Genomic DNA, 130,719 nt, shown 5'->3' with positions numbered 1-130,719 from the left:
GACCAGGGGGAAGGGAAGAGGGAAAGAGAGTTGGGGAGAGAGAGGGATGCAAAACTTGAGAGAGTATTGAATGCTGAAAATGAACTGAAGGTTGAAGGGGAAGGGGGAGGGGGGAAATGTGGTGGTGGTGATGGTGGAGGGCACTTGTGGGGAAGAGCACTTGGTGTTGTGTGGAAACCAATTTGACAATAAACTATTAAAAAATAAAAATAAAAATAATAAAAAATTAAATAAAAGGATGAAAAGGATATGGTATGAAAATACTAACCAACAAATCAGGCATGGTTAATTAACATAATGCAAAGTTTACTTAAAGACAGAAAGAATTCCTGTATGTAATGAGATTCACTTTCTACCAATAAAAGGCTTAATTTGCCAGAAAGGTATTACAATTTAAAATTTACAATGCATCTAATTATGTAGCTTCAAAATATACAAAGCAAAAATTGACAGAATTACACAAAATAGAAAAATGCTTAACTATAGTGGGCAATTTAACTAGTTTCTTTCAGTAGCTGACAGAATAACAATACAACAAAGATCAATAAGGATTTAAATTATTTAACTAACACTGATTAACAGATTTGACATATTAAATACATAGGACATCCATAGGACACTGTATCCAGCAACTATAAAATAGCCCATAAGGAGCATATTAAAACATTTGACCATATACTGAACCATAAAGTACAACAAAACCAAAGGCTCAAAATCAGCAGATCGTGTTCTCTGACTAGGATGTAATTAATCTAAAAATTGGTAAAAACAAAAAAAATCTATGAAAATCTCTAATTGTTTAGATTATGAGAAATACATTTATAAGTAACCCACAAGTCAGATAAGAAATCACAATAGAATTTAGAAATTATTTTGAAATAAACAACAATGCAAATGCTGCATTTTGGTATACAGTTAAAGCAGTTTTTAGAGGGAATTGATAACCTTAAGTAATTAGATCATAAAAAAAAAACCACCTGAAGATCAATGAATGATCATCTATTTCAAGAAGTTAGAAAAAGCATGACAAAATAAACCAAAAGATAGTGGAAAGAATAATAAGAGCAGAAATTAATGAAGTAAGACACAGTATATAATAGGATCAACCAAGCCAAAAGGTAGTTTGCTGGAAAGACTAATAAAATTGACAAATCTCTAGTGAGATTGAGTGCATGTATGGGAGAGGGGTTGGTATGGGGGGAGAGCATGGGAAAATCAAGGTACAAATAACTAATGTTAGGAATGACAAAGGAGCTGTCACTACAGATCTTACATACATAATATACCAGGAAGATTTTATACATGACTATATTTCAATAAATTTGAAAAGTTAGATTGGATAATTTCTCAGAAAAATATAGCAAAACTGATTCAGAGAGAAAAAGTAAACTTGAAAAGTGCTACACTACTAAAGAAATTGAATTAGTAGTCAAAATCTCCTTATACGAAAACTCCTGACAGATGGATTTACCAGTAAGGTCTGCAAACATTTGATATAGAAATAATTCCAGAACGAGACAAACTCTTTTCAAAAATAGAAAAGGAGTAGCATTTCTCCAACTCATCAGAAAGTAATATACTTTTGATACCAAAACCGGACTAAGACAAGAAAACTGGACAAGAAAGGGAAATCACCAGATATCTCACTCATGAGAATGGGTACAAAAATCTGAAGCCAAATTTGGCAAGCCAAATCTAGTCATATATAAAAAGGCTCAAGACCAAATTGCATTTATCCCAGAAATAAAGAGTTGAATTACTTAGAAATACAATTAAAATAATTTATCACATTCATGGGATAATGTAGAAAAATTGTATTATTGTCCAAAAGATACAGAAAACTATTTGATAACATTAAAAATCCACTTATAATAATATTATAAAAATCTCTTAAAGTAGGAATAAAATGATATTTAATCTGATAAGGAATATGTACAAAAACTATTGCAAGCATTCTTAATTGTGAAGTATTGGAAAGGATTTCCTTTGAGATCAAGAATAAAACAATACTTGCTATCACTTCTTTTTTTATTTTTTAAATATATTTTTATATATTTTTATAAATATTTTTTATGTTTTTTAATTTATTTTTGAGAGACAGAGAGAGACAGTGTGAGCAGGGGAGGGGCAGAGAGAGAGAGGGAGACACAGAATCTGTAGCAGACTCCAGGCTCTGAGCTGTCAGCACAGAGCCCAACACGGGGCTAGAACCCACGAACCGTGAGAGCATGACCTGAGCCGAAGCCGGACACTTAACCAATTGAGCCACCCAAGCGCCCCTTAATACATTTTTCAACATTTATTTATTTTTGAGAGACAGAGAGAGCCAGAGCATGAGAGGGGAGGGGTAGAGAGAGAGAAGAAACAGAATCAGAAGCAGGCTCCAGGCTCTGAGCTGTCAGCACAGAGCTAGCTGGACATGGGGCTTGAATCCACAAACCATGAAATCATGATCTGAGCCTAAGTTGGACACTTAACTGACTGAGCCACCCAGGTGCCCCTACTTGCTATCACTTCTTGTCAATGTTGTATTGAAAATCCTAGGAAATACAGTAAGGCAAGGAAGATATAGATGGTTTAAATATCAGAAAGGAAGAAATAAAACTATCACTATTGTCAGATGACATGCCTGTGTAAGTAGAAAACCTGAAAAGAAAAAGTAGATAAATTAGTAAATTAACAACAGCATTTAGGAAGTTTACTGCACACGAAATTAATGTACAAAAATCAATTGTAGTTCTAGATAACAGCAAGTTTATTAGATGAAATAAGACTGCAAATATAATATCAAGTGTCAAGAATCATGCCTATCAAAAGATGATCAAGTAAGCATAGCCACCATTGAGACACTCTTAACATTCTATTGAAAGACATCAAAGAAGACATAAATGATTGGAGAGCGCTACCATATTCATAGGATGGAGAACATGATTTGGTGAAGATACCCATTCTTTACAAATTGATTCATAGGTTTTTAAAAAATCATTTGTTTATTTTTGAGAGAGAAAGGGAGACAGAACATTAAGTGGTGGAAGGCAAAGAGAAAGAAAAACAGAATCCAAAGCAGGCTCCAGGCTCCAAGCTGTCACCACAGAGCCACATGCAGGGCTTGAACTCACAAACCATGAGATCATGACCTGAGCCGAAGTTGGCTGCTTAGCCAACGGAGCCACCCAACGCCCCTGGTGTTTTGTTTTTAATGATGGTTAAACCAAGGGTCACTGTCAGGGTTCTGACAACGTTTTAGAAATTAGAATTTAATGTAGAGTTAATCGAGAATCAACCTTTGTTCAGGAAAGAAAAACACCCAAAAACTGTAATCAGGAAAACTGTTGGCATTATGTTTCCCTTAAAGGCAAAAAGCACTGTTTTCAAATAATGGTTAAAAGATAGTAGTGAGGGGCACCTGGGTGGCTCAGTCCGTTAAGCGGCCGACTTTGGCGCAGGTCAGGATCTTGCGGTTTCTGAGTTTGAGCCTTGTGAGTTGCTTAACCAACTAAGCCACACAAGTACCCCTGATTTATAGATTTAACATAGTAATAGTCAAAATTCAAAAAGATCCATTGTGAAATGTGGTAAGCAAATTCTAAAATATATATAAAATGCAAGGGTTAAGGATAGTCAAGACAGAAAGTGGAAGGACTTGCTCACCAGACTTTAAGACTTCTTGGTAAGCCCTAACCAGACAGTAAAGTGGTATTTGTGTAAGAATGAAAAATAAGTAAATGGGTAAAACACAGAGCCCCCAAACAGATCCATGCATGCCTAGACAAGTGACTTAGGACAGAGGTAGTATATCAGAGCAGTGAAGAAAGGGTGGATTTTTTTAGTAAATGGTGCTGGAAATATTTGGTATCCAAACTGAAAAAAAAAGAAACAATGCTATTTGGGACATCTACCTCCTACCACACACAAAAAGAAATTGTAGATAGTACTTCAATGTGCAAGTAAAAAAACAAAAATGTTTTAGAGGATAACACAGGAAGAGAATATCTTCATGACTTCGCCTGTAGGGACTGACTTCTTAAGATATAAAAAACACTGATCATAAGGAAAAGATTGATGCTTTTGACTACATTAAAATGAAGAAGTTCTGTTAATCAGAAGATACAATTAAAAAAGAATGAAAAAACAAGCTTATGGAGTAGGAGAGGATATTTATTACATATAAAACTGACAGAAAAACCTCGCTAATAATCAAAATAAAGTGCTCCTATGAATCAAAAAGATAAAGGTCAACAATCCAATATAAAAACTGAATAAGTGGGGACTTCATGATAGAGGAAATTTAATTAGCCAATAAGCATATAAAAAGATGTAATTAGGGAAATGCAAATTAAAACCAATCAACCACACATGAAATGTCATCACACACCCATTAGATTGGCAAAAATTAAAAAGACTGACAATACCAAGATTTGGTATTTTATACCAGGATATAAAGTAGGGAAAGTTGTCATACATGTTGATGGGAATTTAAATTGTAACAACAACTTTGGAAAAGAGTTTGGCTTTATCTAATAAAACGGAAGCTAAGCGTGTCTTATGACCTTATGAATGAACCCTGGGGTCAGTTGTTCACATGTGTACCAGGACATGTGTGTGAGTATATCAGCAGCAGTAGTTTCCATAACAGCTGTACTTAGAAAAATTCAACTTTCCATCAAGATTAAGTGGATTCTCAAAATCATGGTTAGTGAAAGAAGCCAGTAATAAAAGAATAATACATACTAGTTGTCAAGTCACTTCGTTGTACACCTGAAACTAATGTAACATTGTGTGTCAACAATACTTCAATAATTTTTTTAAGTTTCTTTATTTATTTTGAGTGAGTGAGAGAGAGAGAGAGAGAGAGAGAGAGAGAGAGAAAATCCCAAGCAGGCTCCACACTGTCAGTGCAGAGCCAGTGTGGAGCTCAAACCTATGAACTGTGAGATCATGACCTGAGTCAAAAATAAGAGTCAGCTGCTCAATTGACTGAGCCATCCCGGCGTCCCTAATTTTTTTAAAATTAAATGAAAGAATAAATACTGTATGGTGTCACTTATATAAATTTTTGAAAAATCAATCTATCATCTATAAAAACAATCTATAATGACAAAAAGGAGATCAGTGGTTGTCTGGGAGCCAGGATGGAGGGAGGAATGGACATGAGAATCTTTTCGTAAATGTTCTGAATCTTGTTTTTGGCAGCAGCGTCATGGGTGTATAAATTTGTCAAAACTCATCTAATTATACATTTATGTGGGTACAATTTTGGGGTTTTACAAATTGATTTAAATAGTAATGGACAAACGAACTATAGCATTAGGGCTGGCCATATAATTTGCAGGCCCAGTGCAAAATGAAAATGTGGATACCTTCAAAAGAGCAAAAAGAAAGATTTTTTCCTTTCTTCTGTGGTTTTATATTGACCTGTTATGGTGTTTGTGATTTGCTATTTGATGCCATGCTCTCTCAGGTTCAGGGACACCCAGAGGGCAAGTGCAGATCCTCCCAGACATATAGGGAGGCACCTCATTACTCCATACTAGTTCAGGCATAACCCACCAACTGCTGGGTTCCCACTAGCTTCCAGACTTTGTCTCCAAAGTTGAGGCAGTCATCTACCCTTTCCAACCTACAGAGTATTGCAACTTCATGCCTAGAATTGCTTGGTTCCTGGCCATGGGTGGATGAGAGGTTTGTCCCTGCCAAGTCACCTCTGAATTCACCATGGCATTCCTGGCCTAGAATAGGGACAGTTGCCACCATACTCTATCCTAGATACTACTATAGGGACCAGTCTTGACCTTCTCTGTGCTGTCACCTAGACCTCCAGTAGGGGGATAGCCATGCCTGCATTGGGTTGGGACCAGTAGGCCTGGAGTGACTGGGGTTGGGAGTAGTTGGCCAAAAACCTAATCCAGGAAAATGGCAGGAGGTAGGATCATTCTTGAGCGAAGGTTCCAAGTCTGCAGCACATGCTGCATTGTTCAATCAGACTTCCCTCTGAAAACTAAAATTCAAAGATAAAATTATTAAACCAATAACAGGTCCTTTTGACTGTGGGACCCTGTATGATTGTCCTGGTTGCATGTCCCATGAAGCAGAATTTGTATAGGATATTCATACAATGGAATAACATGGAACATATACATAATATATATAAATCTCACAAACATAATATGCAGTGAAAGAAATTAGTCATGCACAAAAAACCATATGGGTACAATTTATTTATATAAAAGTTGGAAACCGGGGTAAACTAAATTATATTGTTTAGGGCTCATACATAGGCTGCAAAATAATAATCAACAAGAAAATGTTTATCACAAAGACAAGATAAAGATTACTTTCAGGTGTGGGGAGATGGTGGGCTTGTAAACTCAGTTTTCTGCTCATCTGTTCTTGATCCTTTTTGGTTATATATATAAACACATCACCTATGAGGAAGGCCTGTCTTCTTTCCCCTAGAGGTACCATTTCTGTGAGCCATCTCTAGGGATCGCTGAGGCTCCCTGGCTACTGTTCCAAACTTGCTGCTCATCACATTCATTGTGATGTTTAAGTGCTGCCCCTGCTCTCTAGCATTCCAGGGTCATGTCATCCTTGATACTGTAAAGCCCAATTTGGAATAGCATCTTCTACTGTCAGTCCTTATCTACAGAGAATCTTACTAGATTTTGAACAATACTTATGTCCCATAAGCATATTTGTTACTGCCTTGGTTAATGAAGCGTCTTCCAGGCCCTCCTGAGAAACACAGTGTCATTCTAAACTGTCTGAGCCTTTCCTCCAGAGTTCGCCATCACAGTTCTGGCATCTCTATCATGTTTTTTTTCCAATATTTAAGTGTCATTTCTGTAATATATTAAGACTGTCACCCACGGTGCTTTTACTGCCAGATGTTAAATCCTTTATCTAGATTTTTCATTCTTCCTTCCTTGGCCCAGCACCCCCCGGGCTCACTCCCAGGCATGCTTTCCCAGTTCCTGCCAGTACCTACCAGCAGGTCCTTCAGCTCCTTTGGTATTTTTTCTCTCTGTTCCTTTAGTAGGCCTCAGACTTCCCATTCAGGTTTTGCTTAGACTTGATATTAATGATGTGATGGGGGCATATTATGAAGAGGACAAGGGTTGCCTTAAAAATAGCATTGCTATCTTTAGCAAATAAAAATACAAAATATGGGATTTCGGAGTACTGAAAGATTATGCATTGTTTATCTGAAATTCAAATTTAATTGGGCATCTTGCATCTTATCTGGCAACCCTACTTATAAAGCACTGCCTCAATGAGATGTCTCTGTGCCTTTAAGCAGCAGGTAGGCTGTATATTTCAACAAGGGAGAGTTGGTCACTTCCGTAGGCCTAGAGGGTCCAGGCAATTCAAAGTTCTTGATAAATCCTCAGCCTAGTCTTCAGTCATGCCTCCCCTCCAGCTGCACGAAATAAGTGTTTATTTTAAAAAAGTTTTTTTAATGTTTATTTTTGAGAGAGAGAAAGAGAGGGAGCACGTTCGCATGCGTGGGGAAGGGGCAGAGAGAGTGGGAGAGACACCGACTGAAGTAGGCTCCAGGCTCTGAACTATCAGCACAGAGCGCCAGGTGGCTCCAACTCATGACCCGGGAGATCATGACCTGAGTGGAAGTCGGATACTCAACCAACTAAGCCACACAGGTGCCCCACCATTTTTTTTTTTTAGTGTTTCTTTAAATGTTGTCAAGGAGATACTCTTTCACTGTTCAAAATTGTTCATTGATAAACCTGAGCCTTTGATTTTTCTCTCTGGAGAGAATCAATAGTGATTACCAAAAGCTTTCTTGTAACATTCTTGTATCTTTTCTTGTAACTTTCTTAGAGTCATTGTTGCTCTCCTATTCCTCAACTGCCTGAGATAGTGGTTCCTAGACTTGTCAGCACATTGAAATCACCTGGGAGCTTCTAAAAATACTGGTGCCTTTATTCTTCCCTCCAGAAATTGTGATATAATTATTTTATATGTAGCCTGGGCTTAGGAAGTTAAAAAAAATTCTAGGTAACTTTAATGCTAGGACATGGTACCAGCTAGTGCATCTTCTTGTGTCTGGAGCCCAATTATAGCTCACTACAGGTAAGTTTTAATAATCCACGACCACAGCATCCAAACAGTACTGAAACCTAGATCTCCTTGTTATCCAGCTGGTGAGTAACCGAACTACAGTAACTTGCTTTTAGTGTCTACTTTCTAGAACCCTTCCTGGTATCAAATGTTTTAGGTTGGGTTCTCTGAAGCCAGGGAATCTTATCCAAATAGCTTACTAGGAATGCTCTCAGAAAAAGAGACTAAGGAAGGCAGGAAAGGGGCAGAAATAAAAGCCAACAAGAATGTGATCCTACCTGGAGACTAGCTGTGGGGTCTGACCTCATGAGAAGTTCCTACTGCAGAGTTAGCCCTCTCTTGAGGCAATGGGGCTGACCTTTTGTGTCCCTACATCTGTTAATCATTGACTGAGGTCTGTCCCCAGAGAGGATGACAGAGGGTTGGTGTATGGCTTCTTAGCCAGGGCAGGAACTAGGGTGAGGGGGGTGGAGGGTAAAACTGAAGAGTGGCAAACAAAACAAAACAAAAGAACCCCCTCAGTAATCAAGATGAACACTATTTTAATGCAATATTTTAATTAAATCAAAATTAATAAAAATCATAATGAACAAAATCAAATTTTAAAGATAGAAAACAACCAAGGACTGGAGGGGGAGGGGGAGGGGGAAAGAGGGTAATGGTCATGGAGGGGGGCACTTGTGGGGAGAAGCACTGGGTGTTATATGGAAACCAATTTGACAATAAACTATTATAAATTTTAAAAAAAGAATTAGGGGAAGAGGTTCCTGTTTGGCCAAGGGCAAGTCTTAGAGAGAGAAGGCAGGCATTGGCCTTGGGTAGGGCACTAACATCCATTACACCACCTTTCCCTATACAACATTTGTTGTATTGAGTTTGAGTTGACTCTATTCCCCTGGGATTTGGGGGAGGGAGACGTGGAGAGCAATACTTGGACCTGTTTAATACGATCAGAAATCTCTGGCCATGGTGATTACTTCAGGGATGAACCTGTGACTCAAACAAACCTAATCAGCATCCTCTCAAGGATATTTCTGCTGGACCTAACACAAACGGTTTTCCAGACAACATAAGCCAAAACTTCTTGTGACCATCTTTCGCAGCTGCACTGGAAGAGTCTGCCTGTTATAAGAGAGGAGGTCAACAAGCAAAGAAAATCCAAGCCAGAATGAAGAGAGTGGGGAAAATATTGATTGTACCTTTGGACTGAGCTGGATCAAGACGTTCCATTCTGTGATGCATCAATTAGGAATATTTTTGTTGTATGGAATAGAAAGTATAATGTAAGGAATAAAACCAACTTGAGAAATAAAAATGGGTGAGAGGAGAAACAGAGAGGGACAGAGAGAGAAACACTATTGGCTCACATTACTTGAATGTGTGGCTAAAAACAGGGCCTGCATGACATCACTATGATCTATCTATCTCTTGGATCTACTTTCTTAGGATTGGCTCCATTTTCAGGTTAAACATGAATCAAACAATAAGCTGGGGGAGAGATACTCTGGTTTACTCAAAATCTACTTACCCTTTGGCAATATTTCCATGATTCTTGAATATTCATTACTGAATTCTTTCTATAGATGAATTATTTCCTAGTATTATCAGTGTTCTTTGCCAGTTTTGACCTCATGATCATTTATACCTGACTCTTAGTGTAGGACTGTACCCCGCCCCCCATCCTGCCCCAATACAATAAAATACCTGTTCACTGCTGCTGTCATACTTTCCCCCCTTCGCTAAATTCTGATACTATCTCATTTCATTATGCTTTTCTTTTGGTTCTCCCTTCTCAAACTAGTTCTTAAACTTCTGCAATATGATGCAGCCTTTCTTCCTTCTTCCCAAGATAATGTACATAAGCTGTTTAACATACTGCCTGACATATAGTGTGCTCAATAAATAGTAATGATAATGATGATGATGGTGATGATGGTGATGACAAAGATGATAATAATGCAGCATAACTTCCTCACAGAGGCCTGGGAATATTTGACAAAATCAATACTTAAGACCCTGATGCAAGATTTTCTTTATAGCTTACTTGTATTTCCTGCTGCAAATAAACTATTTCTAGTAAGTTCTGACTATAAGCAATTAGAGAGAATGAAAACTCTTAAAATTTTCGTTGACCTATCACCTTGTTTCTTTAAGTCATGCTACAATATTTTTTTTTCTAGTCAAGATTGTTTAAACCCTGAGGACATTCACATATATTAATATGCATACCTGGTTTGGATACAGGAATACATTTTTAACGTTAAGAAAAAGGATTCCTCTTTTTCTTTTTAAATTGTTAATGAGAGTCTCAAACTCTGAGACTGACTCTAAGAGAATTCAGCAAATAAACTGAAAACTAAAGAGGAAAAAATTAGTAAAAAAAAAAAAAAAACCCCAAAACCCTGCTATGTTCTGATTGTTTGGGTTGGCTTTTTTTTTTTTTTAAATGGAATAGACTTGATGTTTTCCCATCTAGTGGATACAGCTCAACTGTTCTACAAAGGTTGTGAGGCCTGAAGCCTGAGGGCAAATACTTGATGTGTGCAGTTAAAAAGTGGCTGGTGGACTGGTGGGAACAGCCTATAACTAGTTTTTGTTACCAGTCAACATGGCAACCATATCCTGGTGTGTTCGAATAAGAAGCTTCAGGTATATCCTCTGGTTGCAAGTATGAACTTAAAGAGTTTTATTTATTTGGTAGCCAGCAATCTGGGAAGCAAAAAAATGCATCTGCTTCCTGCTCTGTGTCCTTTGTCTCTCATTTGTCAAATTACCTTTGTCCTACTCCCATACTGAATCTATGGTACTGAAAAAGATCTTCTCATTTTGGTGACTATATCAAAGCCTGTGATTTATTTATTTATTTTTAATTATTTTTTTAAAGAAAAAAGTTTTATTACTGAATATTTAATGCTTCCATTTTATTAAAGAATTCAGGTGCCTTTTCTTTAAAAAATTTTAATTCTACTATAGTTAACAGTGTTATATTAATTTCAGGTGTGTAGTATAGTAATTCAACACTTCCATATATTACTCAGTGCTCATCACAATAAGTTTTCTTTTTAAAAACATTTTTTAATGCTTATTTATTTTTGAGGGAGAGACACACACAGAATCTGAAGCAGGCATCAAGCTCTTAAGACCCCAACACAAGGCTTGAACTCATGGACTCTGAGATCATAACCAGAGCCAAAGTTGGATACTTAACCAACTGAGCCGCCCAGGTGCCCCATGATAAGTATACTCTTAATCTCCTTCACCTATTTGCCCCTCCCCAACCTCCCCTCTGGTAACCATTTGTTCTCTATAGTTAAGAGACTGTTTTCATTTTTTTTCTCTTTCTTTTTTCCTTTATCCATTTGTTTCTTAAGTTCGACATATGAGTGAAATCATGTGATGTTTGTGTTCCTCTGACTTGCCTCTTTCACTTAGCATTATTTTCTCTAGTTCCATCCATATCGTTGCAAATGACAAGATTTCATTGTTTCTTATGGCTGTATAATATTCCATTATATACATATCTACTGCATCATCTTTATCCATTCATCAGTTGATGGATACCTGGGTTGCTTCCATAATTTGGCTATTGTAAATAATGCTGCCATAAATACAGGTGTGCATACATCTTTTCAAGTTAGAGTTTTCATTTTCCTTGGGTAAATGCCCAGTATTGGAATTACTGGATCATATGGTAGTTCTATTCTTAATTTTTTGTGGAATTTTCATAGTGTTTTCCACAGTGGCTGTACCAGTTTGCATTCCCACTAACATGAGTTTAGCATTCCACTTTCTCCGATTCCTCAATTAGCCTCACTTCATCCTCACCAACACTTGTTTTTTGTGTTTTTTATTTTAACCATTGACAGATGTGAGGTGATATCTCATTGTGATTTTGATTTGCATTTCCCTGATGATGAGTGATGTTGATCATCTTTTCATGTGTCTGTTGGCATTTGTATGTCTTTGGAGAAATGTCTGTTCATGTCTTCTGCCCATTTTTTAATTGGATTATTTAATTTTTGGATGTTGGGTTATATCTGTAAATAAACTATATAAGGAGGTCTTGTGTACCCTTCACCCACTTTCCCCCAGTATAGCTGCAGTACAACAGTTAAAACCAGGAAGTTGACATTGGTATAACCCACAGAGCATATTTAGACTTCACCAGTTTTATGTTTTATGTGCTTTCATCTGTGTGTATGTTCTATGCAACTGTATCATGTGTGTAAATTTATGTAAAAACTGTCATTCATGTAACAAGGAAGTATTCCATTACCACAAGGCTCCTTTGTGCTATCCCTTAGCAGCTGTGTATCTCCTCCTTTGTCCACCATGCGTAACCATGGCAACCACCAATTGCTTTCTTGTCATTATAATTTTGTTATTTCAACAATGACATATAAATGTCATTTTGGGATTGGCATTTTGTAGTTTTGATTGATGGTTTCCTTATGTTAAGTGATGATGAGCATCTTTTCATGTGTCTGTTGCCATTTGTATGTCTTCTTTGGAGAAATGTCTGTTCATATATTCTGCTCATTTTTAAATTGGATTGTTGGGTTTTTTTGGTGTTGAGTTTAATAAGTTTTATATTTTGGATATGAACCCTTATTTGGATATGTCATTTGTAAATATCTTCTCCATTCTTTAGGGTTTTTTTAGTTTTGTTGATTGTTTCCTTCACTGTGAATAGCTTTTTATTTTGATGTTGTTCCAATAGATTATTTTCCTTTTTTTTTTTCCCTTCCATCAGGAGCCATATCTAGAAAAATGTTGCTATAGCTGATGTCAGAAAAATTACTGCCTATGCTTGCTTCTAGAATTTTTATGGTTTTGGGTCTCACATTTAGGTCTTTAATCCGTCTTGAGTTTATTTTAATTTTTTAAAAAACATTTTTTAATATTTATTTATTATTGAGACAGAGAGAAACAGAGCATGAGTTGGGGAGAGGCAGAGAAAGAGAGAGGGAGACACGGAATCCAAAGCAGGCTCCAGGCTCTGAGCTGTCAGCACAGAGCCTGACACAGGGCTCAAAACCACAAACCATGAGATCATGATCTGAGCTGAAGTTGGACACCTGACTGACTGAGCCACTCAGGTGCTCCTTGAATTTATTTTTGTGTGATGTAAGAAAGTGGTTCAGTTTCAGTCCTTTGCATGTACCTGTTCAGTTTTTCCACCAACATTTGTTAAAGAGACTGTCTTTGTCTCATTATATTTTCTTGCCTCCTTTGTCAAAGATTAATTGACCATGTAACTGTGGGTTTATTCAAAGACTATGATTAATACTATTGTTTGTAGTCTACTAGCTATGCCTAAATTATGTTGTCTTTCCATTTAGGATTTCTTTTATCCCATTCTAATTGAGTGCAGAGAACTCCTTTAAGTTGGTCTATCTCCCTTAAGTTTCCCTTTTTCCATCATTTGGATTTGCTTCTACTTAGACCTGCTCCTGATCTGGTGAGCCCAGGCACCAGGATCCAGCCTGGAAATGTAAAGAGGCTCTTCTAGTTCAGCAACTCAGAAATGCTAAAGTTGCAGGGGCTAATTGTGCCAGTTTTCTAACTGGTTTTCCTGCCTCTAATTTGTACACCCTTTTCCTCCAAAACCATTCTCTGCATGATTGCCCTCTAAGACAATGGTCTTCCAAAATCTGGACTGGGAGCCCCTGGCCCTTGAGAGACCCCTGTTTTCTCTCAGCCTGACTGCATAGAATTTTATGTTATATTTAGTAAGGGCGAAACTCTCTGCCATCTTGATAGAAAAGTAAGTAGACGTTATTGAGTCTGGAAATAATCTTGACAAAGATAAAGATCTTAAAAAGATAACTTTGGCTTCAGCAGTTAAGGATGGAAAAGACCCATACATATAAAGTGATTGCATGGATCATCTCAGTCCCTGGGTTGAGATGCTGAGAGAAGGACTTCTTCAAGTGAAGCTGATGTAGGAGGAGTTGCAGGAACATTTCTTGCTTTCGGTAGGGTATGGAGGGACTTCTGGGCTAAGTGTTACATGAAAGAATCCACACCCACCACTGTTACTCCATGATAGCTTCCTGTTCCCATTCTCTCACCACTAATGCCCACTCATCACCCCTCAAACTCACCCTACTGAAACAAGCTATATAATTGCTGGTTTGCTTGATTCTCCCCTTCTCCCTCTCTTCTCAACTGTATAATTTTCATATCTTTCGGATTGTGCTTGATTTCATGAAGGAGGTAGGTATTATTAAATCTAGTTTACACACAACGAAACCTAGAATCAGAGATTAAGTAATTTGCCCAAGGTCATATGCCAACTAGAGCAGTGCCAGGTCTCTTTGACCCTAAGTCAATGCTCTTGCTACATTATAATCTGTTGATGCCCATTTCCCAGCTCTTCCAGCTAACAGGATGCACAGAGGGCACCATAAGGGGGAAAGCACTAACCTGATGATCAGGAACCTGAGTTCTGGTGTTGACTGTCTTTGATGTTTGGTGAATCCCCCTCCTCTGTCCTTGTTTGCCACATCAAATGGAAGGGCTCTACTGGATAGTTTCTACATTTCTTCCATTTATAATCAACTGTTAGGAAAATTTAGTGAATTTTTATTCTGTATTCTACATATTTTAGGAACCCATGAGTTCACAGTGTATAATCTCAGAAACAATTCTATACAATCAGATTATTGGAAAAGAAGCCACTTCGCCACGTGCAATGAGTAGGAGTAAGCTGTCACTACTGCCAGGGTGGAGAACTACTTTCTGAAATAAGTTCACATATTTTAAGGGGCTTCTTTTCACAATAAGAAATTTAAAAAGTAGTGAGCACTCTAATCTTTATACATAATAAGTTACGTTACACTTGTATGTAAAAAAAATTACAACCTTGTTCTTTTGTATATGTAAATAGGGAACAATGTAAATGGTGCCAGGATGGGAAAGGCTGGGTGCTTAGTTTCCTCTGAAAATATCATTAGTAGACAGCCTCGGTCCAAGACACAGCATCTATGGTTCCCCCAGCTTTGTGATTCTGATTTAGACTTTACAGGTATAAGGCCCTATGAAGTCGGAGCTGTAGCTCCCTTTCCTCACTCACGAAAGAAAATTTATTAATCACTGTAATCAAATGTGTAGATTAATAGGAAACAATTCAAGAAGTGGGAGATCTTATGTGTTTTTTCATAAGACATACATGAAAAACTACTTATTCTTATCTCTTTTCTGTTTCATTCACTATCCATGCCTTTTATCCTTAATGCTTGTTAAAGTACTGTTTGCCGACAAATGTTTTCTTAGAGAATGTATAAGGCACAGACAAAAATAACTACTCACATAATTAGAAATGCTTTATTACATACTGGAAAACTTAAACTGTAGCAAGGTTCAGAAATGTTGCTGTAAACAGACAGTTTTCCTTTTCTATTCTACTTTAACCTTCCCACTACCCTACCCATCTCTGAGTGAGTTCATTTTCTGTTTCCACATCTCTCCAGATCCTGCTTCCTAATTCCTGTGGTATCCAGCTTCTACATCCCATGAGGGCCAAGGAATGTCTGAGTTCTCTTAAGCTCTAAAAGTATATGATTCCATGAAATGAGAGGTTTTATTTAAGTTAATGAGGATGTTTACTAAAATTGAGGGGTAGGTACGGGGCACACCTTTACCTCCTGTGTAGGGCCATGTGACTCTGTAATCCTGCTTCCTCTTGGCTTGAAAGATCTGGTCTGGTGTGACTGCTTTGAAATAATGGGTTCAGAAGGCTGAGATGTCCCAAGGGATGATTATCCTGGGTGGCCAGAAGCAGCATTTTTAGGGAGTGAATTCAAGTCATACTTAGAGTGCAAGATTCAGATTTTAATCTGGGAAGAGGAGTTGATTGTCAGGTCGCAGTGGTATGGCCAAGTCAAGAGGCAATTGGGTGATCAAAAATCAAAGCTAGGATGGTTGGTAGAAGTTGGCATGCAGAACATGAAACTACCCAGACTAAGATGTTTAGGATTACAGCTGTGTATAACAAAATGACATTTGCTATTTGGTGGCTTGAAGTTCCCTGGGAAACCCGGAGGTCCTCTATATATTAGCCAAGGGCCAGAATCATGGTGCTTGGTAGGGAAGGAAATTTTTAGGATAGGAATGAATTCTTCCTGGAAGGGGCATTCTGTGATCCAAGGATATGATGTTACTATGGAGCCTGGGTAGTTGTTGGCTATGTGGCCCAACAGAATTAGTGGTATTTGAGCCAGGTTTTAATGATGAACAAGACATCATTAGGGATGCCAGAGTGCCTCAGTCAGTTAAGTGTCTGACTCTTGGTTTTGGCTAAGGTCATGATCTTACAGTTCGTGGGTCTGAGCCCTGCACCAAGCTCTGCACTGACAATGCAGAGCCTTTTGGGATTCTCTTTATCTCTTTCTCTCTGCCTCTCCCCCTCTTGTGCTCTATCTCTCTCAAAATAAATTTTTTAATTTTCAAAAATTAAAAAAAGAGTCCAATTAACAAAGAGAGAGATGAGGGGGGAAATATTCCAGAGATACAGAATAGTGTAAATAGAAGCAACCCAGATAATATGGGCTATATTTCAGAAATTATTAGTAGCTAAGTCTGGCAGATCTTGGTTTCCAATATGACAAGAGGGAAAAATAACATTGGTAGAGTTTAGTTAGTTTCGAGTCACACTGTTGATGCCTTTGGATGTTAGACTAGAGGTACTCAGTGGTAGAGTCCTAGAATATTGGAGTTCCAGGCACAATGGTAAATTAAATACACACTTCTAAACTTCCACTAAAACTAAAGAAAAAAAATTTTAATTTACATGGACAAATTTAAAAGTATAAGAATAGGAAAGGAGACAACAGTTTGGAATGTGAAAAGTACATGGATGAGTGGTAACTAACTTAATAAGACAGGACAGCCAAATCTAATCAGTCAGTGCAGAAACCCAAGAAACAATCCAGTTTATACTCCAGAATCATCAAAAGCCTCAGGAACTGGTAGGACTGAGAACCAACTGAGGTTGAAATTTGAGGGAAATGATAAGGGCCAAAATAAGGAAGACTGCAAAGAAGTTGTTTGATGGTTAGAGCTGAGCTCTCCTTTTCCACTCTACACCACTGGGCAACTTCTCTCTCCCATCCTGGCAGAAGTCAGGAGTCTTGTTCTCTGGAGAGGGTAAAGCAGAAAGTGTTTAAATTGGGAAATCTCTCACACATTTGAGGATGGAGTTACCATATTGAAAACAGATTAAGTAAGTTTATTCAGGCTGAATAAAGCCTGCAGAGGCCCCAGCACTATCACATATGCACACATGGCTTTTCTCTTTTCTCTCATGTGACTCCCAAAGTGCTGACAGCCAGACCTCCCCCTTCCAGGCAAGATACTGGAAAACTACGAATTGAAGAGGAAAGATTTAAGTATTGTTTCCCAACAAAGGGCACCCAAGATGCCTTTACAGTAATGGTGAAGTTAACAAGCCCATCCATAGACTTAGATCCTCCAATTTTTAATTCCTTACTCTTAATCATGAGCAGACAATCAAGCATCATCAGACATCTGAGGAATCCTCCCACATGGATGATATAGACCAAAGCTGACAAATAAAAAGGAATAACTTGGAGGACACAGAGATGAGGGAGGAAAAATAAAACTTAAACAAACAACCTATTATTAACATCTTCAGAAAGTCAAGAGATGATATTGCAACTATTAAGAACAGACTTGCAAAAAGAAACATTCAGAGAATTAAAAAGAACTCTTGGAAATTAAGACATGATAGCAGAATACAAGAAAGAGGTTGGAAGTTATACATGAGGAAATCTTTAAGAAATAGAACAAAAGACAAAAAGATGAAAAAGGAGAGAGAAAGATAAGAAAATGGGAAGATCAGTCTAGGAGATCCAACAATGGAATCCATATGCTAGAATGAGAAATTAGTGAAATAGAGGGGAAAACTAATCAATGAAATAATTCAGGAAAATTTCCCTACAGAGAAGGACATGCATTTCCAGATAGAAAAGGCCACCTCAGGTAAATCACAGTGGATGAATAGGCATTTTATTACAAAATTTAAGAACACTGGATATAAAGAGAAGATCTCAAAAGCTTCCACATAAAAGGATAAGGAGGCAGAATTTCTATAGGTTTCTCAAGACCAACACTGGAAACGAGAGACAATGAAAATAATTTCTAATTGAAAATTCTATATCAAGCCAAGTGATTAAGTGGGAGAGTAGGATAGGATAAAGACATTTTAGATACACAAAAATTTCATTAATTTCCCATATATACTTTCTCAGAAAGCTATTGGTGGATATGTACCACCAAAGAGAGGGAGTAAGTCAAGAAAGATAAGAAATGGGAGCACTTGGATGGCTCAGTCAGTTAAGCATCTGATTCTTGATTTCAGCTCAGGTCATTATTTCACACCCGCATTGGGCTCTGAGCTGACAACACAGAGCCTGCTTGGGATTCTCTCTCTCCCTCTCTCCTGGCCCTTCCCCCATTCTTTCTCTCTTGCTCTCTCTCTCAAAATAAATATAAAAAAAAAAGAAAGACAAAAATGAAATGCAGTAAATGGGAGATCCAGTTCAGGGTGACTGTTGTTCATCAGACCTAGGGTATAACTTGTTCAAATTGGAGCAGGCTCAAAACTTGTGTTTAAGGATAGTGCAGGACTCCATATCTGTAAGTATATTTTTCTTCTGGAGTTAACAGGCAGATGTGGTAAAAGCCAATGAGATCTCACTTTTATTTAGGATCCACAATAATGCTGGCATATGGGTAAGACTGAAAGTCAATACAGTAATATGTTTTTAATATGAAGGATTATACTGGAGACAGGTGTCTCTCTTAATTATCTTAGCAAGAGTCTTATGTTTAGGCTGTTTATTTGCTTTGGTGTAAAATAAAACCAAATTTGCCTAAGGGGAAAAATATGTACACACATGTGTATATATATATATGTATGTATAAATGTATGTGTATGCATTATATATGTATGTATATATATACACACACCCACACACTTTTATATAGGCATAGTGTATCTACGGAAAGATACATAAGAACCTAGAGCTCATAGTTACTCTGTGTGGCTAGGGAAAAGAAATGTGGGGAGACCTTTTCTTCACTATTTATCTCCTTGTTCCTTAATATTTTGAACAGAATGCAGGGTAAGAGAGACAATAGACTGGGATCAGTAGAGATTGTCATGTTCTTTTTTTTTTTTTAATTTTTTTAAAGTGTTTTTATTTATTTTTTGATACAGAGAGAGACAGAGCATGAGAGGGGGAGGGGCAGAGAGAGAAGGAGACAGAACCGGAAGCAGGCTCCAGGCTCTGAGCTAGCTGTCAGCACAGAGCCTGACGCGGGGCTCAAACCCACGAACGTGAGATCTGACCTGAGCCGAAGTTGGAGGCTTAACCAACTGAGCCACCCAGGCGCCCCGAGATTGTCATGTTCTTGAATTGAGGAAATAAGGGTCTGAATGAGAAAAGAAGAGATAGATGCTGAAGTCAGAAGAATACGTGCCTGATCTTGTGATAAGCAATGTGGCAGGAAGGTGGGTTGGCAGTGGGTACTGAGGGAAAGTCTGGAGGGCAGATGTCAGAGATGACTCTTTGCTTTCTAGCCCAGGTTAAGAAATGTGAGAACACTGAATAGATGAAATTGGCTTCAGAATGGCAGAAAGAGGAGGGTGGATTGCAAAAGAATAAGTGGTAGGGGTGGAGGTAGAGGAGTTGGAGACAGCAGTTGTAGTTTGCTTTCCTTTTTGAACAAAAACTCATTTTTGCTGGACATATCATGTGCCTTATCATCCACAGCTTCTGGCCTTGTGAGATGATAGAATGGCTTCTAGAAATCTCAGTGATGCATCCTCCTAAGGCACCAACTCAGAGGGCTGAGGGCGTGTAGTGCAAAACATGCTTGTAGGCACTCAACCAACCTAAATACTCCGCTCGGCTGAGAGACAAAGGGGTAGAGGGGCTGATGCTTTGCAAAACTTTCCCCAGCTCTGTCACTTACTAAGTTATTGACCTTGGGTTAATGACTTTGACCTCTCTATGTCTAGGTTTCCTCATCAACAAAATGGTCATTATATCCCAATACCTATATCACAGGGTCATTGTGAGGAATAAATGAGATAATGAGTTTAAACGTTTAGAAGAGTGCCAGGTGCAAGGTAAATCCCGGTAATGTTAATGAGTACTGTTATTATACTTAATGCATCCTTTAACTTTTCTTAGCTTTTCTTCCCTCAGACTTGGAACACAGAAAGTCTAGAGAATTTAATATACAAAGGAGGGATATTTTCACAAGAGGCACATTCATGTTTCATTCCATCTTTGAACAAATAGTTTTGAGGTACTCTTAGGTCCCTAGGATTCATTGGTGAAGAAATTAGACACATTGTTGCCCTCACAGAGCCTAAGGTTGTTTTTTTTGTTTGTTTGTTTTTGTTTTCAGAATTTCCTTGGGTCTTGTCACAGGTAGCAATATATACTAAGTGCATGCTATATGCTAAGTGCATATATATGTGTATATATATGCATTTATTTTTTTAGTTGGATATAACAGACATATAACATCATGCCAATTTTAGATGTACAACATAATGATTTGATATATGTATAGATTGTGAAATGATTGCCTCCATAAGGTTTGTCAACATCTATCAATACACATAGTTACAAACCTTTTTTTTATGATGAGAAGTTTTAAGATTTACTCTCAGCAACTTTACAAATATGCAATAGTTATATGCATTTATTTCATAATCAAGGTATTTTAAGGAGTGTTTTATGTTAAGCTTTTGTTTAATGTACAAATGAGCATATAATTTAAAATGATAGACTATAAAAAGTTACAAATTGAAAACCAAGTGTCCCTTCCCTAACTCCAAATTTCCCAGTTGTCCTCAGAAAGAACAATTTGATTTTTTATGTCTCATGCCTGACATAAACATATAGAATCATATAAGCCCCCCTTTATTATACAATAGTTAGGGAAAGGGTAATAGGAGAGGGTTTGGGATGAGTCAAAAGCCATTAGCAGCATGAAGTATGTTAGGAGGACAGAGGAAGTACTATCAGAATACAAGGGTTAAGTAGTACCATTAAAGTAGAAGCAGAAAATGTAGACTTTAAATCAATTTAAGAAAAAATTTTTTAAGAACTCACTGTACAAAACGTGTTAGGAACTAATAAGATATTTACGGTCTAATGAAGGCAAATGCAGGGCAGAACACACAAATGATAATGTTACAAGGACAAGCATGGCTAGTACAGCTGTCTACAATCTTTTAGGTTCCTTTATGTAGAATAAGGAGAAATATTTCTGTGGGTTGGGCCTCCCAAAGTTCTCTCTTGGTTTGGACTGAGGCTGCCTCATCCCTTAGTGATGCTGCCGTGGAGCCAGGGTCATCTGACTCATTTCTACTGGGCTGGTATAGTTCTCTTGTGTTCCCAGTTTCTCCATCATTTATAATGACATATAGACAGTCCTCAGACACAAATTTGCCATCCTTGCTCTGGGCCAGCTTATTTCTCCCTAGGGCACCTGCCAGCTAAGTCAGGGTCCAGATGATTTACATTTTGGTCCTCCTAATTCCACTCTAGCTCTTTGTGTCTCAGACATAAGTTGAAAGAGTCCTAAGCTTCCTTCCCTTTATCCCATTATCAAGATGATAGCTCTCCCTCCTCAGCTCTGCTTGCAGCCATCACAATAACTTGATTATTATCTGAACTTCTCACCCACCACCAGAGAAGCTATTGTCTGTCTTAAGTCCTTTTGTACAGACTGTCCATCTGTTGCTTGTCCCGAGGTTTGTTGGAGGAATGGACAGATGGAAGGAACATTCATGTGCATCTCTGTTGTCAAGATCTTTTTTTTTTTTCCCTCTTTTGAGTATTGTGATCTCTCAGTTGGCTCTTGCATAGTTGCCCTGGACCATCATCTCAGTCATTTCTTTCAAGAAGAATAGGGGGTTCACAATGCACAGTGCTTGACCCAGTGTTCTCTGCTAAGGCTTATTTATAGCTTGTTCAGCAGGTGGATCCTCCTCAGATAGAAGTGGCTCCAGGATCCAGAGCTGATTCCATCTTCATTGTTCTTAATTTTCCAAATTTTGAGTTGGTCTGCTCATCATTGTCAGTACACTAAGCCACCATTTTCCTACTGACCCTCACAGAGGTACAAGGGCTCCTCAGCAGCGATTTTCTCAGGGCGTAGCAGTTACATTATTATAGGACACACCTCTTTATGTTTCAAGATATTAACAGCAACACTATAAAGCCATAAAACATATAACTCCCACCCAGACTGAAGAGGTAGTTGCTCAGTCACAAATATACAAGATAGAATGAGGCACTACCTTGAAATTAATCATAGATAAAAGCCATTATTCCAGTAATTGGGAGTTCTACGTAAAACACAATTTATAAAATTAAGAAAAGAAGGCTGAATGTGAAACAGGAGGTGTTAGTCTTAAACATTATTCCTGAGCCCACGAGCCAGTCAGGTGAAGTTGGCCCATAAGTGTGTTCTGAAATGAAAAGAAATAGTTAAGTTCTGCTCCTGGGATAGGGAGCAAGTGGCATTACAGGGTGGCTTTCTCAGAGGGAGTCCAGGACCCCCCACTATTATTAATGGTAATAATAATATTAATAGACAAGAAAAAGCTAAACCCAAACCTTGAAAGGGAAGGTATATAAACAATGGACTTTACTCTTTAATTAAAAATGTGTAGGACATTTGTCGCCTGAGGCTGTCTTCAAAGTGTTAACACACTGGGCTTCATCAAATCTCTCAGGTGCATGGTATTGTACTCTGGAGAAATAGAAAAAAAACCTTGGGTTAGACTTCACAATAAAGCCACTTTATTCTCCTCGATTCCAATAATAGGGTGGAATATAGGGGCCCACTGCAGTAGCAATAAGGAGAAACAAACTATTAAAGAGAGAGACAGAGGTGTGCTATTCATGCTACCTTTGATTAATTACCCTTTATTTTTGTCTGGGCCTGGCCCTGCTGTATGTTGATTCCTTGCTGCCTTCTCTCTGTAGGCTCTTCTGGACCATTTCAGAACTGGCTCTGTGAGGACAGGCAACATCTCAGCACCTGGGCTTATCATCCAGGATTCCTAGACTCACAGCAGCTTGTGCACTCGGTAAATGCTGGGCACTCTGGGGGCTGTGCACCTTGGGGTTATGACTGTACCTTTGTGACCAGGCCTTTGACTTAGTATTGCTTTGACCCTATGACTATGTGGCCAGAGCCTTGATATTCTTGAGAGCCCTGTTCCTCAAGGAGGATGAAGTACAAATAATCTGATTTCATCATATTGTCAAAGGACTGATCACCAGGAATCCTTATGTATTCTTCATGCATACCTTCATTCTTTCAACAAATATTCATTACAATAGCTAAGATATGGAAACAACCTAAGCGTCCATTGATAGATGAATGGATAGAGAAATTGTGATATGTACTTACAATGGAATATGACTCAGCCATTAAAATTAATGAGATTGTGCCATTTGTGACAACATGGATGGACCTCGAGAGCATTATGATAAGTGAAATAAATCAGAGAAAGACATACACCATATGATCTCTCTTATATGTGGAATCTAAAAATATATAATAAAAAACCCCACCTCATAGACACAGAGAGGAGATATGTGTTTGCCAGAAGTGGGGGGCAAGGGGTAGGAGAAACGGGCAAACTGTTTCTGGTTTTAGATTGAATAAATTGAATTTAAAAACAATGGAAAACTTGAACTCTTAAAAAAACCCACCTCACTGTATTTTGTCTACGATAGCCCCTAGTATGTGGACGAAAGATAATATAAAGAAAAGGATATACACATTTCCCTTGAGCCATTCTTAGGATTGCTTATTTGGATTTGATTAGGTAAAGAATCTAGAAAGAAAGCAAATAAATGAAAAATAAAAATAAAACAACTTATAATATTGCTTAGCTGAAGGCAAATGTAAGAGAAATTAAGCCCTGATGAATAGGATTTACTTTTCCATGAAACTCTTTTTCAACACATTAAGTATATTTATCAAACCATTACCATGTAAATTTTGTGAATATGTCCCATTATCTGTAAACCAGTAGATGCCATGAAAATTATAACTACAGAAAATTATTAGTATTATAAAAAAGCTACTTTCTATGGATTAAAAAATATCTGCTGCTACAATTTCATAATAGAAAAAAATTATTGAACACCTACTATATGCCAGGCACTGTGCTGGGTGCTGGCAGCTCAATGATAAGCTTAACTGTTATCTGTACCTTCCATAAAGTTTAGTGTAGTTCACAGAGGTTAATAATGTAATTGCACAAAAATGTAAGTATTACTTGGTGTTATGAAGATAAAGCATAGGGATCCATATGATTCTATAACAGGCTAGCATAATCTAGTTTAAGAAAGGGCTTTTTAGAAGTGCAGCCTGAACCAAGATCTGAAGAATGAGTAAAGAAGTGGCAGAGGGCACAGCAGATGCAAAGACACTGAAGCTAAGGGAGCATGTTATCTCTCCTCATTTATTTATTCCTTCCACACATGTAGGATTCCCACTAGTCCAGGCATTGAAGTAGGTACCAGGGTTACCATGTGAATAGTATACAGCCCACACACACCACACAGACCCCCTTTGGTATTAACTTTTTACTTTACCATGACTGAGTTTGCCATGCCCCTTGAGCATTGTGCATTGGATATCCTGACATCCATTTACAGCTAGAACATTTCCTACCAGATCCTGATTAGTCTCATTTTCCTTTCCCTCTCCATTAGTTCATGTTTACTAAGGTCTCAGCATACTCCAGACTCAACTGATGGTCAAGTTATTGTTTCTCTGGAGATGGTACCTTTTTCAGCAGTATTATAAGGTTAAGACTCACCTTTAATTGGTCTGTTCACTCTCTTTTCTCTTCATTTTGAGGGTTTCTAAAAGAGACCAAAACAACTTTAGAAAATGTATTGCCTTATAGACACTAAACAAGGGAAAGTCTGAAGAGAATCCAAAGTCCTAGGACTCAAAGAGAAATCATGTGACCTTACAAGTGGAAAAGATGGTTACTTGATGCAATTTCAGGAGGACTGAGAAGGAGTTTTTCTGCATCTAACAAGCAAATGCCTTCCTTTATTCACTGTGCCTTAAGTTCTAATATTGGAAATAGGTTTTTCACTTATAGCTCTATTCTTTACTAAAATAAAAATACTGCTGGGAGGAGTAACATATTTAGTTTTAGCAATCATTTAGTGATTGGGAAAGTTTTAAATCCTTTTCTGAAAGTAAAGGTTTAGAAGGAGGAAGAAAAGGAAATCCTGAAGATGTTGATGCCTAAATGGTTGCAATAGCTGGGTATGACACCCAGTATTATACAATTGTTGTGGATGGGCCCAAGTGAGAAATCTCTAACTGCCTAGGTCTCCCAAAGCCTGAGTTGCTATTGATATGGGCTTACCACTGATGCAACTTGAAGTATGAATTCCTTTAGGCTGACTGTTGGTATAGTGCTTTGGTCTCACTCAGACCCTTCCATCAGGGATTAACCTGGGTGTCCATGGAGGACTTTAGGGAGTAAAACAATACCCTTGAGGGTTTTGAACATTTGCTACCATTGGCAGTTCTCAGGTGTGTGTGTGTGTGTGTTTAAAAATAATCATTATTGAGGTATAATTAATACATGATAAAATCCAGAAATTTTCTGTATAGATTTTGATGAGTTTAGCAAATGTATGCAGTCATATAACTACCACCATAACTAAGATATGGGACATTTATATAAGCCCCAATAGTTCCCTCCTGCCCCTTTCCAGTCAATATTTTCCTCCTATCTCATCCTCTGATAACTACTGATCTGGTTAATGTCACAATAGTTTTGCATTTTTTAAAATTTCATAATTCTATATGATCATAAATGTGTAGTCATGTGGTCTTTCTGTGCCTGGTATCTTTCTCTTAGCATGCTTCTTTTGGATTCATACATGTTATTGCATGTTACTAGTAGTCCATTTCTTTCTATAGCTCAGCAGTATTTCACGGTATGAATATACCACCATTAACCATGTTTATCCATTAACCAACTGATAGAAATTTAGGATACTAGGCTTTCAGTATTTCAGCTACTATGGACATTTATGTGTGTATCTTTCTGTAGACATATGTTTTTGTTTCTCATGGGCAAATATCTAAGATTGCTGGTTTGTGTAGCAATACATGAGAGTTTCAATTGCTTTACATCCTCTCCAGCACTTGATATTTACCACTACTTTTAATGTTAGCCATGTTGGTAGGTATGTAGTGGTATTTCATTATAGCTCTAGTTTCTATTTCCCTGATGACTAATGATGTTGTGACTGTGACTGTGCTCATTAGGCATTTGTATATTTTCTTCTGTGAAGTATGTGTTCAAGTCTTTTGCTCCCAGCCTTTTGTTAAATGGATTGTCTTCTTTACTGGGTAGTAATATATAATGATATGTTATGGGTATATAGTATATCAGTCCTTTTCAGATATGTGTTTTGTAAACATTTTCTCCTAGTCCATGGCTTGACTTTTAATATTCTTAACAAAGCCAAAGGACAAAAGTTTTTTAATTTTGATGAATCCCAGTTTATCAAGTTTTACTTTTTATGATATACTTTGTGCTTGCTATGTCATATCTAAAATTTGCCTATACGATCACGATTTTCTCTGATTTTTTAAAATCTCTCATTTTTAGCTCTTATTTTTGGTCAATGATCCATTTCAAGTTATTTTATGTGTCAAGGTTCATATTTTTCCATGTGGATATCTAATTGTCCTAAAACCATTATTAAAAAAGACTATCCTTTTCTGCATGGAACTACCTTGGCTCCTTTGTCCAAATCAATTGACCATATGAGTTTACTTTTTGATTATCCATCTTGTTTCATTGGTTGGTATGTCTTTGCTTTCACTAATACCACGCTGTCTTGATTACTATAGCTATATAGTAAATATTGAAATTAGGTAGTATAAGTCATCTGTTTTTATCCTGTTTTCAGAACTGTTTGGTAATTGTATATCTTTTGCACTTCCACATAACTTTTAGAATTAGTTTTTTAATTTCCACTAAAGAGCCTGCCAGTATTTTGATTGGTATCTTAGTGAATCCACAGATCAATTTGGGCCAAACTGATATCTTAATATCTACTCTTCTGATCCATGAACATGGCATATTTCTCCATTTATTTAGGCCTACTTTAATTTAGTCAGTAGTAATGTTTTTAAGTTTTTAGTGTACAGGCCTTGTACTTGATTTTAAAAATCTACTCCCGAACTTTTAATATTATTTGATGCTACTATAAATGGTATTTAAACTTTTTTCAGTGTCCAACTTGTTTGTTGTAGTATATAGATATACAACTGATTTTGATTTTGTGTATTGACCTTATATCTTGAGACTTAGCTACACACAACTAGTTCTAATAGCTTTTTATGGATGCCTCAGGCTTTTCTATAAACATGATCATGTTATTTGTGATTTAAAAAAAAGACAGTTTTTCTTCTTCTTTTCCAATATGTGTACCCTTTCTTTCTTCTTCTAGATTTTTGTGCTGAATTGGACCTTCAGTACAATGTCGAATAAATATAGTATATATAAATGTGGTATCCTTGCATCATTCCTGATCTTATGGGGAAAAAGTCAGTCTTTTATCATTAAATATGATGTTAACTGTAGGTTTTGTTATATGTCCTTTGTTAGGTTGAGGAAGTTCCTCTATATTCCTTCCTACTTTTATGAGAGTTTTTCTTTCTTTTTGAAAATTATGAGTGACTATTAATCTTGCCAAATGCTTTATCTGTATCCACTGACATGATTACATGGCTTTTCTTTTTGGTTTGCCAATATGGTGAATTTTATTCCTTGATTTTTGTATGTTGAGCCTATCATATATTCCTGGAATAAATCTCAATCGATCATGATGTATCATATTTTAATATATTGCTAGATTTTAGTTGGTAATTTTGTATAGTGTTTTGCCATTTATGTTCCCAAGGTATATGTGTAGTTTTCTTTCCTTATCAGAGCAGCCAGGAAACTGACTTTAAGTAGTAAGTTGGAGGCATGGGGCTCATCTCATCTTTTCCCTTCTTTCAGGGACTACAGTTTTCTACAGCTTACTGTCCAGTGCCTGAAAACAGTTGTTTTGTATTTTGTCTGATTTCCAGGTGTTTACAGTACCAGGGACATTCCCATAGCAGTTAATCCTACATGGGAAGAAGGAGAAGTTTATATCTTCTATATAGTTTTAAAAGAGCCTTAGTTTTACAACTCAGTCATATCTCCTTACACCTTCTTATAAACATGCACTAAGATGCCCTTTAAAGCCACAGTTAAGTGTGAATTTTGTACTCTATGGCAGGTCTTCAGATATTTGAAGGGAACACCTTTCTCCTTCCCAAAGCTTCTCTTCTGGCTAAGCATCCTAAGTTACTTGAACTATTTCTTATTTGACTGAGTTTCTAGACACTTTATACACCTGGCTAGGTTTTGTTTTTGTCAAGATTTCTTTTTAAAATATAATGCGTATAGCTGAATACAGCTTTTTATATGTCTGTGGACCAACATCGAATATTTATATTGTTCTTTCATACCCATGACAAACAAAATCATCACCATTTCAAAAAAAAAGCTCCTGTTTTAAAATGAAAGCAGACAACAAAAAGGCAGATTCTAATCTTATGGATTCAATTACAAATTTAGCATTTTGAAGGCCAGAAGTGATGATATCACCAACTTTCAGTTTTTAAGTCCTGTGAAGGTTTCTGTCTAAATAGTGGTTAAAATTATTTATTTCAGAAAAGACATTTGCCCTTTAAGAAATCATTCCTGAAAGAGCTGAGACTCTTCCAGGTTTGGTGGAGGGAGGCAAACTGTAAAAACTGTTGGTTGCTAAGACTCAATTACATACAGATTTCAGTCACACAAGACCCGAATGAGGAAGTACAACTTCAGGAGGAGCTATTTTTAGTCTCTCTCCCCAATGGGTAAGCTGATAGGGTAACTTCTGATTGGGAAAAGACAGTAATTCAAGGTTACAATTTCTGATGGCTAATCTGCCCTGTTTGACAAATCAAAAAAGAGAAGAGAGATTAGAAACCATTTAGAAGAACTGTGGCATTTCCCTTTTATTCATTTAACAGCCTGAACAGAGTAAACGTGGATAGTTGGGCATAGACAAAGTATAATTACCAAACAAACACTGGAAAAGATTTTTTATACTAAGTTATTTAGTTTGAGGGCTGTTTCCTCTGAGAAACGGATTAATATTAGATTAGGAGGAAGCTCAGTTTTTGGAGAAATTCCTACTAGTTATCAGTAAGCTTGTGTCTCTGTGGATGGATCATACTGCTTCCATGTCTATTTGTCAGCAGAATTTAGTACCTTGTGGTTTTATGACTGAGATCTCCATTTCCTTGCTGGCTCGCAGCTTAGGGCCAGTTGCAGATTCTAAAGGCCACCCACATTCCTTGCGTCATGGCACCTTCCTTCTGTCTTCAAAGCTAGCAATGATGAGTTAAGTCTGTCTCAAGCTTTGGATTTCTCCTCCATCCATTTCATCCCTCTAACCCAGAGTGGGAAAGATGCTCTGACTCATGTGATTAAATTGGACCCACCTAGGTAATCCAGGATAATGTCATCATTTTAAAGTCAGTACCCTAGTCACATATGCAAAGTCCCTTTTGCCATGTGAGATAATATATAGTAGGTTCTGTGAATAGGAGGTAGGCATCTTGTTGGAGGCACTATTTAGTCTATCATATAGGTAATGCCAGAGGCATCCACAAAGCAAGTGCAGACATTGCTGAATTATAGAACCCAAATTTACAAATACATCTATATGGCACGGTTACTTGGAACATCTCCTCCTCCAATGATATCAAGACTCTTCTCTTTGGCCAACTCACTAGCACAGGTAACTGTCTGACCAAACTTTCCCTAGCAATATTCTTTATCACATTCTAGGGAGGAAGAGGTCATATATGTGCTATGTTCTCTTGTTATTTTCCGCCTTTTACCACTCATAGCTCAGTTCAACTATCATATGCATACCCACAGCTTCTTTTTCTTCTTTTCATATTTTTATTTAAATTCTAATTAGTTAACATACATTGCAAAACTGGTTTCAGGAGTAGAATTCAGTGATTCATCACTTACATACAAACCCAGCGCTCATCATAACAAGCACCCTCCTTATGTCCATCACCCATCTAGCTCATCACCTCCTTCCATTAGCCTCATTATCAACAATAGCCAAGCTATGGAGACAGCTCAAATGTCCATCAACTGATAAATGGATAAAAAAGATGTGGTGGAATATTACTCATCCATCAAAAAGAAGGAAATCTTGTCATTTGCAGCTTCTTGAAACCTTTTTCAACTTCTTTCATGTATACATATACATCCTCTTTAACTCTCTAGTCTACTAATTTTTCTGATTGCTTTCTGGGGGAAGAAACATTCTTACTCTTTTTCTCCATTTCTTCTTCATTTGTAAGCTAATCATTCCAATGTGAAAGAAAATTTAGGAAACAGCTTATTGTCAAGCTGAAGCCTGCTCCTGCACACTTAGCCAATTCTAAATGGCAATGAGATTGAAAGAAAGAACTAAAATTTGTCCCCTGAATAAGTCAAAGCTTTGATAAGCACAATATATCTCTATATCTGACCCTGTGCTCTGAATTTTACACCTTCAAAGCATAGAAATCGATTATTATATCAGCACACCCCATACTTTGGTGCTTTGAATGACTCTACTATAGGCTTAGTATTCATTTATTGAAATTAGATAATCGCTCCCCAATTTCCTGTTTTTAAAATATAGCAGGATGATAGGATGTCTGGGTGGCTCAGCTGGTTAAGTGTCGTACTCTTGGTTTCCACTCAGGTCATGATGTCACAGTTTGTGGGATTGAGCCCTGCTTCGGGATCCCTGCTGACAGTGCAGAGCCTACTTGGGATTCTGTCTCCCTCTCTCTCTGACCTTACTCAGCTTATCCTCTCTCTTTTGCTCTCTCTCAAAATAAACATAAAAAAATATATAGCAGGATGCAATGAATGACTGCTAATATTATCCATCTATTTTCTAGTGGATCTTACAATCAGTACACTGACTGAGCCAGCCAGGTGACCCAAAATTTTATCTATTTATTTATTAAAGTTTATTTATTTAAGTAATCTCTATACCCATCATGGGCCTCAAATTCATAACCACAATCTCAAGAGTCCCATGCTCTTCTGAATGTCAGAATGGCTAAAATTAACAACACAAGAAACAACAGGTGTTGGCAAGGATGCAGATAATGGGGAACCTTCTTGCACTGCTGGTGGGAATGCAAACTGGTGCAGCCACTCTGTAGAACAGTATGGAGTTTCCTCAAGAAACTAAAAATAGAACTAACCTATGATCCAGCAATTGCACTATTAGGTATTTACCCAAAGGATACAAAAATACAGATTTGAAGGGGTACATGCACCCCAATGTTTATATCAGCATTATCAACAATCGACAAACTATGGAGAAAACCCAAATGTCCATCATAAATGAATGGATAAAGAAGATGTGGTATGTATATACAATGAAATATTACTCAGTCATCAAAAAGAATGAGATCTTGCCATTTGCAATGATGTAGATAGACCTAGAATATATTATGCTAAGTGAAATAAGTCATTCAGAGACAGACAAATACCATGTAATTTCACTCATTTGTGGAATTTAAGAAACAAAACAGATGAACATATAGGAAGGAAAGGGGTAAAGAGAGGAAAACAAACCATAAAAGGCTCTTAATGATAGAAAACAAATTGTGAATTGATGGGGGGAGATGGGTGGAGGATGGGCTAGATGGGTGAGGGGTACTAAGGAGGGCACTAATTATGATGAGCACTGGTGTTGTATGTAAGCAATGAATCACTGAATTCTGCTTCTGAAACCAATATTGCACTGTATGCTAACTGAAATTTAAATTTAAAGTTATAAATAAATAAATAAAATCACTTGTGAACATTAAAAAAAATAAAATCAGTACACTGAAATCTTAAATAAGATCTTGATCAGAAGCATTTACTCATCTGATGCTTTTTACCAAAGTGAGAAGGTTACCTAATTATCAGCACCAACCAAACTTCTACTACAGGCATTACTGGTAGAAAGTCCAACTTTACCCTACAACTTTGCCCAAACCAGCCCAAGCCACAAAGAGGCATATGATTATTATAAAACCAGGGGAAACTTTTTCTCTGTTAAGCACAGTCCCACTTTTACAAAAGTCAATGAGGAGGCTGCTCAATGCAGTGCTATTTACAATAGCAAAACTATGGGAGCATTCTAGGTGTCTAACAATATGGAGTTAGTTAAATTAAGGTATATCAACAAAATGGAATCTCTCACAGCCATTTAAAATGATGCTATAGAAAAAAATAAATGATGCTATAGAATGATACTTGATAACATTGAACATTTTCTTGCTACCTTTAGTACAAATAAGTACTAAAACTGTGAAAAACAGTACTTAGAATACTATTCCACTTATGGAAAATAACACAGATTCCAGAAAAATATAGAAGATATGCACCAAAATGTCTATATGACTATTTCTTTCTTACAAGTGGAACTATAGATGATTTTTATTTTTGGTATAATTGGTAATAGGTATGTAATGCTTGGTAGTCAATAAAAGTTAATATTTTTAACAAGTCAAGGGGCAACAGTTCATCCCACTTTTTTTTTTTCCTTCAGAAACTTAGACATTTTGAGATGAGAAGGTGAATCTGATGGTCATCTAATTCTCCCCTCCTCCCACCCAGCTTCCCTCGTTGAACTCTGCCAGGTCCGTAATCGCTAACATTTAGAAGTGTTTTCCCCATTTTACTTCTTTGAATGTTCACAGTAAACCCATGTAGTGAGGAAGGTAAGGCAAGGAATAATCACCTTTGTCGGGAAACCAAAAGTACATTTGTAAACCTTAGTTTAGAAGTGTTGCCTCTCCTAGAAATCCAGAGTAATGTTGAGTCCCATCTATATGGGCTCCAGACCCTGAGGGCACACCTTTTCCTCCAACCACTTGCTGACTTTTTGCCAGTCTGAGCTCAGCCTATAAGCTCCAGAAGACAGTGGACCAGGAGGTAGCTGCAGATAGCAGTCTGCAGAGAGGACAAGCACTGACTCACCACATTCACGAGAGGGGCCAGGCTGCTGCTTCTTCCTTCTCCTCAGTGATTTAAAGGACATCATCCCACAAAAAACAACAAACATTACAAGTACAGCCGCAATCCAGGGGAAGTGGCCTTGTTTAGGGTCTTGTTCCTTAGGTTTTGCATCTAGAAATGACCACAAGTTTTCAATCAGCCAGGAAGGTCTATTATAAAAGGTTATAATTACTGTTGTCTTCATTTATAAGTCAACATCTCCCCAGGGTTCTACTGCCAGAGGAGCCTGAAATCCAGGCTGAGGCCATTGTAAGCCCCAGATACAGGGCCTCCGCAGCTAAGAACCAAGCCAGTGCTTCCGGCCAAATGCTTGGAATAAACTACCTTCTCTTCCCAGAGGTTGGGATGGCAAGGACTATGATCTGGAAAAAGAGGGACAACCTGGCCCTTGGTTCTGAGCATGGGTATGGTCCCCATGCTGAAGCTTTTGAACGTACAGCATTCTGTACAATCTGTGCAGCAGCATGCTTCCTCAGCCCATGCACAGTCCGGCCTGGGGTCCTGAAGTTTCCCTTATCATAATTTCTCCATCCCCTCTCATCTGTAGATCAGGTGCCAGACATACCTCATTTGGACAAATCTAATAGCTTCCTATCTCCAGTTTTGCTTGTTTGTTTATTTGTTTCTTCATGTCAGGTGTGGTAGTGTTGCTGGCTCCAAACAGGTGCTGAACCTCAGGGACAGCTTAAGAGAGGTTTCTATTAGGCCAAGAGAGGCTATAGCAGAAGCAACCAGAAGCAGCTATGTAGCCTAACTATTTACTGGGCTCTCAGAGCCAGAGGTGTCTTAGCAAAAGGAAATCCATAGAAGGAAAGGATTGGCCCACTGGTAAAGCTTATTGGTCCCAAGGGCTGTCCATAAGAATGTGTTCACAGACCAAGTTATGTTAAGACACCAGGAGAGAGAAAGCAGCAAAGTTAAAGGATTAAGCAAGGAGTTGGATGAATGCCTTAGAAGAGGAAAAAACCAAAAGGCAAGAATTGGAAAGGGGCCAAGGTAAGCAGAAGGCAGATGTGTGGGAAAAGGGGTCAGCATCAAAAACAGTGATAGAGGTGGTGTGGGTGCAGGGTCCCTTTATTCCAGGAGAGAATCTTGTGGTTACTGCTCCTTAAAAGTGAAGTCCCAAATATGGATGCATTTCTTTCAGGGCAAAGCTAGGATTTCAAAATGTCAGGCTCCTATTAGCAGTTACCACTTATTGTCGACCCTTTCCTCCAGCTAAACTGGCCCCTGTGCTATACTGTCAACATGCCACAAGAATTTCTGCTTCTGAGTCTTTCCTTGATGCATAGGAGCCCATATCAGATACTGTGAATTGATTGTGGTCCTTTCACCTTTAAAAAAAAAATGTATGTTTATTTTTGAGAGAGAGACAGAAAGAGAGACAGGCAGAGCACAAGTTGGAAAGGGGCAGAGAGAGTGAGAGGGAGACACAGAATCTGAAGCCAGCTCCAGCCTCTGAACTGTTAGCACAAACCCACAAACTCTGAGATCATGACCTGAGCCAAAGTCGGACATTTAACTGACTGAGCCACCCAGGCGCCCTGTCCTCTGATCTTCTAAGCCTGGATGCTGAGAAGTTTTCTTTCTCTTCAGGAGAACACTAGTCTAATACCTGTCATCTCTTCACCATACTTTTAAAGCCCTGTTATCTTTTATGGTGTTTTAAGGTCCCATTTCCTCTGGGAAGAATTCCCAAGGAACTTACCTACCTCTGAATACCTATAAAACTGATTATCAGTCATTCTTGTTTTTTACTTTGGTTACATATTGCCACGGGATATGCCTTAGATTCTAATTCTAATCTTTTTAAAATCCACTTTTCCATGCGTGTACATCATGGAGTTTTGATTCTATTAGAAGGCCCTTGAGGGCAGAAAGCATGTGTTATACCTTTCAGCTTTTACGTCTGCAGTCAACAATGTGTAGAATGGTTCTATACTCAGCATATACTGTTATGTATGAATGTATATATCGTGTGTGTGTGTGTGAATGAATGGAAGAATTCTAGCCTAAAGGGACCCTGCATTTCTGACTTAAATTTCAGAATCTTCTATCCAAAGGTAGCCCAAAAGACTGGGCTAAGAACATATTTCCTCAAGTGCAGCATGCGTTCATAGTTTCTGGGACCCTGCAGCACTCAGATGTAGAGAGGAGCCCTCTGTCTGGGCCCTTATTAATAGTACCACAAAATGACCCTGTTGGAGGCTTCCTGGCAAGCAAGGCACATTGAATGATCTGCCTCAACCATTTGTGTATAATACCTGTTGAAAGAAATAGTCTTGGGAAGCAGCTTTACCTATATTGAAAGGCAGGGAGAGCAGTATCTCCAGTGTCTCCAGTTTCAGGGCGCAGAAGACGCTCACATTGTGTGCTTCAGGGACTGAGAAAGACAAGCTGACAGAAACGTTGTATAGTTCTGTCACATTATTTTGAGATTTCTTCATGACAGTATCATACTTAGTAGTTGAATTCTCAGTGTTTAGCTGAAAATACATCTCCTTGGGTTCTGGGTAACCGTGTATAGATGAGCAGGTCAAATTAATGACGCCAGAATTTTCTGTTCTATTAGAAGTTACTGTTATTTCAGGTTGACTGAAGTTGGCTGAAAGCAAAATAAAGATACAAAAAAAGAAATCAGTCTAAATGTAGATGTGTCTAGAAGACGACTGCAAATAACTGGCTTTGATCCGGGAACTCACTGGGGGCACGTCTGGGAGCCTCCAGGTGTCTACACTGTGGGCTTCAGCCCATGGTGAGAGCTACACAATGACCCCACATTTAGTTTTCAAGAATGGAGTTTTGGGCCATGCTTGCTTCCTGCTTACCCCAATCAGGGGGATGCTGAGTGATAGGAGCACTATAACTGATTCACCAAAGATTCACAATGAGGCCATTGTTCTGGGGAGTGAAGTCTTGGGAAGGAGAGCTGGTGCGACTTTAGAACCCAGCTGTCTTGTGGGGTACATTCCAGCTTGCCAGTCTAAGGAAGCAGAAGGGGATTGACACCAGCAGAGTTTATGGTGCTGGCATGCTCTGGGCCATATCTTCCAGAAACCCAAGCAAGATAGTGGTGAGTGGATGGGAATTTTGGATTTAGAAATTCAGAATATTGGTTTTGGGCATAACTGTCATGTTTTCTACATCATGTACAACAAGATGAAGGCCGAACCCAGCCATTCTGAGGGGAAATACATGATCTTGATAAACACAGAGCTTCTCTCGCTTAGGTTTGCCATTCAGATTTCTGTGGCCATTGAAGATCACGGGTACCTAGCCCTTTCTGCCAACCAGATCCTTGTTCTTCTTCATTAGTCACTGGGTAGTTTTCCGTTTCAACATACTAATTTATAATTTAGTATATTGCCTTTAAAACCAGTGATTTGCATATCATTTTTGTAAGTTTTCCTGTATCAACATACTACTTAAGTACCCTGCCTATATTTTATGGAGTTTGTAGAAAGTGAGTTGCCATGGTGCTACTCACCTTGCCTTCCTTAACAACATCTGTGGAATCACAGGTTGGAAAAACGATTGTGTCCCACCTACAGCACACCATGTTTCTTAAGAGTATTTGGCCATACCTTAAAAACATTGATTTAGCACTTGTGCAAAATGTCCCATAAGTCCTGCAGCTTACTTTGAATCACACAAGGCTTAAAGGGAGCAACTCATCATTCTATTTATACTTTTGCCTTGGCTTTAACTCTGGTTTCAGAATCAATGTTGATCTGCCTTTACCAGTTTCATTAAAAATTAATCTGAATCTAGTAATCTCACACCTGGGTATCTACCTGAGAGAAATAAAAACTTATGTTTGCACAAATACTTCTACATGTTTATAGCAACTCGATTTATAATAGACCCAAACTGAAAACAGCTCAATGTCTTTCCATGTGCTGAGTGGATAAAATATAATACTCCTCAGCAATAACAGTGAACAGGCTTTTGATACATGCAACAATTTAGATGAATCTCAAAGGCATTATGTTGAATGAAGGAAGCCAATCTTAAAAAGCCAATCTTTAAAAAAAAGGTTACATACTATATGGCTCCATTTAAGTGATGCAAAACGGGTTATGTGTATGGAGAGAGTATGATTATAAAGTGATACAGCATAAGGAGAATTTTTTAGGGTGATAAAATGTTTTATATCCTATTTACAGTGGTGGTTACATAAATGTGTATGAATGTTAAAATTAACAGAACTATGTATCAAAATAAAAATAATTAATTTTACTATATCATGATAAAAAATCTATAATGATGTGTAGGCTTTTCAAGGCTTGAAAAAAAAAGAGGAGCTGAATTGTCACTTTTGGGGATTATGTGTCCTCTGAGTTATTTCCCTTCTGTCTACCGGACTGTTGGTTGGGCAACAAACAACTCATAAGTGACTTCTAGGAGGTTGAAGGAAAAACCCAAGTTAGCCAGCTGCACCTTTGCCAGTTGCTCTAGGCAAAGATATAGTAGGTGAGAAATCTTGGACCAAAGGAAGAAATGAACATAAAATCTGAGGCCTATAATATAACTTTGTAAACTTAGTAATGGCCAAATTACCCATGGTTTTCCCTTGGCCACATTAACTTTGTTCAGTTAGCTCTATTTTGTCCGCAAAGCAGATTCTTAATGATCCTTCAGAAGCAAACTATAAAAAGTACAAGGACTTTCAGTTCCCTATTATGAACCTTGCCTTCCCTTCAAATGGACTTCCCAGAAATGGCTGGCCCCTGCCTTCTCTCTCCAGGTACCACCCCCACCCCTCTCACCTCCCCACCACCCTTCTCCCGAAACATTTCTCTACTCATTTCAGTCTCATCTGAGAAAGCCAGGGATCTGAAACATGCCATTGATTACATACCAATCACTGATAGGTCCGAACTCATTTGGTGCATGGGAACTAGTCCTTTGGGCCCTTTATAATGAATGAAACAGTGATATGTGCCCTTGTCCTTGATCTGAACATTGTGGAGTCTCAAGGTCCAGTTGTCCTTGTCGAAGCTTGTGCGGCCCTTATATTTGAGATGAACATTTTGAAGGTTCTCTTTGCCTTTGAATAGCTCATGCAGAACCAGCTTATGCTGGTCCTGCCAAAATACTACCAACTCATCCAGGCTTATGTTTTGAGAGTTTGTAAAATGGCATGGCAGTTCTCCAGTCTTGTTGAAATATGCTTGACTCTCAATGGAAGCAACACCTAAAAAAGGAAAGGTGGAGATTGGAGAAGGTGAAACAAGAAGGAAGAAGGAAAAAAAACAACTCCATTCATCTTTATATAATAACCGGATGATATCTTACCAGTAAAGATACTAAAGAACTAGGTATAAAACTCTGGAATGTGTATATATACTGGCATCTGGAGAATGGGACCTTTGTCCTCACTCCACTGTTAACTAAAGTGGGCTTTGTTCAAACTGCAACCACTATGAAGCTCACTTTCCTTATCAGTTAGAGAAGGGATGGACTGAGTGTTTCAAGAATCTTTCAAGTACTATGGTTCTGTGAATTTAAATCCCAAGACAGGGAAAACCACCAGAGTTAGACAACACATTCTCCCATCTATTAAACTTCCTGTAACCTGAATATTGTTTCTTTTCATTGCAGCTGTTACAAGGTCCATTACTTCTATACCATCACCAAAAGTTCTCCCTTCCCTTCCCTATCCCCTTATTCCTTGGGCTGCTATAGTTGAAAGATTTCTGATAATGGCAACAAATTTTATATTCTCGCTCCTTCATTATGCCTTGGTAGTTGGGTATTAACATTGATTAGTATCTTTGAAATTCAAACAATTCCCTAATTTATAGACCTTCCCTCATGAATACTGCTTCCATGGTCAGCTCACCCAAGGATATAAAATAGTTTGGAAATGACGTAGTCAACCAAAGCCTCTATTTTCAGCAACCTCTGTAAGTTCTTTCAGGGATCAGAAGGAGAACTGTGCCAATATGATGGTTGTTTGGTGTTTGCGGTGGTCAAAAACCATTTAAGGTACATGAATGAAATCCTGGAAATGAATCATAGATGAGAAGGTGAGGATGTGCTTTTGGAGTACTGGGGAAACCCCAGGTATGAGAAAATTGCTCTTCCCAACATGTATTGCCACTGGAAATTTTTACATCCCCTGGAGGACATGCTGGGAAAGTTCAGAGAAAGGCTTTCACCCCTAAGGACATAGTGAAGTTTGTGGAAGGGATGTGAACCACCTAACTCCTTAAATATGATTGATTATAGGATTTTTGTAGGACTTATTCTGGGTCACAGACTTACATAAGAGTAGGTCAAGAAGTTAAGTAGTGGTGAGCGAGCAGTGCAGGGTTAGTGGGAAATGAAATGCTGTTTCTTAGTTAATACAAAGTTAAAAATCACCCTGGAGAGAATGTTAGGATGGGTTTTGAATAAATCTTCATCATTCAAGATTTCAGTGAAATGATACTGATATTAAGGTGGAAAGGAGAGTAGGTTGGTGAGAGAGATGAGAAGAGTTTCCTTTGAGGCATTCTTTGAGGGTGGTGGGAGAAATTAAATTGAACTGATCAATGAGTTTCTCTTCTAAGAGGGAGTAGTACACATAACAGTGACATGCACTTGGCAAAACTGAACTATCCACAGAGTGGCCCAGTGAGAACACATAATCAAGAGGTTTGGTGGTGGTATGGAACTCTAAGAGAATAGGACCCTGGGCACTCGTGAGAGTTAGCACAAGTTCAAATCACTGACTGTTGCATTGTGCTCACTGGAACCCTGTAAAACACTTGGCAAGTATAAAATGCAACATCTGTACATATTGTACATCTGTACAATATGGGATGTGTTCCCATATTGGAGGGTGGTGGGAAAATTTACCCGAGTACCTGACACTGTGTAAGGAGAACCTAAGAAAGATTTACTGTATTCAGCAATTGCCTTACAAGGCAATCCCAGGGCTCCTGCTACTTCCTTGCTAAACTCTAAATAATAATGTAAGAGTGCCACCTGCTGTAAAAGCTTCTAGTAGCTATATCTCTGGGGGGAACTAACTGGTTTTATTGCTAATTTACCATGATCTAAGGGCGAAACCAAACTCATAGTTGAAAATTCTACCAGTTAATGGTCAACATTATATTATTGTTTAGTGGTCAACTGTGACTTCTCGGCCTGGAAATGACTTCAACTTTGGCTTCTTCTGTCTTTTTGATTTTGACTGTTTCTCTGCAGAACCTCACCTCTCCTTCCTACTCACTCTTTCCACTCACAGATCAGTCTAAATTCTCTGACTCAGGTCCCCCCTCCCAAAGATTATAAGGGCTTTTCCTCCCACCCATATGACTGCCCCATTTCCCAGTTACTAATCAAAAGTGAAAGGCATAGGCACCACTAGGGGGCTGGTCAGAAATGAGGAATCTCTGCCCCACCCCCACCACCAGACCTACTGAGTCAGAATCTTCATTTTAACAATAGCACAGTTTGAGAAGCTACAAGAGAGGATTTCTACGTCTGTCTCCAGAGTAGAACAAAGATCCTGATAGGAACAATTTGTTCCTATTGTCCCTCCTCCCTTTCCCCTCACTCTAGGGTAGATCACTGTGAGCCCCATTTTGAGTGGAACTGAAAGTATTTCACAATTTACATTCCAAGTTCCTCACCAACCACTGGCTTCCATGACATCACTCAGAGCTACCCATGCTAATTCCCTCTCTGATGATGTGGGGAACATTTAGCTCAAAGTCTATTTTTCCTAAGTGGCTTTAGCCTCCCCTCTTATGACTCCACAGCTTAGGTCACCCAGCTACTGGACTCATCAAGACTCCATTGGTGGGTAAGCATTGAGATTTACTCCCTTGTCCAGCACCTGGGTAATAGAAAAGGTCTGGGTCTAGTTATAATTGATTGCTATGATTATGTCACTAGCTAGGCACACAAGAATCCATCTAGACACCTCCCTAATCAAGTAGAGAAGTTTACTTAGCAATATAATGTTTAAAAGTCACACAAAACTGTAGCGTTCTAACCTTGTGAGATCTCTGACTATACCTGGGACCTTAGTTTTTCCAGGCCACTACCCCAAATGAATGTCTTTTATATTCAAGGTCCATCTTTTTCTCATGTTACTATGCTTATCTATACTCATAAATTTTTCTTCTTTTATTAAACTTCCTTCAAAGCTTTACTAGGCCCCCTGGAAATCTTATTCCATTGTAATAAACTCCTCTACATTTTTAATCTCTTCATCAAATGCTTCCCCCAAGATTCTGCTTTCATTGAAATCTAGCCCCCTCAAAAAACAAACAAACAAAAAAAAAGAAATCTAGCCCTACCTAGAGGCCACCCTTTGTCCTCAATCACTGCTTGTTTCAGCACACTTCGAGAGGACCTTGAGCAATACCCTTTCCCTTTTGAGGTGTCCACCTCTCTCACTGTTTTTACTACTAATCACTTGTCATTACTTCTTTGCTCACTGAGGATTTTGGCAGTAGATGCAATATCCTCCTTTCCAGTCAGTTATTTGAGTGATTTCAGTATGGATAAGTTCACCAACTATCTTGCTTCAAATTTCTTTGGTCTTTTCCACTTCAAAGATCTTCATCCACAGACTATTTCAGCAGCACCTTTCCCATGACGTAACCCTGAATCTTCTTACCAAGAACAGCTCTGCTCCTAGAATCTTAAACCTCAATGTACTTTTCTCTGTTCACAAGGTATCTTCCTCTAACATTTGTTCCTCACTACCCCACCTACTATGTTTGTTCTCTGACTTCATTAAGACCTCAACTCAATTCAGTTTAGACCCTGTAGTATGGTGCTTACCAAAAGACCTCTCTACAATGATAGAAATGCTCTAAATTTGTGCTGACCAACATGATAGTCACCAGCCACTGTAACTATTGAGCACTTGATATGTAGCTAGTGTGACTGAGAAAATGAATTTTTAATCTTATTTAATTTACATTAATTTAGTATTTTTTATTATTATTTTAGAGAGAGAGGAGCTCATGTGAGCAGGGATGAAGGGTGGAGGGAGGGAGAGAGAGAGAAAGAGAGAGAAAGAGAGAGAGAGAATCTCAAGCAGTCTCCTGCTACTCAGTGCAGAGCCTGACATGGGGCTTGATCCCATGACACTGGGATCATAACCTCAGCTGAAAACAAGAGTCATATGCTTAACGAACTGAGCCACCCAGGTGTCCCTAATTTTAATTAATTTAAATTTAACTAGTCATATGTGGCTAGTGGCTATCATACAAAATAGCACAGCAATAGTATATCTTTCCAATCATTCTTTTGGCAATAAACTTGCCCCGCTGTGCAGAATTCATCCTAAGAACAGTAAACTTTTGATCTACATACCTGTTCTTACAAATAAATAATTAAGCAGTACCAGAGAAATTATTCAATTGTTCAGACTGATGACATTACAAATCTGTAGTCTCTTGTCCCACTTACTTTGTTCTCTGGGCTGATTACCCTGCTACCCTCTCCCTCATAGCAGTTACTTTATCAGTTCCTTTGCTACTGCTTTTAGTTTCTTTTTCTCTTATAGTCAACCTTTCTGAAAGAGTAAGAAGCAATTGCTGCCTCCACCCCCAGGCTCTGTCCTCCACCTCTCTGCCAAAACGTCCTCACAGAGGTTGTCAGTGATTTCCCACCAATGCCAAGTTCAGAGCTCTTTTCAGACCTCATGTTATTTGACTACTCTGTTAGCCACATTTGTCACAATGTTAGCCACATCTCCTTCTGCAAACTCTCTTTACCATTCTCTGACCTCCTGGTCAGTTTTCTATGATCACTCTTTAAGTGCTGATTATCTTCTTGATCTTCTCCTTACTCGCTCCCCTCTCTGTTTTTTCTCCTCTATCCACCTGGATTCATTTCTCCTCTCTTCCCCTGTCAAGTATAAGCTAATAATTCAGATGCTTTTCTTCAGCCAGTCACCTTCACTAGAGTTCCAGATGTCCATATTCAACTGCCTGCTGGATACTGCTATTTATATAGCAACAGATATTCTCTTCCTCCCCTGTAAATATTCCTGTCCTCTATCTCATTGAATCATTCCCCCATTTGCTGCTGTCAGTACTCATCTGAATCATCTGTAGAAAATACCCAAGAGAGGGTCATCACAGATGTGGCTGAAGACACCTAGAATAGAACTATGATAACCAGAGCTGAACTCTAATATGGGAAAGAGAATGGTGAGGAGACAATATGAAGCAAAGGGCAACCAGAGACAAAGGACTTTGTGTTTACCCAGAGATCTTGGAGACATTATCTTTTAGGTATGACAAAGACTCTTTGCTTGATCAAAATTTATTCAGGCTCCTGACCTACTCTCAGTCCTATCTGTTCATGTCCTTGTAAAACCCAGTTTTAGCAAGAACCCTGTGAAGTTCATTTAGCCAAAATCCCCAACATTACTATCTGATTATGCTTGAATATCGGATTGGGTTCCTCATCTTCCACCATCCCCCAGATAATGTCTGATTACCCTGATCTGTCTTTAGTAAGAATCCTGTTAGGTTGGTTTGGACAGAATCCTGCCTTACCCTTGTTTCCTCTTAGTAATTTTCCATCCACTGACCTCCCCCCAGGTGCCCCACCCTTGGCTATAAATTCCTACCTGCCCATGCTATATTTGGAGCTGAGCCCAGTATCTCCTCCTCACTATAAAATGCCTTTGCAGTGGTCTCTATGCCTTTCTCAACAGCATTTCCAAACCTTGAATAGTCTTCTTTACTGTGCTTCAACAAGTGTCATCTAGTATTTTTTTTCTTTAACAGTTAACTAAAGAGACATCGTCTGTTATAGAGCAAGGATGGTTCTTCAGGAGTTTTCATGTGCTACATGATATTTTAGGCCACCTTAATATTAATACTAGTTTTCATTTCAAGATTACCATGTATCCTATTATATATGCATATATATAATACAGAATATGTTTTATAAAATTATAAAAATATGTTTTATGAAATGTCATCTATTAAAATATATGAAGCATCATATAATATACAATGGAAAACACATTATTATATATTTTAAAAGTTCAGTTCCTTTGAAGTACAAGCTATCAGACTATACCATCCATAACTGCTCATGGCTGCTGTTGCCCATCTTCTTCCTAGGTGCTCCTTTTTCACTGAGGATCTGAGCATCTGGCTTGCTACACCCATCTTCTCCTGCCTTCTCCTTCAGGGCCCCGTCTAGGTGGTTTCAGCCTCGAGCACACAGTATCGAGCTTCCCACTTTCTTGTCCTCTTCCACTCCAATGGCCTTATTGTCCACTTGACCCCAGCCATCTCATCAATGGACCAGATCCCACACCAAAGTTCTACCTCTATATCTCCTAAAAGCTCTCAATATCAAGTACCTCACCTTATTATCACCACCTCCTGTCTTTTCATTTCATTCCTTCTACTACCACCACTCCATCAATTCTTCTGCTTCTCTGAGATAGATTTTGAATTGAAATATTTCTCACTGAGGTTGCAAATACTCCCCTCCCTAAGCCAAGCCTCCATTACAGCTCCATTGGGATAATTGCAATTGCCTCCTAATTGGTCTTCCTACTTTCATCCTTGCCCCCACATCTAGTTACTTAAGCCCAAATAATCCTTTAAAATATATCTCAGATAATATGATTCTCCTGTTTGGAGGTCTCTGATGACTTCCCACCACACTGAAAATTAAATCCATATCCTTTCACATCACCCTGAGAACTAAATCCAAAATCCATTCTATGGCCTATAAGGCCTTATATAATCTGGTCCCTGATACCTTTAAAACCTCTTTCCCTTATTTACTCAGCTCTAGCCCCACTGGCTTCCTTGCTATTCCTCCAAAAGGGAGGCATACTCTATCTCAAGGTCTTTTCTCATATTGATCCCTCTGCCTAGAATGCTCTTCCTCCAGAGTCTCATAGTTATTTCTTTACTTCATTTAAGTCTCTCATAAAATGCTACCACCTAGGGAGATTTCTCTGACCATTCTATTGAAGATAGCATCCTTGTCACCCCCTATTCCTTATACTGACTTACTTTTTTTTTTTTATCAAACCAGTTATCATGACCTGACATGATGTCATATGGTTGGTTATTGTCTGTCTCTCCTGAGGAATCCAGCTCCTAGTTTAAAAACCTATGTGTAATTTTTTTTAATTAAAAAAAATTTTTTTAGTCCAGATCCTAAGCAATTACAAAGGTTTTACCAAGCAGGCTTCATGGGGGAGAACTATCCTTCCCACACCAGACTTAGTGCACAGCCCATGCACAGCCGTGTCTGGTAGGAACTGTAGTCAAAACTCAAGATCTGTGGCCAGTGATGCTCATTCACATATTTACCTTCATAGCCTAGGCACCTTCATTCCTAGATTTCTTTATTTGAGTTCTTGAGCACAGGCCTTTACATACCTTTCCTGAGGCCTCCTCATGTTTGGGAAGAGGAAGAGCCTTGATGACACTATTCTTTATGCTGACTCAGTATGTCCACCTCCAGCCCTTCCCTTCATCTTTCTTCCTGACCCCAAACTCAGGGTCCAAAACACTGCTGGAGACTTTTGTTCTGGGCTCCCTCAGCAATGAGAAGACCCCCCTGTCTGTGCTGATCCACCTGACCGTTTGGTTGGTATGCTGTCCAGAGAGAGAAAGAATTAAAAATGTGGAAGAACAGATTGAGTCAGGAACAGGTAGTCTGAGAAGGTCTAGAGTTTCTTAAAGAAGAGAGAAGAGGGAATGGTAGGTAGTTGAAGAGACAGAGATTGTGAATATTCAAATTGAGAAGAACATGGGTCCTCTGACTTAAAGTATATTCTAAGTACCAGGTAAGATAAATGAAAATAAGTTCACACCTAAACATGTTGTGGTGAAACTGCTAAACTTAAAGCATAAAATATTTTTTCAAATTTACAAACACATTCTTTAAAAACCGAGAAAGAAAACCTAAATGGCAACTAGATTGAAATGTCCTTAAGCAACCAAAGAAGACTGTGAGGTCATAACTTCTAAATGAATAAAACACATACACAAACACACAATAAATTTTAACTCCAATTGAATGCACTAATGCAATTTCAAAAATTATAAAAATGAAAATAATTTAGAAACTTTAGAAAGTATGTATGAAACAGTATTGAGTAAATATGAGAGATTCTCATATATATTGTGATCATAACTGTATGTAACTGTTTTTACTGTCTTATCTGTTGCTTTATAGTAAACACCAGAAAAGTGATTTTTTAAGTGGAGAAAGGAGTTGAATGCTTTTTAATAGATACATATGTAAGAAGAAGGAATGAAAAAAAGTGAAAATAAAATCAAGAATGGGTAAGTACTCTTAGAGGGTGTTAAAAATATTTTCATAGCTTTGGAACTATAGCCCTGGAACTTGGCCCTATGGCCTGAAAACATAAGGGGGGGTCACTTCTGTGGAATAGATCGGTTCTAGAAGTAAAAAGTTACTTATATAGTAAGGGCTACTAAGTGTTTATTTTTGTTTCCATAAACCACAACAGTCCCAAGGGGACCAAAATCCAGAGTTACATATTCTGAAAATGGTATTAAGATCTCTCAAAAAATAAAAATAAGCCAAAGTCTCTCAAGCTCTTAACTCCTGAAGGAGTCTGTCTACACTGAAGCTTCTGTGTTCCCCATTCAAATTGAGGACAGAGGTCCTCAGATCAAAAGTGCATTCTCAGTCCTGAGAACATAAATGAAAATAAATCCACACCTAGACAAATTCTTTTTCCCAGTGTTATTCTGCTTCCAAACAACCCTACACTTATTCTATTCAGTGATCATCTCCCACTAAATTATCATGGCTGACAGCCCATATTACTCTTATTTTTCCACTTTATTTTTTTAATGTTTATTTATTTTTGAGGAAGAGAGAGAGACAGAGTGTGAGCGAGGGAGGGACAGAGAGCGAGGGAGACAGAATCTGAAGCAGGCTCCAAGTTCTGAGCTGTCAGCACAGAGCCCAATGCGGGGCTAGAACGCACAAGCTGTGAGATCATGACCTAAGCTAAAGTCAGACACTTAGCCAACTGTGCCATCCAGGTGCCCCTTTTTTTCACTTTAAAGAGAGAGAGTGTGAGTGAGGGAGAGAGAGAGAGAGAGAGAGAATGAATAAATATCCTAACCAGGGACCCACACTCAGCTCAGAGCCCAACATGGGGCTTGATTCCATGACCCTGGGATCATGACCTGAGCTGAAATCGAGAGTCAGATGAACCATCCAGGCGCCCCCAGCCCATACTCTTTGGAACTTACTAAGCACTCTACTAAAATGATTAATTACCTTGGGAATAAGTTACTACCTACTGGGTTGTATACATGTATTTCCCCGAAACAGTAGCTTAACATGAAGGGGTGACTCCAATAAGAGAACTATTAGGCTTCATGACACTTCTTTAATTTTGCAATTAAATCTGAACTATCTGTTCACCTCCAGGTAGTGATTTTAATGACCACTATCAACAGTAGCAGGAAATAGGAGTCAAAGTAACCATATATATAAAGATAATCCCCATCCACTAGCAACCTGCAAAAATCTGGGGGGAAACAGTGGACCTTTCTATAAGATGTGGAATGAAGGTTTGACCCAATTTTATGTAAATTTTATAGTGAAAAAAGATTTTCAGCTATACTCTGGGTACATTCATTGAGCCAGAGGTATTGATCAAGAGAAACGGGAAGCACTACCAGACAGTAAGAGAGCCATTATCAAAAGTCAAACAAGAATGAAATTTCCTTCTGATGTGTGAGCTGCTGATTTTCCAAATGCCACTCTGGCTCCAGCTTTAAAGAGGTACAGAGGTGCTGGACAGCAGCAAACAGAACTTGACAGGTAAAGGTGTCTCTGCAAGTGGCACCTAGAAATTCCCTTCGCTTTTATAAATACAAAGCACAAATTGTAACCTAATTCTGCAAGGCTCCCGTGCTCTTTTCAGTCTTAAACTCTCATCCAGTTTTCACCTGAAGGGCAGAGGTGACCATTATAATGTCTAATTTCCACAACTAGTGGAGGACACAAAAGATATGGGGGAGAGGAAAAACAATTGTTTTGCTGCACTGTTTTATCTCTGCCATCAAATAAATTATTCAGCCCTGCATTTTTGCTGCAGATTAACTGGGCCAGTTGCATCTCCTTTCTTCCCTTGGATGCCGGCCTGTGGCCAGGTCAATGCTCACCAACCCAGTAGGCAGAGATGTGTCCTGAGAAGAGAGACAGATGAAATTCAAGTTGATTCTTTTTTCTTTAAAAGAGAATGGTATCTGTTTTGTTCTTGTTGTTGTTTTTAATAGCATGTGAAGTATTGGCAATATTATATTCTAATTCTAATCAGGTATCACATTTTCCCATCCCAGTATTGCAATTTAGACTGCCAAATATATAATTTATTCTTTTAATGCCATAAAACTTAAGCAGTTACCATTTCAGGAGGTTATTTTTAAGGTTTCAATATTGGTAATCCTCTTTTGTGAGGCTAAGAAGTGTCCAGGCAGTTTCAAAGGCAAGATAAGAGCAAATGTGACATCTGGACTCAGTTCTGATAAGACTTCTCAGCTTTATTCTCACTTTCAGTGTGCAGAGTCCAGAAAGTGTGTAGTGTGCAGTAAACACAAAGTTTAGGGGGGGAATATTATCTCAGTTCAGACTTTTCTAAAATTTTGTTCCTAAGCTATTTTTATTCATTTTTCCCCACAAGCCATAAGAGCTGGGCTGGCCACTGTAATGAGAGTGGTGGGGGCCCAAGTATTAGAAACAGGTGAGGTGTTGGCTCTAGGGAAGTTGGGGGAGGTGCTGGTGGGGATCCTGTGAACTTGGCTAGGCTTAAGTGACATTATCCACCAAAGGTGTTTAGGTCTTCAAGGAACAAATCCTACCATTTATGAATGGTTCATGAGCAACAGTTAGGAGAGGCAGCATAATGTCAAGGTTAAGTGAACAGATGCAGAATCTACTCTGTGGGGTATGAATCTAAGCTATGCTACTCATTACCTATGTTGGTCTTAAACAAATTACTTAACCTCTCTGTGCTTTAGTTTCTATATCTATAAAATGGTGAATCAGAGTAAGACCTAAAGCAGCAAGTTATTGTGATGTTTAAATGAGCTATTATTTATAAAATGCTTAGAACAGTACCTGGCACAAAGTAAGTGCTACATCTAAGTATTTGTCAAGTAAATAAAATAGGAAGTGGAATGGGAAGGGTTTCCTGCTGGATAATGTTCTCCAGAGCCCCTTTCTCTCTTGCTCTTGCTCACACATACCTTCTACCTCCCTAACAGCTAAAATTAGTAGGTCATTGGCCATGGATAGTAGAAGCTTCTGTTCTGACCTAAATTCGTGAAGTTGTCAGTTAGCATATCTCATACTCATACGCATGGACTCAACAAACTCCAAGGCACTAAGCAGAAAACAGAAATCACAAAAGGCCTGTCCCAGCCAGTATTAATCTGAGGGAGCATCTCTCCCTAGAACCGTGAATCCTCATCAGACACAGGAGGCATAAGGCCAGTGGCCACGGGCCTGGTGTGTACCCATCTGGAAGTGAACTCACTGGGCATGCTGGTTACTCAGGGGCAGCCTGCCTGCTGCTATGGCCAAGCTCGGGCTCAGCTCACCCTCCCTTCTTGCCCCACATCAGGACTGGGATGGTTTCCTTCTTGGTGCTGAAGGTGTGGAAAATGAGAAGCAGAAAGGGGCGGGAGAGGAGAAACTAAAAGCCTCCAGTCACAGGGTGTGTGACAGGAACCTCAATCAATCCCAGTTTATAGATGAAGAAACTGAAACTCAGAGAGGAGCAGCAAACAGGGAAGACCTGAGTCTTGTGAAGCCTGACTCTTCTAAAACATCTTTGTTGGGGGTGGGGAGGGAGGAGAAATTCTCTTCAAGAGAAAGAATACAGAATTCAAATACAAATTGCCCATGGCAACTACCATGATACCCAACAGAAGAAGAATGTGATGAAGAGAAAAGTGGCAATGGAAAGAGACAGTGGTTTTAACTGCTGTGGTTAAAATATCATATTTATGAAAATTTTACCAAACCATGAGACTTGTGATCACACTATTAGGGCCCGTACTAGGGCCTGGAGGGGGCTTTGGAAAGGGCTTGTGTGAGAATCCCTGAAGCTCAGCTTCATTCACTTTATGGTGAATCCACTGATGCAACTAGCTGAAGGTCACTGAATTAGGTAGTAGCAGGGCTGGGCTTCTTGATCTTCCTGGTAAACAGCGGCAACTATGATCTATGGGCATGAGCTGGTAGGGAAGGCAGTGGAGGAGGAAAGGGAAGGTAGGGAACATGGAAACTAGTACTCCCTAATGGAAGGCTTTTAGAAACCCATCAGCTATTTTCTAAAAGCCTGAGGATGCCAGGAATGTAAAGAAGACCAGAAGGAAGTATGTGTGGAACAAAAACATTAAGCCTCAGGGGTGTCAGAGCAGGGGCCTTCCCCTAGCTCCCTGGCTGCTGCTGGACAGGCCAGTGTACCTTACTTTGTAAATCCAGTACCATGGGTGTAATATGGCAGAGGAGGAGGATGTGCAGGGGGTGGGCTATCATGATGCTTCCTTCTTCTCCAGGAACATCTTTATTTTTTTTGGCCTGTGGTATTCTGCAACACTATGTAGAAATTAAGTAAAATCTACCAAGCCTCAGGCCTGGGCTCACAGTGGTCAACTCATCAGGAGACAGGAGAAGGATTCTAGGACTTTACAAAGTCAAAGGTTCTTACCAGAGAGCAGGAGGGCCATCACAAACAGAGTGTTACTCAGTCCCATAGTGCTAGAGTTAAAAAAGAAAAGGTAAAATTTGATTAGAAAATGACACTGAAAACCAAAACATGACAAGTGGAGTTTGGGATTCACTTAGGTCCATGGGTGTAGCAGAGATCATGCTATGTGTTCTCCAAGGCTATTTCCTTTTTTCTTCTGGCTTCACAGATATGCCCTACATCCCAACCTCCCCTGCAGTTAGGTGGGCCATGTGATTGGCGGTCTAGCCAGGGGAACAGTGTGCAGAAAAGACTGGTGCTTCTTCCAGACTTGCCCTTAAAGCTTCCTCTTTTTCTTCCCTCTCCTGCCTTCTTAGATGCAGAGAATCCAGAGAAAAGTCCAAGGCCCCAGAGAATGGTAGTCTCACTATGAAAGGAAGCTAGTTTGGTGAACAAATTAATAAAATAGCTCTTTCCACCCTAAACTGATCCATATTGGACTGTAATGTGAAAAAAACATAAACTTTTATTGTGTTAAGCTAATGAAATTTTGGGGATTATTTATTAAAGTAGTTAGCACTAACTTGTCTTGATCAATACAACACATTTGATGGGACAAGTAAAGAGTATGTTTAGAAATCAATTTGCCTTTGGTTTCCCTGTGATTCTCAAGCTTTAATGTGCATAACAATCATCTGGAAGATCATGTTAAGGCAGTTTTCTGGGCCTTGACCATCGAGATTTGGATTTAGTAGGCATGGTGAAACTCATGTCCAACTAACTCACATGTAATGCTGCTGCTGCTGGTCTAAGGACCCCACTTTGAGAACATGATGGAGCCAAGGAAAACCACAGACAGTGCTTTATATATCATCTCTTTCTTTCTCTCCCCCTCCCTCTTTCTGCACTCACCCTCTTACCCCAACTTAGAGAAAAAAAGGCTGTAAAGTGTCTTACAAGGAAACATAGAATTAGGGAGAAAGACAAAAATTATAAACAGCTGAAAAGCAAACCAAATGCAAGAATAAAAAAATGGACCCTGGTACAAGCCCAATTACCATAGAATCTGCTCGTCCTGCACGGTTCAGGTCATAAGTTTGGCCAAAAGCTTTTTACCAAAGTGAAAATGAAAACCTAACTGGCGAATTAATCTACAAATCTGTCTAATTAAGATAAAACAAGCCAATGCCCAGGAGAAGATGTACAACTATTTCTGATCCAAGAACAGAAATGTTTTCCTTGGGGGGTGGGGAGTGTCTGTCTAGGAGCCATCTCTGATCCATTTGGGGTATGCTAGATACTCTGCCTCTCTGCTCCCACAGCATTCAGTATAGGGCTTTGGGCTAAAAGTCTATTAATGTTTCTTTTATTCTAGACTATAACCTCTTTTTTTGTTAAAAATTTTTGAATAGATTATGTTTGCACATGGAACTAAATTTAAAAGGTAAAGGTAATAAATAGTGGAAAGCAAGTCTCTCTCCTAACCTGTTCCCTAGCTATCTAGTTCCCCCCCACAGATATAACTACAGTGACCACTGCTACCTGTTAGCAGTTTCTTGCCTATACTTGCAGTTATTTTAGGTAAAGCAGAATGAAAACATAGACCCATGTTCTTTTTCCATTTTACTTTTAAGCACTAATGGTAGTATTTTATACACAATTTTGTACACTTGCCACTACCTTAGAAATTGTTCTGTATCAGCATGTACTGGGTATCCTCATTCTAACAGTTGCATATTCTGGTGTATTCTATTAAGTGACAATAATTTATTTTACCAGCCTCTATCAATAGACATATTTTGCTGCAATGAATGTTTGCTGTTATGTTGCCCATGAACATTCTTATTTTCACATAGCTTTTTCCAACATAGCAGGTTTTCTAATTTGTCATCTTTACTGATAGGGAAAGTTAAGATGACAACTCACTGTAATTTTTATTTCTATTTTTTTAAACTTTTAAATGCTAATATGAGAGAGAGAGATAAAGTGTGAGCAGGGGAGGGGCAGAGAGGGAGGGAGACACAGAATCTGAAGCAGGCTCCAGGCTCCAAGCTGTCAGCATAGAGCCCGGTGTGGGGCTTGAACTCACAATCTGCAAGATATGACCTGAGCCAAAGTCAGGCACTTAACTGACTGAGCCACCGAGGTGCTCCCTCATTGTAATTTTTAAAAGTTATTTTTCACTGTGGTAAAATACATGTAGCATAAAATTAGCCATTTTATCCAATTTTTTTTGAGAGAGAGCACATGTGTGCAAACGGGGGAGGGGCAGACGGAAAGGGAGAGGAAGAGGGAGAGGGAGTATCTTAAGCAGCCTCCATGCCCAGTATGTTGTGGGGCTTCATCGCAAGACTATGAAATCATGACCTGAGCTGAAATCAAGAGCTGGAGGCTTAGCTGACTGAGCCACCCAGGCACCCCACCCCCTGGTTTTTGTTTTGTTTTTCTTTTGAGAAAGAGAGAAAGAGAGCATCTTACTCATTTTTTAAGTGTATGGTGGTTTTAAGTACAATTACATTGTTGTGCAACCATAACCACCATCCATTTCCAGAACTCTTTTCATCTTGCAAAACAGAAACTCGTAGCTTATTAAACACTCGCTCCCTATTCTCTCCACCCAGGCCCTGGAAACCACCATTCCACCTTCTGTTTCCATAAATTTAACTACTCTAGGTATCTCATATAAGTGGAATCATGCAGTACTTGTCTTTTTGTGACTGACTTATTTCACTCAGCATAATTTAACCAAGATTTACTCATGTTGTAGCATGTGTCAGAAATTTCTTCATTTTTAAGTCTTAATAAAATCCCACTGTGTGTATATGCCACATTTTGTTTGTCCTTTCATCTGTTGATGGATATTTGACTTGTTTCCACCTTTTGGCTGTTGTGAATAATGCTATGAAAATGGATGTACAAATATCTGAAGCCCTGCTTTCATTTCTTTTGGTTGTATAGTCAGAAGTAGAATTACTGGATCATATGGTAATTCTATTTTAGTTTTTGAGGAACTGGAGTACTGTTTTCCATAGCAGCTGTATAGTTTTACATTCCCATCAATAGTGCACGAGAGTTGCAATTTCTCCATATGTTAACACCTGTTATTTTTTTCCCTATGACTTTCATCCTAATGGATGAGGTAGTTTTATTTATTTAATTTTTACTTAAAAAATTTTAAGTTTATTTATTTATTTTGAGAGATACAGAGACAGTAATGCAAGTGGGGGAGAAGCAGAGAGAGGAAGAGAGAGAATTCCAAGCAGATTCTGTGCTGTAGGCACAGAGTCCAAGGCAGGGCTCAAACTCACGATACCATGAGATCATAATCTGAGCTGAAACCAAGAGTCAGATACTTAACTGACTGAGCCACCCAGGCACCCCTTTCAATGTAATTTTAAAATGAATTTCTTTTATTATTAGTTTGAACATCTTTTGAAATGTATAAGAGATAACATTTCTTGTTCCATGTACTGTCCATACACTTCTACATACTTTTGAGTCTTTGGGCTTTTTATAAGTTTTTCTTTATTTGTAGAAGCTCTTTAAAATTTAAAAATTAGTGTTAATTGGTAACTACTTAGAAAAGTAGAACTTTGTGACACTGAGTTGCAAATATGTTCAGTTGCTGAAACATACAGTAGGTATTCAGCATATGAATCTCACACTTGCTCCCCATTACTCTCTCTCTTCCTTCCAATGATTTCAATGGCTACAGAGCTTGGGCATTATCTGTTGGGCCAAAGCTGACACCACTCAATGGTAGACCCTAGAAAGAGAGTTCTCTCTTTGGTTCCTGTGCACTTCCTCATACTAAATTACCACCAGCATCCTATTTGTCATAGAATCTGAGGACTAGGAATCCTTTGAGTCTCAGCTCCCATCTAATCTCCCATTGTTTGCAATCCAAAAATCAGCATGCTTGACTTAACCAAAGATTTGTTTTTCCTTGGGGTGATGTGTTGAACAGGGGCACAAAATCAAATTATATTTCACTATAAACTTAACAAATCACCTTTAATTCAAATTACTACATGAATCAGTCTGGCCCAAGAAATCTTGGACAAATGGTCTCTGTAATTCATACAATGGGGAGGAACACTGCATATGACAAGGAAATCAATACCATTTTAACTTCTTTATTTGGACAGTCTCTCTTCCCCTCAAGTGAGAAACTGCCTATCCTTAACTTCCTCTCACTGATACTGGTATCACTCTCTGGATCTACACAGAGAAACCTTAATACGCTTCTGCCAAAGCCCTTTAAGAGTTTGGGGACAGAGATTACATCCCTCCTCGAAATCCTGGCCCAGCAGTGATCGTCCTTCTAGTAAACATTCCTCACATTACTTTAGAGATTGCACACCGCCCTGGACAACACTTTGGACATTTTGTTTGTCAGAGATCCTTGCTAAAATACTTGAGATTGATATGCTCCTCTATACCCTATGTGAAGAATTTCTCTCCACTCTAGCCATGGCGTATGTGTGAGGATGCAGGCTTGGGTTGGGAAGCCAGTTTCTTCAATGTTTTGGTTCTGAAGAAGAGCAGAAACGTCACTGTTCCCTCAGGAATGAACTCTCAGCCACAACCACGAGTCATTGCTTTCTCCAGAGGGCCTGAGAAGTAGAAACTTGCTTTTGAAGGGAGCTATCAAAAAGGGGAATGGGAGAGGAAAGAACCTAAGAATTTACGGGGGGATTCTCTGAAAAGAGATTTCTGTCAGCGATGAGCAGAATAAGGTCTGTAGGTTGGGTGAACTGGCCAAAAACCTAGTAGTGAGTTTTTGCCTCCATGTAGCTGGAAGTCTATTTCAGAAACCAAAGCAGAGCACCTACCCTAGTACCCCACTTTCCCTTACTGTATGTGCCTGGCTCATCATAGATCATGAGCGAGCGTCAGCTGAATGACTAGTTACACTCTTATTCCTCACAGTCAAATGGGATTATCTGCCCCCATGTTACAGATGAAGAAACGGAGTCTCTGAGAGGTTAAGGAACTTGCCCTAGCCACCCAGTAGTAAATGACTGAGTTGATGTTTAAGCCCACACAGCTTCTCTGTGTTCTTTTTTTTTTTTTACACTGATATAGTTCCTTTAAAATTTCCAGCCAGTTTCAGCTGTGCTTATGGGAGCAAGGAGAAAGAATTATGATTCTACCCATTCTTAAGGTAGCAGGGGAGCAGCACATCCCGATGGTCAGGTGTGAAGGTGGCTCCTGGGATCAGAGTGTACATTACAGGAGAGATGCTGTGATGGGGGTGGGAGGAGCCAAAAGGTCCCTTCCTATCAGAAGAGTTTCTGTCCTGAGCTTCCATTCACTCCACAAATACTACTTGAACACCCTTTCTGTGTCCAGCACAGAATGTTCCTTTCCACTCCAGCCCCAGACAGAATATCAGTGTTCTACTGTGGACTTAGCTCCAGGCACAGGTTACTACGTTTCAGCAAGACTCGCCTGGAAGAACTCTGGGGAAATTCAGGTATTTGGGCAAAAAGAGGACAGAATAAAGAAGGGGTCTTTGGTGTCTCATATCTGAAGAAGCATGTGGGATCTATTTCAGGCAAAGGGCTGTCATGAAGAGATATGGGGTGGTGGTGGTCAGCTAGATGGTGGGACAGGAGAGTGCAGATATAATGACACAGGAAGTGAGAGAAGAATTCAAGGTACAAGTTGGGGGTCAACAAAGAAAAATGCTCCCTGTTTCACAACTTTATCTAGAATATTAGCCATGATCAGGGTATGGGGAAAAATGTGAAGTTTGCTGGTGTCAGGAAAATTGTTCACTGAGACCTCTCATGCAAACATTTACTGAATTTACTCAATGACAGGCTTGTTCTACAGGTTGTGGGAGATATAAAGATGTGTGGGCCTTGGTCCCTCACCCAATACTAAAAAGAATGATAGGGTGTCCACATATAACTACAATTTAAGCTCTAGGATCAGTGTGGAAGGTAGCAATGCTTATCTCCTCCTGGCACATATAAGAGTCTTTGCTCTAAGCAAAGCAAGAGATGATGCTACAGCCTCATGGAGGGAGGATTAGGTCAGACCCAGCCCAGTGCTCTGGGCCTGGTCCTTTGCCTTCTATCAGTTTCCCCTGTGACTGGACAAGCCGAGCTTGCTGGACTGGCACTGTGAGTGAAGCCCAGGAGGATCACCAGCTGCCTGGGGCCTTGGTTCACCTCTGGCTTGACGCGCTGCATGAATTACTTCTCAGAGCTTCAGAATCGGAAGGTACACTTCTAAACCAGCTATTATTACCTTTGAAATACTGGGAGGAATAGGGTAGGCTTATTTCCTTTTTTATATAAGGTTTCTGAACTACAAATTCATAAGATTACTGGGAATGGAATGTATATGAATTTTAGCAGGGCTTCTGACAGGGTTTCTTGTGATATGCTTGAGAGCAATATGGAGAAATGTGGGATCGATATTATTGGTACAGTTAATGGCTGAAAAGCTGTGCCCAAATATCATTCATTCATTCAACAAATATTTATTGAACCAGGAATTGTGCTAGCTGCTCAGAATATAACAATGAACAAAACCAGGAACCTCTTCACATGGTTGCTTATAGTTTAATGGAGGAGCAAGAGAATCAAACAGATAGGTGTAAAATTGTTAATGATGACAAGTGCTACAAAGGAAAGGTTCATGGTACTTTGAATGCCTATAATAGAACTAGTCTTAACGGAGATTTGAAGAATGATGTGCTAGATTAAAGATGGACACATATTCTTTGTTACTCCTTAAATCTCTCCTTAAATCTGGGCTGGTCTTAAAGACTTCTCTAATAGAATATGGCAGGAAAAATGTTTCATAAAAGGCCTTACAGCTTTTGTTTTTCTTGAAAATACTCTTTCTGGGACTCTGAGCCATCATGGAAGATGACCCACTACCCTGAGACCACCATGCTGAAGAGGCTATGCATAGCTGTTTGGGTCAACAGTCCCATTGAGTCCTGCCTTCCAGCCATCTCTGCCAAACCACAAGACATATGAATAAAACCTTGGATTCTCTAAGGGCACTTGGGTGACTCAGTCAGTTAAGTATCCAACTCTTGATTTCGACTCAGGTTATGATCTTATGATAAATGAGATTGAGCCCCACATTGGGCTCTTTGCTGACAGTGTGGAACCTGCTTGGGATTCTCTCTCTCACTCTCTCTGCACTTTTCCTGCTCAGGCTCTCTCTCTCCTTCTCATGATAAATAAAAAATCTTGGAACTTCTAGATCAAATACAGCTTGCAGACCTAATCTGGCTACTACCTATTTTTACAAATAAAGTTTTATTGGAATGTAGCTATACCCACTTGTTTAATTATTGTCTATGGCTGCTTTATTCATTACAGTGGTAGAGATGAGTAGTAACGTGAGGCCTGCAAAGCTAAAAATATTTTCTATCTGGCCTTTTCTAGAAAAAAAATGGTGACCCTTGCTCTAGGTTAGCACCATCCATTAGAAATTTAATGCAACCACATATGTAATTTGAAAATTTCCAGTAACCATATTAAAAAATTAAAAAGAAATAGGTAAATATTAATTTAATGACATATTTTCTTTAATTCAGTATATCTAAAATATTATAATCTCACCATATAATGAATATAAAATTACTAATGGATATTTTACATTCTTTTTTCTGTACAAAATCTTGTAGGTATTTTACACTTACAGCACTTAGATGAACTACATTTCAAGTGATCAGTAGCCATATGTGGCTAGTGCCTACTGAACTGGACAAGGAAGTTCTACACTAGCCCATTCACTAATTTAGTACCAACCACCCAGTGACTTCAGTTGATGCCATGAGGAACAGAAAAATCACTCAAAACCCTGCCCAAATTTCTGGCCCACAACATTGTAAGGTAGAGTAAAATATTCATTGATTTAAGCTTCTGAGTTTAGGGCAGTTTGTCAGGTAAACAGAACAGATTGAATAAGTGCTAGATAGGTTAAGGGGGTAGCTTGGAAGGATTTGAGGTAAAGGGAACAGCAGGTGCAAAGGCACCAAGGCAAGAGGTCACATGAGAGAAGGTTGATGTGGCTTAATGACTCGAGGGGTGGGAGCCAAGCCTGAAGAAGTCAGTGGGGGTCAGACCATGCTTATCTTAGGAGTCAGCAAAGGATTTTGGTGTTTATTCTGAGTGCAAGGTGAATATGAGAAGAAATTAAAGAAGAGGAGTGACATAATCAGGTTTGGATTTTGAAAAGATGACTTTGGCTACTGTGTGGCAAATGGATAGTGGGGAAGCCAGACCAATAAGTTGGCTATTGCAGTCATTTAGATGAAAAAAGATGGGTGTTTGATCTAGGGTGGTAGTAATAGAAGTAGCAGTGGGTAGGTTCAAGCAATATTCAGGATTATAATTGACAGGATATAGTAATGAATTAAGTATGGGAGATGAGGATAAGGTATTGATTGATTGGTTTATTTATTCATTCATTCAACTGAGTGTCAGGAATCACTCTTATTTAGTAGACTAATATAGTCTACAGGGCTTTTTTACTTTTTCACTTGCACAAATAATGGGAAGTTTATTTCTTTAAGTAGAGTAGGATAGCTTAATGTGGTCTGGATGTCAGATGAGTTTATATTTGATGTGATAGAAAATTGAGAGTTTGGGATTGATGTTTGGAAGTAGAAAAATTATGTAATGAAAGTTTAAAGAAAAGGAGCCTGTCAGTGGTCTGAGGAAGGGAGTGAGGGCTGGTATCAATAAAGCCAATATTAAAGTCTCATAGACCTCAGATAAAAAGGCTGAGCACAGGGACAGTGGGTATGACAAGAAAGAAAAGAGCATGAGTGACATCTTGATGAAAACATGAACACTTCCTAGTGTCTAGTGGGCATAGATGATTGGCTATAGATGTATGTCACCCATCTTGAGTTTTGCTGAGCTCCCCTACCAGACATGTCTCTTTCTAGCTCAGGCTGGATTATGTGTCTGACTTGGTCTCCAATCTCTTCTTGGAGCAAATCCTCCTGGGCCCCCATTTGTGGAAAACTTTTCAAACCTAATGCTAGCTTAATTTGATTAGCTGTCCTCTGCCATATCCATTTGGGAGCATAATGTTTTCACACAGATATCAGGGGAGCAGCATCAAAGATGAACAGGTACAAAGAAGAAATATCTATGTAGATTCATATGGAGGAGAGACTGCTTTTATTCATTCCCTGATATTGTAGGTATCAAAAGTATTAAAATTAAGAGTCCATTCCCCTCACTCACCCAGAAGAAGGAGCGTGCATAGCATGCTTAGCTTTCCAGTCTCCTGACAGCAAGTTTGTGTACAAGACAGGTGCCCAGTTCTCCTAGTCATAGCTAGAACCAGATATTTCTGAGTCAAGGAGCATCTGTTTTCCAAATTATCAATGGTTTTGGAAACCATATTTTATTTTTTTTGCAAAAAGATGCCTGTGGGTAAGCATTATGCAAAGTTTTACAGATGAGTTTGTGTACATCTGGTCAAGGGCTCTTTGCTACCACAAATAAGACCCCAGAATTCACTAAAAGGTATTTATGCCAATTCTGGCCCCTTACAAGGGCCCCTTCCTGTTCTCTCAGAACCAGAAACATGGTCAAAGAGAGAAAGCCAATGTATCAAAGGCACAATTTGAGGGACGTCCCCTCTCCCCATTCTGTGTGCCAGCCCTACCCTGTTGCTTGGAATTCCCAAATTACTCATTCCTTGGGCTAAGGCATTTTTGAAAGCCCCTATTAAAATGTAAATGCTAGCTAGAAGAGAGAAATGTTTCCTGCTTTTAGCCATTAAGAGTTAAGTTCAAGTTAATATAGCTAAATAGGAAATGGAACTCAGAAAGAAATCATACTCCTAAAAAGAGGGAGAATAATGAATGGGAACTTTCCTACCCTGATAGGGAGATGGAAAGTGCCGAAGGCATATTTGTCTTCTATGTATATTCAAAATGGTGTCTATTTCCCAAACCCCAGCCTGAGTATACTCTGATGTATTGTTTAGAAACTAGTCTCTATATTAGATTAGAGATGAGGACAAAGGACAAAGGTCCAATAAAGAATTGTGCACCAAGCCTATGGCCCTATCCCTTTGTCCTGCCACCTACACACTCTTATTTGCCTCACCATGAAAGGTGAATTGTCAACACTTGTCTGGACACTGGATAACCACGCAGAAATCTTCCCACCACCCTCCTTGCTTGTTTCAGACAGGTTAGGTTCTTGTTCTATTTCTTTATAGCTTCGGTCTCCTGGAAGAGAGTCCCCTAAACTTACTTCTCACCTTTATATGATTTTTGAAACATGGTGTTTGAACCTTGATTTTTCTCCTAAAGAATCTGGCTTAGCTCACTTTTTCACCTTTTATGCTCTTTCCTCTCCCACCTTAGCCTCAACTCCATAAAATCCAATTGTCATCACCACCAGGAAGAGATATCTGATATCCAGGGATATTAGAACAACAAAACTATCAAGCTCAAATGCATAGTTATTAAAAAGTGAGTACAATCACAAAAAGCCATTTCCTTCCCTTCAAAGCAGTGTTACTCTATAGTCATTTTAGTGTGGCTGTTAATACTGTTTTCCCACTAAGCTAAAAGCTTCAAGAGTACAAGGACCATGACTTTTATGCTCTCTGTTAAAACCCAGGACATAATCACTCAAGTATATTTAGAACACACTAATGAACAGAGATTTATAAAAAGCTTCCATTATACACAGAATAGCTCATGTAAATAGTATTAATGCTACCTGCAACAGCAAACAAATGAAATACAGAACTGTGAGCTTGTGCACATAATTAGACTCATTGAAGTCCAGAGCCTTGGTCCCAAGATTGAGGTTGCATGTCAGAGAAATAGATCATCTCCCTAGTTATTACAATTTGAGAAGAGTGGGAAGTTCCCTTGGCCAAAAATTATTTTCACCTGTCTCTCCTTAAATAACTATTAGTGGAGGCACTATTTTAAGCCTATTTAAAATGCAAATATGTTCATGGTATACAGAACACGAGAAACCACTGCCTGGGCTCTTTTTTGACCTAAGACTTTCTTTTCAAATGAGCTATTGGTCTCTGGTACCAAAAGGAGACAATCTTGTGATGGGACATTTAGATAGGAAGAAGAAATGGAGACAAGAGGAAAAAAAGAGACAGGGTAAAAGAAAGGCCAAATAAGAAAGCAGAGACCACTGCAGAGGCTGTGCGTTTTGCCCCAGTTCTCTGGACTTCTCACTGGCACAAGGAGCTCAGGCAGGGTTGGCATCCTTGGACAGCTTCTCCTGCAGCAGAGCTCCTTGGAGCTCCCGGCACCCTGAGACCAAGGCAGCTGCTGGTTGTTTGGTAAGTGGTGCCTTCTGTTTCCTGCCTGTTAGCTCACCAAAGCAGACAAAGGATCTGGCTGGAAGAGACACATTTCTATAATGTCCTACCTCCAATGTAGTCAGTCTCAGAATCAAGCCTAATGGTCAAAAGTTTTATGCACATATTCCACAATCCTTCTCACCCATTCCCTTCCCAGCGACCAGCCCAACCTCTGAACATCTGGCCCAGATGCAGCTTTATCTAACACCATGCTCCCCAGGCACACAAGCTTCAGAAGAACATACCTGTCACAAATGCCCATCCTCTGCAGCTCCCAGAGACCAGATGTGTAAACCCGGTGACATTCCCGAGGAACACAGAAATAAAGGATTAAGAATAAATGATGAGGACCCTTTGTGAGCTCCCCATAACTTCCTAACACTCTTTGTAGAGAAAGAAATAATGTCAGGGCTGAGGCTAGAACTCAAATGCAGAAAGGGGAACTGACAAGAAAGAAATAGCACCACAGACAGGGGCTGGTTCCAGATAACTTCTGATGGCAGGTGGGCATTTCCACCGATGAAAATGACTACAAATGCACTGGCGGAGAGTGAGTGAATGTAAAGCCCTGAGGAAATTCCCTAAAGACAGCCCAGCCACAAACATGACAGAGACTGACAGATCCAGGAGTGCAGCCTTTGAGGCCCATAGGTGAAGGTTCAGCTCAGTTTACCAGTGTTTTATGGGGCAGCCATATACCAGGTACTGTTTCCGGCTTGGCAAGGCAAGTCTGCAACCACAGAGCCCAGAGACTGGGTGTTTCTCTTCTCAATGCCCTCCCTCCCCCCACCCCTCCCACCTACAAGCTATTCATTTGAGTATATCTCCATGGATCCTGCTAGAAGCCAATTAACATACACAGCCCATTTTAAGATTAACCTCATCTAATCCTAATTGTCCTAATCTAGAATATTTGGCCCCTATTCCTGGAAGTGTGTGGTACTCGAGTCTGGGGACAAGTCACAAGCAGAAAAGTGATAGGTGTGTGAATGCCAAATGGATTTTTCCAAACCTAGTGCTTCGTGAGGAACAGGCTTCACACATATAATCCTGATCCAAATGTATGGCTTCTTTGTCTGATCCAGTCAGACCCTGAAAAGCCCCTCTGCTCAGGGGGCGGGGGGTTGGGGGGTGGGGGGAGATTTATGTGCCTTTGAGCCTGCAGCATTTGCCCTCAGGAGAGCAACAGCTCCCTGCGAACATGCCTCCTCTGCTCACTTGGAGGCTACCTGTACCCTGCAGGACTTGAGAAATTCAAAGTAGCAAAGGGAAAGCTGTTTGTTGTCTGGGTTGAGAAGAGCACCCAAGCAAGGACGTGTGGTGCAGGCGAAGTAGCAAAGCATGGGTTTGGAACTAGTGGTACAAGGTCAAATCCTGGCTTGACCACTAGGCCCTGGACGGGTTATTGAACATCTCCCCATTTCAGTCTTCTCATCTAGGAAATGTGACCAGCAGCCTGGCTGCACTGTCCTGAAAAACAAATGGGATCTGCATGTAAATCATGTGGCACAGAGCATGCTGTGCAGCTAGTTAGTCTTTGTTAGTTCTTTCCTGTCTTCCTTTCAGACTTCACAGTTCTGACTTTGACCTTTGCAGAAAGTTGATCCTTAATCACTGGAAAGGTGATGATCATTCTTCCCAAAACAGGTCTGTAAACTCCTCACCCTCCATCCAGGGCCTCTCAAACCCAGAGGGCTCTACGTGGGTCTTGGGCCCTGACTCATAGGGTCTTCACTTCCTCTCAGCCATTCTGTGTGCATACCTTGGAAACTTCATCCTTTATTCGGATAGGCCCCACCTGGGGTTTTCCTCTGGATTTTACAATCATATATATTTTTTTAATTTGAAAGGGTCCATTTAGTTTCCTTATTGTAATACAAGAAAATACCCATGTATCAGAGCACAGGAGAATTAATTTACATACCACTCTGTTTTCAAGTTTCCTTCTTTTCCTTGTACTGAGCAGTCAAAATATCAGATAGGCTAAATTCAAAGTCTTGCTATCAAAAAATTTAGAATAGTATTGCCCAAACTTTAGTCATTTTAGCTATTAGTACCACTTCATATCCATGTAAAAATCTGTATTATTTTTTATACACTCATTTTAATCTTGATTTACTTCTAGACAGTTTATTTTAAAAGGAATCTATATAAATACTAAAATTTTTAAAGAGCAGTATTATTTACTATAAATAAAGGGTGAGTTCAAATTCTGTGTGTGTTCAAACCTGTGTTCAAATTCTGACTCCACCAGTTAACACCTGTGTGTTCTTGAGGAAGTCACTTAACTTCTGAACCTTAGTTTCCTCACACAGGTAATACTAAATATCTCATAAGCTTGTTGTGAGGATTAAATAGGAGGGCATATATGTGGTGCCTCACACAGATCCTGGCATATGGTAGGTTCTTTTTCTTGAAAGAAAAGTTGTTTTATTGTTTTCTCTTTTCCATATCCTTTCTCTCATCTCCTTATGTCAGGTCCTGCTTAGAGCAGGGTCCAATGCACTGTACCACAGAATTAATGGACATAATTGATGAGTCAGGCAGCAGAAATGAAGGAAAATTCAGTGCCATGGAATTCTCTTACTTTATGAGTTAATTAGTGTTGCAAGGTTTTCTCAGGGACCTCAGAAGTCATTTGTCTCTCACTGAAGCACGGACTCCTCTCAGTGTTATCTCTAATAGATGAATGTCCAGTCTTTGCTTTCTCACTTATGTTTGAAAACTCACTACCTGATAAGACAGTTATGAGAAAAAGGTCTTCTTCATAATAATCCCAAATCTCCCACCACTCACTTCCCAGCCCCATATGTACCATCTTGTTGTCCCTGTCCTGTTTTCTAAAACTGGTAATATATATATTTTTTTACCCCCTCACATAGAACCCTCCAAATAATTGAAAGCAGAGATATATCGTAAGTTTCCTTAATAGTCTTTTCCTCAGCTATATACAATCAGTGTCCTCAATTGTTCCTCATATGATGTGGTCTCTAGAACCCTAACCAGCTTGGTGGTTCTCCAACTGGCACTTGTCTCCCTCAATTTGTCAGCATCCCTCTTTGCATAAATGGCTTATAGAATAAAATGTATAGTGACAAGATCACTTTCATTAATGAATCAGAGATCAAATTAGCCTGTAAAAGTTGTATTGGAGTGGCAGACTGCGACTTTTTTTTTCAAATGTCATGTCGGATCACCACCTCCTGGTCCCCATCTTATTTGTATGTCAGTGTTCAGCCAATCAAAACTACTCTGAATCCTATATATGTCTTTCATTGCACTAGTCTTCTCTCCAAGCCTGTGCCACTCAAAAATTTGATAATGAGGCCTACCCAAGGATCATTAGAGCCAAGGATGGACAGGGTTCAGCAATGATGGTGGTCAACAGTATCAAATGCTGAGATGAGGTTAAGCAAATTGAGGAAAATCAGTTCCTTGTGTTTAGTGAGGAGGAAGTTACCAGTAACCTCAGAAAGCTGCTTTCTGTGTTGGGCTGCTTCCTCCATGCCTCACTCCCAGATGTTCTCACGTCTGAGGAGGCCAAGGCTACATGAAAAAGCAGCAGGAGGAGAGTGGCTATAAATGGTAGCTGGGTTGGGGGAGGAGATATTCCCCAGGGACCACATAGTTAGGATCTACTCTGGGGGTGGAGGGGCAAAGCTAGAAACTTGTGGGCATTTGGAAAGATCAAACACTTAGCTGAATTTTCCAGTTCCAGCTACTTATTCATTTGCTATACATAAACGTACATGCATATTTATTGCAGCTTTATTCATGATTGTCCCAAGTGGAAGCAGCTAAGATAGCCTTCAATAAGTGAATAGATAGACAAACTATGGTACATCCATACAATGGAATATTATTCAGTGGTAAATAGAAATGAGCTATCAACCCATGAAAAGACATGGACAGACTTTAAATGCATGTTGCTTAATAAAAGAAACCAACCTCAAAAAGCTACATGCATACTGTATGCTTCCACCTAGATGGCATTCTGTAAAATACAAAAACACTGAGACAGTAAAAAGGTCAGTGGTTGCCAGAGGATGTGAAGAGGGATGAACAGAGGAGCACAGGGGATTTTTAGGGCGGCGAAACTTTCTGCATGATACTGTAATTAATGGTGTATAGATGTTATAAATTTGTCAAAAGCCATAGAACTGTAGAACCTAAAGAGAGGAACTTAATATAAAGTATGAGTTTTAATGAACAATATTGGTTCATTAACAAATATACCATACCAATGCAAGATCATAATAATAGATGAAAACAGTGTGCAGGGGAGAGGGTCATGGGAATTCTCTATACAGTCTGCTCAATTTTTCTGTAAATTTAAACCTGTTATAAAAACAGTCTATTAATTAAAAACATACACACACAGCACACAAGCACTGATTCCTGGTAAAGCAACTAAGTTAATGACATGACATTTTAGAGGGCTTCTACCCAGTGGGTAAGAAAATTAGCATCAATTTCACAGTTGAGAGGTTCGCTTCTCCATGTTGCATACTTTTAACCAAATGCCATACGTAAGACATTGCTGCGAAACATCTCTAGTTTTTTATTTCTGCCCTCTATTTTGACATTTTCTGCATCTTTCTGGTGTTCAATCACAGATTTTATGTCAGTTCCACGGGTATATTAAAAAGTCCCATTGTTTTCTAAGGGCCAGATCAATAAAAAAAAATAGCTTTCAGTTCCAGGTTTCTGGAGGAACATTCTTAGAAATGTAGTAAGCTTCTTTTTTCTTTGAGGGGGAGATACAATGTTGACCTACACTTAAAAGCAATTTCTTATAGTTAAGCATTGGAGGTTGAATCTTTTTCTTTGAGCCAAAGTTTTACAGCCTCCATATTTATATCCTATAAGAGGGTCACCAAAGTAACGAGAGACACTTTTACAACCTCCACTGCATGCTCCTCTCTAGTACTGGGTTGGTTTGTTTGGTCTCCCTGGCTGCCCTGACGTATCTTATTTTTTTCACTTTCTCATGATGCAAATTCATAATCATCATTCATGCATGTTAAGAAAGAGAGAATGTATATTGTTTCTTGATTTATATTCGATCAACTTCTGAACACAGAAACTAGGACTCAGTGACACACTTTTGCCTAGATGTCCTGTAAGGAGAAGTCAGAAAGGCAAAGGACACCAACAGTTATTTACAAAATTCTATTTTAGATCCTTGTCTGCACTTTCTCTCAAAACCAAATGGTGGCTTAAAAAAACATACCCAAACTTCAGCAATAAAATTTATTTGGATTGAAAATTACATTCTCATGTTGTAAAAGGTAAGGTAAGGAAAAAGTCAAAAGGCTAAGTATCAGGATGTGCACATTTTAGAAAAAGAAGTACTGTTGTACCTGGAATGGATGTGGCCTTTACATGATCTGTTACTTTAGCCGTATGGGCAAGTGGGGAAGATGAGGAATGTGGTGCTGTGTAGAGCTCAGGCTAAGGACAGCAACCCCAGCTAGCAGGGAGCCGGCTATCCCAAACCCAGGGTCTGAGAGTGGTCAGTGGTCAGTGGTCTGGTGGAAACACGACAGAGTGGGGTGGAGGCATGCTGTAGGACAGCCAGAATCATGAGTTTCTGGGAAGTGTGATATCTACAGCGTGGGGAGTGGAGATACTTCATTGTTTGTCCCTGTGAAATAAGGCCCATCACTGGGGGACAGGGCCCGGGGACTAATGAGGAACTGGACCACAGATCAGGAAACAAGGCCAAGCCAGAGAAGCACTACAGCGTGGGGAACTGAGGAACTCACAGTTCACCCCCTTGGACACTGGAGATCAGGATTATAGCAGCAAGCCCACATCCGGAGCCCTCCTCCCACTGGCCATGTGTGTAGACACTTCATAAAAGGGACTGGGCAGAGCTTTAGGAGTGGTTCCAGAGTGCCCATGGAAGCTAGTAATAACTATAGACTCTAGAGAAACACAAATGCACATATTTTTATGCTTTACCTTTGTTTCCACCAATCTTTGTATCTAAACGGTATTTCCCACTTTTGAATAATACTTTAAAATCCACTGATGTAATTGCACCATTTGTGATTTCTACTTCTTAATTTGCCTTCATTCATTCAACAAATGCTTAACCAGCCCTAATTGAGTATAGGACTTGGGGTGGTCCTGGGATACAAGATGAGGAAAAGCAGAGGGTACCTGCTCTGCAAAAGCCTGAAGGTAAGTATAGGAGACCTATACCAATCTGGTAGTGTCAAGGGACCTGCCACCAAGTGATTCTCAACATAAACAGCTTCAGTTACTAATGATTAAATAACACCTTAAGAGCATGTGGTAGGTACTAATTAGGTTGTATAGGTCACAATTAAGAAAAATTTCCCCAGGCCCTCTGACTCAGGAATAGGCTCCTCTAAGAAATATTGGTTCTCCTTCGGTTCAGATTGTAAGTGGTCACTGTTTCTGCATGACCATTCCGTCACGGATGGCATAGTAGAGGACTCACTCTGAGAGAAGGGTAGACAAAAGTGATACTTAACTTCTAATTTGATAATTCTATATATTAGCTATTTAGTAATGTTTACGATACAATCTTAGAATATCAGGATTTCTGAAAATTTATACAAAAGATGGCCTATTAGTTAACAAATAACAAAACTACGTAAAATCTTTCCAAGATGAATGAAATACATACAGCAGCAAGTTTAAAAAATTGATACCAATAAACTACCAATGTCAGTGATGGCACTTCTCAGAATTCAACAAAGTAAATATATGATTCCAAACATATTGTTTCAATCTTTAGTGTTACCTAGACATTAAACCCAAATTCAAAGATTTTGATCTCTGAATTTAAAGTGGCCCATTTGCTTAAGGATATGCCCTTATGCATTCTGAGAAATTGTCGTCTCTTTCACAAAGCACCTGACATTTGCCATTTCCTTTAAACTTTAGTTAGAAGAAATAAAATGAGGTAATATTCTAAGTATAAAAGTTGCTTAAAGAGTAAAGTCCATATGCTTTTTCCTATTTGTGCAGAGGAGGGAATATAATACATAACAAAACTAACACATTTTAACAAATGGCAGCATATTTCAAATTTAGGGAAGCATGATCTGTGAAAGCACCTTTTTATGCAAAATATTTATATCAGAGCATAAATAAAATGTGCTCTACAAAGTAAAATAAAATAGATTAAGGCATATAGAACACAGCCAATATGACTAAACTCGTTAAAAAAAAACCCAAAAAACAAAAACCACTGGATTTTTAAAGCTTCCATTTCACAACAGGGTCAAAGGAGGGGGCATTGCACACGCAAAGGCTCACTTCCCTGTGGCATCTTTGTAACCAAAAGCAACAAACATAAGACTTTTGGGAACCCTTAAAATATGTACTTATCAACTTGGATTTGCAATTTTCAAGTTGGTGGTACAGAACCATCGAGGTATAATTTTGCAGCTCCCTTGACATGCCTTCTCTGGAAGATTCTAAAGGTCTACCACTACTTAGACATGTTGCTATTTAAAAGAAATTTTCCACATCCATTTGTTAATGATGGACATTTGGGCCTCTCCCATAATTTGGCTATTGTTGATAGCGCTGCTTTAAACATTGGGATACATATGTTTCTATGAATCAGCACTCCTGTATCCTTTAGATAAATTCCTAGTGGTACTATTGTGGGTTATAGAGTAGTTCTGCTTTTAATTTGAGAAACATCCACACTTTTCCAGAGCAGCTGCACCAGTTTGCATTCCCACCAACAGTGCAAGAGGGTTCCCGTTTCTCACATCCTCACCAACATCTGTTGTTGCCTGAGTTGTTAATTTTAGCCACTCTGATCCATGTGGGGTAATATCTCAATGGTTTTGATTTGTATTTCTCTGATGATGAATGATGTTGAGCATCTTTTCATGTGTCTGTTGGCCATTTGGATGTCTTCTTTGGGAAAGTGTCTATCCATGCCTTCTGCCCTTTCCTTCACTGGATATTTGTTTTTCATACAATGGAGTACTACTTGGCTATGAAAAAGAATGAAACTTGCCATTTGCAAAATGTGAATGAAACTGGAGGGTATTATGCTGAGTGAAATAAGTTAGTCATAGAAAGACAGATGTCATATGTTTCACTCACATGTGGAATGTGAGAATCTTAACAGAAGACCAGGGGGGAAGTGTAGGGGAATAAAAATAGTTTCAAACAGAGAGGGAGGCAAACCATAAGAGACTCTTAAATACAAAGAACAAACTGAGGGTTGATGGGGAGGCAGGGAAGAGGGGACAAAGGGTGATGGGCACTGAGGAGGGCATTTGTTGGGATGAGCACTGGGTGTTGTATGTAAGTGGTGAATCATGGAAATCTACTCCTGAAGCCCAGAGCATATTGTATATGTTAACTTGACAATATGTTAAGCTAACTTGACAATAAATTATATTTTAAAAATAAAAAAATAAAGATAAATTACATAAAAAATAAACATACAATTTTACAAATGATATTAAACCTTTTATTAATAAATTCATATCCCCTTGATATTTCTTGAATAATTCTAAATACTGAAGATAAACACAAAGTGCTAATAAATTTCTAAATCTATAAAATAAGTAAACTAGCATCCTGCAGAAGAAGAACAACAAAATTTCCAGTAAGATAAGATGTCATTTTCCTACTTTTCCACAATGTGAATAAAGGATGGCCTCTTTGGAAAAGTGCCTTAAATAGCTTTCCTCAAATCTGGTTTAAGATGGGAAATGATCTCAAATAAACCTTGTACTTGTTGACTACAGTTTTAATGTGAGGAGTTGGAATTCTTAAGAAAGACAGCATTTGTAAACCAATTCGATCTTTGCGATTCAAGGACTGAAGACAAAATATTGTATTTGTCATCATACTTGAGTTGCATTTTCACTATGCATGGCCTATTTGCATACAAACAAAAGAGATTATTTTTAAAAGAGGTTTTCTGTGTTTTTGTTTTGGTCCTTTGGGATGACTGTGGGATGACCAAGCCATTTTCATACCATGGACTTCACACATTATGTTTATGTCATCCGTCACTTTCTCTTCCTCACCACCCACTTCCATTTCATTGGTGGCCAGTTTTGGGGTCTCTGTCACCTCTTGTCTGGACTACTGCAACAGCCTCCTGGCTGGATCCCTTTCACTATCATTTACCCTATCATTGTCTTTCACCAAAAGCAATCTGACTACGCAATTTGACTTCCTTGCTGTGAAGACTTGCTTCTTTCTCCTCATGGACTAGTGGTCATACTTCTTAGCAAGACACAGAAAGGCCTTCAGAGCCTGAATTGAACTTTTCTCTTCTGCTTTTATCAGTCAGTGCACATAACTGTTCACTGACCCTTGACACACCTAGACCTTTCAGGACTTTTTGCCTTCGTTGCCTTTGCATAAGCTATTCCTTCTGCCTGGCATACCTTTCCTGCTCTTTCTGTATGAGAACTCCATCCACTGTTCCACTGAGATCCAGATCACTCTATAGTTCACAGCTGGAAACTTCCCTATCATTCTTCCCTCCCTTTCCACTATATCTGTATCTTTCTCCCTCCCAAATTACATAATTTATTCTTTCATTATAACAATTTCCTCATTGTATTAAAATTTCCCTGCTTATATAGATGTTCTGTCCTGACTTCCACAAGAGCAGGGAACATGTTTAATTCCCTTTAATTCCTGATACTTAGTGCAGTAAAAGGTCCAGTAAACATAATTAAAGTTAATATCTGTTAACTGATCACTTATAAGCTAGGTATTCTGCTAAGTACTTTAAGTGCATTTAATCTCTACAATAAATGTAGGAAGTTTTACAGATGAGGAAACTCAGTCTCAAAGAAGTTAGGCTACTTGCCTAGGGACACACAGTTGATGACCTCAAGTTTTAGCAGGATATAGAATTGAATCTGTTTTAACTTCTAGCTGGTTATGCTATATAACTATCATTAAAATGTCAGATAGATGTCAGCGTACTTTTTTGGTGTGGTTTGACTCTTTTTAAGTGAGGCTCTCCACTCTACCTTTTACTAATTATGCAACCTTGAGTAAGATACTAAGCTCTCCAAACCTCAATTTCCTCATTTTTTTTTTCGGTAGGGGAAAATAATACCTAATTTACATAGTCATTATAAAGATTCAGGGACTACACCTATGTGAGGTTCCTAGCCCCATCCCTGCTCATCACAGCAATCACTTCTTCCTTCCTGCCCCCATGCACTTCATGTTCCTCCATTCACTCACCTAATCCTTACCCTCTAAAAATTGGAAACCATTAAACCTAACAGATGAATAAACAGGCTTGGAGAAGTAAGTAACCTGCCCCAAATTGCTTCAATCAAGTAAATGTTTTTCCTAAGGTCCCCTAGAACTGAATGGGGCCCTCACATCTATACCTAAGTGTGTGTAAAAGGATCACTCTGCCTGTGTGAAAACACTAGAGGCATTAAAGAGACTGAGTCTGGGTTTGTTTTTCTCTTTTTCTTTTTTTCCTGGTGACCATGAAGACTTAACAAGCCAGAGCATCCTCCTGAAAACAGAATCTTGGGTGAGCCATTGATAGGCATATTAGATTTTTACTCCCTGCTGTCTCAATTCTCCATGTCCCTCACATTCCCACCTTCTCCACTGAGACCTCAATAAAGTTCCCCCTTATCTACCAATCTACTTCCCTTCTAACCTGCAAGCAAAAATCTTGGGACCACTTCCAGCCCAGGCAGAGGGAAGGGTTGTAAATGGTTACTGCCTTCAAATCTGGTGCCTTGGGGGAAGTATCTTGCTGGGTTCATATTTTCAAACATCCCTAGCTTCTGTAACTCCCAGCTCTCACTTGTCTTCATTTCATTGGGTTATTCCTTCCCACCTGCTGATGCCTCACTATGTAGGCCAAGGCTTTTAGACTCAAGTACCTATGTGGTCTTAGCAGGTAGTGTAAATAAATGAGCAAAGTAGGCCATGCAGGAAAAGGAGAGCTTTTACCCCCTTGGAAGTTAAGCAGCCTCTTCCAGATTCACATGTTGTTACCATATGGGAATGTGGGCCCATTGTTACCGGGTATCCTGATTTCTCAGAGGAGCTGGAAATCCAAATTTATGTGAATTCTCCAGATTTTTAAAGTATTGGAAACTAGTTATAAAGGTTTTTTTTTAATTTTTAAAGATTACTGTCTATCAATATGCTATTTTTGGTCTACCAATCTTTAAATTTTCAACTTCTGCCTCAGACCACTTGCTGCCTAGTTCTTACCTTTATTACTTGTTTGCCAGAGCTTGTTTTGGACCCTGTCGCAACACAGTTTTCTCCAAGCACAAATATTTCTATCCACAAATCTGTCTTGCTTCTAAGAGTAATCTCATCCTCCCCGATCTCCCATAACATATGCTCCCATAATGCTGTTCAGAGCTTTGGTCTAGAATTAGACTGGGGGCTGGAATCCTTGCTCTGCCTCAGCTATGTGACCTGAACAAGTTATTTAACATCTCTAAAATTTAGTTTTCAGTTGTGGAAAATAGGGAGTACCTATCTCCTGGAGTTGTAAGGATTAAATGAAATAAATATACGATATCATAGAATATGCCATGATGCCTGCCATGTGGTAAGAAATGCTAGCTATAATGAAACCTCCCTTTGTAGCCACTAAATAGGATCTCTGTGTGATTCATCTTCATTTTCTCAGTATTAAGTAAAACTTTATTGAATGAGTTAATAAATAGTCCCAGTACCCTCTTTTCTAGCCCTGATTCACTACAGCCTGGAATTTAATATATTCTGAAATCTCTCCATCCAGTGTTCTCACACTCCTCTGAACCTCTGTTGCACTAGAGATAAGAAATCAAAACTGGCCTGAACCAAGGCAGCCCCTCCAGATATTGAGGCATTACATAGAAGACAGGAGATTTCATATATAAGTCTATCTCCCTAACTTTTCTCAAAAAAATGAGATTAGGGTGTACTGGACCACACTTTGGCACACATGACAACAGAGTGGGGACCAGCAGCATTGCTCAAGATGGGGCTCATCTGAGGGGCACCTGGGTGGCTCAGTCAGTTAAGCGTCCAACTTTAGCTCAGGTCATGATCCCACAGTTCTGGAGTTCAAGCCCCGGGTTGGACTCTGTGCTGACAGCTCAGAGCCTGAATGCTGCTTTGGATTCTGTGTCTCCCTCTCTCTCTGCCCCTTCTCTCTTTCTCAAAAATAAACATTAAAAAATTTTAAAACAAACAGACAAAAAGATGGGGCTCATCTCTTTGTGTAATGAAGCTTCCACCATTCAGGCACCATGAGGGTACAATAAACTATAGGCCTGCATCACATTCTATTATCTGAGGATCTTTATAGGCCTTTTGTGTTTGCCCTTCCTGACTTAGAGACTGTACCTCACTACTAAGTTGCTTTTTATCTTGATTTTGTCCTGCTTAGCAGGGCAATATAAATTCACCATAAATTTAGCAGTTTCAAAGGAATAAAAAAACCTGTTTCTAGAATCCTCCCAATCTAGAGGTAACCACTATGACTGTTTTGACATACTTGCTTGCTATGTTGTTTCTATGCATTATTTTCCTTATAATTCCATAGCTTTATGTTTCCTCTGTCATTAAAAAGTCATCAACACACACACACACACACACATCATCATCATCAACAATTTAACTTTTAATTTACTATGAAAAATTCAGGTTGATTCTTATTTTTCATTATATTAAATAATGCTATGATAAACATTTGTGAGCATAAATCTTTTCCATGTCTCATATTATTTATCTATATCTTTAAAGGTGAAATTCTTGCAGAAGAGGAATAAACATTTTCATAATAAGCAAAAGTGGTAGTTTACGTATCTTCTAGAATTAGAAGTGCAAATTTGAATATGTTACCCAGGATGACTAATAGGCAAACAAGTCTTTATAAATTAAGAGCAGACATTACCAGATGTACCATATTTGAAATTCAGAAGGCTAAAAAGGGAGCTTCATAGTTTCATGAAGATACACATAATTACCAATTATAGGGCAGGATTTTATTTTAATGTTTTTGGCATCCATCTTACATAAAATATATTTTAAGTGGCTTTATTTGACTTTCACCTTATTCACTTGCCTGGAGCCTGCCCTCCTCTTATCTATAATTAGAGGTTTACTCTAGTGACTTCTGGGTTTTAGGTAAGAATCCATTTACTATGGGGCACCTAGGGGGCTCAGTCAGTTAAGCGTCAAACTCTTGGTTTCAGCTCAGGTCATGATCTCATGCTTCATGAGTTTGAGCCCCACGTCAGGCTCTGTGCTGGCAGTGAGGAGCCTGCTTGGGGTTCTCTCTCTCCTTCACTCTCTGCCCCTCCCCTGCTCTCTCTCTCTCTCTCTCTCTTAAAATAAATAAATAGGGGCGCCTGTGTGGCTCAGTTGAGCGTCCGATTTCAGCTCAGGTCATGATCTCACAGTTCGTGAGTTCAAGCCCCACATTGGGCTCTCTGCTGACAGCTCAGAGCCTGGAGCCTCCTTCAGATTCTCTGTCTCCTCTCTCCTCCCCTTCCCTGCTTGTACTCTTACTCTGTCCCTCAAAAATAAATAAACATTAAAAATTTTTTAAAATAAAATAAAATAAAAAAATAAACAAGCTTAAAAAAATTCATTTGCTAGAACTAAGTCAGAAAAGGCAGAGCTAAAGAAATTTAAGACAATTTAAAATATAGAAAATAGATTTTAAAGAAAAAATTTGAAGACTAAAACATTTTATTTCCATGAGACTTCATATCCACTATAAATTCCTACAAGTCTCATAGCATTGGTAAGTACTCATAGCCACATTTTATAGATGAGGGCACTGAAGTTCAGGGAACTAGATAGCTTCCCCAAGGTGACATGACTAGTAAACAGAGAACTATTTATTAACTACTTATAACTTGACACCAGACAGAGTGACTGAAAACTCTGGCACTTATCCAAGACTAAGCAGTTACCTTTGTTCTCATATAGAACCTCACACATTTTACTGATATTTTAAAAAAAATTCATCATATTTGATATATTTACCACTAAACTGAGTTCTTTGAGAAATCATGTCTCTCATTTTGGTGTATATCTAGTATGTTGTCCAGGGCCTGAAACAAAGGTGCTGAATGAACTGAGAAATTACTAAGAACATAGAGAAATAAGCAGTTGGCCAGAATGGATGTTTTTAAGCATTCTTAAGCTTCTTACAGCTGACAAATTGTTTTCCGGAAAAGTTATAGCCATTCATATCCCACAATCAATAGTATATGAAAGTATCATTCTTCTCGTATACTCATTAGCATTATTATCCCCACCGCAGCAAAACATAAATTGTTAATTTGATAAATAAAAATACCTCATTGGTATTTGATTAGTATTTATTTAATATTCAGTGATGAACATTTTGGGTTTATTCCATTGCTTTTTAAAATTGTTTTTAATTTTAATTCCAGTATTGTGAATGTTCAGTATTAGTTTCAAGTATACACTATAGTGATTCAACAATTCTATACATTACTCAGTGCTCATCATGCTAAGTGTACTCCTAATCCTCTTCACCTATTCCATCCAACTCCCCAACCAATTCCCCTCTGATAACCATCAGCTTGTTCTCTGTAGATAAAAATCTGTTTCTTGGTTTGCCTCTCTTTTTTAACTTTGATCAGTTGTTTTGTTTCTTAAATTCTGCATATGAATGACATCATATGGTATTTATCTTTCTCTGACTTACTTCACTTAGCATTATATTCACTTGCTCCATCCATGTTGCAAATGGCAAGATTTAATTCTTTTTCATGGCTGAATAATATTCCACTGAATATGTATATACATCTTTATCCATTCATCTACCAATGGGCACTTGGACTGCTTCCATAATTTGACTATTATAAATAATGCTGCAATAAACACAGGGACACATGTATCCCTTTGAATTAGTACCAGTACTGTGATTACTGAATCATAGGGCATTTCTATTTTTAACTTTCTGAGGAACCTCTTGTGTTTTTGATTGTAGCCACTCTGTCAGATGTGAGGTGATATTTCATTATAGTTTTGATTTGCATTTCCCTGATGATGAGTGATGTTGAGCATCTTTTCATGTGTCTGTTGGCTATTTGTACATCTTTGGAGAAATGTCTGTTCATGTCTTCTGCTCATTTTTTAATTGGATTATTTGTTTTTTGGATATTGAGTTGTATCTTTAAATTATTTTTTAATTGTTTTGTTTTGAAATAATTAAAGCTTCAAAGGAAGTTGATAGAACTGTATAAGGAGGTCTTGTGTACCCTTCACCCGCTTTCCCCCAGTGGTAACATCTTGTCTAGCTGCCGTACAACAGTTAAAACTGGGCAATTGACATTGGTATAACCCACAGAGTGTACTTAGATTTCACCAGCTTTATGTTTTATGTGCTTTCATTTGTGTACAGTTCTATGAAACTCTATCATGTTTGTAAATTTATGTAAAAACTGTCATCCATGTACAAGGAAATATTCCATTACCACAAGGCTCCTTTGTGCTATCCCTTTGCAGCTGTGTACCACCTCCTTTCTCCACCATGTGTAACCATGGCAACCACCAATCTGCTTTCGTCTTTATGATTTTATTTAAAGAATGACATAAAAATTGAATCATATGATATGTAACATTTTGGGATTGGCATATTCACATAGCATAATTCTCTGGAGACTTATCCAAGTTTCTGAGGGTATCAACCGTTCTTTCCTTTTATTGCTGAATAGTATTCCATGGTATATATATATATATATATATATATATATATATATATATATATATATGCCACAGTTTGTTTAACCATTCACTCAGTGAAGGATATTTTCCCCCCAGTTTTTAACTACTATGAATAAATCTGGTATGAATATTCATGTACTGGTTTTTGTGGGAATATAGGTTTTTCATTTCTTTGGGATAAATGTCCAAGAATGCAACTGCTGGGTTATATGGTAAGTGTATGTTTAGTTTTGCAAGAAACTTTCAAGCTGCTTTCCAGAGTGGTGGCACCATTTTACAATACCAACAGCAAAATATGGGTGATCCAGTTTCTCTGCATACTGCCAGAGTGATGTTACCATTTTTTTTTTAGCCATTCTGATAGGTCTGTAGTGATATCTCACTGTGGGTTTAATTTTCATTTTCATAATGGCCAATGATGTTGAACATATTTTCATGTGCTTACTTGTCATTCATGTCTCCTCTGGGAGAAAATGTCTTTTTATATCTTTTTCCCATTTTCTAACTGGATTGTTTATTGTTTAATCTGATAAATGAAAATATCTCATTGGAACTTGAATTTGCATTTAATATGTACTGAAATGAACAATTGTTTGTCATTTGTATTTATTTTTTAAAATTGCTTAATTATTAACTGCATTTGATTACTTTTTGTCATTTTATAATTGTTCGTTTCTCTTCCTAATTACACTATAAAGATTACACGTTGGCTATTTTTTTCTGTATTCTACACAGTTCCTTAAGACAGTCAGGTTCCTGATAAAGATTTATTGTTTAGTTGGTTGAAAATAGTTGTAAGGATGAAGGTGATGATCTAGGTTTATCTTTTGGGTACATTTTTAGGTTTTACCCCATGGTTAGTTTCTGGCTAATATTGATTAATTAGTTTATTTAATGAATGTACAGGAGGGGCAGAGAGAGAGAGAGAGAGAGAGAGAGAGAGAGAGAGAGAGAGAGAGAACCCAAGCAGGCTCCACATTGTCTGCACCTGGGTAGAGCCTGATACAGAGCTCAAACCCACAAACCTCAACCAAAATTAAGAGTTGTTCATTTAATCAAATGAGCCACCCAGGCATCCCATTGACTTCAGAACTTTCAAAAAGATGCTTTAATACTTCTTTATTCCAATTCTAATATATTTTTCTGCTTAAATTATAAGTAATCCCCAGAATTCCACTCATGCTTGTCCTCTTTATATCATCAGATTCACCACAGTCTTCATCTCTGAGAAGTCTCAAAAAACAACTTCCTTATGGCTTTACAAAACAGAATGGAATCTGTGTCAGTAATAAAAATCTAATTTGTGGGGCACCTGGGTGGCTCAGTCAGCTAAGCCTCCAATTCTGGCTCAGGTCATGATTTTGCAGTTTCTGAGTTCAAGCCCCATGTCCGGTTCTGTGCCTATGGCTCAGAGCCTGGAGCCTGCTTTGGATTCTGTGTCCCCCTCTCTCCACCCCTCCCCTGCTTGTGCTCTGTCTCTCACTGTCTCTCAAAAAAATAAACATTAAAAAAATCTAATTTGTTGGGGCACCTGGGTGGCTCAGTCGGTTAAGCCTCCAACTTCGGCTCAGGTCAGATCTCATGTTCGTGGGTTCGAGCCCTGCGTCAGGCTCTGTGCTAACAGCTAGCTCAGAACCTGGAGTCTTTTTCCAGTTCTGTGTCTCCTTTTCTCTCTGCACCTCCCCTTCTCATGCTCTGTCTCTCTCTATATCAAAAATAAATAAAACGTTAAAAAATTTTTTTTAAAAATCTAATTTGCAAAATAATAGCTACAAAAATCCTTTTCTTCCTGAAATCCTTCCCAAGCCAGTTTGGGTGGAAAAGGACATACCTGTATCTGCTTTTCTCTCCTGTGTTTAGCTATTATAGTAGAGGAAGGAAAACTCCAGGTCTGGCTGTCTGGACTCTAGGTTGTTTCCATGTGGCTGTTATGGACAGCAGAGGTGAGTTTTGATCCAGAGAGGAGGTCTCCTTTCATTGCCAGATGTTTTGCAGGAGTGGTCTCTGTTCTGTCTCTGTATTCTCAGCTCTCTACGATTTACTCCCTCTACTCAAGTAGGAGATCTCGGCGAAGGTCACCAAGGGCCTCTGGACTGACATTTTCAGTCATTCTCCTACTTCACCTTTCTGCAGAATTTGACACTATGACTACCCTCTGCTTTGTGAAGTAGTTTCCTTCTCTTAGCTCAGGTGACATAACCCTTTTTCCTCCCTCCCTCTCTCTAACACTTATGCCCTATTTCTTTCTTTGGCTGTATGCACTCTTCTCACCATGGTATTATGCACACCTACCAAGTGTATTAGTTTGTTATGGCTGTAGTAATGAAGTACTACAAATTGTGGCTTAAACAACAGAGGTTTATTTCCGCACAGTTCTGGAAGGCAGAAGACTTAAATGAAGGTGTCAGCACCACCGCTCCCTTCTGAGGGCTGTGAGAGACAAGTCTCTTCCAGGTGTCTCTCCTTGGGCTTGTAAATCGCCTTCTCCATATCTCTTCATATCATCTTCTTTCTATGCATATTTCTCTAAATTTTGTCTTCTATTTTTAAAAAATTTTTAATGTTTATTTATTATTGATACAGTGAGAAACAGAGCATGAGTGGGGGAAGGGCAGAGAGAGAGAGAGAGAGAGAGAGAGAGAGAGAGAGAGAGGGTGACACAGAATCTGAAGCAGGCTCCAGGCTCTGAGCTGTCAGCACAGAGCCTGACATATGGCTCAAACCCACAAACTGTGAGATCATGATCTGAGCCAAAGTCAGGTGCTTAACCGACTGAGCCACCCAGGCGCCCCTAAATTTTCTCTTCTTTATCAGCACGCCAATCCTCTTGGATTAGGACCCACCCTAATGACTTCATTTTAACTTAATTATCACTGTGAAGATCCTCTCTCCAAATATGGTCACATGCTGAGCTACTGGGGTTAAGACTTCAGCATATCAATTTTGAGGGGACACAATTCAGTCCTTGGACTCGCTTTTTCGGTTGTACCTCATGTGTTCTATGTAGAAATTTGGTAAATATGCTTTGTCTTTCCTTGGGCATGTTCTGTTCTTTCTTTCATCTATCTTCTTCCTTGGTTTCTAGGACATCATTTTTCTCCTGCTTTGCTTCAATCTCTCTAGTCCCTCCTTGATGTGTCTATTTTGGACTCTTCATCTTCCTCCTTAAATGTCATGGTTTTCCAGGTTCTATCCCTGGCTTTTTCTCACTCCATCATCCTCTCTCCCTAGTGATCTCACCCACAATGAGAATTGCAGCCCATCTCTTTCTTGAGTTTTATACACGTATATTCACATATCTGCGCAGGCACTGCTCCATAGGATCTCGAATTCAGCATGCTCAAAAATGAACTTACCTTTAGTCCTCTCTTTTTCTCAGCGCAAACCCAATCCACTTCCTGTATCCCTCATTTTATGAAAGATGCCACTGTGTACCTAGATCTCCCCTTCTAAGCTCCACATCTTTCAGAAACAAAATCCTGTCAATTCTTGTGCTTAAACATCTTCTAAATGTATCTTCTCCTCTCTGATCCCGCCATAACTGCACTGGTTTCATGTCCTCAACACCTCTCCTTGGATTAGTCTAATAGTTTCCAAAATAATGTTCTTGTTAGCCCAGATCAGTTCTGCACTCTGCTGACAGAGGTATTTTTTTAAAGCAGATGTTATCATATCTTTGCTTGTTGATTAATTTTCAAACTTAGGCTATAACTTGAGGATAATCGTGGCTGAAAGCCTGGGCTCTCAGTCTCCTTGTTCTGGCCCCTTCTAGTTTCCGCCTCCTCCTCTGTTATTACTATCTGTCAGGCATCTTCTCACAGCTCTATTTGCAGTCCCCCCACACATCCCATTTGTCTATTTAATCACCCAGACGTTCGGTTTTTAAACCATGCTGACCCCCATGAAGGCCACAGCTGGAGGTCTATAAAAGCCTCAGCAGATCTCTGAGCCTTCTCTTCTGCCCTATCTCTGCTCCTGGCTGCTCCCTGCACCTAAACTGATTCTGCTTTCTTAGCTTCACCCTCCTTTTCCAGCATTTGGCTTCCCATTGTGATCAGAGTCACTCCCTGAAGTGGCTGGCTTTGTCCTGGGCCTCTGTCTTTTTCAGGTCAGCATCCCTGGGAGTCCAGCTTGGGGGCTGTCTTAACAGACTCAGACGGTGCTACACACTTCTGTGGGGAAAAAAAGCTTCCTGAATTCTAGTCCTAGCATTGTCATCAAGTAATTGCGTAGTCTTGGACAAATCACTTCCTCTCCATTTCTTAATACTAACAGTAATAACCATAATAACAACTAATAATAATTACTGAGTACTTATCAGAGCAAGGTTCTAAGCACTTTACATGGGTTATCTCTCCCAACCACCTTATGACATATCACAGTTATCTCCACTGGACAGATAAGAAACTAAGGATTGCAATTTTTAGGCAACTTGTCCGAGGTCACATAGTTAGAAAGGAGAAGCTAGGAATCGAGCCCCAGTGCTGTGACTCCAGAGCGCGGTCACTCAACCACGGCCCTGTTCTTCCTTCCAACACGCGGCTCGCCCTAGAGCCATGCCATCACACCCGGAAAACAAGGACATGAGCACCCTGGTCTTTCCACACAGAATTTCTATGAAAACAGGCCTATTAGGAACTAGTGACTGTATTTTGAAGAAGAGTCAAGAGGGAAAAAAGTTAGACACAAAGGGCCAAAACCCTAAAAATGGAATTTCACAAATTATGAGTGATCTCATAGTACTAGACAGCTGTCTGCTTTTCTGCGAAAAGCCACATATTGATTTCTTTTTTTTAATTATCTAGCTTTATTTTTCTGCCACAGATATGATCCAAGTTCAAAAGCACAAAGTAGAAAATGAAAATCACCGGTATTTCTGATTAACATTGTGTGTATACAGGTGTCATGTAACAAAGCCATAGCACTGTATGTTCTGTTTTTTTCTTCAGCAAAACATTAAAAATTGTTTATAATAGAATTTTTAGTGATTTCATGGTATTTCATTATGGATGTTCCATAATTAATCAATTACCTATTTTAAGATATTTAAGTTTTTTCTGAAGTTTTCACTATTAGACACAATGACAAGAAAAATATTCATGTTACTAAAACATTACAAACATATATGATTATGTCTTTACAATAAATGTCCTTTTTTAAAAAATGTTTTAAATATTTTTGAGAGAGAGCGAGAGAGAGAGCAGGGAGGGTCAGAGAGAGGGAAACAGAATCTGAAGACAGGCTCCAGGATCTGAGCTAGCTGTCAGCAAACCCATGAATGGTGAGATCATGACCTGAGCTGAAGTTGGACGCTTAACTGACTGAGCCACCCAGGTGCCCCAATAAATTTCCTTTTTTCATTTTTTTAATTAAAACTTTTTTAAGTTTATTCATTTTTGAAAGAGAGAGAGAGAGAGACAGAGAGAGAGAGAGAGAGAGTGTGTGAGTAGGGGAGAGACAGAGAGAGAGGGAGACAGAATCTGAAGCAGGCTCCAGGATCTGAGCTGTCAGCACAGAACCCAACACAGGGCTCAGACTCATGAACCATGAGATCATGACCTGAGCAGAAGCTGAATGCTTAACTGACCGAGCCACCCAGGTGCCCCCACAACAAATTTCTGAAAATTGAACATCTTGGTTAAAGGGCATATAAATTTTAAGGGCTTTTGATTTGTATCACCAAATTTTTGTCCAAAAAGATTATATGAGGTAATAAGGGTATAAATATTCCTCCCTTCTTAGAAACATGTAGGCTTATTGCTTGTATGCTATTGCTTGTTGCTTATTTTTTTAAAAAAATCTATGATTTAGGGGTTCCTGGGTGGCTTAGCCAATTAAATGTCCAACTCTTGATTTCAGTGCAGTCATGGTCTCTCAGTTTGTGGGATCAAGCCCTGCATTGGGCTTTGTGCTAACAGCATGGAGCCTGCTTGGGACTCTTTCTCTCTCTCCCTTTCTGCACCTTACTCCCCTTCTGCTCTCTCTCTTTCTCAAAATAAATAAACAACAACAACAAAAAGATATCTGCCATTTTGATAAATAAAAATGATATTTTGTGTCTTTAATTAGCATTTCTTTTATTTCTGATGAGATTAACATTATTTATTGATCATTTATAGTTTAAAAATTTGTTTACTATCAATTTTCAGGCACTGTGAAACAGAGAATCTTAACAAAAACAATACGTACAGTGGCCTGTGGTCCCATAGATGTCTGCAGGCAGCATTAGCATAACTAACTGATATCACCTCTAGATCCACAAAAATTATAAATTCCAAATTTTTTTCATACATGTGTAATATTTCAAAACTCTAGAGCAAGGAAAAAGATTCTTCACTTGGAAATTAAATTCTATCCTTCTGAAATGAAATCAGCAAAGCTGTTTCCCTAACCAGTAAGCACTGTGTAAATGAGGGTTACTTAGATTTTCAAAGAACTGTAATAAATAATGACTGATCCCAGTTGCCACCATCTAACAGGGGGGTGATGTGACTGCTTCCAGTAAGTCACTGCCATGGGGGTGTGCCACTGGGAAGAAACCTTGTGATACAGAGCAATGCAGCAAGAAAGATTCTAGTTCTATTCCTTATGAGCAGTGTGACCTTAAAAAGTTATTTGGCTCTTTAAACCACAGTTATCTCATCTATAAATCAGAATGAGATGATTGTTTGAGAGCCATTGTGAAGATAAAAATTCAGTGAAATAACATGAATAAAGTACACAAAACATCATGTATGTTCAATATGAGAGAGCTAATTGAATTAGTACTCTACTTCTTTCTACTACCTCGCGCTGTTCAGAATCTTTCAGGGCCTGTTTGTGACTCATTTTCTGGGTTCTGCATTTTCTTCTAACACCTCTTGTTCCTCTTACTTTTCCTTGCAAAGGAAAATATACTCTCTAGCCAATGTAATACTTATGCAACCATTTAAAATTTTTCTGATTTTTAAAATCAACAACTGCAACATTTAAATATTCAAAAAGCAAATTTACAAAATTAAAATTAATCCCTTTTTTAAAAATCCCAACAACCAGTAAGCTTTTTGGCACCTCAAATAATTTTCCTTTGAGTGGCAGTCAAATGTTTTTGGTAGAAACTTCTTTAAAAGATCCCCTGCCGTGGAGCTACAAGATCCACCTAAGGAGATGCTCTAGAGGGGAGCGTGACTTTGGGACTTTACCTAATTTTTCATGATGTAGAACATTCATTATCCCAAATGTTCCTGCTTTTGGCTCATGCTTCCTTATACCCTTAATACATAGTAGCATTCTTGAGCAAGAAGGAGAGAAAACAGAGGATGAGCACCATCCTCAACCTCAGCCTGCTTCTGAGGTTACTTAACTCTTAAGTGCCTTTCAAAGAATAACAAGAAAGATCACTCACCACCAGAGATCCATCTCGACTGTGTCTGCTGTTGTGCTAATGTCTGGGAATGGCTCTGGTCTGTCTGAAGAGTCGGTGGTGGAGCAATCTCCACCAGTGGAAGGAGGAGCAATCTCTTCTACGCCTGTGAAAGACTTCTTCCTCAATGACTGTATATCCTGTAACTTTCTTTAATAAAGGCTGTTCCTCTTTTTTCTACAGATTTTGCCAACATTTGTGGAAGAAATTTAACCCTTTCCTTGCATTTGAATTTACTGACCTAGATCTAAACATGTTTTTAAAAAGAATTCAGTGGCTTGAATCCCAGACATGACATTAAGATGAGGGTGACTAAAATTCCCCCTCTTGAAATTCCCTCAAAAAACCTAGAAAATAAAATAATTAAAAAGAAAAAAATCTGCTTATGTAAATAGAATAAAACATATTCTAAAGTTTTGTTAAGATGAGAAAAAGTACGATTTGTTATGGATTTGGATCTGGAATGAGAGCTTCCTCCTACTGATTTCCACCACAAACACAAGAGAGGAGTTCACTGAACTCTGGGGGCAAGGGAAAGTCCTCCTGTGAGAGCTGCACAGTCAAGAAGGACAAGCAAAAACTACAACTTTTATTATTTCATTCTCACTGTAGCCAAAGATTAACTTGGCCAAAGATAGGGCGCCTGGGTGGCTCAGTGGGTTGAGTATCTGACTTTGGCTCAGGTTATGATCTCACGGTTCATGGGTTCGAGCCCCACATTGGGCTCTGTGCTGACAGCTCAGAGCCTGGAGCCTTCTTCGGATTCTGTGTCTCTTCCTCACTCTGTCCCTCCCCTGTTCATGATCTGTCTCTGTCTCTTAAAAATGAATTTTTAAAAAATCTAAAAAAAAAAAAGATAAAAAATAATAATAAATTGGCCAAAGAGAAGGTTCCTGAAATAGAGGCCTGAAAAAAAAGCATCATCCTAAAATTAAGAGACATAATTGAGAGAAAAACATAAAATTCATCAAATAGAAACTATTTTCAAAAGAAAAGAAATTTCCACATACAAACTGAAAAGAACACTATTAAGGAACTCAAAAGATTCAAACTGTCCAAAAAAAGTAAGAAAATGGATATTCCTCTAGATAAATACTTGCCAGCATTTTAAATTAAAGCTAAAAGCAAAATGAAAAAAGAGGATGGCTACAGAGAAAGGTAAACCAGTATGACCTCTTACTCAACCCTACATGTCAAAAAACCATAGCACAATATCTAGAGAATTTTGAGATAGCATCCTCTATCTAGAGAAGATGCCAATTAAGTAGGAAAGTCAATGGGAATATATTACCCAGCAGACAGAACAATAACAACAAAAATACCACTACAAAGATAACTTCCTAAATAAACTACCTAAAGAGTGTTCCAGAATAGTAAAAAATTGAGAGCATAAAGATAGAGAAGTTATTATCTCATTGTCTGGGTACAAAAAGGGGGAAAAGAGAAAAATGGAGGGGAGGAAGGGCACAGTGAAAGCAAGAGCCAAGGTGGAAATTTATGGATGTAAACATTTACTTTAAGAATTAAGAAAGATCTCAAAAAAAAAAAAAAAAACCAGAAAGATCTCAAATCAACAACTTAACTTTACAACTTAAGGAACTGAAAAAGAAGAACAAACTAAATCCAAAGATAGCAAAAGGAAGGAAATTATAAATATTAGAACAGATAAATGAAATACAGAATAGAAAAGCAATAGAGAAAATCAACGAACTCCAAAGTTGGTTCTTTGAAAAAAATAAAAAATTTTAACAAACTTTTAGCTGCCAGATGGACTAGGAAAATAAGAGAGAAGACTCAAATTACTAAAATCTGAAGTGACTAATGGATCAAAGAAGAAATCAAAAGTTTCCCTTTTGATTTCCTTTTAAAAGAATCCTGAGGCAGACAAAAATGAAAACACAAATTACTGAAACTTATGGGATGTAGCAAAGTACTTCTAAGAGGGAAGTTCATAGAAATAAATGCCTGCATTGAGAAAAAAAAATAAGATCAAATAAACAATCTAACTTTCCATGACAAGGACCTAGAGCAAACTAAGCCAAAAGTTAGCAAAAGGAAAGAAATAATAAAGATTAAAGCATAAGTAAATGAAATGGAGACCAGAAAGAAAATAAGAAAGATCATCAAAACTAATAGTTGGTTTCAAAAAGATAAACAAAATTGACAAACCTTTAACTAGATTAAGAACAATGGGGGGCACTTGTGGGGAGAAGCACTGGGTGTTATATGGAAACCAATTTGACAATAAACTATTATTTAAAAAACTGTGGGAAAAAAAGAACAATGGAGAGAAGACTCAAATCAATAAAATTATAAATGAAAAATACAATTGATACCACAGAAGTACAAAAGATAGTGAAAGAATACAGTGAACAATTAAGTGCCAATGAGACAGGCACATGAAAAGGAGCTCAACATCACTAACCATCACTGCTTTAAAGGCCATATCTCCAAATACAGTCACATTCTGAGGTTCTTGGGGTTAGGACTTCAACAAATGGATTTTAGAGGGACACAATTCAGTCTATACCAAAGTCAAACTTCTGGAAACCAAAACCGCAATGAGATACCACCTTACACCTGTTCCAATGGCTAAAATCAAAAGACAAGAAATAATAAGTGTTGGTAAGGATGTGGAGAAAAAGGAACCCTTGTAGTACTGTTGGTGGGGATGTAAATTGGTACAGTCACTGTGGAAAACAGTATGGAGGATTCTCATAAAATTAAAAATAAGAATGTCGTATAATCCACTAATTCCACTACTGGATATTTATATAAAGAAAAGGAAAATATTGATTTAAAAATATATATGCATCCCTGTTTAATGTAGCATGATTTATAATAGCCAAGATATAGAACCAACCCAACTGTCCATCCATAGATGAATGGATAAAGGAGATATAGTATACATACACAATAAAATATCACTCAGTCATACAAAAGGATGAGATCTTCCCATTTGCGACAACATGAATGGACCTAGAGGGTATTATGCTAAGTGAAATAAGTCAGAGAAAGATAAATACGATATGATTTCACTTATATATGGAATCTAAAAAACAAAACAAATAAATAACAAAAAGCAGAAAGCAGACCCGTAAATATAGAGAACAAACTCATGGTTGCCAGAGGGGAGAGTAGTGGGAGGTTGGGCAAAATGGCTTAAAGAGAGTGGGAAATACAGCCTTCCATTCATGTGGAATAAGTCACAGGAGTAAAAGTCACAGCATAAAGAATATAGTCAACATTTATATATTGTTATAGCAATGTATGGGGACAGATGGCAGCTATACTTCTGATGAGCATGGCATAACATATAAACTAGTTAAATCACTATATTGTACATCTGAAACTAATGTAACATTGTGTATCAAATATACCTCAATTGAAATGGATAAATAGATAGAATTGGCAAAAAAAATTATATACCAACAAATTGGATAATTTAGAAGAAATTGATAAAATTCTAGAAATATATAACCTACCAAGGCTGAATGAGGAGAATAGGAAATCTGAAGAGACCAATAATGATTAAGGAGATTGAAGCAGTAATCAAAAACTGCATCCAAAAGGATGCCCAGGACCTGATGGCTTCCCAGGTGAGTTCTACCTTACACTTAAAGAATGCCAATCCTCCTCAATCTTTTCCAAAAAATTGAAGAGAAGGGAATAATTCCAAACTCATTTTACAAGGTCAGATTTGTTCTCATTATAAAGCTAGATAAGGGCACTATCATAAAAAAGAAACAATTGCACACTGATATTCCTGATGAACACAGATGCAAAAATTATTAACAAAATACCAGCAAACTGACTTCGACAGCACAAAAGATCACACACCATGACCGGGTAGAATTTATCCCTGGGTTTTGAGGATGATTCACCATATGCAAATCAATAAACATGATATACTGCATTAATAGAATGAAGGGTAAATATCACATAATCTTGATTAAAAAAAAAGACTCTTGACAAATTGGTATAGAAGAAATGTACGTCAACATAATAAAGCACATAATAAATGTGCTAACATTACGCACAACAGTAAAAAGATAGAAATCTTTTCTCTAAGATCAGGAATAAATAAAGATGCCTAGTCTCAATGAAATTCTAAAATCTGTATGGAACTACAGAGACTCTGAATAGCCAAAGCATTCTTGAGAAAGAAAAGTAAGATGGAAGCATCACACACCCTAATTTCAAAGTATATTACAGTTTTTCATTCAGCACTTTAAATATGTCATCCCATTGTCTTCTTATTGCATGGTTTCTGGGAGGAAAAGCCCACTGTAATTCTTACCCTTTTTCTTCTGGAGATAATTTTATTTTTCCTCTATTTTATTCTTAAAAATTTTTTTTCAGTTTATTTATTTATTTATTTTGAGAGTGAGCACCAGCTGGGAAGGGGCAGAGAGAAGGAGAGAGAGAGAATCAGAAGCAGGCTCTGAGCATTGTCAGTATAGAGCCTGATATGAGGCTCTATCTCATAAACCATGAGAGCATGACCTGAGCTGAAATCACAAGAGTCTGCCGCACAACCAACTGATGCACTCAGGTGTCCCTCCTCTGTGTACTTTTTCTCTGGTTTTGGTTTCCAGAAGTTTGATTTTGGTATAGATTGAATTGTGTTCCTCCAAAATTCATATGTTGTAGTTCCAACCCCGAGTACCTCAGAATATGACTATAGTTGGAGATATGGCCTTTAAAGTGATGATTAAGTCAAAATGAGGCTGATATGGTGGCCCCTAATCCAATATGACTGGTGTCTTTATAAGAGAAAGTTTGGACACAAAAAAAGATATCACAGATGACATCCATGGACAGATACAGATACAGCCATGTACAGGCCAAGAGGGGATGCCACAGAAGAAACCAACCCTGCTAGCAACCTTGATCTTGAACAGACTGCATTCAGAACTGTGAGAAACAAATTTCTGTTATTTAAGCCACCCAGTCTATAATATTTTGTTATGGTAGCCCTAGGAAACTAATACAAATATGATTTTGTTTTGTTTTGGGTTTGGTATTTATCCTTCATGGTGTATTCTGAGCTTCTTAGATCTGTGGTTTGAGGTACGGCACTAATTTTATGAAATTCTTGGCCATTATTTCTTTGAATATTTCTTCTATCTTGTATTCTTTTTCTCTGTTCTTTCTGAGATTCCATTCACATATATTATAACATTTGATATTTTCTTTCAGCTCTTAGTTGCTTTGTTCTGTTTATTTCCCCTCATTCTAGTTTTTTCTTCTTGTTTATCAGTTTATATAATTTTATTCGCCTATTTTCAAATTCCATGTTTTTTTCTTTTGCTGTGTCAGGTCCACTGATGGGCCTATTTAAGGCATTTTTCATCTCTATTACTACATTTTTAAATTTCTTGCATTTCAATTAGATTCTTTGTTTATAATTTTCATTTCTCTGCTGAAATTATCTTTCTGATCCTGTATATTATCTTTCTTGTCCATTTAACATATTAATTATAATTTTGAAAATTCCCTGTAAGACAGTTCCAACATGGGTGATATTTGTGCCTGGTTCTGATGATTGTTTTGTCTCTTCAGATTTTTATTTTTCTTGTCATTTTGTATTCCTTTGTTATTGATTGAATTGTGTCCTCCCACAAATTCATATGCTGAGGCTCTAATCCCCAATGGATGGTGTTTGAGGCCTCTGACATGATTAGGTTTAAATTAGGTCATGAGGGTGGGGATTTCATGAGGATTAATGCTCATTTAGATGAGACACCAGGGAGTTTGCTCTCCTGTCTCTACCATATGAGCACACAGTGAAAAGGCAGTTACCTGAAAGCCTGAAAAATTCTCACCAGAACTCAGCCGTGCTAACACCCTGATCTTGGACTTCTCAGCCTCCAGAACTGTAAGGAAATAAATTTCTGCTGTTTATGCCATCCAATCTATGGTATTTTGTTTTGACAGCCTGGGCAGACTGACAGCCTTATGATTTTTTGTTCAAAGTCAGATGTGTTCTACAAGATAATAGACACAGAGTATACATGTTTTATGCTTAGAGATAAACATGCTTTTCCTTTTTGTTAGGCACTTAGTGATATGAAGACTACTGGTAAGTCTGTCTGGAGTTGAGTTGGGCTGGAAGTTTGTTGTTACCATGGTTAACCTCAGTGTACCACAGGTTCAAATTTCTATAGCGATACCTTGTGTGGGCTATTTACCAGAATGTTTTTCTCAGTGTCTTCTCTACCTCTGGCTTCATGTCTTTCTGCTTTCTTTTGAGTCTTCCCTATGAACTGCTTCCCCAAAATAATTTGTCTTTTGTTCTTCTAGCTGTATTCCATTCTTATTTTTGCTTAAGGTTTATTAGAGTGGTTGTAGGGAGGAGGGTAGGCAAGGCCTTGTTTTCTAATGTTTTAACTGCTTCAATTTTCAATAGACATTGTGAACCTGTGGGCCTTCACTTGTGTTCCTGCCTTCCACTGGACTTAGTGCTGGGTCAGAACCTGTTCTTGACTTTCTCTCAGGGGTAAACTATATTTTCCTGTTTTCCTTTCCCAGAGGCAATAGACTTCCACCACTATCCTAAGAATATAGTTTTTGTTTCCATTAACCCTGCGGATTGAGCTTTTTGTTTCACAGAAGAGCTAGAATAGATGGGTTTGAGCAGAGTTTTGACAATGATTTCTAGTCCCCCTCATGCAGCCATTCCAGTAAGGAAAATGTCCTCAGAGTTTTCTCCAGTTTCCCTTGTGAGCTCCTGGTGAGGTTCTCACAAAAAACCCTGCAAGAAGGTACAGTCGCCCAGGAGCTTCACTGTATCACAGTGGTCCTCACTCAGCCTTTAGCAATTGATTACAGTTTTCCAGCTCTTCTTGTGACTGGCCTCAATGGCATCAGGAGGCCTCTGCCCCAGATAATAAAATACTCTGATTCTGTTTTTCTATATAGGAGTCTGTCTCCCAATTTTAGGTTACATTTTTGCCCAGTGATAGCAATTCTCTTATGGGTTCAAGAATCTTTATCAGTTTTGCAGTTTGTCCAGCATTTTCTTATTGTAGGGGTGGGGACAGCTGTCTTTATAGCTTTATAGAGGTGAAACCAGAAGTAATTTCTATATCTTTTCATGTATTTCATACAATTTCTAGGACTCAACCAAAATAACTAGACACATAAGTTTACTGAATACAAGGTCAATATATGAAATCAACTGAAAGTCTACATTCCAGCCATAAACAACAGAAAACACAATTTTTAAAATGATTTTTAAATTGATGTAATTTACCATCAAATTATATCAATACTTACAAATAAGCCTCATGAAGATGGCTTTCTACCACAGAAAAATCCTAAAAAATTAAAGAAAATTTGAAGAAAAACAAATGGAGGTATATAAGTTCATAAATTGGAAGGTTCAAAACTATAAAAAACGGCAATTCCTCCCAAATTGTAAGGCAATCCCAATTAAGATCCTAGTAGTTTTTTGTGTAAATTAGCAAGTTGATTCTAAAATGTGTATGGAAATGCAACTGGCTGAGAACAGCCAAGTCATTCTTGAAGAAGAAAATGAAATGGGAAGACTTGCTCTAGTTGATATGAAGACCTGTTAGAAGGCTATCAGAATTTAAAAAGTGTGGTATTGGTACAAAAATAGGCAAATAGAAAGACCAACAAAAGAAAGTAGAGAATCCAGAATCAAACATATACATGTATGGACACTTCACTTTTGGAAAAGCTGACATTATTGAGCAGAAGGGAAAGGGATTGATTTTTTCTTTTTCCTTCTTTTTTGGGGGGTATATGTGCTGATGAAGCAAGCATAGAAATTAATTTTCAGTAACTAGGTTTGGTTAACTGGATATCTGTATGAGAAAAAAAATGGAACTTAACTCCCTAATTTATATGTCAGTTCTATGTGGATTGCAGATCTAAACATAAAAAAGCAAAATATAATGCTACTAGGAGATGAGAAAGAATATCTCATGACCCTAGGGAAGCAAGTATATATTAAATAAGACACTAAAATCTTAAAGACATTAAAATAAAAGATTGATAAATTAAACTTCTTTAAAATAATGGATATATCTGTTCAGCAAACAATATCATTAAGAGAGCAAAAAAGCAAGTCACAAATTGGGAGGAGATATTTTTAACCTGTATAAATCATAAAAAGGACCATATCCAGAATACCATAAGAAACTCCTATAAATCAAGAAAAGAATAGAAACCTGAACAGAAAAAAAAAGCAAAAGATTCTACTAAAGCCAAAAAAAAAAAATACCCAAAAGTCGCGAAAGCCAATAAACATATGAAAAAGTGCTCAACTCATTAGTCATCAGGGAAATGCAAATTAAACCACAATGCAATATCATTGCATACCCACAGTAGAGCTATAATTGAAGACTGTCAACCCCAAATACAGCCAAGGATGTGGAACATTAAAACTTTCATACACTAGTGGTATATAGGTAAATCTGGAAAAAAACTAAGGTTGAACATATGCTTACTATACAGATAATCTAATGCTGCATAATAGCAATATTGTTTTAGTGGCTTAAAACAACAAACATAGTCTCTCTCTTTCTGTGGGTCAGGAATCTGACAGTAGTTTAACTGTGTGGGTTTTGTCTCAGGGTCTCTCATGAGTTTACAGTCAAATGTCTACTCTTCTGAAGACATGATTGCAGCTAGAATATTTCCTTTCAGGATGGTTCACTCATATGACAGGAGGCGTTCGTCCCTGCCATATGGATCTCTCTATAGGATTGCCTTAGTATCCTCATGATATTGCAGCTGGCTTCCCCCAGACTGGGCAAGGAAGAAGCTGTAATGCATTTTTTTACTTAGTCTTGGAGGTAATACACTATCACTTTTGCTGTTCTATTCATTAGAAGTGAGTCACTAAGTCCAGCCTATACTTGATGATCTCTTTTGAAGAGAGGAGGGTCAGAGAATTTGGGTACATATATTAAAATCTCCACACATACCCTACGACCAGATAATTTTACCCTGAGTTAGAAAAGCAAAAATGGGTTAGTATATGGCTCTCCAAACACTTACAACAATGTTTATAGCATCATTATTCATAATAGCCAAATAATAGAAACAAAATGCTTGTCAACAATACAATAAACAAATTGTGGTATATTCTAGCAATATAGTTCTATTCATAAATAAGGATTAACAAGCTTATGGAGACATGCAAAACTATAGGTGGATCTTGCTAATATTGAGCAAAAGAGGCAAGCTCCAAAAATGGGTACTATGTTATTTTCTTTATGTAAATGTTAAAAGAGGCAAAACCAATCTATACTGTAAGAAGTCAAGATGGTGGTTACCTTTGGGGAGGAAAAGGGAGGGAATGAGTTAGAGGGGTTATGAGGAAATCACCATTTCATTACTGATCTATAACTTGCCCAGAAGGATAATTGCAAAGATATGTTTACATGGTGATAGTTCATTGAACCATACACCTCTGATTTGTACAGAATTGTCTTATACTTCAAATTAGGAAAAATTTTTATTTTATTTTATTTTAATGTTTTATTTATTTATTTTTGATAGAGAGAGACAGAGCATGAGACGGGGAGGGGCAGAGAGAGAAGGAGACACAGAACCGGAAGCAGGCTCCAGGCTCTGAGCTAGCTGCCAGCACAGAGCCCGACGCAGGGCTTGAACCCACGAACGTGAGATCTGACCTGAGCCGAAGTTGAGGGCTTAACCAACTGATCCACCCAGGTGTCCCGGAAAAATTTTTTAAAAAGACATCAAAGAAAGAAAAAAAAAAGTATTCTTCAGGCAAAACCAAAACCTGTCTGTGTGATGAATCTGGTCTGCAAGTAGCCAGTTTGTAATACCTGCTTTAGACCAGGTTGGTAAATATGATCTTCAGTAGGTCTCAAAGCATATGGGTGATGTTGGACTTTGGTGGTAGCATAAATCTATTCCTGTAGAATTTAGAATTGTCAAATGTTGGCTACAGAAAAGCCTTTCTGGATCATTTAATCCAGTGATTTTTTTTCAAACCGACCTCTCTGGCAGAGGCAACCCCTTAGCTACCCCACAGAATGCAAGAGCTTCTCAGACCGCCAGCATAAAAACCACTGATCTTGCCTAACTTCTTGGCGTTACAAATTAAAAAACTGAGGCTTTGAGAGACTGTTAGTTGTTTAGAGTCAAAGAGCTGCTGGGTGGTAGTGTCCTCAGATTCACGCCCTTATGAAGGTACCATGAGTGTGATGTGCTGCCCTGGTGAAGAAAAGGGAAAAGTTACATATCTCAGAATCTTGGTCTTTGGAATAGAAACTCTCCTATTCTGTCATTCAAGGCGGTGGCAAAGCAGAGTTTTCAAAGATAAACCGAGACAAGAAATGTGTTGGAAAGTGTTCTGTTTAGGGACTGCCCTGGGGAATGCCCTATTTCCTAACAAAGATGTGGGGTATTCTCTCATCCAGCTCACTCTTCAAGTAGCTTCTCAGCTTTGGCTGTACCTTAGAGCCACCTGGGAACTTTTGAAAAAATACTGCTTCCTGGGTCTCCCCATAGACTAACTGAATCAGAGTCTCTAGAGTGGGCTGGAAAGAACTGGATATTCTGACCCCTGCTGAGCTTTACTGAGATGTGTATGAACTGAGCTCATCATCTCAGAGAAGCTCTGAGTCTCAACAACAAATTGGGCCTTGACACAAGATGAAAAAACACTAGAGAGTGAGAAAAAAAAAATCCCTCTGGTGGCAGCAAAAGTCCAGGCTGCCTACCTTTGTTTTGCTATGAGGACTTGGGCCTCTTCTCTATGACTCCAGCCTCAAGAATACAGCCTCCCATTTGTCCCTAGATTTTCTTCTTATAGTAAAATATTGGGAAAACCAGATTCTTAGGCCTTCCGTGAAAAGTGCAACTAAAGTACCTTGGTTTCATGCATGGCTTTGCCAGAACATGGAGTCTACACCTCTGCTTAGAGTGGGTAGTGCCATTCTCTGACGGAGGTCACCTTTAGAGATGCATTAGCTCTGTATTCCTCTGTCCAGCCAAGAAATCCTGACAGTTTCCTAATCCGGGTCCTTCTCACTTTTGTAGAATGCCAGAGGGGGTAAGAACCAAAGAGATGATCTCATCCAGTTTCCCATTTGATAGATAAAAACATTCCTGGCCAAAAGTGACTTACCTAAAGTCCACACTGGACGTCAGTGGAAACATCATAGCCCAAACACACATGGCCTCATGCTACATTCAGTGCTCACTCTTTTTCATCTTAAAAGCATTTTTAATTACAAAATAAGCCAAAGATACAGAAAAACGTATAAAATAATACAATCAGCACTATTCATACCACCTAAACGTAATTGGTTTTACATTTTTAGCATGTTGGTTTCAGATATTTAAAAAAAGTTCTTTTAATGTTTATTTATTTTTGAGAGAGAGAGCGAGAGAGCGAGCATGCATGAGTGAGGGAGACAACAAACAGGTGAGGAGAGAGAGGGCAAAGAGAGAGGAGACCTAGAAGTCGAAGCAGGCTCCAGGCTCTGAGCTGTCAGCACTGACTCCAACACAGAGCTCCAACTCACAAGCCGTAAGGTCAACCTGAGCCAGAGTTGGACACTGAACCAACTGAGCCACCCAGGTGCCCCAAGATATTTTTTTTAAATAAAATGTTATAGATTCAGTTGAAGTCACTCCTAACACATACCTCTCCTCTCTCCCTCTCAGGAGTAACAACACTCGAAGATTGGTGAATTCTATTTCCTGGAATGTTTTTGTACTTTGTTCTACATATATATGAATCTTTCATAATACTGTATAGTATTGTTTTTGTCTTAACACTTGGCAAAATACTGTAAATAGTACCTTATAACTTCTTTGTTCATGTAACATTATATTTTTAATATTCATACATGGTATAGATTCAGTTAATTCATTTCAACAGTGTCATATTATCTCATTCCATTGATAAGCCCCATTTTATTTACACCCCTCTGTTGGGAAGTTGTTTCCAGGTTTTGCACAGACCGTGTTGCAACCACTATCCATGTATCTGTGTGCACAAGAATGAGAATTTTTACAGACTGGAGACCTAGAAGGGGAATCAAAAGGTGCTGGGATATCTGCACCTTCAGCTTGATGAGATTTTGTCCAATTGTTCTCCAAAGTAGTTGAACCAATTTATCGTTACCACACTTTTATGAACACTTGGTTTGCTCAGACTTTTACATTTTAACCAATTTGTCACACATGAAATAGCATTGTTTTAAATTTATAATTTCTGATTACCAGTCAGGTTGAGGATCTTTTAATATAATAGTGAATCAGAATTCTTATATTAATTGGCTATTTGTCTCTCCATTAGGTTGTCCCCTACTTACTATCATTTAGGAGTTTTAAAAAAAAATATGCTGGCCAAAAATTTTTTATTTTTGCCTTTTAAATGCACAGCAAACATTTTTCTCCAGTTTGTGCTTTGTTTTTTCATTTTGTGTATACTGTCTTTGTTTATAGAATTTTAAAATTTAACATAGTCTTCAGTATCAGTCTGTATCATTATTCCTTAATGAATTATTCTTTTTGTTTTCTGTTTAGGAAATGATTCTTGGGGCGCCTGAGTGGCTCAGTTGGTTAAGCATCTAACTTCTGCTCAAGTAATGATCTCATAGTTCATGGGTTCAAGCCCCGCATCCGGCTCTGTGCTGACAGCGTGGAGCCTGGAGCCTGCTTTGGAATCTGTCTCCCTGTCTCTCTGTCCCTCTCCAGCTCGCACTTTGTCTCTCCCTCACTCTCTCAAAAATAAATAAACATTAAAAAAAATTTTTTAATGATTCTTTTTTTCAAGGTCATATAGGTATTCTACCGTATTTTCTCCTAAAAGCTTGAAATTTTTGCTTTTAGCATTTAGATTTTAATTAGTTTGAAATTTCATATGTAGTATGAAGAAAAAATATCTTTTAACATAACAAACACTCATTGTCCTAGCAATACTTATTGAATAGTTTACAGTTATCCCATTGAATTATAATGCAGTCTCTGTAACATATCAAGTTCCCATCTATCTGGGGTATGTTTCCAGAATCTCTTTAATGTTCATTCCACTTGTCTGTTTGCCTATCCATGCCAGTGCCACATTGTTTTAAGTGCTCTAGCTTTTTCATTTAAAAAGGCAAATCACCCTCTTCTTATTTTTTCTTCAAGTTTGTCTAAGCTATATACCACTGTATTCCATTTGAGTTTAAGAATATCTTAGGAAGTTCTGGGGAGATTTTTCAGGTTTTTTTTAGAAATATTTAGAATTAATTTGGAAAAAATTATTGTCTTTAGTGATATTGAGTGTTTTTATCTATGCATATGGTATATCTTTGCATTTATTTACATCTTTGAAAAGTGTTTTTATTAACCTTTTACAATTTTCTCCTTAAAGCTATTTCACATATATTGTTAGATTTATTCCTACTTTATAGATTTACTGTTATTACAAATGTATATTTTATTTTTATTTTTAAAGTTTATTTATTTATTTTGAAAGGTGGGGAGGGACAGAGAAAGAAAGAGGGAGAGGGAGAGCATCCCAAGTGGGCTCCACACTGTTAGCAAAGAACCTATAACACAGGGTTTGATCCCACAATCTGTGAGTCATGACCTGACCTAACGCTTAAACGACTAAGCCACCCCTTACACAAATGTATATTTTAAAGTTATATCTCCCAAATGGATGTTACTGGTATATACAGATCCAGTGACATTATTGTATTGACCTGGTTTTCAGCAACTTCTCATTAGTCCTTATGTATATAGATTCTCTTCAGTAGTCTGTGTAATCATAACACTGTGAATAACAATATCTATATCCATTTTTAGCCTTACTTTCTCATTATGCTCATTAGACAATTCAGTATAGTGTTGAACAGGAGTGGTAATAATGAACACATTTGTTCCTGAACTCCTTTCCCCAGATTTTATCACCTCCTGCTTTTAGCCCTACTTCCAGATGAATCGGATCTTGGATTATATTCCACTGACCAAAAAGTAGGTCTCCCAGTCCCATCTGACCCAGACCTCTCTCATTAAGCATGCAGCTCCTACCAACCTCACTCAAACAATTGTACTTAATAAAGGTGCCAAACCTTCCATAGGAGTTTCATTTGGATACTCCACTATTCTCTCAAGTGCAAATGTGTCTAAAATGATTCAAAACTTTTCTGTGTAACTGTGTATAACAGCATCACTATCTACACAGACTTAATAATCAGAAATCTATATTTTCTCAATCCCCACATCTAATTTACCATCAGTCTTGTCAATTCTACATTCTGAATATCTGCCAAAGTATTTTTGCTTCTCCATTCTCAACACCAATGACTGGGTTGAGTCCTCAGTATTTCCACCTTGACCATAGTAACTGTTTTCTAACTGATATCCCTGCCTTTCATCTCAACCCTTGCTTACCATTCTTCTTCTCATTGCTGACAAGTTTATCTTCCTAATATGCAAGTCTGATCATGTCTTGCCTCGCTTAAAACCCTTCACTGCCTCCCTGTCTACTGTATAAAGTCTTAGATCTCCATCTGGCCATGCAAGGCCATTTATTTACCCTGGCTCTCTAACATATTTTCCTACCACTCCCCACCTTGCCCTAGAGAAACTGAAGTGCTTATAGTTCAGCTATCCTATTTCCTGGTGCTATGATTTTTGCACAGTCTCTCTGCTTGGATTGCTCTGGCAAAGTCTTGTTCATTTTTTTTAAGGTTTATTTATTTTCGAGAGACAGAGCATGAGCAGAGGAGGGGCAGAGAAAGGGAGTCACAGAAACCGAGGTAGGCTCCAGGCTCTTAGCTGTCAGCAAAGAGCCCAATGTGGGTCTTGAACCCAGGAACTGTGAGATCATGACCTGAGCTGAAGTCAGATGCCTAACTGACTGAGCCACCCAGGTGCCCCAGTCTTATTCATTTTCAAACCCAGCTCACATGTCACTTACTCCAGCAACTAGAGATAAAGAACTGAGCAATATCTATTGAGCACTACCTATATGCCAGGTGCTATGCTCTTTGTATGCCAGGCATACATAATGAATAGGATATGTTCCAAATGTTGCAGCACCAGTTAGCTACTTCCATTTCTTGCCTCCCTTTAGATTTAACTGCCTGGAGCAAGATTTTTACTTACATATTTCTTTATTTTTTCTTCCATTCTTGATAAATACACAGATGTAACAAATATCAAATCATTCTCAAGTAGTGATGCATATGCATATATAGACACAGTATTCAGAAACACTTATGGTTTTAACTAGAAAGTATGATTACAAATGATGAAATCATAAGTTCTGTACTTTGTGGTTAAACCTTGGACCAGTGAACACAAAGAGACACAATACAGCTAGGATAATAATTAAGGCTGTGTTCTCCAAAGGCAGACTGTCTGAGTTTGCACTCAGCTTTGCTGCTTACAAGCTGAGTGACCCTGGTTAGAAACTGAACCTTTGTTCCCCATGTTCCTTAGCTGTAAAATGGGGACAATAGTAGTCCCTGCCCTAGAATGTTGAGAGAATTAATGAAGTTAATGCAAAAGTGCGAAGAATAGTGCCCAGCACAATGTAAGTGTTAAATAAATAGTACCTATTATTACTTTGTATATGAAGACACTTTTGTCTCAATCACTATCAGCAGGTCAAGTATTTTTTTAATTCTATATTTAGCAATGAAAGAAGTGTTTGTTGCTCTGAACCAAATGTATATTCTTATCAAATCTTTATTGAAACAATGGTACATGTTGGCAGAATAACTGGTCCAGGAGAGCTCATGGTAGTGGAATGAAGTTTTATTTTATGTAGAGCTAAATGATCTACGTGGAAACAAACTGCTTTAGCTGATACACTAACTGTAAACACAGATTGAGACATAGCTAGGTGACAGTGTATGGTGTAACAGCCAGCAGCAGAAGGTCTGGAATCAGACTGCCTCATTTAGATTCATAACTCCACCAACTTATTAGCTTTGTTACCTTGGGCAAATTACTTCTTTGTACCTCAGCTTCCACATCTGTAAAATGGAATTGATAATAACAGAATAACCAGTCCCTATTTTATATAGTTATTGTAGAAATGTAATGAGATAATGCATATAAGATTCTTAGAACATTGCTTCGTATAGGATATAGGTGGTAAAGAAAAAAGATGCACGTAGTATTAAATTGACCTTTATATCAAAACAAGGGCTGAAGGGCATGGGAGATAGGTTTGGGAAAGAGAGGTCTCACACTTTTTTAGACTGTGTGCCTAGAGCAATTTACAAATCCAGGAGCTATACAAATCCCTCAGGGTCACAAACACCCAAATCCATACAATGTTCCTAGGAGCATGCACACAGTCTTTGGAAGGGTGGAAGGGGTATGAGGAGCATTCCTCACTTTATATCCTGCTTCTGCTGCTCTGCTAAGATCCACTGTGGAAGACCTAAAGGCCCCTGAACATTCTGTACCATCTGCCTTTGGCCATGTACTTACTGCCTGAATTTCCTTCCTACTTTCTTGAAGAGAAGTGGCTACAGGAAAAAACATTTAAAGTGGAGAGGCCCAATTGGGGAACTAGAAGGCAGACTAAGGGGGAGGAGGGGAAACTGGGAGAAGGGACTGGGTTGACCTCTAATTAGTCTCAGGACAAGGATGTTCCTCTGGGTGGAAGTGAGACAAGGGACACGAGTAGCTCTGGAGAAGAGAACCCTTCACAGCAGAGCAGGGCAGGAGATACACTTAAGAGAAAGAATGCTGACTTCTAAGGTCACTGAGGAGAAAGGGAGCTTCCTGAGGGGCAGAAACCATGTTTAATGCACCTTTATAATTCTTTTCTTGAGGAAAAAGATGGTGGCCAGGAGGGAGAGCACGTAAACAATTCCAAATAAGGGAGAGGTGTATAAAATAGCTTGTTATTTATACTGACCAATGTATAGGTGACTTTCCATGTTAATTTTGTTGGTTGGTTCCTGAAGGCAGGTATGTCTCCTTCCTGTGTTTTACGGTTCCATAGTGGGTTCCTGCCAAGAAAGGAGGGACTGGCTTATATCCTAGTTGGCCTGGGGCAAAGTGACCTAGAATTTTTAACCTTGGGAGTTAAGTCAGTGAGGGGCTGTGGAGTTGTACTTCATGAAGGATGGAAATTAATAAAAAGGAATATACCAACATTAACAATGCCTAACTATAGGTGGTGGAATAGGATTTTTTCTTATTTCTAATATTTTCTATTTTTCTAGCTTTTCTGTAATAAGCATCTAAGAGTTTTATATTTGTGGAAAATTAAACCTATTTGTCTAGTTTATACCATACATCTTTAGTTTCTAGAAAACCTAAGCAAACATTAAGTGCAAACGTCATATTAGTGTGTTTTTGGTGGGGAGAAAGTTTTCCAAGCACGTATGAGGGAAAGAAAATATAATGCAGGAAATGCACCTAGACAGTTATATCCATATAAATACTGCAAAGAAAGGGAAGAAAGTTGCTAGAGGTAAGATTTCCCAAAACCTTATGGTGGTGGGGGAGAATGGTAACGTTCTTTACAGCGAGAGAGTTGTGGCAAGAGATGGGGTCCAGTGATGCGAACTACCTGGAATTCTGCAGAGGAGGAGGCGAGGCGGTGGCAGGTAGGAAAGGTGGCCGCGGGCCTCCGGGACCGGGGGCGGAGCAGGAAAGGGCGGGGCGCGGGGCGGGGGGCGGGGCTGAGGGGCGCGCCCCAGGTAGGGATGAGCCGGCCCTCACCTGCTCGGGGACCGAGGCCGGCCCTTCCGCCTCGCAGCGCCGAGTGAGGGGAAAGCGGAGGGATTCCTTGGAGAAGTGGTGCGTCCTGGAGTGACAGTGTAGAGGGAGCTGCCTTGCCCCCGGAGCCCCTGCGCTGAAAGAGGCCAGGGAGTGGCAGGCATGTTCCCCGAGCTGCCTGCACCTTGGCTGCTCCTCTTCACCTGGCTCCCAGCAGGTGAGCCTTGGGAAAGTGGGTCTCACCTGGGCCCAGAAAGACAGGAAGCCATTGTTGCCTGGCCTTGCAGAACTGGCCTCGGGCAGAGCAGGGCAGGGCAGTGGAGGCCTGGGCCGCAGTCTGGTAGTCCAGGCACAGGCTCCAGGAGGTGCGGGGACTGGCTCGAGTTTCTGCCTGTGGGAACCTGTTGTTTTCCTCATTTATTAGCCCAGGCCTTTCTGAAACAGGTGCAACTAAGAAAGAAACAGAGAGCTTCTGGGCTTCCCTAGGTACTTCTTGATCTCTAAAGCTGAATCGATAAAGGTGGAAGCACCTCTCTTTTGATACCTAATTACTTTGCTTATTTTACAGGACCAGACCATGGGGCTCTCTGCTAACCCTGTTCAGTGTCACTGTTCTACTTTCTTTGTATCCACTCACTTTCTGAACTTACCCCCTTGCTCAGTATCTCCCCACCAGGCGCCCATCCACCCACCCTTTCCTCCCTTCTAATCTTCCTACCCCGTCGGCTTTGGAAAGCATGGTTTTTGTGTCTCAGGTATCTCTTGGAAATATGACAGGAGTGTGTATCCGCATGAGTAAAATCAGGTGAAAGCATAGCTGAATGACGTGCAGGGCTTTCGGCCCTTTTCAAGTAGGATGTAGGTGTGACCTTGCAAACAAGAATGTATGAGTGCCCTTGGAAATGCTGCCCTGTTTCATTTCATTTTACCTTCCCTTGCCTCCTTTTTAGGAATAACTGCCCCCTTATCTCTCAGTGGGAAGTCAGCTCAGTTTGCTCACAGACCAATTTAAGTCTCGTATTTTTCTGAAGGAGAAGATGTAATTTGAAGGTATGGGCAGAATTTCATTTTTACCCACTTGATAGGACATGGAAATCACTTGGCTGTAACTAAATCTCATTCAGACAAGATTGTAGAATAGCTTAAGCTTAGTGCAGAGACTAAAAAGGAGGGACACTTGCAAAAGGGTGAGAAAACTGGAAAATCAGTATCCCTAAGCTCCTCTGGCTCACACTATTTTCTGCAGGATATATGTCCTATCAGTTGTCTGAAGCTGAGAAGGCTAGATGTTAGACACATGATACACAAGGAAATGGACTAAACCTCACCTAAATTGAAGTGCCCAAAATTCCACCAGAGTAGTTACCCGCTGAGACTGTGACAGCAAAACTATACAAATCCCAGCTTCTCACAGCCCTCTGTCCTGTGCCTTAATGTGTTCAGCCTAAATTCCATGGCGGGTAGGGGTTTCTGAAGCTGCTTGAGCTGCCTTTTCAAGAAAATAGAGGTCTACTCCCATCTCCGCCCCTTAATACCCCATCCCCAGATTAGGACTTGGTAGCCAGCAGTCATCCAGGTCAATGGAATAAGAAAAGCCTTACAGACAAAAATTTTATTACAGTATAAACCCTAATCCTTAAATCATAAGCATGTTTTAAAAGCTATTTGCTTTTATGACGAATATTGAACACTAAACATTTTTAAAATACAGTGATTATAACCAAAGGGTATATTCTTATAGTAAGCAGATTGCTAAAGGGACAGGGACTTTAGAAGGTAGAGCTCCAAGGGGCGCCTGGGTGCCTCAGTCAATTGAGCGTCCGACTTCAGCTCAGGTCATATCTCGCAGTTTGTGGGTTCGAGCCCTGCGTGGGGCTCTGTGCTAACAGCTCGGAGCCTTGAGCTTGCTTCAGATTCTGTGTCTCCCTCTCTGGCACTCCCCGGCTCATGCTCTGTATCTCTCTGTCTCAAAAATAAATAAACGTAAAAAAAATTATAAGAAAAAGAAAGTGGAGCTCCAAGTGTTTAGGAACCAGCCATGCAGTGTTAGTAGCCAGGAAGCTGAAGTGGTAAAATTACACAGACTGTTGTGTTTGCCTGACATTCTTTAAATAGAAGCTTACCTTCATGACCCATTTTAGAACTAGAAAAAGCTGAATTTAAAAAAATTCTAAGTAACATCTAATCTCACTTTTATTTCTTTTTTTTCCCTTTTTATTTTAGAGAGAGGAAGAGAGAACGTAAGGGGGGAAAGTGACGGAGGGAGAGAGAGAGAGAAGACAGACAGACAGATGATCTTAACCAGGCTCCATGCTCAGCGCAGAGCCTTATGCAGGGCTTGATCTCACGAACTGTGAGGTCATGACCTGAGCCAAAATCAGGAGTCTGACACTCAACTGACTGAGCCACTCAGCTCCCCAAATCTCAGTTTTATTTCATAGGTGAGAAACTGAGATTTCAACTCTTCAGACTCCAACCTTTTGAGGGGAAATAGCTATTTTAGCAGGTATTTTCCCCAAATATGTGTAGAAAGTGTAAAAAATAAAAAAGCTGCATCTAGCTATTTAATGTGCATTTGGATTTTGTATCCACAGTGTTTGTGTGACTCTGGTCAAGTTACTGAACTACTGCAGTAAACAGGGATGATTATAGTACATATCTCATAAGGTTTTTGTGAAGATAAGTGAAATGAAGATTTTAAGGCACTTAATATAGAGCCTGAAACAAATGAGGATTTAATGAACATTAGCCACAGTGATGATGATACTCATAATTTAGACCCAAGTAGCATATTTTAGAGCTAGCCTGAATGAAACAATTTAAGTTTCCCCTCCTCCTTCCCCTATAGTTAAGAAACTGCAGTTAATAGTCAGATGGACTATCAAGTTGGGATTCAGAATCTGCCTCTTACTAGCTGTGACTTTGGAGGAGTTACTTCAATTCCCTTAATCCAGAAAAGTGAAATTCCTGATAAGCCCCTCTTACCCCCACCCTCCCATTCCCATAAGGCCAACTCTTGTTGAGTTGCTTAACATCAAGCACAAGGTCTACAAAATGGTCATCACTCAGGAAATATTCGGTCCCTCCCCACTGTCCCCACCTCTTTACTTTTAAACCAAACTTCCTAAAATTCTCTAAGATCAAACAGAAATCAAGCTTCTCTCAGTTCTAGTCTCTACCAAGGAAGTGCTTCTCAAACATTGTTTTACAGCTCTCAGTAAGAAATACAGTTTATATTGTGACATGTACACATACAGAAGATTTATAAAACAGAAACAAAATCGCACACACACACACACACACCAACCCATTACTATATCAAGTAAAATAATAACAAAGTGCTATCACATTATTTTAATAACATTTAAACTAGTATAAAATAGTCCCCAAATTAACACTAAATAGAAAAATCCAGTAAGTTGATTTTCTCAAGATCCGCTGCCAATTGCGATATGAACTTTGGAAAACCCTAGAGTATGTCCATTTTGATTCATCACCCTGTTCTCTTCTGTTTCTAAAGAAGAGTTAACTCAAGCTTCTACTTAGCGTCCAGGTTGCTACAGTTGTAAAGTGTGGGCCATTAGTGAAAATAACTCGCAATTCTAGTCAGTGTGGCCGAGAGCCCCGACGAAGCCTCTCAGGTCAGGAGTCCTGGGAAGTTCCCCAGTCCCTGCGCTCTGAGCTGTGGAGAGATCAGTTGTCAGTGTTTTTGTTCATTTTTGTACTTTTTCAAAGTTTTTTTCTTTAAAAAGAAATCACTTTAAAAAGCATCACTTGTGTGCTACTTACCCCTTAAAACATTAAGATAATCTAAAGTAGGTAACTGCAGCCTTTTGCGTTACTGGCTAATAGTTTTGGGTACCTTCACTGAGCCTCAAAGTTTATTCCTGGAATGCAAGTTTAGTTTTCCACCCAAATTCTAAAACAGTGTGTCTCATTTGGGCTTTTGTGAAATTTTTAAATATTATAGATAGGGTCGTGTTAACTTGCAGATTCACACAGCCATCAACTTGTATTATTATTCTTTGGGAAATCAGCCAGCTGACTCTACGGAACAAGATTCTTAGCATATAGACCAGCAATTTTCCCTTGGTGGTGGGGGTAAAGTGTGGGATCACACTGAAGACTGAGTGACATCTTGATCCCCAATGTAGTGGTCAGGAAAGTGGAGCTTCTCAGGCTGATGGGGGTGTGGGTGGTGGTTGGGAGCTTCCTGCTCGCCCCTTCCTGACCTCTGAAGTACCTCCCCAGAATCCCAGGACTCTGCTGAGCTCAAGTAGAATTCACTCCCAGTCCCTGTCTGTATTCCCATCTGGGCCAGTTTTGCAGATAAGGAAATCTGTGTTCAGGAAAGTCACAAGTGTCAGGTTGACATAGTGGAGTTCGTTTGAGAGCTAGGACCAAAACCCTGGCATCCTTGCTTAGTACGTTGCTCTTTCCGGTTTCATACCCTGGAGTAAATTTTTTTTTGTCTAAGTCAATCCTAGTAGACAGAAATAGAAAGAGATTGTCTAACTAAATGCTATTTATTAAACATGTTGTCCCAACAACAATGCAGTGTAATGAGATGCTGGATAATTAATGTACTGCCTGCCTGGATTTCTTTCAGCCCAATACTATGTTTCATTATGTCCTTGGGGGAGAAATGAAATTTGTGTTTTAAGAATTGGGAAGCCTCATCTTTCCCTCATCTTTATTTCTGTATCTTTCAATCTATAAATCTTAAGGAAAGGTGCGGTCAGAGGAAAGCAGTTTTGATACTTTCTTCATTTCCCAAACCCCGTTCATCACCTTGTTCTGTTTCTTAATCCCAGACTCTGCCCCTTCTTCTCTATTTCAGGTGATAAACCTCACACTAGCCTATTTTAAACACCTTAACCATCTTGCCTCTTTTATCTCTAGTTTAAACCAGCCTCTACTCAGATGATAAGGTAATCTACCAGGGTCTATCTTTTCCACCTTCATTTTAGTCTTCTAAGAACCTCTGTTAGAGCCCCATAGCTTATAGAGTGGGTTAAAGCTCTTTGTTTGGATTTCAGGGTTCACTCATTCTGGCCTCACTACTTTGGCAGCCTTCTCCCCACTGATATGAGAATGCTCTTGCATTCCCTTTCCCAGCAAGATACACCCTTCTTTGTTTTTTTGTCTGCCACTCTACAAATGGTTAACTTTGTTTTCTGTACTTTTAGAACACTTAAAATTTGTTCCAAGTCATTTAGCCTGTCTTGTATGAATTTATTTTTAGTCAGCAAATGTTTAATGCATACCATGTATAAGACATGCTGGCAAACACTAGCTGTGTGGTCCTGAACCGGTTATTTCATCTCCCTGAGGATTTTTCTCATTTATGAAATTTAGATAAAATAAGGCTTATCACATGGATGTTTTTACAAAGGTTAAATGAGATACTATATAATATAGCACCCAATACGCTGGCTAACAATGTAGCAAGTGCTCAGTATATATGTTTCCTCCCCAGGGTAGCCACATGCTTAGCACCACCCTGAGCCTCACACTGTTGAGTAGCATGTACCAGACCTTTGTTAAACATGTAACACATAGACATAATTTCTTCCCCCGCCCCAGCTCACTTCTCTTTTTCCTCTTTTCTCCTAATTCTCTGGATCTCTTTTTGTTCAAACTCATGGCCACTCCCTCTTCCCCTTGATTCCTTTTATATTTGCACTGTTATCTAAGGAAATGTAACAAGTACTGATGGCAAATATACTTGGGGAGATCACTTTCTCAGACATAAACTCTGATAGGATTAAACCTGTGTACTTTTTGTTAACCTGCTTAGTAGAGCCTAAGTGCCTGGTTACCTAAAAATCACTCAAGAATTAAAACCTTCCATCAGTTGTTAGCTCTAGGCCACTGCCCCTTGCCTGGAAAGACCATGCTCACCCCCAACCCCACCTGCCACACCCCTCTAGGCAGGGCACTTCATGTGTGAAGGAGGGGAAATGCCATTCAGTCCCCTGAAAACTAAGAGCAAAGTTTTGTACCTCAATCCCTGTGTTGTATGGATAATATATTCTAGAACTGTAAGATGTCTTGCCCAATCTTATATTACACAGGGAAGACATACTGAATAAAGTAATGTACAGAGATATGCATCTGTTTGGAACACACAGCATTTAGTTGTAAAGATAATCTGCTTTCATGAGTATGTTTTCCTTCAACTTTAATATAGGATGTAGCCCCCACCGGCAGTGGAGTGTGTCTTAGAAAGTACTTTATGGTAGGAAACAGAATCCCCTACCACTTCCTTCCTTCCCACAAACTCCAATATCTCATCTGAAGTTACCTTTCCACCCTTAAATGACGGGTTTCTCTCACTTTTTCCCAGAGGAGACTAATGAAATGGGTTTGCCAGAGTACAAAGTGATGCAGCTTTTAATGCCAGTTTACATTTGTATCATTTTAGGGGCACTTGGGTGGCTCAGTTGGTTGAGGGACCAACTTGCTCAGGTCATGATCTCGCAGGTTCGGGCTGTGCTGACAGCTCAGAGCCTGGAGCTTGCTTTGGATTCTGTGTCTCCTCTCTCTGCCCCTTCCTCGTTCATGCTCTATCACTCTCTGTCTCTCAGTAATAAACAAATGTAAAACAAAACAAAACAAAACATTTGTATCATTTTAATCCTTTCAAAATGCCTTAACATAATGTTCTCAGTTGACTTCAATCTTCAGGGTTGTTTCTTCAGTGGCTACTATGTCCCACCCTCTTTGCTCAATGCTGGACATTTATTATCTCATTTACTCCCCACTACAACATCATCAAGGAAGTATTATTATTATCCCACATAAAGAGGCAACTGTAGTTTGGAAATAATTTGTTAGGTCTTTTAGCTGGTGGGAGAGTGGAGACAAAATCTGAACTCAGTAAGTCAGTCTCCAGAATTTAACTTTTCAAAAGAAAATGATAGAGATATTTAGGAACTGAAGCAGGTGCCACAGGATGAAGGAAATTGAAGAATAGAAAAAATATATTTAAGAATTTGAGGGGCCTCTGGGTGGCTCAGTCAATCGAGCGTCTGACTTCAGTTCAGGTCATGATCTCCCAGTTTGTGGGTTCGAGCCCCATGTTAGGCTCTGTGCTGACAGCTCAGAGCCTAGAGCCTACTTTGAATTCTGCCCCTCCCCTGCTCACCTTCTGTCTCAAAAATAAACATTAAAATTTTTTTAAAAAAATATATAAGAATTTGAAAACAATTTAAAGAGCAAAGTTCCAGGGTGCCTAGGTGGCTCAGTTGGTTAAGCATCAGACTCTTGATTTTATCTTAGGTAACGATCTCAGGGTGGTGAGATTGAGCCCTGCGTTGGGCTCTATGTTGGGCATGAAGCCTGCTTAAGATTCCCTCCCTCCCCCTTCCCCTGCCCCCGTGTTTCCCTTTCCATTCTCCCTCTCCCACTACCCCTGCCCTGCTCTCTCTCAAAAAAATAAAAATAAAAATAAAAAAATCAAAGATCCAATAGGGACATCTACCTTTTTGAATCTGTTTCTATTTTTACCCCAGGTTCTGCTGTTCTTAGTCTCTTATTGAAACCTCTACCTGCCTGGTAGTGTGCATGACCAATATGGTTAGTTTTACTGAGAAGTCTGAGGCTACAGGACAAGAAAGATGGGAGGTGTTGGAGACAGGCTATTTTCTTCCCAATCTGGAAAATCCTCTTGCTTTTTGAGTTTAACACCTGACTTCCACTTGGAAAATCAAGCTCGCCTGTTTGGGAAAGATCAGGTTTGGGTGCCAGCAGAACCAAATCCTGAGGCTGAGAGAGGGCTTGGTTTATTATAGTCTCTGAAGGTTTGCCCACATATATGAGCCAGGCTATTCCCACCCTAGAGGAGTCTGAAAATTAGAGGCAAGATGTGTACATCGCCTGGCACACAATAGATCCTGAGATCCATAGCAACAGCTGAGAAAAGTGGAGAGAGGTTTGCTGGTTGCTCAGTACCTTTGGTCCTGGATTCTTCCCCACTCTCTTTGTGGAGGGCAAGGGGTGTAGGTCAGAGGGTACAGATGCTATGGGGCTGAGAGATCCCTGGAGAGAGAATGAGTGAGCTCAGTATAGTCAAAGTTGTGGGAACCTGATCTATTTCAATCAAGGCTTGAAATTCACATAAGGGAAGAAATCTAAGAGAGGATGAAAGAGTAGTACCCAAGCAGCAAACCCTGTGCTGACGTTGGTAAAGGTGAGTCATGTCACCTCAGGTGTGCTTTGGCCATAATAAAGGCATTCATGGAAGGGAGCTGAATGAGAATTTGGCAGTGAAAGTGATCACGCTTGTTCCCATTCTTCTCCCTCAAAGTGTTAGATTCAGCAGTTTTCAAAGCTACCCCAGAGCAACTTCTAGCTCCAAATTCCTTTCTCTGACTCCGGGCCAACCTGCCCTCCCTCTAAATGTTCCACCTCTATACAAATAATGTTCACTATAGTACTTTGAATAAATTGCTCTTTATATCAAATTACCATTCAGCAAAATAAAGAACATGCAGGTTATTAAATCACAGGATCAGTGATTATAGCCTGGCTCTACACTCCACAATTATTTGCGGGCTAGTGAGTAATGAACATCTTCCTTTACTTAAGGAATAACCAGGCAGAGTGGCCAGAACACAGATCATGGGTGGAGTCTTGACTCTGACCTTCTTAGAAAGTAGAGTGACTTATAGACAAGCCACTCACCTTTTCCAGTCTCAGGTTTATGAAATGGCACTGCTTATCTCCTCCTGGGGATCATTTTCAGTGTGTAAAAGAAAATATTTGAAAGTACTGCATGGACATAGGATTTTGTTTAGGCCACAAATAGGTGTTTTTGTTTCCATTCCAACCTATGTATTTGCTGAGCAAAATAAGCTCATGTTGACAGTGGTGTTCTAGTCATTGTCAAAAGCTTACCAGTAGCAACTTCTCTTCAGTTAAAGCTGTGTTGGGAAAAAGCTTCAAGGTCTGTGTCAAGTCAGTTCTGAAAAAAAACCAAAGAGGGTGGTGAGGGTAGAGAAGCAAAAATAATAACTAGATTACAAGACAATCCATGTTAGGCTTGAGATGCTGGCCACTGGCTCTTCCGTTCTGATTGAACTAATGTCCAGGAATCTTATAGCTGGTAGAAGACAGCAGCTCTTTTTCTCTCAAACTACTCAAGGCTCATTTTCAAAATGATGGTCTTTATAGCTGGATGAGGAAGTCTTCAGCCTTAATAAAGATACCACTTTTGCCCTATTACTCTACAGAAAAGTCTTCAGTGATTATCCATTAACTAGAAATAGATGCTTCAGTGTGATTTAGACTCCACCCCCATATACTACATCAGCCCCACCTTATTTATCCCTCTGTTTCCCATAAAGCCAGCATACTAGCCAGTTAGTTGTCCTCGACGCTCTGCAAGTAACTGCCCTGTTCTGATAAGGGCTTTTGCTTACTCTTTTCTTCTGTCTTGAAGCCGTGAGTTTCTCTGCCTTCTCCGTATTTTTCATGTGTGATCTTAATCCTACCTGAGTCTTAAGGTCAAGCTTGTATTTTTCTTCCATGAAGTCTTCCCTATGTAAAGGTCTCCCCTGCAGACCCTCTTTCCAACAGGTCTGTCACAGGCACGTTCTCATTTCTGCTCAGCTCTGGAGACAGTTCAGGTCATTTCCAGGGGCAAGGGACTGTCCGGAGCAAGCACTCTGTTCTTTCTCTGTGGGCATGAGAAAAGTGGGTGCATGTGCCCATCATAAGCCACAACTTACCATTTCATGAGGGCTGTGTCCAGAGGTGAGGCAGGACTCAGAACTGTTTGGCTCTGGCCTTTGAGCCAAGCTCACCCACCTGTTTTGGAGGAGTGAGAGTAGAGGCTGTTTGTGTTTGTAGGGATAAATCAGTCCAATTGAAGCCATTCTAGTTAAGAACTCTCCTGGAGAGAACCCCAACATGAACCCCCTTCCCTTTGGCCTTCATAATAAAGGAAAAGAGGGAAAGAGACTAAGACTCACACACTGACACTAATACAGCAGCATATGTGCCAGGCACCATGCCAACTGCTAGAAGAGAATTATCTCAATGCATTCTTTCAAGGACCTGATGAGGTTAGTCCTATTGTAATCTCTAGTTGTCACAGCTGAGAAAACAAAAACTCGGAGTAAATAACTTGTATAAGTCCAAATAAATAATGAAGTGTTATTTGAACCCAGTTGTATCAGAGTCCAAAGCCTGTTTGTTTTGTTTTTAATTTGGTCTACAATTTAGTTCTCAAAATATGATGCCCAGAGCAGTAGTATCAGCATCTCCTGGAAACTTGTCAGAAATGTAAGTTTGGGGCCCCACCCAAACTGAATCAGAAACTCCTCCTGGCAGTGATCTGGGCTATTACAAGTCCTCCTGGTGGTGCATGTTCAAGTTTGAATACTATTATTCTGAGCTAAACCTCCCACAAGAAGATCCTTTATAAGTTGGCCTAGAAACCATACTGACATAGGAACATCCTAAGATGTTGGTTATGTGTGGGCACCCGACCATGCCAAAGTCCCACCTGACTTTCTGTGCCACCTGGTTCCTCATCAAGGCAGACCTGGAGCTGCAAGTATGTTTGTAGTTTTGGAGACTAAGGAGAAGGAGTTTTAAAAAAGAGAAAAGAAAAATTCTTATTCAAATTTTTCTTGATAAAATTTGTCACAATCTGATCATTTTTATTTATGTTCTCATGCTTCTGTTGACAGCCTGCCCTGCCAGTTTCTACTGTTGAAGTATTCTTGGTCATTCCTTCCTTTGTTTATACAACAAACATCTGTTGGGTGCCAAGGAGGTGACAGCACAGGATCAGGTGCTTGTGCTGAAACAGTGAGTTAGAGACAAACTCAGTCAGCCTGCTCAGAGCCTGCACTTAACTGTCCATCACCAAGGCGTGTGAAAAGTGTTGCCTGAGGGTAGGAAGAAGCACTTGGGGGAAACACAGGGGGTCCCTCTCCCAGGTTTGTAGTCAGGGAAGGATTCTTTTTTTTTTTTTTAACATGTATTTATTTTTGAGAGAGAGAGAGAGACAGAGACAGAGTCAGCAAGTGAGCACAGCAGGGAAGGGGCAGAGAGAATGAGGGAGGCATAGAATCCGAAGCAGGCTCCAGGCTCTGAGCTGTCAGCAGAGTCCATCAAGGAGCTTAAACTCACAGACCACAAGATCATAACCTGAGCCAAAGTCAGATGCTTAACCAATGGAGCCACCCAGGAGCCCCAGGATAGACTTCTTAAGAAGGCAAGGGTGAAGCCCTTGGAATACATGGTAATTAATCTCAGGAAGAGAATGGAGGGGTGGCTAGCTCTAGAAGACTGCTCCAGCCAGGGCGTCCACAAGTGGGAAGACCTGGAGAAGGCGTGGCGTGGGAAGGAATGAAGCAAGTTCAGGGTGGCGGACACCCCGAATATGAGGCGGGGCATGAAGGGAGGTAAGGCAGCAGAGAAAGGGTGAAGGCAGACTTGACCATCCTCACAGGACTGCTGAACTTCCTTGGGGAAGTGGGGAAGTGTTTTAAGAAAAGTGACATGAGAAAGTATATACATGTATTAGCAAGCTCACACTAGTACATATACAGGTTTCTTTTAAAAGAGTTTATTGCTGGATGTGTTATCACCATCAATGGACCGTGATATTCTTGCAGGTCATCCTTGCTCTTTCTCTCCTCTGTCTCGTCCCGGGTGTCTGCAGTCTCTGCCTCTGACTTTGCCTGTGAGGTCTCAACTAGTCAGGCAGTGTGGTCACTTATTTGCACTGCTTTTATTACCCCACGAACAGAAGTAGGTCACCTCTCAGAGACATAGTATGTCTTCAGCGTTGTCTCCTACTCTTGCCTGCAGGGTGCCTGTCCTTGTTGGTGACAGTCCAGCACACGGAGCGCTATGTCACCCTGTTTGCTTCCGTCATCCTCAAATGTGACTACACCACCTCTGCCCAGCTCCAGGACGTGGTAGTGACGTGGCGCTTCAAGTCCTTCTGCAAGGACCCTATCTTTGACTACTACTCTGCATGTGAGTGCCCTCCCCACTCTAGGCCCCTCTTGTGAAGCATTGCCATCAGGGCATAGGAATTATTTAGGATCACAAATCCTTATGAGAAACCACAAAGATCACTTAACGCAGTCCCCTCATTTTATAGATAAACAGCCCAAGCAGATGAAATAACTTATTCCTGGTCACATACTATTTTATTTTAAAATTTTTGTCCTACCTTGTTCCTGAAAAGATTTAAGCAGCTCAGACATTACGTTTTTTTTAAAAGGCAGTGCACGTCCTGCCTCCTGGCCCATTCCTGGTTGCATGCCAGCACACTAAGATGAGTCTGCAGTCTGCTGCCATCCCCCTCACCACCTTAGAATATAGACGAGAAGCCTCTTACAATCGCCAGGACCCTGAGGAGTGGCCATTTGTGAACCTCCGCACACTGCCACACTGCCTTTTATGGCCAGCCTTCGTGGTGGCCGACTGAACCTCTCAGTGAGTGAGAGCTCACTGTCCCCAGGGAACACATTTTCAGGGCTGCACAACTCCCTCTTCCTATGCTTAGCTGCATCCTACCTCACCGTAGCAGCTGCCCCACTCTCGTCAGTTCTGTACTTGGAAACCAAAGCTCTGTCTAGCTGCCTACCTCTGCCTCTCTCAAGGAACAAAGGAACGCAGATCCTCACTGGCAGCCCTGGACAATTGATCCAGTAGAAATTTTTGAGACTAGAAGTAGACACTGTCTGTCTTTGTAGGAAGGAAGTGAGTTTCCTGAGATGAGGAAAAATGGGGGGAGGTGTTAGCTTTACCTCTGCTAGCCCTTACTAATGTCTTACAGAATGAACCCTGATACCTAAATGTCTGAGTCACTGATAGAACCTGGCCTCATCCCCAAAGACACATCTCTAAATCAAGACTTGATTTCCAGGGGTTTGCTCATCACACAAAGAGGGAAGGAAAGAGAGACCACGGTAGTAGGCATTTGCCACCAGCAAATGCATTGTAAGGGCAGGTGAATGAACCCTGTGGGAGCAGAACCTGGGGTTACCAAATATGATGCAAGGGGAGTTGGGATGGGAAATAGGGGCATGCAGCCAGGATTTGGAAATGATGGCCTTTTAGGGGTCTGGGTCTTGCTGCTCAAAGGTTCATTAGTATCAACTGGGAGTTTATTAGAACTGCAGACTCAGATTCTCACTCCAGACCTGCAGAATCTTCATGTTTAGCAAGATTCCCAGTAGATGCATGAGCTCAGGAAAAATTGCGAAGCTTCCCTGCTCCAGGGATCAGTAAAGGTGCCTTTCTCCATGGGAACCCCCACTGCTGTATGACTTAGCTGTGTCCCCTTTCCTCAGCTTACCAGGCAGCTTTATCCCTGGGCCAGGACCCATCCAATGACTGCAATGACAGCCAGCGGGAGGTTCGCATCGTGGCTCAGAGGCGAGGGCAGAACGAACCTGTGTTGGGGGTTGATTACCGGCAGCGCAAGATCACCATCCAGAACCGTGAGTGCAGAGGAGGCAGCAGGGAAGTGGGGGCGGCAAGAGATGCGGACACCGTGCCTGACAGGCTGAGTCATCATGGGGATTTCCCCTTTTTTTTTTTTTTCGTTTGTTTGTTTGAGGAAAGTGCCAGATACATAGAATGCTGTACCACTGTCTGAAGTCACTCCCCTGGAAGGTGGTCTCTGGATGAGAAGATGTCCTACTGCTTTGGCTAAAGGTCTGGGAGTGGGTGGTTTCTTTGCTTTTTCATGGCTAAGGTGTGGATCAGGCTTGTTCGTTCCCTCCTGTAAATTGCCCTCAGAGCCCTGAGTTTCCCTCTGGCCACTCCTGTTATAGATATCTAAGGGGCTTTCAAGTAGGTGCCCACCTTGACACCATCATCACACATTGACAGAGGAAGGAGCATTGGGCTTAGAATCAAAAGACCTGGCCAGATGTCCCATTGCGTCCACCTGCTGGTTCATTGACCAGCAGGAGACTTTTTCTCTGATGTCCGTTATCTCATCTGAAAGATGGACATAATGAACTCTGTCTCCCTACTCTGAAGTAAGTATCAAGCGTGATATCTAAGAGCTATGTCTAAAGCATATTTATTCTTTGTGCCTAGTACAGAGAGTGGTGGTCAGAGCCCTCAGTCTGCAGTCAGACTCCGGCGTGGGTCCCCATTCTGTACTTACAGGGTATGTGAACTGGGCAAGTCCCTTTGATTTTTTTTCTACAAAATGGGACTTGCCGTAGTACTCCCCATCTCATGGAGATTCGTCGGGATTAAGTGAGATGATATGCATAAGTACTTAGCAAATATTAAGTGTGCAGTGAACTTTAGTTATGATCACTGAGCACACTTTTAGATGAATGGGTTAGTGACCTACATTCCTACCTTGTAGTCCAGGATGGGTTATTAGCACAAGATTCAAGGCCTATTTCAGTGATCTTCATGTGTGTGTTCAATAAATATTTGCTGCTTAAAAGGGGAAAAAGGGTAGAGAATACATTAAGCAGGCCACTCAGGGTACCTGAAGCAACAATGTGAGGAAATCAGTGTGTATTCGATGACCATTTAAAGGAAACCAATTTAACATTTGCTTCAAAATTTGTGTCTAATACTTTAGCTGTAATAATTTAAGACTGATCCTTTTACATGTAATCTCTGCTTTCCCCAAGCCAGCCCTTGAACTCTTAGCTCTAGGGAACATCTGTCCTATTCTGGTCTCTAGGTACATTCTTAAAGATTCAGGGTGCTTTTGTTTTTCCCGGAGCCTGCAGAATGAGCCCTGATCTGACTCCAAAATTTAAAGTCTCTTTAATTGTCAAGTCTCATTTACAGTTTTTGAAGGATAAAAGTCCCCAAAGGTGACAAGGTGACAAACAGTCCTTGCTTTTCTTTTTTGTTGTTGTTGTCTTAATTTTGAACAATATTATCTAGTATTTATACTCCCAGTCACTTTTGGATCAAACTTTGCATTTTCTTTACTCCCATGACAAAGCAGTGTTTCCCCTTGGTTTTTATTCTACCTCCATGTCCTGACTTCCTAGAGCCCTTCTTTTCTGACACTTCTAGGCCCTGTGCTTGTATCATTTGAGATGACCCTGTCAAATCAGTTCTTGGATCATTTAAAATGTTAGCATATCCAGGGGCGCCTAGGTGGCTCAGTTGGTTGAGCCTGTGACTTTAGCTCAGGCCATAATCTCACAGCTCGTGAGATTGAGCCCTGCATTACTCAGAGCCTGGAGCCTGCTTTGAATTCTGTCTGGATCTCTGTCTCTCTCTGCCCCTCCCCTGCTCATGCTCTGTTTCTCTCTCTCAAAAATAAATAAACATAAAAAATTTAAATATTAACATATCTGAATGTACTCATTACTGTGACATCTCTGAAAAAAATGCTCATGTCTCTAATAAAAACTGGGGAAGACCTATGATACACATTAATCTGGAGGGGGAACCTCCTCAAAAGCACGTTCCCCATTCATCCAAGTCTATGTGAAGCTCATTTCTGGGAAAGGTAGTGTGTTTGGAAAATCTTGGGCAGGAAAAAATTGTAGAGATTGACGTAGAAAGAAATGGAAACAAAAGTTGAAGTTAGCTCCAGTGGTGCATGACCTTGCATTTTTGTTTCATTTCCTCAATAAATATATTTTGACAAACAGATAATGGAGAATTATAGATATGACTGCCAACTAGGCAGGAGCAAATCTAAAATGCAAAAGGTTTGAAAGTGGATGGACCTTGAGGGTGTCATGCTAAGCGAAATAAGTCAGGCAGAGAAGGACAGGTACCATATGTTTGCACTCATAGGTCTAACAGGAAAACAGGAGAAACCTAATGGAGGACCTGAGGGAGGGGAAGAGGGAAAGAGAGTTGGGGAGAGAGAGGGACGCAAAACTTGAGAGACTACTGAATGCTGAAAATGAACTGAGAGTTGAAGGGGAAGGGGGAGGGGGGAAAAGAGGTAGTGGTGATGGAGGAGGGCACTTGTGGGGAAGAGCACTGGGTATTGTATGGAAACCAATTTGACAATAAACTATTTAAAAAAAAAAAGGAATTTGAAGATGTCCCCTGGCACTTACTCTGAGTGAAATAGCAGGGATGTGGAAGCTGCCCGGACTCTCTGACTAGACTTTAAGCCCTGTTAGAACAGAGGAGTCTTGTTCCTCTGCAGATCTTCCCAGTGACTGACTCAGTTCTGGACCCATAAACGATCTTTAGTGAAGATTTGTTGCATTTACTAAACTTGAACATACCATTCATCTTATCTTAAATAGCACAACACTTGGTGCTCCTGAGAACTGAAAATCCTTTCTTGAGCATTGGATAACATTTACCCTTAAAATATTGGCATTTCATTTTTACTTATTCAACTTCATCTCATAATCCATCCCTTCAAGATCCAGAGGGATCCATTCACAGCCAGTGAGGGATGCAGGCTGTGGACTTTTCCACCCACTTTGGAAAGGACATTAGGACTTAGTGGTTAAAAGCACCAGCTTTCAGCAGAGAGACATGGATTTGAACCTACTTCTGCTAAACATTATTTCTGTATTCTTAGGCCAGTTTCTTAGCCTCCTGGCGTCTTGATTTTTTTCATCTGAAATGTGGCTAATAATCATACTTAACTATCTCAGGATTGTGTCAAGTTTGTGAATATGCAAAAGCCCCAAATATTAGTGACTTCATAAAAAAGTTTTTTTTCTTCTCATGTATAAAGTTGGAGGTAGATAGTCCAAAACTAGTGTGGTGGTTCTGTTCCATTACATCCTCAGGGATGGTCCCAAGTTCCACCCCACCAAGAAAGTCTTTTTCTCCCCCATGGTCTAAGATGGCAGTCATCACATTTGCTTTACAGATAACAGTGTAAAAGAAAAGATAAAGAAAAGGACCAAGGTGTTCCTAAAATGTTTTAAGGAAGTTCCTGGGAGCCATCATGTGATGGCTTACATTCTATCCACCAGAACTGAGTTGCATGTTCATGTCCACCTGTAAGAGATGATAGGGAATAGTGACTTTATTCTAAATGGCCACATACATGACCAAAAATTATAAGACTGTGAGAAAAATAGAGATGAGACCCTGGGAGACAGTGTAATGTTACCTCACACACTGAGAGAGTGGTGGTGGGAATTAAATGAGGTGATGTCCAGAATCCTTTCAAGGCACCTGGTAGGATTCAATTATTGGTGAGTTCTACCATTATTAGACTGTTTGGAGAAATAGGATGGTCTCAGAAAAAGAATTGAGGCCTTCCTCTGAACTATGAGGGGCCCTTTAAGGATGTGGAGGACAGTGCTGAGTCCTAAGCCATAGGTCATATACCAGGGCCCTCTCCTTTAACCCCTGGTACTTTTGCCCTCCTTCCTTGCAGGAGCAGATCTTGTGATTAATGAAGTGATGTGGTGGGACCATGGAGTGTATTACTGCACCATTGAGGCTCCAGGGGACACATCAGGAGACCCGGATAAGGAGGTGAAGCTCATTGTCCTGCGTAAGTGCTGCTGGAGCTTTCTATTTAGCCACCTCATCACTGTGATGCTTTTATATACAGCATAGAAACACGCAAGCCTGGGTTATTGTTGGATTGCCAACTTCTGAAGTTCCTTACTAAAACTAAACTTTATTTATTTGTTTATTTTTGCCAGTATATTGATTAACTTAACCTATAGGTCAAGATCTCTATTAATTAGACCTCTAGAATGTTAGACCAGGAAGCATTCACCTGCACATTTGGTTTGCTCTCTCCTGGTGTCTCCCCTGCAGACTGGCTGACAGTGATCTTCATCATTCTGGGAGCCCTCCTCCTGCTCCTGCTGATCGGAGTGTGCTGGTGCCAGTGCTGTCCTCAGTATTGCTGCTGCTACGTCCGCTGCCCCTGCTGTCCCGCCCGCTGCTGCTGCCCCGAGGAAGGTGAGGAAAAACAGGCAGGCAGTGGGATGGGGTGATGCTGGAGCCTGGTGTCCCAAACAGACGAGCCTCACACACCCAGATCAAAACCTTGGGTCCTTCCAGGTTCTCACCCATGCCCTTCTCCCCTCACAGGCTCAGAGGTCTTTGACCTCAGCGCAGAATATAATGCTCAAGGAAGCTTTAGACCCAAGTGGGAAGATTTCTGTCTGTCTACATCTGAGCCTGCCTGAGGCCTCCTTCCAATGCTTCTGCCTGTTGATGGCATTTCGTCAGTGGCCCTGAGTTTCTTGTGCTTCAGTATTTGTTCCTGGAACTCACCTTGCTTGGACAGGGAGTGGCTAGAGCAAGTGGGTTGAATGTAGTGGTAAGAGAGAAGCCCATGTCTCAGAGAGGAGTTGAAAAGAACAGATAGAGGAGAAAGGAGTTAGAGCAGTGATTCTTAAGCTTAAGAATCACCTAGAGGGCTTGTTAAAACTTAGTTGCTGGCTCTATGTCCAGAGTTTCTGGTTTAAGTGGTTTGGGGTAGGCCTGACAATTTGTATTCCTCAAAAGTTGCCAAGTGATGTGATGCTGCTGAGCGGTGGGCAAAGCTTTGAGAATCTCTTTTTAGATAAAGGAAAAAGGTTTAGATGAGGGATCAGAAGACCTTGCTCTTAATGTAATCTTTCTGTGGGCTAAAATTTGACTTCAAATGTTTATTTATTTTTGGGAGACAGAGAGAGAGAGCAAGAGTGAGAGCAAGGGAGCGTGAGAGCAAGCAGGGAAGGGGCAGAGAAAGAAGGAGATAGACTCCGAAGCAGGCCTCAGGCTCTGAGCTATCTGCACAGAGTCCTATGTGGGGACTGAGCCACTCAAGTGTCCCTAAAATTTGACCTTTTAAACCAAAATTATGATATACTCTAAAAAATTTGGTTGTAGAATGCCAAATTTTTTATAGAAAATTATTCTATAAATGATTTTAATAAAAACAGTGGAATCAGCTGCTTTAAATGGAAGGAGTTTTGTGTTCTTAAGATAACGGTTTTTCCCCTGGTGACAGAAGTAAAGCATGACACTGTAGAAAATTTGAGAAATTCAGGGAAATGTAAAGACTAACCTAAGCACTCAGAGATAATCACTTTTATCAGCTTGGTTCATTTGAAAGGAAATTTTTTAAAAGGAAAAATAAGGAATTATCTCCTAAGGTAGAAAAAAACTTAATCTATGTTGTTAAGAAGGTTAATGGCCTGAGTCTGGTTTCAGGCCTGTGTTCCAAAGTTGTTGTCTTACAGGAAAAGAGAACTAACTTTTATTGGATGTCTGTTATGTGTAGGCCCCTTGGATCTGTTTCCCTCTGTGAATCTTCACAACCTTAGAAGGCTGTGTTATCACTACTTAACAGATGAGGAGACTAAAGGTCAGAGAAGTCACACAGCTAGTAAGTAACAGTGGCAGTATGGTGTTGAATCCATGTTCATCTGACTTACAAGTGCCTGAATGTCACACGGCATAGGCTACCACAACCTCTATGTGTAGATCACAGTGAACTTGACAGAGAAACCAGTGACCTCCTGAGAGAGAGGGAGAATAGCGGAGAACTCAATATTGGGCTGTAGAGCTCCCTACCTTTCTTTCAAGAGCCTCTGGGGGAGATACCAAGGAGAAGTCACTATCACTGAAGTAGTAATATATATCAAGAGAGGAGAAAAACCACTCCCAAGATGCCTTCTTAGAATCCTAAGTCAGTGGGGCACTAAAAACAGGCAGAACTTGGGACAAAGCCAACACAAATGATAAATGTATCCACTGTCAGTAAGCTGATAAACAGGTTCTGGGGAGAATGGTTTCTCTTAAGTGGTTAGAGTTCATTTAGAAGAACTGGTAAAATAAAGAAATGCAGGCCACAAATAAAGATCCCTGGACTTGAGCAAATGAGGTCACTTTCAGAGTGAGTCACTAATGCAGACTGTCCTGAGAATTTTGATGACAAGACGAGCTTACATGGAGAGGACAGAAGTTGTTAAGGAGGGCTCTTGCATGGGGAAGGGGATGTGTGTGACTGTTGTTTAGAATATGAAAACCCCAAGTACATTTTTAGGCAAAGAACCAAGGCCAGTAGGAAATGAGTAAAATGAAGCCTTATTTTTTTTTCACGTTTATTTTTTTTGAGAGAGAGAGACAGAGCATAAGTGGGGGAGGGGCAGAGAGAGAGGGAGACACAGAATGCAAAGCAAGCTCCACCCAGGCCCTGAGCTATCAGCACAGAGCCTGACATGGAGCTCAAACCCACTAACCATGAGATCATAATCTGAGCTGAGGTTGGATGCTTAGTCAACTGAACCACCCAGGTGCCCCTAAAGTGAAGCCTTATGAGGCACTGAGCAGGTGGAACAGTTGGGATTGACATCAGGTGTACAGCAAAAGGACTACCTGTAGAAAGGAGGAGGGCAGCCTAACCTCTGGAGAGAGTCATTAAAATGTGGGGGACGATCCAAAGTATAAGGGGGGAAGCTGAGGGATCTAATACCAGCCTGTCTTGATTTCAGCAAATCAAAAATTCTAGAGGCAGAACAGAGCTTGAGAATGGCATCCGTGCTTCTTGGCCATCTCTGACCACAGCCCACCTCACTAACTTGCTCCCACTTCACAGTGAGTTTATAGAGGACCAGCAAGGAGGAAATGAAATGACACCAAATATTAGTAACCCTTGATATTTCACTTAGTACTGGTAAATGACCCACAGTAGAACTTAGAAGATGAAAGTTATTGAAACTGATCCCTACATCGGTTATTGGCCATCCTTCCCATAGGGCCTCTAGGCATCCCCTGTAGTTGGGCCACAGGCCACACTGGGAATCTCTCATCTACCCACTCACCTCCCCATTCTGCTTAGAGCTGAGAGAAGTAAGGCCTAGAGAGACTTTTGCACAACTTCACATAGCTCATTAGTGGCAAATCCTGGACTAGACAGTTCTCTTGATTCCATACCCAGGGCTGGTTCCTCTTCCTTAACCAAGATGATGTCATCAGCTGAAAGTTCATGGGGAGGGGAGGACATGAGAAGTGGGGAATGTTTAAAGTGCTGCTGTAGAGGAGGGGAGTGGGGTTGACAGATCAGTCCAGGGAAGCTAGTTTAGGAGGGCCACTTGAAGTCTCTTGTCTGACTGTGCAGTCAGCCCTGGCAGCATGGGGCCAGAAGCTAAAGCTGAAATGCTAAGAGTTCAAGTGCGTGGGATTCCAGGGAGCTCCTCAGGATGTCGCTGAAATGATTAGCCTGCCAAGTTAGGGGGACTGGTAGTATGGGAAAAAGTGAAAGGACTGTGTGACCATGGTTCAAAAGAGAGTAAAGAAGGAGTTCTGTAAGAGTAGGGAGTGGCTGGTAAGCAGTTACAGGCAAGTGCAGTTGGAAAGCTTCAGAATACCGCAGATGATGCTGGCTACAGGGAAGGGGAGGCGCAGGTCTCTGGCAAAGGGGGAAGGTGCGGTGTCATTTCTGTCACGGAAGGGACATCTTACAGAATATGCCCTGGGTTTTCCTCAGAAATGAAGATAAATATGTCTTTGGTAGTTTAGGCTTCAAATGCATACTTTTGTTTCCTATGGGATCTAAGGCGAAACAAAGGTGACTTATTCTAACAATGAGAGTCACTATCTCTTGACTGTCTTTCATCTATTAGGCATTTCATATGTATTGTTTCATTTAACCTCAACTTTATGAAATTGGTATTTCCATCCTTAGCTTACAGATGAGGATCCTGGACCCACACACTCTGGAACGTCACTCAAAATCAGACAGCTGGTACATGCTAGGATTCAAGTTGAAGTCCATCTGACCCTCAGAATTTGTATTTAAGGAAACTAAACCTTGAGGACCATAGTTCTCAAGAGGCCCTTGAGAATCCTCAATAGTCAACTCCATTTGGGCTTTCTGCACTAGAGTTAGGGAGCTTGTTGAAAACACAGCTGTTGCTTGCTTTGCATGAGACTGAAGAATATCTGGTGTAGGATTTAGTAATCTGTATTTTTCACTAGAGCATTGAAGTGATCAAGGCAGACTTTACTCCACTGAGGTTCAGAAGTAACTTGTTAGGAGTTTTTTGAGGCTTAGCTACTTTCTCCATGTCTCTTATTTTATTGCCCATCTGATTCCCTGTTAGGTGAACAGCAGAAAACCTTGACATCCCCATGAGATAAGAGGGCAAGGGAGAAGCTCAGAGCCTATGTTTTCTCCTCCTATCTCAATAGTTCCATTGCATCAGGGAAAGGAGGGGCTCTGGGGGAAAGGATGTGGCAGCTAAGAAGGGAGCAGGTGGGTTAATCTCTGAAGTATGAAAAATTTAACAGGAAAGCTCATGGAGGATCTGGAAGAGTCTCTAGAGTTATCTCTGCAGAAGGTCCCCATTAGCTAAACAAGTTATTTGAGGAGCAAGGAGTAAGCCCAACTTTCCCTTTCTCTACTATTGAATTAAGGGATTAGGAGAAGGAAGTGGCCAGGATCTGGTTAGAGGGATGGGGGGTGAATAGGGTTGTTCCCAATTGAATCAGATGCCCCCAGGCCTTATTAGAGACTGAGACAAGTCTGGGGTGGGTTTTGAAAGGTATGGAGCTGAGTTAGAGAGTAATAAAGGGAGGAGATACCACTGTGGAAGGTGTTTTGTTTTATTTTGCTTTGTTTTGTTTTTCATCACAGAAATAAAGGAGTCTGGGGACTCAGTGATTTGCCAGAAAGGGCACAGGCCTGGGCATCAGAGTGGCACCTCTATCCATCACCAGCTATGAGACCTTGAACTGGGAAGTCACCCTCCCTGCACCCAGCTTCTTCATCTAATTCCCACATTAACAGATTGCTCTGAGGATTAGTTAGCCGGTATAAAGGGACAGACACATACGTATTAAGCAGGGCATTATGTGTGCTGACGGTAGCACATATAGGAAGCTAGGGAGGCATCTGTTAGCAAGAGGGAGAGGAAAGTGCTGAACCATGTGGAGGGTCTAGAGCGCTGTCCTGTGCCACGGCGTGAAGGTGTGGCAGCTGGGTGAGCTGCTCTAAGTTTGCATCTGATTTCCTCCAGGCTGGGCTGTGATGTACCACCAGGGCTGGAGCTTGGGACGTTTCTGGGGGCTCTGCTGCAACCACTTCCTGTTGTGCTGGAAGTTTGTTTCACACTGGAGCCATTGGGTCCAGATGGCCACTCAGCTGTTGGTCTCAGAAAATCCCTGACCCTTTGCATCAGAGTCCAGAGTGCCTATCTGCCCCTCTTAACTGTGCCAGGAGGAAGCCTGAGGCAGAGCCCTGCTGTTTTAGAGGTAGCCACAGGGGCTTGAGGAACCCAGGAGGAGGTGCGAGTGCCAGCAGCGGGGCCTGAGGCAGGCACTTCCTGCCTGAACTCACAAGTCCATTTCCTACATGCATGGATGGACTGAGACCTTGGGACACAATCACCTCAAAATAGAAATTCATGAACAAACTAAGTGGTTTTGTTTTTAATTTATACTCATGAAGGGCAGAGAGGAGGGGATTGTGGGCTTCAGAGCAAGTGACATTTCTATGGATCCCTTGGGTTACTTTTTTTTATATGATTTTCTTAGCCCTGAAAGGAAAGGGCATTTTCCTTCTTCCTTCTCTGCCTTCACTGCACCCCTTAGAGATTCCCCCAACTCAGGAAAAGGAGTAGAAGGATCCACTGGGATCTACTTCAGCTTTTTGTATCTCTTTCCTCCCACTAGTTTTTCCCCTCTGCCTCCAGGGCTGCAGGGCTGGTATACCAGCTAGAACATTCTTCAATGTCCCTCCCTTTACCAGTAATTCTGCCCATTGACCTCAGCATCTACATATTTTTTTTTTTAGCTTTTTCCACTCTGAATAGGCAGCCCTGAGCTTCCCTGGCAGCCCCTGACTCATAGCTGCCTTGAAGTCCTTTGCGTCTGCACCTTCTAGATTGGAACTGTACCTGTGGCTGAAGGCCTTGTTGGCCTGGAACCCAAGATTTGATTGCCTACTAATATTCACGTATTTACTTACATGTTAGGTGAAACTGGGAATGGAGGACAATACAATATTTTCAAGAGTAGGAAGTCAAGGTTATAGGTATGCTTTCCTTGGGTACAGGGGTTACAGCCTGTACCTCAGGATTCCCTGCTCCTTGCAAGATGACCAATTGGTTACTATTCCTTTAACTCTCACTCCTAGACAGGCAGACAGACAGACAGATCAGAAACTAGCCTCTTAGCAAAGCCTCCTAGCAAGAAAAATGAAGTGGGAGGTGTGGGGCTTGTCCTGGCTGAGGGTCTGCATTTCTCCTTTTTCCCCTCTAGCCCTGGCTCGCCACCGGTACATGAAGCAGGCTCAGGCCCTAGGCCCTCAGATGATGGAAAAACCCCTATACTGGGGGGCGGACAGGAGCTCCCAGGTTTCATCTTATCCAATGAACCCGCTGCTGCAGCGAGGTAAACCTTGCCAGAGATTTGGGGTGGGAGAGGGCAGAGGGCAAGGGTAGGAATATGGGCTGCATTGGTGCCCTCTTGACAATATAGTGGATTATCTATGATCAAGGATGGGGATGGGATGGATGCAAGCTGCAGAATGTGGCATTTTGGTGCTCTGGTTCTGAGAAGCATGTTTTGGGCCAACAGTTCTGTATGTTCTTATCCTTGTTTCCATTCAGATGTGTCCCTGCGATCCAGCTTCCCACAGATGCCAGTGAGCCAGACCACTGCTCACCCTCCCATCACCAATGGTGTCCTAGAGTATTTGGAGAAAGAGCTGCGGAACCTCAACCCAGCCCAGCCTCTGCCTCCTGACCTCAAAGCCGTATCTGGCCAAGCCTGCAGCATGCTGTCCTCCCTGGACTCTGAGGTTGTGGAACGCAGAATCATCCACCTACCTCCACTGATCAGAGACCTGCCATCCTCACAGAGGACCAGCAACTCCTCCCGCCAGCCGTGGCTCACCCCAATTCCTCCTGGACCCTGGGATCTGAGGGAGGGGAGAAGGCAGCCCCACTACTCTGATTTCCCCCAGGAGTTCCAGTACCGGGAGCCTAAGCGCCGGGCATTGGAGGGACGGGAGCTGAATCACCTTCGGAGGGGAAGGCGCCACTGCTCCGGGCTGCGCGGGTCACCCACGCCCTGGTCAGACAGGGACAGCCTCAGTGACGGCCCCTCATCCAGTGAGGCCCGCTGGTGGCCCAACCACCCACCTGCCCGGAGCCACCACTCAGGCCGACCCCACAGGCCCGGCACCCGGGAGAATGCCCAGAGGCCCCGGAGGCGCAGGCCCCGCAGCTACTCCCCTCCCTTGCCTTCTGGTCTCAGTTCCTGGAGCTCTGAGGAGGATGAGAAGGAGAGGCAGGCGCGGAGCTGGGAAAGCCACCGCCGCAGCTCACACCCCTCAAACTGGCCTGAGGAGAAGCCGCCCAGCTACCGCTCACTGGATGTCATGCCAGGCAAGAATGGCAGGAAAAAAGGGAGTGTGGAGAGGCGCCCGGTGAGCCTGGGGCATCCCTCTGAGGGTTGGGCATGGGCAGAGTAGGGCTTGGCCACAGCTGACACAGGCCACCCCACGTGCCACCGGTGACGGTACCTCTTCCTTGTTTTGCACAGCGGTACCTCTTCCTTGTTTTGCACAGCTTGCCCCATGGGCTTGGTGAGATGTCTTGTTAGAGCTCGAAGGGTCCTGGTGAGTGCAGAGGCTTAGAACAGGGTCTTCTCATCCTCAGACCGGCCCTCCTCACAGGCTGGTGAGGCAGGGCTTCCCCATTTCACAGATGAAGAAATGAGGCTCAGAATAGTTAAGTGCCTTGTGAGTAGAGGAGCTAAGGCTTAAACACAGGCTTTATGGCTAAGGCTTTACTTCCTGTCATACCTGCCTGTCTTTACTTAGCAACCATATTTCCATACCCCAAATTAGAACATGCAGCCTGACAGAGGACATTTGTGCCACTTCTGAGTGCTGCAAGTCAGGGTGTAAGGCCTTGTATTCAAGAATGAGGTCCTCTGAACCCCCCTGGAAAGAATCCAAGAATCCTTAAACTGATGAAAACAAAACAAAACAATAAATACCTCATATCCCAAATATGGGTAAAACTTTATAGAGTTCTGTGAACAGGCAAGGTACTAGTCAGAGCTTACCAGCCTAAAAGGGGCACAAAGAAGGATTATAGGCCTTAATTTGTTTTTTTTATTAAAAATTTTTTTTTAATTTATTTTTGAGAGAGACAGAGCAAGAGCGAGCATGAGTGGGGGAGGGGCAGAGAGCAAGGGAGGCACAGAATCCAAAGCAGGCTCCAGGCTCTGAGTTGTTAGGACAGAGCCTGACGTGGGACTCAAACTAACAGACCACAAGACCATGACCTAGCTGAAGTTGGATGCTTAACCAACTGAGCCACCCAGGTGCTCTGGCCTTAATTTGTTTTTTAAGATGTGACTTAAATAATCATTTTGTAATTGATATATCCAAATGGTGTTATTTCCTTAATGTTGTCACTTTGCAAAGTTATGCTGCCATTGCTCAAAAATATTCATGAACTGCCTTCAGAGCCAATTTACATTAAAATCTATTTCTCTATTGGACCAAAATCCTTTTCTGTTTGCTTCTGTTGAGATAGAGATACGAAGTAGGGTCTGAGGAAGTTCCCAAAGGAAAGGATATTATAGGAAGAAGAATTTTAGTCTCTAATATACCTTCAAGAATATATCTTTCATTTGGAAATGCAAATTCTGCTGTGATTTGTTTAAAAAACAATCACATGTATGTAGTGTGCAAAGAAACAAACACCTTGTGGAGGCTACAGTGCTAATTTTTCAGGAAAAAAGCCTTGGTGAGAGAGTAATTCATGCGGAAGGTAGCAAAGGCCTGCAGGCAGTTCTGAAATAATGGCAATTATATTCTCACAGATGTCCCATGAGAGGCAAAAACCAGTAACAATGAAACCTAGTAATATCCTTACTAAGTAGTACTTAGCTGTGGGCATTTATGCACTATCTCATTTAATCCTTACAACACACTGTGAGGTTTTTACTATCATCTTCATTTTACAGTGGATACAATTCTTTCTTCCATGTTACCAGTAAGAAAATTATATCCTGAAAGAAAACTCGGAACCAGTTAGAGCTAGGACAATGGCTATTACTTTAATCATAAGTGACTAAACTGTCTCTTATTTTAGCAGAAAAAAAATGTAATGTAAAAGCCAGTGTTTGGCCCCAAATCCAAGCCCTGTTTTCTTCTCATTTTTTTCATTTTCTTCTCTTTAAATTAAATTAAGTGAGAGAAGGGTAAAAGAAACATTAATTAAGTTCCAGACACTGGAGTAAGCCCTTTCTAAACCTTATTTTATTTAATCTTTGCAACAACAGGTGAGGCTCAGTGAGATTGAGTATGCCCTAACTCACACAGCCAATAGGGAATGAAACCAGAATTTGAACACAGACAGGTCACTGACTCTCAAGCCTGTACCCTTTCAGTGACTTGTAATGCCTCATGCCGAAGAAAAATCATTTGGGGCAGTGATATTTTCATTCTGTATTTCTTTCTGGTGGCTTTATTTCTTCCCCATTTTTCGAAAGCATCACAGCTTCCTTTATCATTAAGATGTACACACCACTAATTCTACCACAGGCAAATCAAATTTTCTATTATAAAGTTGCTCATGAGACACAAATATTTCACTCAAGATCATTTTGAAAGCCTTCATTGTTTTG

General features: G+C 39.8%; 2 protein-coding genes and 1 long non-coding RNA gene across 7 annotated transcripts in view; 2 read left to right on the top strand and 1 right to left on the bottom strand.

Moving 5' to 3' along the window:
• Window positions 1-20,805: 20,805 nt before the first annotated feature.
• On the bottom strand, window positions 20,806-62,771 carry CD86 (CD86 molecule). Of its 2 annotated transcripts, XR_003908673.1 has the most exons (8): window positions 62,588-62,771; window positions 51,024-51,073; window positions 38,178-38,513; window positions 35,616-35,921; window positions 33,278-33,427; window positions 24,974-25,019; window positions 23,926-23,980; window positions 20,806-22,884 (listed from the first exon to the last, which is right to left on the bottom strand). XR_003908673.1 is itself a non-coding variant. In XM_029939417.1 (7 exons), exons 1-6 carry the CDS (start codon window positions 62,602-62,604, stop codon window positions 24,976-24,978), a joined length of 903 nt encoding a protein of 300 aa, XP_029795277.1. In that variant the 5' UTR covers window positions 62,605-62,771; the 3' UTR covers window positions 20,806-22,884; window positions 24,974-24,975. The 2 variants fall into 2 exon arrangements, 1 of the variants encoding a protein (XP_029795277.1); XM_029939417.1 differs by lacking the exon at window positions 23,926-23,980.
• On the top strand, window positions 40,967-58,073 carry LOC115291795. Of its 4 annotated transcripts, none has more exons than XR_003908675.1 (6): window positions 40,967-41,114; window positions 46,496-46,605; window positions 47,905-48,127; window positions 56,363-56,481; window positions 57,094-57,236; window positions 57,838-58,073. It is a non-coding gene; the product is annotated as an uncharacterized LOC115291795 (long non-coding RNA). The 4 variants fall into 4 exon arrangements; XR_003908674.1 differs by having other exon boundaries at window positions 56,358-56,481; XR_003908676.1 differs by having other exon boundaries at window positions 56,358-56,481; window positions 57,062-57,236.
• Window positions 62,772-103,326: 40,555 nt separating the features above from the next.
• The window catches only part of ILDR1 (immunoglobulin like domain containing receptor 1), a 30,163-nt gene continuing 2,770 nt past the window's right edge, over window positions 103,327-130,719 (top strand). The window contains exons 1-7 of the mRNA XM_029940715.1: window positions 103,327-103,381; window positions 114,994-115,164; window positions 116,490-116,639; window positions 120,500-120,619; window positions 120,892-121,038; window positions 127,333-127,464; window positions 127,683-128,503. Of these exons, the coding sequence (XP_029796575.1) occupies window positions 103,327-103,381; window positions 114,994-115,164; window positions 116,490-116,639; window positions 120,500-120,619; window positions 120,892-121,038; window positions 127,333-127,464; window positions 127,683-128,503 (1,596 nt within the window). The remainder of the gene's footprint in view (window positions 103,382-114,993; window positions 115,165-116,489; window positions 116,640-120,499; window positions 120,620-120,891; window positions 121,039-127,332; window positions 127,465-127,682; window positions 128,504-130,719) is intronic.

The sequence above is a fragment of the Suricata suricatta genome, chromosome 5 (assembly GCF_006229205.1).
Source record: "Suricata suricatta isolate VVHF042 chromosome 5, meerkat_22Aug2017_6uvM2_HiC, whole genome shotgun sequence".
Lineage (NCBI taxonomy): Eukaryota > Metazoa > Chordata > Mammalia > Carnivora > Herpestidae > Suricata > Suricata suricatta.
Note: the sequence above shows the minus strand (reverse complement) of the source record. Positions and strands in the feature narration are given on the sequence as shown.

Excerpts from the sequence above, each read along its gene's own strand:
- CD86 (XM_029939417.1), bottom strand. Across the intron at positions 38,514-51,023 it reads GATGGCCCTCCTGCTCTCTG|GTGTTGCTTCCATTGAGAGT; the intron begins GTAAGAACCTTT and ends TTCCTTTTTTAG. Across the intron at positions 25,020-33,277 it reads TGGCCCCTCTCGTGAATGTG|AAACCCTCAAAATGAAGAGA; the intron begins GTGAGTCAGTGC and ends GGTCTCTTTTAG.